At 40.4% G+C, this 141624-nt stretch overlaps 7 protein-coding genes across 29 annotated transcripts; 5 read left to right on the forward strand and 2 right to left on the reverse strand.

Moving 5' to 3' along the window:
- Window positions 1-292: 292 nt before the first annotated feature.
- On the forward strand, window positions 293-8142 carry DNAAF4 (dynein axonemal assembly factor 4). 3 transcript variants are annotated; one of them, XM_075431964.1, is made up of 9 exons: window positions 293-461; window positions 939-1086; window positions 1494-1627; window positions 2635-2872; window positions 3624-3769; window positions 4408-4517; window positions 5222-5375; window positions 6393-6498; window positions 7854-8142. In XM_075431964.1, exons 1-9 carry the CDS (start codon window positions 339-341, stop codon window positions 7961-7963), a joined length of 1269 nt encoding a protein of 422 aa, XP_075288079.1. In that variant the 5' UTR covers window positions 293-338; the 3' UTR covers window positions 7964-8142. The 3 variants fall into 3 exon arrangements, with proteins under 3 accessions (XP_075288079.1, XP_075288080.1, XP_075288081.1); XM_075431965.1 differs by having other exon boundaries at window positions 293-404; XM_075431966.1 differs by lacking the exon at window positions 293-461 and adding an exon at window positions 473-719.
- Window positions 8143-10289: 2147 nt separating this feature from the next.
- PIERCE2 (piercer of microtubule wall 2) lies at window positions 10290-10643 on the reverse strand. The gene has a single exon (XM_009940221.2). The coding sequence runs from the start codon at window positions 10641-10643 to the stop codon at window positions 10290-10292; it is 354 nt and encodes a 117-aa protein (XP_009938523.1).
- Window positions 10644-11860: 1217 nt separating this feature from the next.
- Window positions 11861-39240, forward strand: CCPG1 (cell cycle progression 1). 11 transcript variants are annotated; one of them, XM_075431535.1, is made up of 13 exons: window positions 11861-11962; window positions 13318-13444; window positions 13539-13591; window positions 15958-16074; window positions 16515-16586; window positions 21931-22045; window positions 22990-23069; window positions 23264-23468; window positions 24477-24572; window positions 27618-27872; window positions 31374-31495; window positions 32570-33966; window positions 35855-39240. In XM_075431535.1, exons 5-13 carry the CDS (start codon window positions 16527-16529, stop codon window positions 36030-36032), a joined length of 2508 nt encoding a protein of 835 aa, XP_075287650.1. In that variant the 5' UTR covers window positions 11861-11962; window positions 13318-13444; window positions 13539-13591; window positions 15958-16074; window positions 16515-16526; the 3' UTR covers window positions 36033-39240. The 11 variants fall into 11 exon arrangements, with proteins under 11 accessions (XP_075287650.1, XP_075287660.1, XP_075287654.1 ...); XM_075431537.1 differs by lacking the exon at window positions 11861-11962 and adding an exon at window positions 12629-12754; XM_075431545.1 differs by lacking the exon at window positions 24477-24572.
- Window positions 36590-46075, reverse strand: PIGB (phosphatidylinositol glycan anchor biosynthesis class B). The gene is made up of 12 exons (XM_075431546.1): window positions 45642-46075; window positions 45414-45549; window positions 45078-45195; window positions 44342-44446; window positions 44059-44189; window positions 43317-43457; window positions 42843-42894; window positions 42203-42414; window positions 41055-41119; window positions 38612-38822; window positions 37661-37841; window positions 36590-37079 (listed from the first exon to the last, which is right to left on the reverse strand). The coding sequence occupies exons 1-12, from the start codon at window positions 46021-46023 to the stop codon at window positions 36948-36950; spliced, it is 1866 nt and encodes a 621-aa protein (XP_075287661.1). The 5' UTR covers window positions 46024-46075; the 3' UTR covers window positions 36590-36947.
- RAB27A (RAB27A, member RAS oncogene family) lies at window positions 45816-82926 on the forward strand. Of its 11 annotated transcripts, none has more exons than XM_075431548.1 (10): window positions 47584-47773; window positions 60292-60411; window positions 70013-70248; window positions 70718-70832; window positions 72347-72381; window positions 74300-74472; window positions 76136-76221; window positions 76976-77079; window positions 77819-77942; window positions 80588-82926. In XM_075431548.1, the coding sequence occupies exons 6-10, from the start codon at window positions 74320-74322 to the stop codon at window positions 80784-80786; spliced, it is 666 nt and encodes a 221-aa protein (XP_075287663.1). In that variant the 5' UTR covers window positions 47584-47773; window positions 60292-60411; window positions 70013-70248; window positions 70718-70832; window positions 72347-72381; window positions 74300-74319; the 3' UTR covers window positions 80787-82926. The 11 variants fall into 11 exon arrangements, with proteins under 11 accessions (XP_075287669.1, XP_075287663.1, XP_075287670.1 ...); XM_075431549.1 differs by lacking the exon at window positions 72347-72381 and adding an exon at window positions 59176-59271 and having other exon boundaries at window positions 47585-47773; XM_075431551.1 differs by lacking the exons at window positions 47584-47773; window positions 72347-72381 and adding exons at window positions 48081-48218; window positions 59176-59271.
- On the forward strand, window positions 45877-46574 carry LOC142362551 (protein PIGBOS1-like). Its single transcript, XM_075431558.1, has one exon. It carries the CDS (start codon window positions 46022-46024, stop codon window positions 46184-46186), a length of 165 nt encoding a protein of 54 aa, XP_075287673.1. The 5' UTR covers window positions 45877-46021; the 3' UTR covers window positions 46187-46574.
- Window positions 82927-88111: 5185 nt separating the features above from the next.
- On the forward strand, window positions 88112-98394 carry RSL24D1 (ribosomal L24 domain containing 1). Its single transcript, XM_075431606.1, has 6 exons — window positions 88112-88281; window positions 90589-90702; window positions 93912-93984; window positions 94717-94780; window positions 95264-95349; window positions 97982-98394. The coding sequence occupies exons 1-6, from the start codon at window positions 88201-88203 to the stop codon at window positions 98053-98055; spliced, it is 492 nt and encodes a 163-aa protein (XP_075287721.1). The 5' UTR covers window positions 88112-88200; the 3' UTR covers window positions 98056-98394.
- Window positions 98395-141624: the final 43230 nt, after the last annotated feature.

Genomic DNA, 141624 nt, shown 5'->3' on the forward strand with positions numbered 1-141624 from the left:
GAAATTTTCAAACTTAGAGCAGTTTGTCCCTTTACGGGAACGTGTTTGGACAGTAGGAGCTGCATTCCGTCCCGCTGTGCTTCGGCGCGACGGGTGAAGGCCTGGCGGGTGCGGGGCGCCGGGGCCGGTCGGAGGGTGTCTGTCGGCGGCCAGGTTCCGTCGCCGTCGGTGCGCCCTTACTACGCTTCTCTCACTGGGAACCGCCGCCGGGGCCGGGGCCGGGGCCAGTAGCACCTTCCGCGGGCAGCGCGGGCGGGGGCCGGAAGTGCCGGGGAGAGCAGCGGAAGCGCTCCGGGCCCTAGCGACGGCGGCGGCGCGCCCGTGTCGACCGGGGTGCTATGCCGGTGTTTCTGCGGGAGTACAATTGGCGGCAGAGCCGCTCCGCCGTGCACCTCTCGCTGCCGGTGCGCGGCGCTCGGGTCACCGCCGCGAACATCTTCTGCACCGAGCGGTACCTGAAGGTGGGGCGGCCGCGGCCCCGCTGGCCTGCCGGGCCTGCCGCCGCCCCGATGCGCTGGGCCCGGGGCCTGCGGCCTGGCGCCGCCGTACGCGCTGTTCAAAGGCGCGCACTTAGTAGGCCGCGCGGCCCGTGGTGTGCGGCAGACACCTGCCCCAGAGGGGAGCGGGGCTGCATGGCTGCGGCTCTGCTCCCTGGCAGGGGAGGCCAGCTGCCTTTCCTCTCGTAAACGGCCTGAATTGTAGGAACAGCAATTCTAAATGTGAGGTCCGCGCCTTACGTTGCAGTGCTGGAGAGCCAACTTTTTCCGTCTCTTTTGTCTGGTCTAATAAAATACATAAGCTCGGTACTGGATACTAAGCAAAGTAGCTTTGTCAATGGCTTGTGTTTATTCAGGTTCACTGCGTGCTTGTACTGAGTATTATGAATATCTGCGATTTAATTAAAAATTCTAAATATTAGTATAATTATATTTTTATAGGTAAGCATCCCTCCCTTTTTCTTTGAAGCCTTTTTATATGCTCCTATTGATGACACAAATAGCACAGCAAAGATTGGGAATGGAATCATTTTCTTCACTTTGTATAAAAAAGAAGCGGCCATGTGGGATTCCCTAACTCTGGCAGATGGTAAGTTCCCTACTGTGAACAGTAGGTTGCATGGAAGAAACCCAAACTCTGCCAAAACTTTACAAACTATAATAAGCAAGGTGAAACTTCTGCTGCTGGGTGTCTGCTAAGTTAAACCGTGTTGTTCATTGCTAAAAATAGAAGGTATATGAAAACAGTGAACATCTACTGGCTCTAGTGCCCACAACTAAAACAGTGTTTCTTGGAAAACTTACATTCTGTGTGTAAGCAAATCTTAGTTTTTCTTTTTGTAGAGATGAGCTTGATAGAGACTGCTTTGTGGGATGTGAACCATGTTGTGTTTTCCCAGACAAAGTAGCAAAAGACATCCTATTTTTGTGAATATGGTATATAACAGTAGAACTTCAGACCTAAATTACTAAAATAGTTTTTATTTGCTTTTGAAGTTAACAAGGAGAAACTGCAGTATCTAAGAGAGAATGCTGTTCGAAAGGCCCATGAAAAGGCAAAAGAGGAGACGGAAGCAAAAAAAGTTACAAAACAGGAACACAAGAAATATGCTTTGGAGGCCACAATGAAGGTAAGCTTAGAAGGAACTCTACAAGACATATCCATGTAAACAATTACCAACTAATCTGTCTGCTGCTTGGTTGGATTGTACCTTAAAAGTATGAAAAGTACGCATTTTTATTACAGCAGTTGAGAACCTTGTTATTTATTTGTACTTAAAACATATCTATTACCAAATATGAAAATGATACGGAAAAAATACTTAGAAGTTGCCATTTTCTATTAGTAATACTAATGAAAATTTTTGATGAGGAGCTCAGATTTTTGTCAGTTGAAAGGCGACTACACTAATGCAGCGAGACTGTATTTTTTTTGTGGCCTTTGCTTCAGCGCAAGTGTTTAGTCCTTCGTCACTGTCAAAAATACTGATTTTTAAAAAATGTTATTTATCCATTGTTACATTTTATATCAGACTTGCTGTTCATTGACTTTTGTATGTGTGTATCTTGTTTTGCGTTTTATGTGTATTTTAAGATACATTCTTTCCTTCAAAATTTTTATTTATATACAAAGTGTGGTCGCTTAATTTGTGTTTAAGAGGATTTTTAAAAGCATATAATGAAATTTTAAGATTGCATATGCAATTTGAACTAAAATAAACTCCGGTTAGTGACTTTCTTAGTAGCAATGTTGTACCTATTCTCTCTGTGTAATAATCTCAAAGAGAAGAGGAGAAATAAGAAATAGCGTATTAAAATGAAGCCATGTATTTTACATTTCTGCATATTCCAGAGATCTGCATTGCAATATGGCTAGGATTTTCATTGTTTACAAGTAAATCTTACATCTGAATGTTTCTGGATCAAGCCTTAGTCGTGGTAGTAAAATAATTATAAGATATGACTTCTTTTAAAAGCTAATCAGAAATCTTTAAGCATCTTTCATAACTCTGCTTGTATGATTACATTAATTATGATGCTATGCTTGGGATATGAAAGTGGGAAAATAATGGTAACTTCTATTTAGTCATCCCACTGTTATCAGATGTTATATATCTCAGGTTTATCATTCAAACAGCTAGAAGAAGCAGAAAGAAAAAGAATTGAAGATCTGAAAGAAAAGGAGCGGCAGAAGGTCACTGAGGAGTTGGAGTTGTGGAAAAAACAGCAAAAAGATGCTGAGAAACAAGAGAGGTCACTACATCGAGAAGCAGAACTACATCAAGAAGTAGAGCAATTAAAGGAGAAGAAGATGGAAAAAATGAACCAAACTAGGATTCCTAATGAAGGAACTTCTAAGACCAAACCTACTAAAGGTTTGTTATTGCAGTGTATTTTATCATTCTTTAAAGTGTGGGTATAACTTTATTCCTAGATGTTTCTAATTAATCATTTATCTTTGTCTCCACCATACTGAACTAACTATTTTAGCTTGCAGTTATTCTAGTGTCTTTATGTTCAGGTGACTTATTGAGCTAAAGCATGTGAGTTCTTAGCTCTTGTTTAAGTCTTTGGAAATACAAAGGCATGTTTTGTTCTAGGCTTTAGAGAAGTAAAACAGAAAGCCTTTCTGACAGTGTAATGCAGACTTTCTGAGGGTGGAGTTGATGTTACCCTAAGTTACCTAACTGCTGGTTTTCATAGAAGTAGGCAATTTCCTTTCACTCTCTTTATCCCATGTCTTGGCCCCACAGAGAGCTAATTCAGGGAACTAAAACAATGGAAAATACTTCTTGGTTTTTTGTTTGTGTTGGTAAGGTTAGTTTTAGCTCTTGTAGTTGCCCTGTCAGAGAATCATATAAGTGACAGAGACAGTGGTGTAAGAGGGATTTACGTTCATTTGTGACAGATAATGTAGCCAGAAGATAGATGGCGTGATACAGCAAGAACAAATATTTTTTTGAACCTTCCCTCCAAAAGAACAAGCCTAAACCTTTCTCAGGCTACTAGAGGTTTAGTTCTAATGTGCAGAATTTCTAAATCAGGGGTACTTTGGACTTTGGTAGAAAACCAGAAAAATCCCTTTCCCTTCTTTTTTCATTTCCAGTACTCCATTTCTCTTCATAGGTCATGGTTCCTGTAGTATGTTTTCAGAAAACTTAAAGGAAGAGCAGTTACCAGCTCCTCGTTCTGCTGCTACAATTAAAATCAACTTTACATCACGAGTTTTTCCTACAGCTCTGCGAGAATCTCGTATTGAAGAGGAGGAGGAGGTAAGGATTGCTCTCTATTTTAGTATGATGCTTCTGCTGTCTTCCAAGGTTGTGAATTATTTACCATGTATCCAGTAAGTTGACAAAAATGTTACCTGTGCCAAGGTACCTGTGCAATATTCTTACCTTCCAAGGAAGGCAGTCTTATTTAAATTAAGATTTAAAGAAACACTTTTATATAAAAATTATTTTCACCAAGCATGTGATTGTGCAGATTTATTAATAGCAGGTTCCTTTTTGTAGGAGGAAAAAAAAACCTGGCAGCAATATTAATTGACTTCCTGGAAGTACAAAATCTGATATGTTTTTACTCTTACATTTAAGATTCTTTAAGTTCTGCCTTTTTAAAAGAAAGCTCACAGTTAGCTCTTTTGAGTGAACATGAAGAGTCATTTCGGAAGTTTCAAAACGAATAAGCAAACAAAAGGGTGATGCAGTAACCTTAGTTCTTACACAGTAATAAAATATTTGGGGAAGCTTGGAAATTTTTCGTATCTGATATTAAATATTTCTCTCTGTCCAAAATATGTGGCAAAGAGAATTCTTTTGATAGGAATGAGTGAACAGATGAAAGCAAAATCCTTGTTTGGATTTCAGTTTTTCCACAGAAATAGTACTTGCATGTTGTATATTTACAGTGGCTACGTAAACAAGCAGAAGCTCGAAGAACAATAAGTGCTGATTTGTCTGAGCTGGAAGATTTAAAAGAGGAGGAGAAGAATCCAGACTGGTTAAAGGACAAAGGAAAGTAAGTCAGATTCCATCTGAAGGTTTATTTAAAATGAAATATTAGTTATATAGTGTGTGTATCTTGTTTAGTTTTGATATTTTCTGTCTGTTGTAGAAAGAGATGCTGAATGTCTATGTAGTAGAGAATTTATTGACACCTTATGGGGTTTGGATCTGATACAGTCATGAGATGCAATTGCTGAAGCTCACGATGAACAAAATCATTGTGAACACATAATGCATATTCTTCTATGAGGACAGTTAAGTCAGTGCCGTATTATACCTAGGTGGATTTTCTTTTGTTTGTACTTTTTATTGAGAGGTTAAACATCTCCCTAAAACAAACTTTAGGAATTTGTAAAAATACTGGTATGTTTATATAGCTGTGTTATACAGAAATGTTTGGTTAGGCAATTGTAATTGGATATATAGCTTTGAAAAGTAGTCCTGTGTCTGCGTAGATGTATCCACCTCTTCCTGCTCTTCATTGCTTTTAAGCAGTGACTATTTTTGTTGTGTGTCTATATGCCATATTGTCAGCATCAAGTTGGACTGAACTTCAGCTATAAGCTATCTCAGAAAAGGCTGTAAATGGCCATCTCCAAGGAAAAGCTGCTAAAACTTCAAATTTTTGAAAATTAATTGTTAACAACAAGTAGGGACTTGTTTTGTGATGTAGCACCTGGTTTAAAGTGCATGTTTCACTTTTTGTTTTATACTTAGCAAAATGTTTGCAACAGGAAACTATCTTGCAGCTGTAAACGCGTATAACCTCGCAGTGCGGCTAAACAATAAGCTTCCCTTACTGTACCTGAATCGTGCTGCTTGCCACCTTAAACTGAGAAATTTACATAAGGCTGTTGAAGATTCTTCTAAGGTATAAATATATAGGTTCACCGACTGTCATCTTATACATGATTGTGATTTATTGCTGTGATGCTTCTGTTTCAAGCTGATCTGTAAATACTTATTAGTGTGATTAAAAATTTTTAAATTCAAAATAGATGTAATGAAGCCATGGTGAAATACTAAAAATTAATAGTGATTGATTAATGAACTTTCAGAAATTTAAAGGGAAAAAAACCACCAACAACAAAAAAACACCAAACCATGCTTCCACACATTCGGGCCAAATGGCCATATGTTGACTCAGAACATGTTTCTTTACAGGTAAAATATTGTACCATTATATGCATTTGGAAAAAAAAAATACAACAACTTTGAGCATAAAAAAAATTTGAATATACACAGATACCTTTGGTATTATGTTGTGGTGTTCTTTGTTTGTTGGGAAGGAAAAAAAAACGGTGGTAGTGATGAGGAGTGATGAAAACACCAACAAACCAGGCCTTTTTAAAGAAGAGCTGTATCATCTCAATGTTTTAGCAGCCATTAGTTGGGCAGTGAGAGGAGTGATCTCAAATGGCACCTGAATAGTTTGGAGAAAGTTGTCCCAGAATTACTACTTTTTGAACTAACAAGTACTTGAGGCTTGAAACTTGGGGTTTTTTTTTTTAGCAACTAGTGCTACAATACATGTGCTTTTTTAGGGCTGCTTTTTTTTTTTTTTTTATCATGGTATATAATATGATGTGTGAAAATAGAATACGTTATTTGACTGTAATAAACATTTAATATGGTATTTGTCAGTTTTTAGCCATGGCAATGAAACTGTATTTAGCAGACTGAGGTGACAGAGATACAAACCTTAATGACTAGTTTCACAAGCCATACAGTTAAATTTGAATAGTTATTTTCTATTACTATTTGAATAGTTATTTTGTCACTGTATAATAATAGTAATTAGGTGAGAGGAGCGTGTGTAAATGAGGAAAAAACCCCCAAATTATGGAAAATCTACCTCTAAATATTTTGGCTGTTTTAATTCGTAAAGGCCCTAGAACTGCTGACACCACCTGTTCCTGATAATGAGAATGCTCGAGTAAAAGCATATGTGAGACGTGGAACAGCATTTTGCCAGCTGGAATTATACGCTGAAGGTGAGACCTTGATTTTGTGAAAATGTGCTCATGGATTTATAGTGACATGCAAGTATTTCCATTTAGCTCAATAAGAGTACTCACAGCTTTATTTTTTCAGGAGGGATGCTGAAGGAGGCCTAATGTCTCTTTTTGTTATGAACCATTATGCCATATTCCTTATTTTTGTTTTTTTAATTTACTGGCTAATTGCAATTCCACTTGAAAAGTATAAGTCTTAATAAAATCGACTGTACTCCTAATTTAAGGAGTACAAGTTAGTTCTCCCATTGAGAACAAGGCTTTAACGAGTTGTGTATCCTCTGTTGGGTCCATTGGGTCAGTCTTTCCATGCATAATGGCCGGCTATGGACCATAGCAGCTTGGTGGCCATGGAAGGTATTAGTGAGGAACGAATGAGAGGTCAGACATGAGGTACTTGTGTTGGGAAGCATTCAAATGTAGGATGCAAGCTGATACGAAACTAGGTTGCTCTCATTTTGCTGTTCGTGAAGCAATGTTGTATTGTTTTTGAGATTATATTTACAGTATTTCAAACTGTGGAATAACCTGAAATATTTCAAAAATATTTGCTTGTGAAGTGCTTAGTAGTGTATCTTTGTAAAATGATGTATGAAACCCATATTGATGAGCAAGATGTTTCATCAAGTACGTGCGATTTGTATGAAAACACCTGAATTAACAGTGTCCCTACTGCGTTCTCTGAGAGTATCAGTTTAGTTTTGTAAGGCAAATTTACAAGTGAAAGTTGATAATAGAAAGTGAAGAATATTCCAAATGTCAGTGTTAAAATATTTAAGTTTTTCCAACTGGTTACATTTTTTTACCTATGAATCACTTTGTCATTGCCTTACAGCTTCATTTGCATTTGGAAATCTTATAAAAAAGACAAACAAGATTTTATTTTACTTCCAGTACTTGTGGTTTGCTCCCCCCCTCCTCCAAGCTCTCGTATTCACAGTTCATGTCTTTTTTTTTTGTTTTCATGCACTTTCATTGTCATTCAATTTTTCTCTGTTTTGCAGAACACTTTTGAACTCTCCCTTCATGCATATGTGCATATATATGTGTGAATGAAGAGATGAAGAGGCTCTGTTTGCGTGTGTCAATATCTGAAAATGTTTATGTAGTACAGTGTTTGCAATAAAATGTTTTGTAAAATAATATAAACAAAATACAAATTTATTTACTGACAAAAGTTAAACCTAATGTCATTCTGATTCCATCTTGCTCAGTAGCAGAACTTAACATCGATCCTTTGTGCATATGACTAGGGAGCGGTTGTTTCCAGTTAGTTGCTAAAGAGGATGCTCTTGCATTATTGATCGACATTGTTATTAATGTATCTATACTAGGTCTCCAGGATTATGAAGCAGCTCTCAAGATTGATCCTACAAATAAAACTATAGAAAAAGATGCTGAGAAGATTCAACACCTAATTCAAGGAACAACGCAAAATTCTTAATAAAAAAAAAAAAAGGACCTTTTGACAGGAATGCCTTTTGAGGGCATCAGAAGGAATCGTAGTTCTCTACAATGTGTTGTTAACTAGACATTTTTCTGTTTCACTCAGAACACCTACGAAAATGGTAAAAGATTGGATGTATGAATTACTATTTTTGGAGAATATAGTATTATAACAAATATGATTGATATCTTGTATATCATTTTGATACAAAGTTGTCATATTTCTGCTGTCTGTGAAATATTGGTGGGCCAAATATTTAAACATTCTTTTGGTACTTGATTTAAACTTAGTCGTAACTAAATGAAATATTTGTCAGGAAATATCTCCTGAATCTAGACAGAGGGTTTTCAAACAACTTCAGCAGTGCTGAATCGTCAACACCTGTTAACTTCTTGTCTTTCTGTTCTCCACCAATGCCGAAAGAGTTACATGTTTTGTGGTTATGGGTATATGCTTTCCTCTTTTCTTACTGTTCATAGTGTTTGGCACATCTGAAACTAAGACAGTGAATTAGATACTCTAATTCAGGCATCTAATTGGGAAAACTTCCACCTGGAAGCATAGAGGTAGATTTTGTGTAGTGCAGCGTGTTCTTTTTAGCAATGAGTAACGCGCATTGAATATTTTCAGACTATTTTGAAACATTTGTTTGGGCTGACCAAACAAGGTAATTGGAGAAATTATAAACCTGTAGTGTTGTATTGCAGTGTAGTGATAAATTAATCCTGTGATAAGTAGTCCTATCAATTAATATGGCTTACTTCTCCATCCTACTACAATTGGTAATCTTACAGTGTAGCTGTAAAACATATTCTAAACCAAAAACATTGTTATTTATATGAGAATATATATTTTTCTTAATCTAGTATTTTATTTTGTACTCTGTTGACATTGGCCAGTATCTCAGCAATACTAGTATGAGTAAAGATTCTCAAAGAAGGAACCATCCTGGTGAGGTTACAAGTGTTGTAACATGACATGAAGCATGACACTGTGATTTGAAGTCCTGCACCCGTTGTTTTGGATAGTGGGAGAATGTAATATAGAATTGTATTGGTTTTGTACATATATGTTAGCATTTGTGTTACCATGACAACCTGAAACACTCGACTTGAAGTGGTTCTGTTTTGTTAGGCATTTTATCCAAATTGTGACCATTTCAAGTACACTCCTTTCAGTAGCAGTTTTAGCAGATCTCTGAATTTTCCACATCAGACTGTTTCCTGAATACCATTTGTGACTGATTTCTGTCTTTAGAAGAAAATATTTATTATGCAGATGTATCTTATTCTGTGTAAAATTTATACTTTTGGAATAGGGAGAAGGTGGCAGTTGTAGCTTCCAGTTGCATTACTTAGAGCCTTGAGAGGAGTGCTGAGTGGAGTCAGAAATGTCTGGGGTAGCTGCTGTTCCTGCTTTCTTACAGCTACCTACTGCATTGCAATGGAAGAGGGTGAAAATAATATATTTATAGCAGTTGGAAGGAGGGTAGTGCAGGAGCCTGAGTGCCTCAGTTGAGTGTAATGGTATAGTTGTAAAAATGTGGCTGTTTTCTTTCATACAATTACTGAGGGGAAGTGGGGGCTAGGGAGGAGAGACACTGGCAGTGGAAAAAGAAAATGCAAAGCAGCAGACAATGGCTGGCTGTGTTCTCCTGATTTTCTGTTTTGGTTCCAGAGCCTATTAGGCCAGTCTGTGTCCATCTGTATAGGCTATTTGTGTTGTAGTGATCTGGTATAGCTACTCAAGGCTATTTTTGATGTAGACAGGGACCTTTTTCTACTGCTACGAAATAGAAACAGGTGCCCTCTTTAAAGGTTAGGGAGGCAATGTGCTTGGTGGCATGAACAATATCAGCCTGTTTCATCTGATTATATTGGGAGCAAATGGATGTTAAACTTCCGACTTCAGTACCTGAGCTGGCACTGTGTACCCCGTATCAGTCATATGCACTATGTTGGTATTAGGGCCCTGAGATGTAGGAACCTGGAGACTGGCTTTAAGTTTTAAAACCAGGAGATACTTTAATTAAAACAAATAAACCTTCAGGTCAATGTCTCTTGCACTTAACTCTTTCTGTAAATTTAGAGTTCTACATTTATGATACCAGTTTCGAAAGTTTTGTTTTTGTGGGTTTAGTTCTGATTGAGAGAAGCATATCATCAAATGGGCTACATCCTTTTTGATACATCTTACTCAACCCAGAAAAACCAAAATAAAGTAGATATTGGCAGTTATTCCCAGAATGACTCAAATAACAGATTTGTTTTCTTAAGCTAGATGTCCAGTCTTAAGTCTATGACAAAAAGGTGGAGATGCATTTTTACAGAGTGTGCTGTAAATTGGGGGAGTCATATACCCTACTTCTGTCAGTGGCAGTGTTTAAATAACTATCTTGAGATGACCCACAAGCGAGTAAGTGTTTTGAAAAGGTTCGATCCACTGGATGGTAAGTACAGGGTACCAGCTGTGAGACTGGTGGTATAGCACCATATTCACTTGCAGTTGTTTTAAACAATAAAACCTGAGGCTTTGTCAAAGAACCGTTGGTTATGAGTGTCCTGGGGTCCAGCATACAGGAAAACACCGGATTGCCAGGATTTGCGCAGAGAGGCGGGAGAGGAGATTGGTTTCGCTCAGTGTTCGGGCTTGATGGCAGTTTCTCGGCAGAAGTCATCTTCTTTCCCTGCTAAGGAGATGGATTTAAAAATTCAGTCTTTGAAATAACAGGGCACAGCATTTCAAATTTGTTAAATGTTTGTGGTCAGAGCAAATGTTGCTCAAGACGTGTATTGAAAGACACGCACAGTGGAGAGTGAGGAACTTAACACTGCTGGCTTTTGACCTTATTTAGTAAACTGTGGACAGTGATAAATGGACTCATGTTGGCTACGAAGTGTAGTAAAAATTTGAATTTGCATCAATTTCTGCATTAGTGATAATCTTGAGCATAGAAAATATCTTCATATGTGTGGCAGATATAATTATAAAAATTTATATTAAAAATATGAATGGGAGTAAGAATATAATGAGGCTTTGTGGATGGTTTCTTTTGGTTTTGACTTTTCTTTTTCTAATATGCAGAAATAGAGCCCGAAAGGAAGGGGCGGATGACTGCCCTTCCTCGCTCGCGTTCAGGTGCGCGCATTGCCCCCTGCCCCGCCGGGAGCGAACCCACCCGTGGCAGAGGCTGCTCGGCACCCTCACCGGGAGTTCCAGAGCACCGAGCGCAGCCCAGCTGGGCAAGCTCCTCAAAGCCTGGTGTTCTTCAGAGGTGGAACGAAATCTTTTTTCTGTGTTTCTCCATCCCGTAGGAGATGAAGAAAACGCGGAGTTTGCCAGCTCAGGTAAAACTCCAGTGAGAAGTTCTGACTTGGCCTGATGAGCGAGGCCCGCTGCCTCCCGCTGGTGTTTGGCCCCGCTCCGGGAGCAGCGGTGGGGCCTGCCTGTCTGAAGGGCCGCTCCGCGCTGTGCCCGGTGCTGAGGTGCCGTTTCCTCCTTTCCCTCGGTACGAGCTTTGGTCGCCGGTACCGGAGCGCGCCCCGCCCGCGCGGGCTGCCCCTTCGCCCCCTTATCCTGCCATCACACCCAAACAACGCTCCCCGCGCTGCAGGTGCCTCCGAGCTCCCGGCACCGGCCGCCCCGCAGGAACGCCCTGCTGCCCTCGCCCCTCCCGAGCCGGCTCCGGCAGACCCGGCCCGGCCCTCCCCGCTGCGGCGGCGCGGCGTTGCCATAGCAGCGGGAGTGCCGGGGGCCCGGCGGGGGCGGGGCGGGCCGCGCCGCCCGCCGCGGTGCACGCCGGGTGCTGTAGTTCACCAGGCGCGCAGGCCGGCGGGCGGCGGCGGGTCGCGGACTACGCTCGCCAGGGTGCTGCGGGGCGCCGCCGCCGTGCGCAGGCGCGGCCCGCGAGGGTCGGTGTTGTTTTTGACGGCGTCACGGGCGGCCGCAGCTGGCGGCCCCTCGTCTGCGCCGGGCCCCGCACCGGGCCGCCCTCAGGTAGGCGGCGGGAGCGGCCCGGGGGGGGCTGCCGCCTCCCGGCCCGGCCCGGCCTGGCCTCGCCACCTCACGGGGAGCGCGGCGGTCGGGGGCGCGGAGGGCGCTGCCTGGAGCGGGGCGAGGCGCGGGGGCAGCCGGGGCAGCCGGTGTTGGTCGCGGGGAGCGAGTAACCGGGGCGCTGCGGGGCGGCCGCGCCTCGCCGTGGCGGCCGAGTGGGCTCCCGGGCGGCGTGCCCCGCCGTGCCGGCCCCGGCCCCGGCCCCGGCCCCGGCCGCCGGCGTTTGCCAACTTCCTCCTCCTTCCTCTGCCGCTGCTTCCCCGGCTGATGCAAGGTGCCGCGGCCCGTAACGGCGGTGACGGAGAGAAGCGACGGTGCTGGGGGGGGGCTGGCTAGCGGAAGCCCCGTTGGCCTTGGTGGGGAATGGTAGCAAGGAAATGGTCTGTATGGGTGGCTAAATATATTCGTGAAGGAGAAGGTTACTTTGGGGAAGAAATCATACAGCTTAGCAGAGATAATAACCTTGCAGGAAAACCCTGAAGTATAACTCCGCGGTAGAAGAGCACTGTGAGTTTTTACTTGGAATGACAGCGCAGCAAATCTAAAGAATACGGGTTCCTGTTGGTGCCCTGTTACTTATCTTTGTCAACGCTTATTGAGGTTTTTTTAACCTAGGAAATCCTCATCTAAGGCAGAAGAACTTAGGGGTTTGTTTAGACTGGAATGGTTATTCTGTCTGAGGCTGGTGTTTGTTCTGCTTCACAGAGGATAAATAGGATACGGTGTCTCATTTAGGTATGTGGGATAACTTGGTATTGCCTCATCAACATCTAGCTGTAAACTTTCATGCCTTGTGCTTCTGGTTTGCATTCCGCTAAGGTTAGGAAGGTAATTCACGCTTCTGATTCCCTGTCCCCCGCGCCCTTCCCCCCCACCAACATAGAGGTTGACTTCTGAATATAATGGATGTTTATTTTGTCTAGATAGGGATTTAAAAGGCGATGTCACTGAGAGTGTAGGACGTTTGTGGGCCTGAAATCAGCCTAGGAGTTTAAACCAGAGTATAGAAGAAATTGAACTGTGCCTTTCTTTTGAAAAATAGTGGCGATGAAGGTGGGTGGTGGGAAGCCAAACCAGTGCAGCTGTCTGTGGGAAGGGTGTGTTTGTTTTTTTCAATTTTTCCTTCTGGCTTGGCTTGACGTACAGGAGATGTGGAATACTCTACTATATCCTCCGGTTATCCCTGCTGTTATTGGACTAGAACCCGTTAGCATCATCTTGGTTCGTTAGGAAGTTTTCAGGCTTCATGTCTGTTTAATACCTGCCCAAAGCAACTTTTTTTTTTTTTTTTTTAATAGCTTGCATTTAGGAAGACAGTGCCAGCTGTATCCAGCACCTTTGGGCCGATACAAAAAGCCTCGCGGTTTGTGGTGGGTCTTTGGCATTTGATGGTGGAGAATAGAAGCTGGTGAAGACTTTGAGTAGGTCAGATCAGTCTTCTGCATTTCAGTTTACTTAAGGAACTGGATTTGACCTCAGGTTTAGCTATGACTTTGTGTGTTACATTAATCTTTTACAGAAATGAGCTGTTTACTCTAGCTGGTGTTTGAAGTTTAGAAAAACTGTACCAAGGTATTTTTTTATTAAAGCTTTTTAGGCTGTTTTGCTCTTTTAGAACTAACTAATTATAATTAATAAAATGCTTTACTTATGATAACTGTTTTACACGTGTATGTTTGCTGAATGTGCTTGTAGAAGTACAGTGACCCTAGAGATGCCTTTCAGTCTGATGCCATACTATAGCAGTTCTACTTGTAAACCTCAGTGATCTTGTAGTTACTCTTTTTTACTTCATTTTTCTTCTTGATGATAAAAACTTCACTATTTTGGAGATTGATCACCTGTATGCAGTTAAATATGCAGTATTAGTATAATATTCTGGTTGAATACAAGATAAGTAACTTTTAACTCAAGGCCAGCAAATAGTAGAAAATAATGATTATTTGTCTGCTTGTTTCTCTGTTTTGTTTTTTTTTTTTAATATTTCCTGATTATACTGATACCTACATAGTTAGGTCCCAAAGCTTTTGTTTGGGAAGGGAAGACAGGTGTTTAATGCTCCCTGAAGCCCTGAGGCTGTGGTTGTGTATTCAGTAGAACTGGTTTTAGCAGTGCTAAATTGCCTGCCAGTCTGTGATCTGGATGGAGAGGGAGAACACAATAGCGTTTATGTTGAGTTAGCCAGGGCCCACGATGAAATGCTGAGCTAGCTGGAGGAAGACAGACGTTACAACGTCCAGCACACAGTCTGCTGTTAAAACTTGCCCTTTTAAAATTTATAAATGCACTTGTATCAACAGATTTTTTTTTTTTGGCCCACTAAAGGATTTGCTTTATGTGACTTCATTGTTTTTCATCTAGCACTGAGATGCACTAGCACCGGAATTGCTGTGTTATGAAACCACAGCCTGAATTTCTTCCACAGCAGAGATCAGGCTCGCTAGTAAGATCTGGGTAGCCGCCTGTACTCTATCTGCCCCGGACCCTATTTTTTGTGGTTATGCAAAAGGCTTGGTTTCAATGACAATAAATTTGGTGCTCTTATGGTTGCTCTATTCACTGAACTGTAGAATAATTAAATGGAAATGTTTTTATACTGAAGAGAATTCTTACAAGATAATTTCACATCACCGGTACAGTTTTTGCAATGTAGCCAGCGATGTGTCTGATAGGTGGCAAGTTCTGGTGCTGGCAGTTACCTTCCTCTGAAAGGAGTGCTGCTGCAGAATGCCTGGTCAAATTAAAAATAATTTAATGACAGCAAGCAGATGTTATCATCTTATGAGAACTTTGAAATGCAGTCTTTGCAATTTGGGCGTTTGTTATTTTGATGATTGAAGACGTATGATTTAAGAAAAAATAACGAGTTAAAATTTTTTTTGATGATTGAATACATCATGATTTTAAAAAAAGCCCTAAACAACACAAACCAAAGTGCCCCTCACTCCTGATGTTCCCTCGCTGAGATTCCAGGAAAAGCACTAAGGAAGGAAGAAAAAGATCTAAATGAAAGCAACAACTGTATTCAAACTAGGGCTTTATAAGAAATAGATATCCAGCTTCTCTCTAAATTTGATACCCAAGTTGATTGCTAGTGGATATTTTTGCTTTATAAACTGTGATTGTGATTGTCAGCATTACCTTTTTTACAGAGGAACTCCAAATATGTTAGTTGAAGTTGATGAGGGAAAAGTGTTCTATTAGAAAAACAGGATAACTACCAGAATGCAGATATGTGAGATGTGTTTACTGTAATTTTTAGGAAACCTAAATGGAATCGGAAGTTTTATATTTTGTTGTGCAACACTCTAGCCACACTGGCATATTTAAATGTTCTAATTCAAGGTTTGTATTATTCTTTGTGTCAACAAATTGAGTGAAGACAGGATTGATGATAAAGCAAAGAGTAAATAAATTTAAACAAGTAGATGCTTTTTTGTGTTCTTCCCGGAATTAGCTAGGTGTGGGAAATAAAGCAGATGTGTGAAGTTCTCAGAACTCTCTGCTTTTGTAGAAAATGATGATTATATTGACAGGTTTATTGAACCATGATTTCTTTTGCTGTTTTATTAACACAAAATTAATTGGAAATTGTTCTGTTTTGGGCAAGTTTTTTCCCCCCCAAGATAAATCTATAGTAAGTTTTATTTAACAACTTGATATATTTTTATTTTAAGGAACAAGAAATGCATTAAATTTCTTTTTAAAGTCTTTCTGTTAGTTAAGAACTTTAAAAAAAATAATCTGGATGTGTAGCAATAATGAATACTCTGTATTCCTGGTACAGGAGAAAAATAAATGGGCAGCTGCAGCCAGACACCTCTCTTCTGCAAATAACTACCAAAGCCATCTGGTAGTATTGTAACAAGTAAAATTTGTACTTCTGGTTTTTTTGTTCTGCTTTTGTACTCACCAGGTTCTCTCTCAATTTTCTTCAGAATCAGTATTTTTAAGAGTACTTGAAAGGAGGGAAAGAAACATGAAACATTGTTTTGCCCAGCAATTGAAGAGAATTAGTTCCAAAAGATCCTAATTTGTACCTTCTCCCAGAAAAGGTGATTTTCTTGAATACAGTGTAGTTCCTGTGTGTGTAACAATTCAGAAATGACTTCACCTACTGAAACATGCCTTAAACAATGATGGTACAGACAAATTTTAAATTTAATTATTGATTTATTGGCTAGCCTTGTGTGAGTGTGTTTTTAGCTAGTCTAAGAGCTTTTTGGCTGGCTAAAATAGGTATGTTCCTACCAAAGATATATTTGCTCTGAGTATTAAAAAAACAAAGGGAAATACTTATTAAAAAATATGTATTTTCTTTCTAAACTTTTTTTTTTTTTTTTTTTTTTTTTTTTCAATTCCAGAATAACAGTTTGTGCATTAGTGTAGTGTTCTGTAACATCAGGATTTGGACTCTTCTGTTTTCTTTCTGTTTTTCAAGAGAGCAGTGACATTATGTACCTTGCATGTTAAAAGAATCTACTTTTACTTGCAGTGTGCTTGGAAAATGTCTGAAAATTCCAGTGACAGTGATTCATCTTGTGGCTGGACTGTCATCAATCATGAGGTACCCAATCTCAAATTAATAAAGTTCTTTCAGTTTAAGACTAGCCATATACAGTAAAATATTACTTCAGCTTTATAGTTTGTTTTGTGTGGAGTTTGCATATCAACAGAGAATATAGAAGAGAAATAATAAAACATAAAACTACTGTTCAAAAATGTGTATTCTGTACTATAGCTGATACAAATTTTGTTATTTAGAAGAATAATTTTATTCTTCAGAGATTTTACTTTGAAGAATTGCTAGAATTTTAATAAGATGCTCTCCTTTTTTCCATCTTTCCTGAAAACATTGACATTCTATGTAACTTGTCTGTAGTTGCTAATATATTTCTTGTTTTAATCTCCTAATTGTGTTCCCCCCCCGCCCCCCCGAAAAGGTTGGGAACAATGGACAGGAAAAACATCTCATGCAGAAGAAAATGATTCCATGATTCCTCCAGGTTTTTCTACCACTAAACTACCTGAACCTGGCTTCAGGAACAGCCCTCTGTCCTTACCTTCTGTCTTTCTTACTGTGAAAAACAGGATAGAGACAAATTTATACTCAGTGACCAGAATATTAGTAGAAGGCGTTTTCAAGGTTCATGTAAATGCTCTAGCCGTTATCTTTATATTTGTGCATAGCTGGCTGCTTTTTTTCCTAGCTGGAACAGTCTCTGTCTTTGAGTTGAGCCTCTGAGCTGGGGAGGTTGAGGACTGGCATTGACAGCTGTGTGATGTGCTGCCTCTGATCTGTTGTATTGCCTCACTCTGCTTACAGAATGCTTGGGCAGCTTGGAGAAAGACGTGCATAGGCCTGTTGGGTCTCATTTCCACGATTTTAAGCACTTTGATTTGCGTGGAATGCTGTTGTGCATTGAGAAGGAGAGATATGGGGAATTGAGGGCATCCTGGCGTCTCCGGAAATGAAGTCTTGCAAAGGCTGGTTGGAAATCCCTTGGAGAGAGTTACGTTACAGAGAGTGTGTAATGATCTATTCCATACCCAAGATACTGACATTTTCTGGGCTTTCTTGCCTCAGTTGGAGTCTGGGGGAAGCTACAGTGAGTAGAGGAATGCCAACATTTTATTAGGTTTACTGGGAAATGAAGGTGGTGGGAAGGCCAGACAGCTCTCCTTATATCTGTGCTGTGAGGTCAGGAATGAGAAGTATAGCCTTCTCCAAGCTTAAAATGATGATTGGTGAGGGCTGCCGTACTTCTGCGTGGAGGGTCTTGAAAACTGTAACAGCCTGAAGGAACCTTGGAGGTGGTAAGAGATCCTTCTGTGAGAATGTTTGAGTTTTGAAGTGACTTTCGTTTGTGTTTTCTAGGGACTTGCAGCAGTTTTTAGCACAAGTTCTTTGGAGTTCACGCTGGAGTTCCGGGTTTCCTTGGCCCTATTGTTCAGGCAGGAGAATGCAAGGCATAAAATGTGTTGAAATAACCTGGGTGTTGGCACCTTGTGGAGGAAGAGTTCATACCGCAGTGCAGGGCTGAGCTAGTGGCAGTAATTAAGAGAATTTTTTTTTTTCCATTAGCCAAACTGTCACTGAAGAGGTAGCTTCCACAAGGAAATATACAAAATTACCAATTACTGTGCAAGGAAGTTGTGATGGTAGATTGTGAGGCAGCAGCTAACAGACTGTGTGCAAAGTGAAAAGCTGTTCTTGATTCAGAATACTTGCTGTCTTTTAAAACTTATTCAGTTCATGTGTGGAGATCTGTCAAATTTGTATGCCTTCAGTTGTGTTTCTGTCCATCTTTTGATCTCTGCTATAGCTTGATTTATTAGGCATACATTTATTTGGGATGAAATGCTAGAATTCCCTCATTCTTTGATCAAGCCTTGGGGTGTAGCTCTTTGTATAGTCACTGTTATGTCTGCATAGCCCTGGGTTGATTTGTGTGTTTGTTTCCTGTCTTCTGATGTTTGACTAGTTGGCTAAAAGGACAGTGGCTTTATTAAAACAAAAGTAATTTTTAATTTCTAGTAGAATAAAGCTTGAGATAAAAGAAAAAAAGTGAAGCGATGAAATTCGTGGTTGCCTAGGTATCGACAGGGTAGGCGTCTGGGTCTGATGTTGGTTTCTAAGTTTGCATTGTATAGATCCAATCAATACAATCAGTGAGAGAGTGGTAATTCCTATGCCAAGGTCAGCAGTTACACTGGATCAAATGGCTTGCTGTCTTACCTCCACTGACTGTATTGACTGCAAAGGTGCCTTCAGCGATTTGCTCGGATGTAGGCACTTGAAGTTAGGTACGTTTATGTTTGAAGTAGGTACGATTAATGTTTTATCTTACTTTCCCCTAGTGGTGAGGCCCTAGCAGGCCTAAGCTGCTCAGAAACCCGGAAGGGCCCTACCTATTCGTGTGGACCTCCAATATACTGCTTTCCTTTAGTCCTGAGGTTTTTTGTGTCTCTTCAGATCTTGGTTAGTGTGTGGCTGTAGTATCGGGGTTTTTTGTTTGTTTTGTTTTTAAGTATTTAGCATTGTCTTGTCAACTGAGCGGGTTATTGAGCCAGAGTCCTCCAAGAAAATGGGTTAATTCTTTTCCTGGAATGATGCTTTCATATTGGCTGGCTGTATCTTCTTATGCCTGCCCCAAAACATTTTCAAGGAACAGTACTTGAGAAATTTCATTCACAGGAGGAAACCAGGAAATAGTGGGAAGAGATCTTGGGTATTGATCAGCTGTTTCTCCTTCACTGCATGCTACCCCGTTTGCAGATTATAATTCAAAAGGCAAGCCATTACAAGCTTGTGACTGTACTCAAGTTTTGGAAGTTTGGCTTCAAAAGCAAGAGATACGGTTTGTGGCTTATAAATGCTGGGCCATGGTTTCATTTCTGTTGACAACAAGGTGGTATTTAAGAGATGGTTACAACTTCTTTTCCTTGTTTTGCGTTGGATGACAAGTTGGGAATCCTGACATCAAAAGAGAAACAGAAAAACCCACTCATTCCAGTCCCCAAGACTGAGCGGGATACAGGAGTGCACAGGCTGCTGAACTCTACATATGTCTGATAAAAGTGAAAGGATTTAGGAGTTTGCCACAACAGTTGGGTTACTCAGCTGTGAATTGCAGACTTTATTTTCATTTTTGGGATGGTTATTTTACGCTGTAACTGAATATGCATTATGCAGTCTAGATAAACTAACATAATACAAGATTATAGGAAGGCAGGGATTTGTCTAGCCAAAGCAGAACAGATTTCTGTGGCGTAGAGATTTTCTGTTCCCAGTTATTCTTCCCTGATTAAAAGAAATAAAATAATTCTGTTCAGAGTGGGAAAACACTGGTGTTTCAGAGCTCCCATTATTGGTATTCTCCCAGCAAGACAGCTTTGAATCTGAGCATGAAGAAGGGAGAACGAATGGGATGGCTAGGTACCCTTCCCACTGGTTATCCAGGGAAGGGCTGACATGTGGACTACTGTATACTTCAGGGAAATGATTTTCATGTTTAGGAAAGGGATAGAGCTAAGGACTAGACAAATTTGGAATACTATAGTATTACTTTCTCATATATTATTGCAACCTGTATTGAGGATGACACAACAGAAGGAGCTTCTGGGTTTGCTTTGCCACTTACAAAGGCACCCAGTTAAGAGGGGCAAGAAATATCTATTGGCTCGATTCAACATCCGCTTTGCACAGAGAGATGATGGGGTGTATCGTTGGACTACCCTTAAGAAAGGGCTTGCTAATTTTGTGTAGTAGTGTAGGAAATTGAGTGTAGTGAGGAGAAAATATCCTTTCACAACCTCTTCACTGCTGATGGAGAAGGGTGATGGAGGTCTAGCAACAGATTAAGTGAATTGGAGAGTTCAGATGTCCACACCAGACCGCATGTGTTTAAAAAAGGATGGCTTACCTTGTACTTGGCTAGCCCAGTTTCTTGATATTTTAGCTAAAATTTTAATCTGTTTTAAGATATATCCCTGATGCTTGCCTTGTTATGGAACCTTGGCAAACTAAATTTTTATTACTCTTCCTCACAACTTAAGAAACGAAAGTAATGGTTCCATTACACCAGAGAACAATTGTCGCATAATAAATCTGTGTACCTATCTATGAATCCCAGCCAAGCTGAAACCCCCAAATAGTTTTGTATTTTCTTTCCTGACATTTTACTCAGATTTTGCTAAGTTACTTATGATTGAGTGGTGAATTTCTGCAAAACATTTGAGATCAGTTGTGATACTTTTGTAGTCAAAAGAAAAAACATACAAAGTATTTGTCAAATTACTGAGGCAGTTAATTTTTTTAACCCTTTTAAAAAGGAACAGAACTTTGTAAATGTGATTGTAGAATGCATCTTATGCAACTCTTTTTGAGTTATCTAACCTTCCTGAAGTATGGTCTTCTCTTAAAAGAAAAAGAAGTATACATACTTGCTTGGGTCCTGAAATGAGGTGTTTAGGGAAAGTGATCTGGAAGTATTACTACTACTGTAATTTCACACCTGCTGTTGCAAAAATAACTATCTGTTTACAAAAACAGCTCAAGTTATTTATGGATCAGAATGACTTAGTATTTTTCAGTTGTGTTTTGCATGTTTATGATAACCTTGCTTGTGTTCCATCAGTTCTTTTAAACAAAAATTACAATATGAAGGTTAAATATTTAGAGTTGTCAACCATATTGCTTGCCTTTAGTGCCCTGCAGTCTCCATGTGCTGTTTATCTTCAGTTCCTGTTTTGCTCTGAGGTTATTTCTGACTGGCAGCTGACTAGTAACTAAGGCTGGTTTCTGGATTAAAGACAGAAATCCAATTTAGAGATTGTATAAATATATGTTTTCATGGTGTCAGAGATGTACTGTTAAAACAGCCATTCAACTTTGCTGACAGGAATTGAGATGGAGTAGAGTTATACACACTTTTTTCCTGGTACTAGTACTTACTAGAGTTCATGGTGGTACTCCTGAAGTTCCATTTTTTGGGGAGGGTGTGTATTTATATACATAGACATGTGTGCAAGAACTAGATCCCATATTCAAAACCCATTTGACAACCTCCTCTATTTCTCTGAATTCTATTTAATAAATAGGCCTAATAAAGCTGATAGGAAATAGTTACTTAAAATACTTAGCATAGTTGTTAATTGATGCCTAAATTGCCTTTTCTTTTTTCTAGAATTGCCCTCCTCTGCCTTTTTTCAGTCATGGTCATGAGTGTTACACATTAACAGTTGATCTCTAGTTAGTTAGTTGGTATTTCTCTTGCTTTTTCTTTGCTTAAAATCTTATTCCTTTTTAAAGGTTGTTCTTCTCTTCTGTTTTTACTGTTAATGTTCTCTTTGTAACCCTTTGAAAACTCCAGTAACTGTAATGGTCGTTTAAAACTCTTCAACTCCAGGGCTCTGACATAGAGACAGTGACTTCAGAAAATGGAAGCACAAATGATAACCATGAGTTTGTTTCAGAAGAATATGTTTCTTTGCAAGAAGTGGAGCAACCAATAGATTTGCAAGGTAAGATATTAAAAGAGGAGCAGTTGCATGAAAGAAGTGTCTATTTTAATAGAGTTTGTATACTTTGTAGGCCTCTGTCAAAGTACTTGCTTCATCAGTGTTACAGAAAATATTCAGTCATCAACTTTACATATTTTTCCTTGAAATAGGTTAAATTAGTTGAATGTCTTTTACTTCGTCAGTGCTTTAGATGTCTTATAGAACAGTATGCACTGGTGTTGTTGGAAGATAGTTTATAGAAGTGCTATTGGTAAAAGAAATTTACTATATTAAACATTCTTTACTAATGTCATAGATCAAATAGGAGTGATTTGGAAGGAGCCATCAATGCTTTTATACCTAAAAAATAATATTGTGGCATTTCTTGAGTTGGAAGTGTAGGTCTGGTGCATATTAATATAATGAAAATCTTTCCACTTATTTTAATTATGAAATTTAATACTCAGTTTGTTAATAGTGGCATGAGAACACTGACTTGACAGGTTCAGCTCACTAAATTTCAGCTTGGCCATGTTTCTGAATTCATAACCTCTGCTTGTAGAAACGGAACTAGACATTCAAACTCCAATGACTATCTGGAAAATATTTTAATTATGCTAGCCTAGAAACGTATTGTGGTATCAACTTAGCGTATAGTGTTGGTTTTTATCTAACTGTGCTTTTCATTTATTGATTACTTGCATTATGACCAGTATGAGCATTTCAATTTAAGCACCCTCCAAAGCGTTCTATTACATAATGATGAATTGGATTCTGAGGTTTGTTAGAGGGGTACTAAAGATGAGATTTAGTGTATTTTTAGAAAACCTTCACTGATATGAGTAGATAATAGAAATCTGTCACAATTATACATATATTAATACTGTTTGGGAGTGGGCATAATTTGTGGAGTTACTGGTTTTAATCCCATGTTTCTTTGTTTTTTCCTGCTTTTACTGGTGTAGCTCAGTGCAGCAATGAAGGAGAGGTACCAGTGGTAGATAGTACTCTCCCAGCTTTTGAGGAAACTGAGACAGTTCCAGAGGTAAATTACATTACATTGTTCAGAAGCTTCTGTAAGCCCTATCTAACCATGCTAAGCAATGTTTTGAAGGCATTAAAAGAAAGATAACTTATTTTTCCTTTTTTTTTTTTAAAGCATTAAGGATTCTTGCTATTTTTAAAAATTACTTTATATTGTATGTATTTGAATAATTTTTACATTGTCCATTTCCCTAGGGAAAGAAAGAAAAAGTCCCTGATGATGGGTCTTGCATTGAAACTATTAGCGATGACTCTGACATTGTTACACTTGAAGCCCCAAAACCAGAAGAAACTCCAAGTCAGGAGGAAGCTCCAGCTGATGATGAAGTTGGAGGTTCAGAGGATTTTAACATGGGTTCCTCCTCTAGCAGTCAATATGCGTTTTCCCACCTAGAAACTGGTAAGAGCAATAAGTTACTAGGCAATGGTGTGCAAAAATGTCACTGGGGTGTGGGGGGAATCTTTGCTTAGGGAACCTTCTTGGTGTGGAGAGGGGAAAAAAACATGGTCTTGTTGTCTATGTGTCCAAGTATTTGCAGTCTGTAGGACAACTCTAGTTGCCCTAACTCGAAAACTTTGTCCGAATATATGTCTGCAGTCTTTTTATTTGAAAGTATTCTCTCCCATTAAATGTTCACTATTTTAAATAAAAAGTAAATTTCTAGCATATTTTGGAGAATTAACGTGGCTTTTAGTTCATAGAACAGTTGTAGCTTGTCTCATGGCAATTTTTTTGGCTTTTATAGAATTGTCGTAAATAACCGGCAACTGGGAGAGAATTGATTTTGGGGCCATGATGGCTAATAGCAGCATGACTACAAAACCTTTTTGCTTACCTTCATAGCTATGTAGAATATATATGTATACTTCTAAGATACTCCCAGTACTCAGCAGAAATGCGATGGGTGATATTGAAGAGGAAGGATGTGAATATTTGGCCAATTAAAAACAAACAAAAAGCCAACAAACCCAAACAAAAACCCCTTACTGTTGTGTTACTCTTATCTAGTTCTCTAGTCTTCCTTTTTAATTCTGTTTGGCTGCTTATTTGTAGTCTTTTCTGTTCTCTTTATTCTCTGTAACACTTTTGTATACTGATTTTTACCTTTCAAAGTAAGTTTATTACAAGAGCAGGATTTTTCTTAAAATACTGTTTTATCTTAAAAGTAGAATAAAGCATCATTAAAGGTTAATGTATCAGTGTAGCATACGGTGGAATCGCAAAATGACAGCTTAGCATCTAATAATGACCAGTAATATTTCATAGCAAAGCTGTCACCTTCTTTATGTCTTCTGGATGGTTTGACTTAATTTTTAGTTTAAAATTTAGTTGGCTTTCTTTTTTCTTTTAAGGCTGAATTCTAAAACTGTTTTTATTTCCCCCCCGCTATGTTTTTGTACACAAAAGTCAGTTGGCTGGAGAAGCTGAGGAAGATTCCTGATTGTGTAAGGGGATGGGGAAATGAGGTGAAAGAGCATGTGTCTCGCAGTCTTCCTTTCCAAGGTGGTGTGATTAAATTTGATCAGCTTGTGTAAAGCTGATTGCTTGTGGTTTGCATGGAGTGTGCTTAAAATTATCAGTAACAATCTGACTTGATCTTGTAGTAGTGATATTCCAAACAGATGCTGAAAGCCAGTCCTCACTGAAGAATTTGGCTAAGCTGTCAGTGCTTTATTTGCTTTTTTTAAAAATGTTGAATTTACATGTGAATTTGGAGTGGGCACCAGTAAGTTTTGTAATACATTTTAGTATGTGTGCTTGACCATTTAAATGAAAGGTTCTTGTTGGTTTCCAAATCTATGTGTGACTGGCAAAAAGAATTTCTTCCTTTTAACTTAAGCTGATCTCAGCATGGTCTTTAGTGCTGTGCATTTGATTGACAGTCTGGAGTACTTTTGCATTACTTTTAAATGCCAAACTTTTAGCTGTCAAAATTTTTGTACCACTTTTTGGCAATGGAAGTCTTTGCCATCCACTTCTTGTTGAGCTTTCTATTGTGCTGGAAAAGGAGGAGCTTCAGATGTTCCTAATGTAGGTACTAAGACGTTCTACAAGAATTTTCTGCCACTTTTACTTGCAAACCAATTCCTGGCTGTCTTCACCATGCATCAGAAATGTCTTAGTACTGCTTTGTGAATGAAGTTAACTAGCAGCATCGCTCATAGAGTGAAATAAACTGCATCTAGGCTTGAGATGTGTCTGTTCAGAAGTGTCAAAAGAACATCACATTGTTACTTCATCTGGTTTCTAGTGTAGATCTGACACCTCAAAATCATAGCAAAAGCTAGAATTTTGGACTGCTACTGTGGTCACACTTTGTTTCATTTATATTCCTTTTCATCCTGTGAATGTTAGAGTACAGCTTTGCACGGAGTTATTACAGCAGCTGTAAGGCAATGTCATTCTTGCCTGAAAGCATAATGCTGTTGACAGCTTGCCAGTAAGTGCTTATGAATGGCTCTAAGTGTCTTACAGCTTCTTCTCTTTGCTTTCTGATTGTTTTGATTTTTTCCCTTTCCTATACTTCGCTGTCAAGTGTATATTAAAGAATTTCCCGTTTGGCTAGAAGCAGCTTGTTCCTTAACCACTTTTGTATTCCATATGTGTAAGGTTCTTTGGTTGCTGAAAAAACTCTAAAAAACCCAAATAAGCAATAATAACACCTATCTTACTAAGTATGTGCTGTATTATCCTTTATAATGTCTGACCTCTGCATGCTAGTAAGAATACCTCTCTCCTGACTAATTTCTGAGTGCTTGTCTTCATTTTCCAGGACTGGGGAAGTATGCATCTGTTTAAATGACTGATTCTAAAATGTCATTTTCTGCCAAGCTATAAAAATTCATTTAAGAATCTGCACGTGAAGTAGCTGTTTCAGTGATTTGTCTTTGTTGCAGTATCTGCTTGGTCAGTCTGGTTTGACTAATTGACAAAATAGATTTTTTTTTTTTTTTTTTTTTTTTAGTAAGAGGGGAAATTACCTTGCGTTATTTGACCTGTTGCTTGTCCGTGGAGTCAGAAATTAGACATGTATTCCAGATACTAATTGGTAATCTTTTCTGGGGTTAATGCCATCACTTCTATTAAGTTGGAATTTATTTTCAGCAAAGAATCTTAACTGGTAATGCTTTTTATAGGTACTGGCTAGCACTGCTTTGGCATTCTTGTCTATTCAGTGATGTGTGCATGGCTTTGCTCAAACAAATGATTTTCAGTTGTGAAATGTTCAAGGACAGTAATTCTGTATTTTTTACATTTGAGTGATGATCTCTGATATGAGAATGAACAACTTAATTTCTAGAAGGGGCATTAGCATTGTGTAATTATGGGCATCAAATTTGGAACTGTCTGAGCAAGAGTACTTTGTCATGTGCTGGAGACTTCATTGATCACATTCAGTCTATTTCAGGCATGTGAATTAGGTATGCAAACATAGATAATTTGAAAGCTTTTTTTCCACCCTTCTGCTGCTCCCCCTTGATATTTGCCTGACACTTGAAAATGATGCTTTCAAGGGAGGGAGTTTAAATAATCATTATGTATATACTAGATTATATCAATTTATTTACAGTACAGTGCAGCAAGAATTTGTCCCACTAATACCAACAAGCAGTTACAGCTCTCTTGTTATTTTCGCAGTTAGATTTTGAGCCATAGAAAGATGAACATACAAATGGTATCACAAATAGTATTTTACAAAAATGATATAAAAGATTTTTTTTTTATGGTTAGAATTTGTTCTTAACTCAGATCTTGGCTGATCGAGTCTTCCAAAACATCATTCAGGCAACAGAAGCATTTTGGATTCAGTGTTAGGGAGGGACAAACACAGAAGCACCTGAGTGCTGCTTTTTGTGTCCAGTAGTGGTTGAAAGTGGTTTTTTTGAAAGGCTGGTAAAGATGTTAATAGGTAGTATATGGTAGCTATTAAAAGTAAACAAAATTACATATTTAAATATATTTGCAATGCAGAGTTTTGCTTGGATATTTATAATGCCTCCATTAATGGAGCTTTAATTGAATTTTGTCTGCAGATGCATGTAGATCGCAAAAGTTTTTTGAGAGAATATAATAGAACCACGCCTGTCTTTTAGGAGACTTTCTTTTAGCAAGCCTTTCTGTTATTAAATACTTCAGTCTCAATATCTCTAAAAGAAGGAAGAGTGAATTCTTAACCTTTCCACTTCACCAGAATTTGCAGAGGCAGTATGTATAGATGCTTTAAGAGGCAGGATTGTCTGAAAGAAACACTTATCTAGTGAGTGAATTAAAAGGGATGGGGAAGTGCTGTACAGTTTTTTTGCTGACGATTTCTTGATTCTTTATATTTTTCTTTTAAAAAATGACTTTTTAACTTTGGAGATCAAGCATTCCTTGCATAATATCCAGTATACACTATCACATTCAGAATTTTAATTTTGTTTTATTTGTGTTCTTTAAGATAAATGCCAAATACATTTTGCATAAATATGATGGATTTTGGTACTCAAATTGATCTTTAAAGCAACAATTAATATGTTATAAAGACTGTTCTATGTCGGTTTTCAGTTTTTTCATCTCAGGCTAGCAACGATGAGTCAAGTAGTGACGAAACTAGCAGTCAGTCCAGTCCCACAGTACGAAAACGTCGGGCTAAGAAGAGACTGATCTCCAGCTCCGAGGCTGAGGGTGGGTGCCCTGCTGAACCGGAGTCTGAACCTCCCGGAGAAGAGCAGCATAAGCACCAGTTCAGTAGTGGCCTTAACAGATGCATCATACTAGCTTTGGTGATTGCAATCAGCATGGGCTTTGGACACTTCTATGGTGAGTTTATAGAAAACAACATACATAGAATCAACATCTTGCATAACAAAGACCATTTTATTGTAACTCTGACTTTTTTTCTTGTTCTCTGCTAACAATCTAAACCTAAAAATGAGAAAAAGCAACTGCTAATGTGTGGATAATATAGGGAGGCCCTTCAGCGGTTCAATTGTATTTAATATACACTACTTTAAAGTAAACAAAAATATTTTTGGTTGCCCTTCCAGTTAGAAATGTCGTGTTATTATCATGATGCAGTGTCTACCCTTTATTTTTCACATTTTTTCTTTTGAAATAAATTTGTGGTAGTGCCTATCGTTCCGAACAGCAGAGTTATTTCAGGCTTTTGTCCCCTAAGTACTCATCTGGTAAATGTGAGAGCAAGGCATATGTTTTTTTAGAGGAGTTCATAGTATCAATATTTTTCTCTGTCCAGTGGAGAAAAATAGGCTGTAGTTGTCCTTGCAGTTCCAGAGTGGTTTAGGGAATCCAGGATAGCAGCAATTTTTCTGTATTCGGTGTGTTGCCTAAAGTTAAACATTACATAGATTGTTGCTACATTTAATGAAACAGCCGGACTCAGTACAGACCTAAATCTATGCAGTGCAATCCTGATCTTCTAAGATACATGTGTTATGATAAAAATAATAGAGGGCATTTATTTTTAATAGTAGTTTTTCTGAGTAATTTTATATGAAAACGTGCTTTCGTAAGAAGACTTGTGATTCAGTTTGGAACTGGGAATAGGATTCTAATTGGATTTGATTTTTGACTAATTGCTAGGGGTCTAAATTTTGTCATTTATTTTGAGACTTACACTAATTTTCACTTGACCCTGGTATTTTTTGTTCTTAGGTAAACCTGAAGGTAAGAGTCATGAGTGATGTATGGTGGATGCTGTGCTTGCATTCAGATTTCTGTATTAAGTTGTGTGTGTGTATGTGTACACACACATCCATATATGTATGCATACTTACATTAAAAAAAAAAAATCAAGTCTTAAGAATTACTAGTGTATGTGGGATTATAGGAATGACTAATCCAGTTGTGTAAAATACTTTTTTATTTGGCAGCTGCAGCTAGTAGTAGCTGGTGTAAAAACTGATTGATATATACTGGCATGCTAGAAGCAGAGAGGAGCACAATGGCTAGGCCAATCTTTGATAGTGATTTATGGTGGTAACTTGAGGTTTCAGTTCTGTTCATCATTTTACTGTGTTTAAATTGGGGTTAATGATAAATACTATCCTTTTAAAGAATTTTGAGATCTATGGATGAGAAGTACATTTTGGAAATGTACTCAGAGTCATATCTTTATTAGGGGATTCACTTTGACTGGTTCATTCATTGAATCTGTACTTCTAAATAAAAATTGCTGTCACTGATGACAGTGCTGACAGCATTCTCATCAGAAAGAAGGCAGCTCTGTGTGGCTTTAGTTTTTGCCTCTGCAAGTTGAAGTTCTTCATGAATAACTAATCTTTCTACCACTACAAAGGAAATCAAACCCAGCTTTCGATCTTCCCGAGTTTTGTTTGCTTTTTATAAACACAAACTCCTGAAGAGAAATCCATCTCCCTAGAGGACTGCTTTGCATTTGTGATTTGGCTTGCAATGAATATTTTCCACAGCAGTCTTTTAATGCCAGGCTAATTGTCATGTAAGAGGATTGGAAAGGGTTACTTTTTAGGAAATTACTTTTTTTTTTTTTTGGATCAGTATCAGGATAGTGTTTTCCATTTAGCTAGAGCTCCAGGACCCCTTTAAGACTTTTAAAGATTCAGAAAGCAACCAGGATTAGGTTTGAATCAATAGCTGTATCCTAATCAGCATTAAACTGAGCTAGCTGGCTTTATGATGCTCTAGGAAAGAGATCTGAAAGAGGGCAAGCTTTCCAGGAAAAAAAACTGTAAAAGCTAAAGTTGGGAAGCCCTTGCCAGAAGAGTGTCTCCTTACTGACATGCAGATATTTTTTTCTTTAACCAGAATCTGCAAAAGAGAATCTTGCTGTAATGCTAGGAGTTTGGATAGATAACTTAAAAAATCTGAAGGATACTGTGACTTAGAGTACTGTCTGGAAACACAAACCAATTACTGAGAAGTGGTACCTCATTACGTACATTTTCAGTGTCTTTGTGAGCTGTTCTGTGTTGCTAAATGTCATTTTTGCATCCTATATGTATATTATAATTCTTGGTAAGGAGAGAAACAGATGTTAAGTGATTGCTTGTAATTCAGATTCCTCTTAACATGAACCATTTGTACTAAATGATGATTTTTCAGGGGCAGTCTTCAGGCTCTTAGGATCAATGGCCTTCTTCAAAAGTATTTATAAAACATAAATATGAAAAACAAATTTACTGTCAGTATACTTAAATTCACTTATGCAAGGATCTGTGCTTCCAGTGTGTGTTTATTAGGACTCTGCAGATTAAAATCATTGCTGTAAAAACGTTGCTTTCCCTTAGATGAATTGAACTATCAAGGTTCAACTTAGTTTAATAGAGCACTGTCTGTTTTTTAAGTTCGTACTTGACAATACCTTAAATAGAAATTAAGACAGCACAAAAAATTCCTCAGTGTAATAGTATTTATAGAATTCCTTCTGTTTAATAATACACCCCCGCCCGCCACCAAAAACAGAGATAGAACTCTGCATATGCTGCATTGGTGTGGAAAGAAATACCTAAAACTTGCAGTTGCCATCTGCTGTAGAGTCAATTCAAGAAAATACTAAAAGCAAAGAAACAAAAACTACATCAGTGTTAGGATTTACAGAACGTGTGTATAGGTAGGGAAGTAACAGTGAAGAAGTTTTACTTGATGGCAAAAATTGGTGGCTAGTACAATGGAGATAGTTTTTCAGAAAAATAGTGTGTCTCATCCTTTATCTGTCAAGTGAAAGACAGGACATTTGCTCAGCCTTCACTCATGGATAAGAATGACAAGATAGGGCCTGCAAATGCTTGCTGCTTTGTAAGCAGTAATTGTGTTTCTGCTTGAAAGTTTAAATACTGGGCTAAGATCCTCTTATTCATGTAAACTTTACTTAACAGTAAAAGTTGTAGTTCTGAAATGGATAATGCATGGACTAATGATCTCCCTTTTATATCCCCATTGGCTTGCATGTTACTTAAAAAAGACAAAAAAATTACACACATCCTCTCCTCCATAACTTTCCTTGTTTTGTATCTAACTTAATTCTGTGTAGTGTTACAAAATTCCTTCATTTGTTGTCATCAAATAAAAGACAGCAGATTTTTGGGTCTGAGAAATTATTTTTCATTGGAAGAAACAGAATCAGTACAATCTGGTAATAATCTGGTTTTACAAGCTTTATTTTGTTACAGTTGAACAGTTACTAGTAAGTACTGGGCAGAAATTGCAAGGGAAGAATGCTTGTGAATTTGCAGAGAAAATGAAGATGATGTTTAGGCTTGTCTGGTCCTCTGATTACTTAACGTAAGCCAGACTATCAAATGAAAGTTTTTATCTTCGTAGGTACAATACAGATCCAGAAACGTCAGCAGCTGGTGACAAAGACACGTGAATTAAAGGATATGAAAGATGACCTTTACCAGTGCCAACAAGAGCAAGGAGATAAAGTGCATCATAAAGTGGGGGTAGGTATGAGTGTAGCTGGAAGTCACTGGGTTATTCTGTTACTATGTGTGTAATTTACATGAAATGAAATTAATTTATCACACAAATCCATTACATTTTTTTCTTTAGTAAGTTCTTTCCGAGAATGTTCTTTTTCTTTCTCCTGAATTCTTGACAAAAATTTTGGTTTTTGATCAAATTTGTTATTGGAATGTATTTAAACATACTGTTTTTTATGCATGTAGTCTAGTAGGTACCTGGACACAGAGATTGTCTCTTTCCCTATGTATAATGCCAGGTTGTCATTAATGAACACAGCTGAAGTAGAACATGCTGGTGAAAACCTATTACAGGTTGAACCTACAAGTTTTGTCAGTTGCTTTCTAAATTGTCAATGGTTATTAACTTTTTAAATACTTAACCTGTACTTTTAGGGTTTTTCTAATGTTGGATCATTTGGAGAGAAGATTAGGGAGTGCTTTGTGTGTGTGTATGTCTTTTAAGTTTTCTTTTATGCTCCAATAACATTCATACATAATTCAGTATCTTTAGTTCTAGAGTTTGTCAAGGATGCCAAGAGACTGGGGATATCCTTTTCTGTTCGGATATAGTTACATGAACATGTATTTTCGGCAGCAAATTTGGTTCAAAATCAGTTCCTGAATTTCTGCCCCATCTGCTGAATGCCCTTGCTTCTGCTAATGTATTTGGTTTTGTAATCTGTAAACCCAGTTTTCTGACCATAAATCAACAGCAAACATGCACATTTTAATTTCCTTTTCAGATGGATCATTCATGTACCCAGTTTACTGTCCTTCAGCTAGTTAAACCAATACAAGCAAGGGGTAATGACCTCTGGTTGGAAGGGGGAGCCTCTCCCATGGTCTTTGTTGCCAAGAAAGTGTTTGTGTGTGTATCTGAGATAAACAAACCAGTTCTATTTTTGCATCTTGCTGCAACATGTGTCACAGCATCTGAAATGATAAGTAAACTCTCAGGGCTACATTGGTCTTTCATCTTTCTAGATGGAATTGTAACAATTCTAATTGTAGTGTTTTTGCTTGTTCTCTTTTTGTTTGTATTGGTCACTCAAGGGAGATCTTGCCACATGTTTGACCTCTACTGATGTGGAGAAGAAATCTTTTGAATCTCAAAAAAAAAGTCTTGCTGTGGAAAATCAGCATTTAAGAGAATCTCTAGAAAAGGAAGAAAAAGCTTTGGCCTCACTTCAGGAAGAATTAAGGAAGCTAAGACAACAAATTAGAAACTTAGAAGATAAAGGTACTAGCACTGAGTCTATTGTAATGGAAAATCAGAAACTAAGGGAACATTTGGAAGAGGAAAAGCAAAGAAACCACAACTTTCTTAGGCAAAAGGAAACACTCTTTGCTGAGGCACAGATGTTAAGGAGAGAACTGGACAAAGAACGTCATGTTACAGAAGTTCTAAAAAAAGAACTGGAACAGTTAAGTTCCCATCAAACACCTGACAATGCTAATGATGATGACACATTAAAGGAAAATCAAGAAATAGAGATTCTTCGAGGAAGACTAGTAGAACTAGAAAAAAAGCTAAACTTTGAGCAACAACGCTCTGACTTGTGGGAGAAGCTGTATGTTGAAGCGAAAGACCAAACTGAAAAACAAGAAGTGAATGAAAGGGGACAAAAGAAAGGTGCTAAAGGGCAAAGTAAGACTAGAAAGAAATCAAAGGAATCATTTTTTGGTTCAGTTAAAGAAACTTTTGATGCTATGAAAAATTCCACAAAAGAGTTTGTAAGACACCATAAAGAAAAGATTAAGCAGGCTAAAGAAGCAGTGAAAGAAAACCTGAAAAAATTCTCTGATTCTGTGAAGTCTACGTTCAGACACTTCAAAGATACCACAAAAAACATCTTTGATCAAAAGGAGAAGTCGTCAAATGATAGAAGACACGCAGCAAACAAGAAAGCTCGGACTTTTTACCGAGAACATAACTCTTACGAGAATCTGAAGCATGTGTATTACAGGGGACCTGACATGCCAAAAGAATTCAAAGATGGAAGAAAACATCAGTTTACAACATTTGAAAAAGATACAGATTCACAGAAATGTCTCCATGACCCTTCATGTAATAGAAAACATCACTTTGTCCTAAAGGGCTGCTCTGGTATTTTTGAATGTGCTCACCAAGAATCTCTTAGTCTCTTTAACAGAGTATCGGATCCTATCAGGGTGGATGAATTTAGTAGGTTAATGAAAAAGTATTTGCAACAAGTTGTACATAACTTTCATCACTGGAGAGAACTAGAAAATTTCATCAATAAATTTTTTCATAACGGGCTATTTATACATGACCAGATGCTGTTCACTGATTTTGTTAATGATGTCAAGGATTACCTGGAAGATATGAAGGAATACCAAAATAATAATGAAAAGCTTTTTGAGGATTTGGACAAATATGTCTACAGATACTACTTTCATTATGATAATTCACCCCAATATGGACCCAGGTTTGTTTACATGTTTCCTGAACTTGTTAACACGATGTAGTCTTTGTAAAGACAACTAGTGTCATTGTTCTAAGAGGTGCTTTTCTAGCATGTATGTATATATGTATGTACATATATCCATGCTAGAAGACTTTCTGAAGGATTCAATGGAAATACCAGATTATGTTATATAAAATGGATCTGTAGTACCTTATATATAAATTTTGTGTGTGTGTGATGTTAGTTTGGGAGGCACTACAGATCCACTGTATGTAGCACAATCTAATAGTTCTACTGAGTTACTTAGAAAACTGTGTAACCGCAAGTAGGTTTACTTTAGACTGAACAGCTGTGATTCCCTCTCTGATGGAATGAACAGCTGGCTTAGAAGAAGCTTAACTAGGACTTCCTTGTTGTCCTTCACAAATGAGAAGGATTTTGGCTGTATTTGAGCAGTCTCGAAGTCCTGTTCTGGCAGCTGTGATGGCTTTTCAGGAATTGCACTACACTTTTGTAGGTTAGTAAAATACTGAGCTCTGATGCTCAGAGCAGAGCTACTCAAATGGCAGGCTTTAGTTCAGATCCTGACACTGACTAAATTTTGTTCAGATTTGCTTACAAAGGTCCTTGGCATGAATTGTTTCCTACATTACTTTCCTGTATTTAATGGTGTTCTGAGGGCTTCCACAGAGCAGTTGTAGTATGCTGCCTGGCTGGCCTAAAGGAGCTAGATACAGTGGATGGTTTCTACTGCATAGACACTGATGAAAGAAAGTTAAGCAGCCTTAATACATTGTGTGGAACTTGCTCTTTCTGGAACACTTGCATATATATTTTATGTGGCTTTTAATATCATTCCTGTTACAAAATTAGCTATATAGTGCCTTGTGCTAATGTTTATTCTGATCAGGTAAGAAAAAACGTGATTAACTAACTTATAAATAACACAAGAAGTTGTCCTTGTAGACATAACAGAACTTTTTCCTGGGCTGGTATTCAGTGCAAAGGATATTTAGTGCTTAGATCAAGGTGCAGTTCTTCAGTCAGGTTTCTCTTCTGGACTTGTGTTGTTTATTATTGCATGTGTTTATTGCAGCAGGAAGTCTCAATACTTAACACTTTGGGGTTACTAAATATTATGTGAGGTAGTACTGTCTCTTTTAAGTTTAACCATGAGGATGATCCTCATATTATCAGCTACCAAATAGCCTTTTTAACCTCACTTTTGAGTACGTTAATTCGGTTTGCAGAAAAACAGAATTTCAAATTCATTTACTGGTAGTATTATACAGAAGTTTCTAGGAGGAAGAAAACAGCCTTAACTCAGGTTAAGAGAAGGCTAGAGGCGCTAGTCGTATGATAACAGCGTGTAGTGTAATGGGACTGTTTGCATCAAAACCTGCGACAGGTGAGCAACGGTGTTTTGTCAGTGCCTCCTCTCTGTATAGATGTACTGACTGTACATGAAAACCTCTGAAGTGCCGATCTTTATGCAAAGCATGCTTTCCTAAGGGTCTGTGAAATTTTCACTATTTTTATAGAGGAGAATGTAATAGAATAACTGAAAAATAGATTGAGACCTCACTCAGGCATCACAGTAGGGATAATCAAACAGCTGTTCATCGGGCTTTATTCTAAAAAGAACTTTGGGCAACCAGCTGCAGAGTATTTTTATTTTTAGAAAGGATTTATTTCACATATACCAACTTACTGATGATCCAAACGAAAAAAATAAACCTCACCCTCATTTTGCTTACAAGAGAAAGGACTACTTTTTAATACTATTTTGTTTTCTTTTCAGTCAACCTCAGCATGTTAAAAGCTGTTCTTGACAATGTAAATGTGTTTCAAAATGCTTTGAGAGATGCTTTCATAAGAGTAGTAATAAGCTTTTCTTTACTCCTTGCAGTCGACCTAAAAGGCCTTTTACACAAACTGAAAATTCCAGACATGAAAAACAAGCTCAGAAGTACCACCACCGTAATAAAAGAGAAGGTAAATGGCATAAACATGGACGCAGTAATGGAAGACACATGGCAAATCTTGAAATAGAATTGGGGCAATTACCCTTTGATCCAAAATATTGAGTAATTTATGGTAAAAATAAGATTAGAATTAATAATTCACATCCTCTCCAGAAACTAACTGTTTCTCCACAAAGCATCAAGATGCAAGTTTTTTCTCTAAACAATTTGATTTTTACACATTTTTGTTAAAAGGCAGAATTCAAGCTTTCTAATTTGCATATTCTGTACTGTTGCTTTAACTGTTCTTTGGAAGTGATGATAGTTTGGGTGCAAGCAGTATTGTTGCAGAAACTAGGCATGCCATGACCTGTGTATGAAAAATATGCTTAATTGCATTCCATTAGTGTAGTTCAAGTTTGAGTCATGCGTAATGTACCAATAATTAACTCAGATGTTTGATATACTAACTTCATCTCATCCTTCAAAAAATAGGTCTACATTATGGTAATGTATTTGTTAGTGTTTTGTAATCTTATACTTGCTTCTTGTCTTTGGGGGGGTTCAAGAGCCTGTTGAATTGTGAAGAATTTGCTGTGCTGCATTCTAATCAGCTTGCTGATTTAAGCACTTTAAATGTCTTGCATATCTGCATACTGTAGAAGAAAAATAAAGAGACATTGTGGGTAAAAGTCTTTATTTATAAACAAACCTAGCCTAGCTGTGCAGTTCTATAAAAATGGTCCAGTCTTGTCTAATTTCTTATTAAGTAGTCATATGGTAACTTTGGTCTTCCTGTTGTTTTCTAGTGTTGTAAGGTAGGTCAACACCCCCACCCAGCCATACTGCTACTGAAGTTGCCCTCAGGAAGAGGTTCATGTGTTTCCACACAACCAGTGGCTGCCTAATCAGACTTCCCCGTTTGACTTACCCGGTTTCAGACTCGCTACTCTCTCCCTTCTGCAGTACAAGATCTTCCAAGCATAGTACTGCTGTGCAAAACTGATCTCATTAGGTCTTAAGTCTAGAAACTGATCTTCAGGTATGATTCATTTCAGGTTTTCTCCTGTAGACATAGATGTGGCTTCCAACTCGTCCTTGAGGTACATGAGTGTGAAAGACAGTGGCCGTTTTCTCGTAGCCTCTTAAAGCCAGAAATGATGATATTTCCTGTAAATGAACATAGATTAGTTTCCACAGTCAGAAAGTGTAATCGGGAGCATCAGAACAGTATTCCAAAGTTTTCTGAAAACCATCAATTCAACTGTCCCCTGGAAGTTTTATCCTTTATTATAGGAAAGACTGCTAGAGAAAGTGGTACCTATCCTGTTTGATCCTGTCTGGAGTGGATATTCACCAGACACTGTTGGAGCACATGGACTTCATAAAAGAATTGAGGGGGAAAAGGTACTCTGGTTGCAGGCATTCTTGTTTATCACTGTTGCTTACTGAAGTGTATGGTTCTGGGAACAGACCACACATTTGTTTTAATATGGCTTGAGGGGAATTCCATAAAACATTATTTTATGGCGTGTAGAATTTGCACAGAGGAGAGGGCATACATGAATGTGAAGTATATCTCAATGGAATGGTATCTATACTGTGTTATGGACTAGAGGCTTCAATTTTCATTTAAGCTGTTTTAAAAAGTTGCGGACAACAATTTTCAGAAATCTTAACTATAACTCTCCCTTAATTTATTTTGTAACTTGACCTCAAAACTAGGGTATTTCATCTTTCAGTTACCATACCTGTTCTAGCACACTGAAGAAGATCAAGTGACTGGGTAATAATGTATCATTGTAGAACTCCTTAGTAAGCCAGCCAAGTGGATCAGAGTAAAATACATCTGCTTCATCAATATAGCTCTCATTTCCAGTTAGGTCTGGGGGACACTGAAGGAATCTCATTTTTATAGGACAGTGGACATGACTAGGGAGAAAAACAAAGGAAATACTTCAGGGTAAACTATCCATTATCTAAGATTTGAAATGACTCGCCACGTAAAAGATACCTCAGTCAAAACCACAATTGAGTAACTACTTTTTCCCCCTCCAGAGTCACATTTTCTTCCCTTCTGTACTTCATATAAAAGCAAAAGTAGAACAAGTGGATTTGACTCCAAACTGCTGTGACTATGTTGTTAGCAGTTCACAGAAAGCAGACTTATCTTAATAAAAATACCATCTGTGTAACATCAGTTTCTTAAAAAGGTACTTTTCCCTACCAGCTTCACTGTTTATATCTGCTTCAACGTTTTGTTTACATGCCAGGACCTACTGCAAACTTTTTGGAATAGTGACTTCACTCATTGTATGTTGTAATTACATTTCTTTACTCTCTAGCAGTGGAGTAAAGGTAAAACTAATACATTTTGACTATAACAGTTAAGTCTTTAGTTTTACTACAAAAGTTACCATAATGAAGCAGTGTGAATTACTTTCAGAAGTCATTAAGACTTACTGTGTACCCTCATACAAAGCTATTTTACAAAAACTGAATAAAGCTTAGATGCTGAATTTTATTCTAAGCATTTAGCTTATTCCCCCTATTCATTCTGTATTAACGATGAAAAATCAGAACTCTTCCTGTATACATTTTATCCATCTCAATTTATTAAGTTTAGGGAGAAAAAAAAATAATCTTAATTTCTCGTTAAGTGTTTTGGTTTTAACGTAATACACTGTTAACTATTTTAATACCTGTAAAATGGAGTAGAGTGGCACGGCATCATGAAGAAGACAAAAGCTTGTGACTGGTAAGAGGTATTGCAGAGTTGCTGTATGTGATTCATAACATCAAGGGAGCCTCGCTGGTGAATCAATCCTGTATACAGGGCTGGGAGTAAGTTTGATAAAAGCAGGAAACTTGCTGCAGATTTCTTCCATGCTTTCAGGTGTTTCAAAGAATATCCTAGAGAAACATTTGAGTAAGTCTGACATAAACAGATACTAACAGTTCCACACAGTACTTTTGAAAGTGCCATAACTTTACTACAAAATCTGTACTCAGTTGATCACAATATCTTGCTTTGAGGTATTTTAATAGAGTAGTTTTTCAGTTGTTACTCTTTAAATGGAAATTCAAAGGTTAGACTTTGCCCATATTAACTCTTTGCTTAACATTTACACTGTTAAATCCCATACTTGTCTTTTGAAGTACAGAAGTAGAATTTCAAAGCCAATGCTTTGTCTCTTTAGAGCTTGCTTAATTTCTTGTGGGGGAAGAAATAATCCATTCAGTAGTTTGGGTGAATGATGTACTTATTGATGTGTTCTGATTCACACATGTCCAAGAAGAGGTAGAATAAATGCTAACTATGTGTGCTCTGGTATGGCTGTGGTATTCTTTCTCCAACATGCTGAAAGCTACAGCATTCCCTTATTAATTTTTGAGCTAGTATCGTTGGAAAAGCTTACTCATCCATCTTTTCCCATCTCCCATCCCTGCTTTTCTTGAATGAGCTAGTAATATGAAGGGACATTTCTCCTGGTGGGAGGGAGGCAGCTCTATAAACCTGTTTCTCACAACTACAACTTAGATGAACCTGGCACAGAAGACAGCTTCATGTTGCAACCAGTCAGGAAACCCTTATGAAGTCATGCGCTTGTCAGTATTAGGAGATAAAAATATTTGATGCAGCCTACTTCTGTGACCACCTTTGTTGAATCACAAGAAACAAGTTAGAATAGGCCTGTTTCATACATCAGTAAGAAGTTAAATTAGTCTTCAGCTGGTCTGTTCTGACAAATTGCAGATCTTTATCTCAGATGAAAACAAAGTCTACTAATTAGCCTGTGGTTTAAACAGGAGTGGAAACATTCTATTACAGGCTTTTTTTACTGCTTTTGTGAAATGCTCTTAGCTTACCTTTAAGTGTGCTTGGAAACGACTTTGAAATTCATGTGGGGTTTTTTTAAAATTTATTTATAATGTTTTGAGCAATCGAAAGACCTCTTTGTAAATACTGAATTATCAGAAATAACTTTCATCATTTTTTACTTTTTCTGAAGTATCCAAACAGATGATAATTAACTCTTGATAAATTGAGATGACCTCATTGCCCTATAGACAGGACAGTTAAAAGAGATATTAATAAAAAATAGTGGTCTGATTGGAATTTTTCTGTATGTGAGGTAGAACTGGTTCATCTTAAATCTGCTGTTGAACTAAGCCAAGATTTACTACATATTTGATCTCATCACAGAGCAAAAATACTGAAATAAGATTTACTTTTGTTTAGACTGGCAAAACAGGTTACAGATAATTACAGTTTTCATTGATTCATCTGTTTTGAACTTGTATTTAAACTAAAGCTATACGGCTTCATGGTCTGAAAGTTTTAATCTTTACTTTGTAACTTTTGCAGCATACTAGACTTTACCTCATGATTTTACTTTTCCTATAGATACACTAGTGTAGTTAATACCCAATTTTGTAAAATATAAAATACTTCCTATTAGGCTCTTTTCTGTGTTTAAAAGAAAAAAAGAAGTCCACAAAATAGGAAAAAAGACAAAGTTTCTGTTGAAGTATCAGAAAAATCTTAGCAAAAGCAGTTTTTAAGTTAACCACATTAGTTTAGGGACCTTACTCCTGTTATAACAAAATCGCCTTACTATGCCTGAAGGAAAAAGCTATCACGTTAACTGCTCTAAAACTTCTGTGGGAAGCAGCTGCCAGCTGGTGGGTGGTCATGAGCAGACAGAAAGCTAGCATCATCTAGTGACACACTTGAATCTAGAAAAGGATAATTTTAGGTTTTTAATACTTTGGGGTTTTTGTTGCATACTCAAAGGCATTTGTCAGGCATATTTGAGAGAAGCCGGTAGAAAAATACTACAAAGGAGCAAAGGAACAAAATGCAGTGTAAGGGTGGCAGTACTAAAAAGTTAGGAGTCACTGAGGCAATTTTTGTGGTTTTTGCAGGAAGTACTTTTATCCATGCTAAGGATTCTCCATCTGTATTTCAGTCACTAGCTGTTCCTCATCCTCCCCCTGCTTCCCCCCCCCCCCCCCCATCTGTAAGAAAAGGTTAGGCTAGTTCTAGGAATTCTTTGTCAAATACCTACACTGAATATTAAAACAGTCTATCTAAAAATTACATACATGGAAGGCTGCAAGACATTTGAAACCAATGCTTACCACAAAAAAACATGCAAAATGGCAGTACTGGATAAATGAACCTGAATTCTTTATGGCTCAGCATGCTGCAATAAAACAGATATAATATTACAGTGAGAAAGTTAAATGCATCAGTTCTGTTGACAAAATATGTTTTAGAGCATGGAGGACTGGAAGAAAAGCATCTGCATGTACTAAAAATCTTTTGGCATTGAAGGAGTTCAGAGCAAAAATTCAAATTGTTACTCTGTAAGAACATAATGAGTACATTCAAATTAAGATTATTTGGTCGGTTTAAACCAAGCACTAATAAAAGTACCTGGCTACTACTCTAGCACTTAAGTGGTCTGATTCTATGACTACTAGATGTAATTTAGCTAGTACTTCACCAATTTGCTTTCTGTAATAAAACGCAGTAAAAAGTGTGGATGGTAGGCTGAGATTGAAGTACACATTTGTATCTAACAAAGTAACATTCACCTCTGCTGATACAACTTTACACAATTTCCCATGCCAACTTTGGGGGCTTTTTTGGGGCTTCCTTCAAGACTTGTGTCATGGGAACCAAACAGGTTCTTACAAGACTAAGGGAGATTAAAAAAAGCCTAAAACCAATACAGCCACTTCTGGTTCGGAGTTGGACTGAAAGAAAAGATGGTGTTTGTGGCCTTCCTACTGTTTTGCTGTATTCTGTTGCTACTGTAGTCTAATACCATTTATTACTTAGTATTTATTAATTTGCCATCTCTTTTCTTGTCTGAAAGTGTCTCTTGTTTAATCTACAGTTAATTCTAATGCTTTAGAAACAGCTTATCTTTTCTTCTACTTACCAACTTAAACAGGCATCTATTAAACACAGTTTTCTAACTAGTTCTGTTGCTGAAACACCTGTTAGGCAAATTGTTTTTTTTCATTTTGCATTGAATTTCATGCTGAATTATTTTATTCTTTAAGGGTCTAATTGATTCCAAAAATACATGTTTGATAACAATATACGAAGTAGTACATAACGTTCTAGAAACTCTTGTATAATTGACTGTATTTCTTGGAGTATTTTAAAGTCTTCTATCACTTAACTGGAATAACGTGCTTTTTTGTTCTAGAGAGGACATGAGCTTTGAAAAGAACACAACCAGTAAACGATAGTAGTTAGACTTAGGAGAAATTACCTGTATACCACCACTGTCCAAATCACTGCCATTAGAAAGATGCGATACCTTTTTGGTGCCAGCACACAGCCATGAATAAAGAAAGGCAGATGGGTACCCAAGATGACTGGTAGTCCCTGAGTGAAGTACCAGTGCCAAGGATGAGATCCATAAAATGTTCCCAAATTCTGCAGCCCGTTGAATTTCAAGAAGTTCAGCTGAACCAGTACCCACTAGGAGATTTAGGGGAGGGAGGGGCGGAATTAAATACAAACCCAAAGTGAAAACCAGCAGCTAAGTTGAATTACAGAGTCATCACTGGCCTTAAATGATAACGGCATTTTCATTCATGCTTATGTGTTTTTTTTCTACTAAGACTTGTCACAGACTTCCTATACTTAGCAATTAAACACAGAAGCGTGTAAGTTTTGTAGTTTGTCGATAATGATTTATTGAGAGCTGAGCATACTGATTTTAAGTAACAGTCTGTCATTTAAAATAACTGAGAAGTCAGTGTTTACAGGTTTATGGCTTAGGATATATTTAGAGATCATAAGACAGTCACAGAAATAACAGAAGTTAGAGAAGTCTGAAACATCTGTCCATGTTAAAATGCTAAAACTCAACCTTTTTCGTATAAATCAAGTTTAAAACAACTTACCTCACCAAAAAACACACGGTCAATTATTAAAGAGGCTCCTACTGTGACCAATCTGCAAAAACAGAAAGTTGGTTGCACTGATATTGCCTGAATTGCTTTTGTATCAGATTCTACTCTTCTCCAAATAGCTTTTAAAACTCCCTGAATAGTTATTCCTAATCTTCTTTGAGATTATCCATACTCCTGGCCATTTTACAGTGGCCAGTTGCCATTGCCCAATATCCTTGTCGCAGTCTCAGATTAAGCTGGAACGCTGTTAGTGTCTCATCCTCATGAAATCTCTCCTAGTGCTTTTTTGCAGCATATACATTAAAGGAAGTATGCCCCTTCTTTAAACTTTTGCAGAAGGACTCTATTTTTTTCCTTGTTTTTTTACATGAAATCAGCTTTTTTGCATTGTCTGCCTTTGCAGTGATAAAATCAATCTTAGAGATATAGCTGTGCACAGTCATAGTTTAAATTCAGAAAACTTACCCAACTGGAATGCAGTTGTGTAGGATAAGGTCTGCTTTCCTCTGTTCTTGCAAAAAATGAGTGAAGACCAAAGGTATCCATGGGATAACAGCGGTGGGACGAATAACAATTGCAAGTGCTATCAAAGCTAAATATTTGCAACTAGAATGAGGGAATATAAGAAAAACAAAAGTTTATCAAAATGTTTGATCAATTCTTTTGCAAACAGTGACATTTCAACAGTTTAAATACTGTCATGTGTCTGACCAAGTTTTTCATACTGCAGATAACTGATTCTCTCAGTGCGGATACTCTTTTGCTTGGAAGGCTGCCAACTATGTAATTGCTTTATTAGCAATGGAGTTGCTATCTAGAAACACATACTTGCTTTAAAATAGATAGCTGGTAAAGAAAGTTGTGACCACAAATTCATCTATGTTTGAACCCAAACAAGCTTCTGTCATCTTTTCTCAAGTTACCACAAATTCCGGTCCTTCAAAGCTTAAATTAAAGTTTCCCATGAAGTGATACTTTGTGTAAGGCAACTGGAGATATATACCAGCTATATCCCATCTTCAAAAAAAATGTGAGCGGAAGTAACACAGTTGCTGTTCCTTCCATGATCTAGAGCTCTTGCTACAGGAACGAGGTGGTTTTGGTTGCCTTACATTTTAAGATAAAAGCTAGCATTTTAAACAGTATCAGTAGATTGGTGTTATCCCAAGCCAAAAATTATCAGTACTGTCAGTAGAAAGCTTCTCACCTGCTGCCCATCTTGGAACCTTTTATCGGATAGTAGGAAAGCGCAAAAATGGTAAGAAGAGTTTCCATGGTGTTTGTTAGAGTTCTGGTACAGCAATACCATGTAAACCAGGAACAGAGCTGGCAGAAGTACTGAAAATAATTACAAACAGCAGGATGCACGGGGAGAAATGTTAAATTCTGTAGTTTTAAATGAAGGTGATAATTCTTCAAGGTGTGACTTACCATTTTGCTCTTGTTTACGCTGCAACAGTGTTTATTAACATACATAGGCTGAGACTCACCACGCACTTTGCTGTTTCTGCATTTTCAAGGTGTCGCACTAATGAGTAAAGCTTCACGTCAGCAAAAGCTGCCAGCACTGCCTGTGCAAGTCTAGGGACCCATATCTATGCAAGCAGAGAGAAAATTTTATTTGCAACAAGCCTGTTAAATTCCAGGTTCAAGGAGAGGACTACTAAATTAGTGAATGACTGTTTAGACATGAAAAGAGTAAGTGAATTAGTGAATATTCGCTATAGCTTTTTACGAATTAAAAAAAAATAGTAAGGTGCTTCAATAAGACTAGTATTTCTGCCAAAACAAAGAAAATCTCCAGTTAACTGAAAGTGTTCAGAAATTGAGAGTAGAATTCTTTGCTGTTCATCTCCAATAGAAGTCAAAAGGGGCTGCTGTTACTGAGCCCAGCACAAACATATATTATTAAACACTTTGGAAGACTGAACCACTGAGCAGTTACAATGCAGCAGCAAAGAATATCGGTATGAAACTCAAGGAGCCTGATGGAGGCCAGTTATTGTCCTCTGCAGTCACAGGCATCAGTGCTGTGACTGGAGACCTACGAATGAGTTCTGCACCCACGCGAAACGCTTCGGCGAGGTCTCTGTGCTCAGACATCTCCAACTGCCAGATTCAAGGCTTTGTATTTTACCTGGACAATGATAAACGTTTACTCAATTGAAATACAGTGCTTTTAAACAGAATTTTGGTAGCGGATGTGGGTTTTTTTATTATGCTCACCAGCAGCTGCACGTCATCCTTAGCCAGCAGCTGTAGGGCTTTGTAGATGCTCGCAAAGATCAGCGGGTATGAGTAGCCCCTTAAGCCCTGTGCCCACTCCCAGCTCAGGTAGCCATAACTGTTAGCGTTAAGGACAGATCACGAACGACTGAAAGGAAGGCAGTTTCATTCGAACTGTGTTGTTCTTAGGCTTGTCCGTGGAGGGCCCAGACCAGCGGGGGTTCTGTCACCGGTCAAGCGAACGCCTTCCCCCCGCGGGAACCTCGACCCGCGCGCGAGGCCGCGACCCCCCGGTGACGCAGGGCGGGCAGCGGCCCGGGCGGCGGCCAAGGATATCGGAAGACCAGGCGATGCGCCACCTCCAGCGACTGCCAGTACTCGTCCGGGACGAAGCTGGTCCGCACCAGGAAGCAATTGAGCGTCCGCAGCGCCAGCGCCAGCGCCAGCAGCGGCGCCGGCCCGCCCGCAGCGCCTGCCGGAGGGAACGGAAGGGACGGGCAGGGCAGGGCAGGGCAGGGCGTCCGTTGAGGGCCCCTCCGAGGGCCCCCGCCCCGCCCCGCTTACCGGCGCCTCGCTGCCCGGTGGCTCCGTCGGGGGCGCGGTAGAGCACCGACCGCCGCTTGCGGAGCCGCGCCGCGTCCGGTCTCCGCGCCCGCGCCAGCAGCGCGCCGGCCGCCTCCATCCCCGGGGGCCGGCCTCCGGCGGCGGCGCATGCGCCGCCCCCCCGCCGGCACTTCCTTCCGGTCTCTTTAGCGAGCGGGAGGTTTCCGCTCCCCGGTCTCCCGTCCTTCAGGTGAGGGGCGCCGGGCCTGCTCGGGGCCGCGGGGCGAAGCGCTCCCGCGGCGGGGGCGCCGAGCCTCTCCGCCCCCTCTCCCCGCCGAGGAGCGCGGAGAGGCCGCGGCTCCCCACGTGCGTGTCCGGGCGGGGCAGCGCCGCCTGTCGGCATGCGGGGGCGGCTGCCGCTGCCGCAGGTGGCGCTGGCCGTGGCGCTCGGTGTGGCGAGCGGTCTCTACATCTACCGGCCCATCTTCCGGCCGTCCGGGTCCTCGCAGCCGCCCGAGGACACGGCGGGGCCGCCGGCGGACGCCGCGCCGGAGAAGAGGCCCTGAGGAGTCGCGTGAGCCGCGCCGCCGCCGTTCGTCCCCCGGCACCGCCCGGCAGCGCGGGCCGCCGCGCCTCTTGTCAGAGGAAATGGCGCCCGAGCCCGGCCGGCGTCGGAGCGTTCGTCGCCTGCCGGGAGCATCCCTGCTGCGCAGCCCGGCCCCGCCGGAGCGATTCGCCCTGCCCGCGGGGCTGTGACTGCACACGCGTGTGCCCGGTGTGCGTTGACTTGCGTATGAAATTCTGAACGTTTGAAGGTGTGTCTGCACGTCCAGGTTTAAAGTAACCGCCAGGAAACTGGAAAAGGAACATCACTGTGTACGGTTATGCTTCACGGGGTTTTATTGATTACCTCTGATCTGATCCTCCAAGTGATAAATACCATTTTCACCTGCTTGTCACGGTTTCAGTTCTTAATACTTGATGTTGGGTATGCCGTTGTACTGACGGCTGAGAAGGGAACTGCACCCAGCTTTGGTGTCCACGTTCATACCTGTGTATGTACACACACACATGTACAAACGTACATACATGCATACATACATCCTCCATGCCTGACCGAGCGAGGGGAGGGTGGCTGTTTGATAGGTAAGGTCGCCTGGAAGCCGGGTGGTACCTGGAGAGGTGCTTCGGCGCGTAGCTTGGTAGCACAGCGCTAGTCCTGCAGTAGGCGTGGGACAGCCCGACACGGAGAACAAGCTGAGACTCAGGGAGGCTAGATCAGTCCAAGAGTTTACTAAATCTAAAAAAGAATCCAAAACCTGCAGATCTTGGGAAGAGCTTCTGTCAGATTTTGGTTTTAACACAGAATCTTGTTTGGAAGGAAGAAACCCTTTCTCTGGATGTGCTTTTATTTAACGCCAGTGGCTGGAGGCAGTGGACAGCCTTTACGGACACCGACATGAGAGGACAGCGGTGGCAGGTGGGCTGGGAGACGCAGCTGCATGCGGGACAGATCTAGTTTGGACGTGGGGAAGTGCCAGAGGTCTGCGATGGGCGCCAGCACAGAACTACTGTGGTGACTCCAGCAGCTTCCTTTGCTGCAAGACCGTTATTGAGAAGGCTGTTTTGAAAAGGCGCGACTGAAGCCTAGCAGGCGCTTGCTTTGTAAGCAAAATGGCTGGAGGTTTGTACGTGAAGGTGGAAGCTGATTTTAACAAGCCTAAGGAACGAGGATACCTGAACTGGTGCAGGCAGAAAGGGTCGCTGATGGGAGCGAGCTTGCGACTCCGCTCGCTGGATGCCGGGGACCCCTGGGCTCGGAGTGGGCTTGCCGAGCGCGGGGAGGCGGCGAGCGGGCAGCAGGGCAGCCCCTGGCACCGCGCCTCCCGCTGCCGCCGCCGCTGCGCCCCGCGCCGAGCCCTGTCAGGCGGCGCGCGCCCTGCAGCGGGGCGGGGGCCGCTCGGTGGATCGCGGGGCGAGCAGGGGGCGGTGGCGCTTCCCGCGGGCCGGGAGGGGCCGTGCCCGCCCCCAGCTCTGGCCTCACGGGAAGTGATGTTGCCTTGACGGGAAAGGCACGCTTGCAGCCCAAAAAAAGGGCAGGTGCGGAGGGACGCGGCGCTGCGAGAGCCCCGGCGGCCGGGGGAGGCGAGCAGGTAGGGGGGCGGCGGGCCGGGCTGAGGGGCGGCGGGGCGCGGGCTCTGGCCGCCCGGGCGGCTTCCGAGTGGGCTGCGGAGGAACGCCTGCGCCGCGGCAGGAGTTAATAAATAACCTGGGGACGAGCGTTTTGGGTAGGGGACGCGAAACACCGAGGGGAAAGGTGGTTTTCTGCGCTGCGGAGCGCGGGGCTCTGCCGACACTGCCGCGGCCCCCGGCCGAGCGCCGTGGGGGGTGAAGGAGGGGGCCTGGGGGTGAAGGAGGGGCCTGGGGGCTCGGTCTGAGGGCTCGGCCTTCGCCTGCCCTGCGCTCGCTCGGCCTCACGGCGGCACGAGGAATCCCTGCCAGGCCCTCACCTGCAGGTTTCCCATAGCTCGAGACGTGCATTTCGGCTGTAAATTCGTCCTAAATTCATCAGAAAAACATATTGGTTTTTCCAGCTCTGTAAGTAACTAGGTTATATTAATACATAAGTAGTAGGTTTGGGGTTTTTTTATGGTGCTAGCAAAGTATAAAGGGCATGCCTAGAACTGTCAGAAACACCCAACTTCAATTTTTATCTCGCCTTAGAGATGCATCAGGTGTATTTTGAGCTTTCTGATTGCGTGACTCCTCAGACACTTTCCCCCATGACTGGTGCTTATGAGTTTTTCGTCAGGGTAACACAAAGGCGTGTTTGGAGTTAGGAGTTCTGGGAGGTCTTGCTGGCAAGGTGATGTTTCTCTATACTCACAGTTTTTGTTGAAACTCTACAAAATGTTTATTGATTTCTGCACATTATTTGCATCAGCAGTACTAATCAGTTTCTTAAATCTATTCTGTCTGCTTTTTCTTGGAAATTTATTCTTACCTAGACTTGTCTTCTCAGCCTTTGTTTCTTTCCATAGAATTACACTACCTTTGTGACTGTTCTAAGTATTTTCCAGCCAGGGAAAAGCATATAATACAATATGCATTTCAAACGTTGATGTGTAATTGTAGGAATAGTATTTGTGATGCTAAACGGATGTCTCAGAAGCATGGGTAAAAAGATGGAAGAAAGAACAGCATGTTCCTGTGTTTCTAGTTCATAGTTCTAATTTTAAATCTACTTAATGCCTTGCACAAAGGAGTTCTGGGTGGGGACAATGTGCTGCAACTTGCGCTATTTTATTTTTACAGTTAATAAAATTTTTCATCTGCAACCAGATATCTAAAATCAGACTGTAAGTTTGTTTTCATCACTATCATGAAACATGGGAACACAATATTTTATCACTTGACTACACATTTCCTTTTCTTTCAAAGAGAAGATTGGTGAGATAAAAGAATTTTAAAGTAGCTTTTCGCATTTACAGAAACAACTATTATGAGCAGTAATCCTTGTGTATCTTCTTGGGATTCTTGGTTGTTCTGTCGCTGCCAGGTATCTGCTGTGCTGGCATAATGACCACTGATTAGTCTGTCAGTTTTCAGCATAACCCTGGACCTGCAGATCAACGCCATTACTAAGAGCAGCCTATCAAAGTCAACAGAGGGCTAGTGAGAATTTAATTTAGAAACAGGCAAAAATGGCACCAGAGAAGGAATATAAGGAACGAAAACTCTTTTTCCCCTGTTAATGTCTCAGCAAATAATTATAATAAGGTGCTTTTAAAATGTATTAAACTTATTATTTAAACAATTAATCGTCAAATACTCTCTTCTCTGTTAAAGCTGCATTACTATACTTCACTGCACCTGTGATCTGATCCTGCAGATAGTTAAGTTTGTTCTTCAGTAGTTTCAAAGGGTTACTTACGTGTTTATAGCCAAGCATTTGCTGGGCTGGGGATGTCAAGGGCTCAAGGACTTGCTTTCACTCCTCTTGTCTTACAGATACCACTCATGCTGAAGATACAATCATGTTTACGGAACGACTTCGAATGTAGCTGAAAAGTTGTTAAAGTACAGCATGGTTTAAGAAATACTTCTCTGAAACGCAGCTTTTTGTAGCAGAAACACGCGTTTTTTTCTATTTATACAAGTATATTCCCAACCAGTCTTTCTCGGGGAATAGCGTCTGGTTATGAGATTTCTTTTTCGCATTTCTTTTTTGGTCTTCTTAGTCTGAAAACTGCATCTCTTGTCAGGAGGCAGGACTAACTTGAACCACATTAGATCAGCTGAGATCACACCATTTTATCTCCAGTGGAGGTAATGCCATAGTGAATGAGAAGTCCTAGTCCCTAATTTATTTCCTGGAACATCCTTATATTCTTTTGTTTTCATATACAACATACATAATACAACAGAATTTGCTTTTGATTATTGTAATAAGTAGTCTCAAGGTCTGTGATTTAGTTTCTGATCTAATAAGCTTTGAAGATTAAGTCATGGCATATAGATTAAAATATGACATAAAACCAGTATAGTATTTTCCTCTGATGTTGCTGTGGCTTCAGGGGCTTGAAAATACTCTCATATATGTATGACAGTTTTGCATAGTACCGAGCATTGTGTGAATATGTGAAAAGGATTCCACTCACTGCTTGGGAGCTGACGTGACAAGTTCTTCAGTATTTTAAACTACTGCAAGGAAGGAAAAAAGAAAAAAAAAAAAGCAAGTGTCCTTGCTTTTACAGCTCTGAGGATAATATCAAAGTGTAAGCCAATGCAGTGCTGTTTTCCTGAGTTTGCAAACCTATTTCCCATAGCTGTTCCCCTTCTTTATGTCTGATACTTTTACTGATGAGAAATGGATAAGACTGAACCATATTAGATAAAGGCACTTCTGAAAGACGGTATGAAGACTGGTAGTAAGGGAAGGGGCAGGAAGCAGCAATGAAGATACAAGCTTAGCAGGAGTAGTACAGCTTTTCTAGAAATTTATAGTTTGCAGTGGAAGAAGGGAGCTGGTAGATATGTGAACAGTGTCTTTAAATTAAAAGTCAAATTTGTGGGCACTTGCAAATAGTGTTTTGAAAATCACTGTACACTTCTGCAGTGATTCTTTGTGTAAAAGAGGTATGTGAATGAAAGGACTGTAAAGAGCATACCTAACTGAAATATTTTGTATGCAAATAAAACACTAGATGGGTATAAGGACAACTGCTACATAAATCAAGTAGGTGATTCCAGGTTAACTTTGGAGTTTGTGATTGCAGTTTTGCAGCTGGCCATTTTACTGCTTGTGTGTACAGCTATCAGCTGAACAGGTGGTGAAAGGAAGAAGGAATAAATAGCAAAATAGTTAAGTAATGCTCAATATTCAGTTTTTTTCCCTTCAGGTCATGTGAGCTCCATGTGTAGAAGTAATACCTTTTATTAGACCAACTTACGTTGTTGGAAAGGGTAGGTGAGCTTTCAGGTATGTAAGCCCCTTTCAGGTTTGAATTAGAAACAGCAGAATACAAAATAAAATTGAAAACTGATACACGATTTTTATAGTACTTCTGTTAAGCACATTAACCCATGGGGCAGTGTATGTCATTAGGACGTGATGAAGGTTCTCTTGCAGAAGTACTGCTGTTTTAAAGGTATCCTCCCATTTCTAATTAAACACTTCAAAATGGCAGTGCTGTCATGGTAGCTGCTACACAGCCATGAAAGTGAACAGCATATACTGTCTAAAGCCAACCAAGTTTCACTCTGAGGGCCTATCTCATTATTTTCATAACTGCTGGATATTTGGTTTGGTTGTCTTAGCTGCTCGGTCAAAGAACTATAAGGAAAAAAGTTCCTTTATAAACGGAAAAGGAAGAAAACAATTATTTCCAATAACATCCTTGGGGAACAGGAATATTTGGACTAGACTGAAGGCTGCTATTAGTGATAAGGACTAATAGACCTGTTGGGTAGGAGGAAAAGACAAGTTGATTAATTTTTATGATAAAAAATTACAAGTTTTATGGTTTTCTTGTGTGTCTCTGCCGGTCTTGGAAGTATAATGTGTCATATTAGTAGTTGCTGAAGAAAATCACATTCCTTCTGCAAATCCCTGCTGATAACTGCATGACTCACACAGAGTGTGATGCATTTTGGAAACTTTAGGATATCACTCAAAGCTAGCAGTTGTAGGAGCTGCTTGTGCTGTGAAACTGTTTTATGTAAGGTTTGCGTGAGAGATGAATTGCTGTTATAGTTACTGCCAATGGCTAGTGCTTTCCATGTCATCTTTGAAGCCTAGCTAACATTCAGAATGTGGATTATAGCAAAAAGTAGGATGGAGGCGGTTTTTTTGTGTGTGTTTGTGGTTGTGGTTTTTTTTTTTTGTAATTGCAGATGTTAATCATCATTCCCCTCCCCATACTTGTTTGGTACCAAACTTCGTGCATGACTGAATGTGACCCAAAACACAGGTATCGGGTTAGGTTTCTAGCCCTGCTGTTATCATCCACTTGCAACAGAGTGTTTCTCATCCAGCACTTTAAGATCCTGTGCATGTGACGGCATATGCTTCACTGACTTTCTCCTCTAACGATGATTCAACTTGACAGGTCTTTTCTGTTAGGACACGAACTGTCTGGCTATACTTAATTTTCCCATATTCTTTCTTGCATTAGAATGGTGTCAGGATAGACATCTCTGCACAGAGATGGCGTCATCCAAGTTTGAAGACAGTACTGTCTGAATGTGATGGTATTTCTTCTGAATTTGATAGCAAAACTCTCATAATTTTAAGTTTGGATAAATGTAGCCCTGAGTTGGAGTTGTTAAAGTAGTAGTTTTTTTTTATGTTCTTTAGCTATGAAGTAGAATAAGTGATATAAGTCTTTATTTGATAGTTTTCTAGAATTCTAGAATTGGATATAGCACCAAATGTACAGGATGGGGTCTGCGATCCTGCTGTGTGTCAGTAGAAGCTGAAGAGCAGGCTTTGGAAGACCTATGAAAAGAATGTGCTGTAAAAGCAGAATCATGCTTTTTAGTAGGTTTAAAACCAAAACAAAACACAAAACCCCCAAAATTTGAACTGCTAATGCAGTGAAGCTCAACTAGTTTTTCTGTTAACTTTTTATTTTTAATAATAGAAGTGTGTAAATTTAATTTGCTTTTAAATAGGAAATGTCTTTAAATGCAGATTGAAAGTAAGTGTAAAATTGAATGATTGTCACAGTATGTGCTGCGGCTAGGATGGAGCAGTGCATGTGCAACTTGGCCAGCTAGTGGGTGCCCCTTACAGAACTGAAAAACTGTAACTGCCAGCTTCCAGTGGAGGTGTGCATCTGACCTTTCCTTTATCCAGCTGCCAATTTTTCACGAAGTGTATAGGAACTTCATATATTGGTGGCTTCTTCCTCTCTGTGAAGGAGAGCTAAAACTGATCAACAGGTTCAAATGTCTGGAGAGAATCACAGAATGGTGGGGGTTGGGAGGGACCTCTGTGGGTCATCTAGTCCAGCCCCCCTGCTGAAGCAGGGTCACCTACAGCAGGCTGCACAAGACCTTGTCCAAGCAGGTCTTGAATACCTCCAGAGTAGGAGACTCCGCAAACTCCCTGGGCAACCTGTTCCAGTGCTCTGTCACCCTCAGAGTGAAGAAGTTCTTCCTCATGTTCAGACGGAACTTCCTATTCTTCAGTTTGTGCCTGTTGTCTATTGTCCTGTCGCTGGGCACCACTGAAAAGAGTTTGGCCCCATCCTCTTGACACCCACCCTTAAGATATTTGTAGGCATTTGTAAGGTCCCCTCTCAGCCTTCTCTTCTTCAGGCTAAACAAGCCCAGCTCCCTCAGCCTCTCCTTGTAGGGGAGATGCTCCAGTCCCCTCACCATCCTCGTAGCCCTCCGCTGGACTCTCTCCAGTAGCTCTTCATCTTTCTTGACCTGGGGAGCCCAGAACTGGACACAGTACTCCAGATGGGGCCTCACTAGAGCCGAGTAGAGGGGAAGGAGAACCTCCCTCGACTTGCTGGCCATATTCCTCTTAATGCATCCCAGGATCCCACTGGCCTTCCACTGGCCTTCTTGGCAGCCAGGGCACACTGCTGGCTCATGGTCAACCTGTTGTCCACCAGCACTCCCAGGTCCCTCTCCACAGAGCTACACTGCAGCAGTCTGCCCCAAGCCTGTACTGGTGCATGGGGTTGTTCCTGCCCAGGTGCAGGACCCTGCACTTGCCCTTGCTGTATTTCATCAGGTTCCTCTGCTTCCAGCTCTCCAGCATGTCCAGGTCACACTGAATGGCAGCACAGCCTTCTGGTGTATCAGCCACTCCTCCCAGTTTTGTGTCATCCGCAAACTTGCTGAGGGTACACTCTAACTCTTCACCAAGGTCATTGATGAAGAAGTTGAACAAGACTGGGCCCAGTACTGACCCCTGGGGAACACCGCTAGTTACCGGCCTCCAACTAGACTCAGTGCCGCTGATGACAACCCTGTGAGCTCTGCTATTCAGCCAGTTCTCAATCCACCTCACTGACCACTCATCCAGCCCATGCTTCCTGAGCTTCCCTAGGAGGATGTAATGGGAGACAGTGTCAAAAGCCTTGCTGAAGTTGAGGTAGACAACAGCCACTGCTCTCCCCTCCTCTACCCAGAGAAGGTGGAAGGCTGTGTTTCCTTAGCAAACCAGACTAAGAGGCATGTCCTCATTTCAGCTTTGCTTTTTGCATTGCAAATTTGGAGCTTTGCTCCAAGAAGTCCTTATTGCATTTGCAATATCCAGTGTGCTGTCCTGAACCTTAGGGAATTTTTCTTCTGCCTGGCATCCTGAGGGATCATGAGGAATGGGAGCAGTAACAGTTTTCATATTTGGGAGTTGCATAAGGGATGGAATAAGGCTGATGGAACTGAAAGACCTACTCTGGTAATGTACTCCAGAATCACCACCTTTACAAGCCCACCCATTCCTCTTGCACTCTGAAGGAAATAAGATCAACCAGTCGGGTTAGTTGTACTTAACTTAGGGACTCACTGAATAAATGTGAGAATGAAGGAGCTCTAATGTTAATGATGTGCATGGTTTAAGAAATGGTGGATGAAGAAAATAGGCATCACAGGTGTTTAGTTAGGTTTCATATGCCTCACTGCATGGAAGATCGGACAATAATATAGGACAAAAGGAATACTTCACTGTAGCTCAGGAGGGACGTACTTCTGTATCTCTCAAATAGTGCAAATAACTAGCCTTCCAATTTTTCCTCCCAAGAGCAAATTTAAAGTATAAAAGACACCGGTGTCAGCTTTTGAGGAGGATGAAGGACCACTTGTCCTATTACGTAGATTTACAAAAGATATAAACAGGTCATCTTGTGCTGGAAGGAAAACCCAGCTGCATCCAAATTGGAACTCTGGTGAGATCAGTTTATCAAGCAAGTGTCTTTTACTTGTCAATGACATATTGGATCAGGTAGTGCAAAGAACAAATGCATATCGATTAAGCTTAAGCATGAATAAAAATATCAAAGCAACTTTCAAAACTGTGTTGATATTGTAGGATTGTAAAACATTAAAAATCCTTTCTAAGGAAGCTGTAGTGCACATGTTCCTTTACATTGGTACAACAGCTTCCTGTAAAGCTACTATGTTTTTCAATTAAAAAAAATACACTTAGTCATCAACCCCTTTAATATGTAGATAAAAATCATTGATCTAAAATGAGATTTGTAACTCTGCAGACTGAAGATGGAGACATCAGATTATTATCGTGCTTTTACAGCTTGTTACCAAAATGCCGGGACGCTTCTATCTGTGTGCATTACTGTTCTAGGTGCTCTCTTGATGCAATCAGGCACCCACTTCACGAGTTTTACAAAATGTGGAACCAACGTAAGTCTTAGAGAAGAGCTGTAGCTTGTTGAGTAATTCATCTGTCTGTAGGTTAATTATTCCTCTTTTAAGTACAGATGATGTAATTTGAATTGTGTGAATGTTGCCAAAATATCATTTCCTACATGCAAAAGATCCAAATTTGTTCATTTCAGTCAAAATGAATAATGTTTGTTCTTTCACTAATTTATTTTATTGCTGTTTTAAATAGAACTTTTTATTCACCATTTCTTGGTGTCTTAACACCTTGTACGTGGACACTATATTTTTTTTCTGTTATTTTCTTTCTAATATTTCAGAGCTGTAATAACAGAGAGAGAACCAGATTCATGAATTAAAATTTTTTTTCTTGCCCTTTTCATTCATAGCTGGAGCAAGCGCCTACGCTCTTGGCTTTGCCTCAGGATAAACTGTGCCTACACTGACAATAACAGAAAGGGATGTGGAGACAGTAAACTTGTAGTTCAACAAAATTGACCAAGTAATTAGATCTGCTGGTTTGGGATACTTTTACTAGTCTTTTCTGAGGTACTAACAGGTTCTTCAAATATAAGCAAATTTTATTTTGGAAAGCAATCTTTTGATGTTTTCCCTTTGAAAAAGATGACAGAGTTTGGTGTAAAGTTTTCCAAAGTGCTGATGCTGAGTACCCAATTACTGGGAGGGATTCCTGTCTTTAGGCACCATGATGTTCCATGAAAACGAAGTTGATGCTTTTAATTTGTCAATTATTTTAGTGTTAACTTTATTCCTGAAGAGATCCTGGTAACTCTTGGAAGTTAGTTGTCTAGAGCCTTTCTTAGAGGGGACTATTTTTAAGAAGATCTTTTCTGTGTAAAATGCCGCTGACCTTAAACATACCAGTACTTGATCTCTTGCAATGCTAAGAGAAAGCTCTGTCGCCATTACTAGAAACTGCCTAGGTTGGCTTATAGTTGAAAGAACAAAACATGGAAGTTTTACTTTAATCAATAGTCTTACTAGATATTTAGCAGATGTGCCTTCTGGGTAGCAGGAAGGCCTGCGTGACCTACTTTCATTCTAATCACTGAAGGGGTATTTGGTGATTTGATGCTGGCAAAGTTCAGCTGTTGCATTTCTGGTGTGAAAGCTGATCTGAGTGTGGGTTGTCTTTTCTTTCTTTTTTTCTTGTAGGGGTATTGCTGAGAGGAAAGCAGAAAAAAAATCAATATAAAGGACTTTGTGTCGTCTTAGTTCTGTGTTGAGGTATTGGCGTGTTACTGCAGTTATGCACTACTGCAGCAGTAAGCAGCAAGCTCATTCACATGACAGCTGGTCAGTTTTCCATTGTGGAGTACCCATCAGCCCCACTATTTTTTTCCAGAGTGTATTTTCATGAGAAGCTGACTTTCTTCCAAGGAAACAACTATAATATTATTCTACAGTTGTAGGAATGTGCCTGTACCAGGCATATATTCATATTTTGCCTATTTACTTTTTTCTCACCTCTCTTTGTAGGATATTTCTTTCACTGTGAAATAATTGCTGTATAGTATATGCTCTGGCTCTTCTTGAAGCTCGCCAGCATATATACAAATCAGTTCATGGGCAGCATGTCCCAGTGGCTGCTTTTCATCCTCTTACATTTTTTTAAGTTTCCTCTTTGATTGCTAGTAGAGGTTTTGTGGCACAGATAACATTTGTGGATGCTAACAAATGACCCTTGGCTGCCTGCTGGTTGGTTTTCATTCCATAGTCTTGTAGGTCATCTGTTTAATACATGTGTGAAAATTGTGGCTGTTGGTAAGGGCATGGTGAGTTTTTAGCGTGTGTTGGAAAAAGCCATTAACTGGTCGGAGTGCTGAAGAGGAGACCTCCAGCAGAACTGGGTAGCTGGGAAATGGGGAGTGTGGAGGCAGTTGCCACTGATGTTAGGCAAGTTCACAACTTTTGGCTTTGAAAACAGATGAGTTGTTCTGGAGCTTTATCTGAAATGGACTGTTGCTAGATCCTCTTCTTCCCCCGTTTCTGTCTCCAGTGGCAGACATCTTAATTCCTGCACAAACCATGGTCAGACAGGTAACAATGCAGCATTTTCTGCTAGAGGAAACTCCTGCTACAGGACAGTTTGGACACTTGCAGCTTGTCTCAAGCATGGAATGTATGAAGGCAAATATTCTGATGCTTGTGATGAATAGTGCTCCACACTGTTCATTGTGTTTGACTCTCCTCAGATTTCCTCCTAAATTCTTAGGACTGTATAGCATAGATTATTTTTACAAGAAGGCCATAAATTCCATGCATTCGGGTCATCTTGTTCATACAACCTGTTCATAAAACTGGTGGGAAGATTTAATAACTAAATAGGTGGCCATTCCTTTGTAGAGCTGGAGCTTCAAAACTACATTTCACAGTGTAAGGACTTCCCTGGTGTAATTTGGATCCCCTGCATAAACGTAGAAAATGTCCAAGCCCTTATAACCCCCAGAGATTTGGGTGGCAGCGAGAGGAAGGCTTACCTTGGGCTGGCTGCAGGGGTTCCTGTTCCAGCTGCTGCTGTGTCGTTTGTGTGTGTTTCCTGCCACCACAGTATGGTTGGCTCAGCTGTTTGTGCAGCATTTGCTGAGATGCTGTAAATGTGTTTATTTAAAAACAGATACTTTAAATAACCAAACATTGATGTCCTCCCAGTTTGTAAACTGGGGCCTTCTGTTTTGGTAGTAACTCTGCAGTTTGAAATCAGTGTAACTTCACCCTCAGAAAATAAGCTTTATTTCAGCTGTACCTTCCTAGCAAAGTCTTAATGTTTTGGATAAAACTTTTTGCTGGAAGGGGGAAGTGAAAATTGGTTGGTATTCCTCACACCAGGTTGGTAAGAGGAAAGTTAACCCTCATTTTGTCCTGAAATCAAAAGCTGAAGTCTGGAAATGATTTATGAATTTCTTTCCCATCAAAGATGGCAAAAATCTTGCTGTGTGGAAGAGCTTGAAGTTTACATCACTGGTTGAGACTTCCAGACAGGCGGTTTGTCTTAAGCATGTGTAGCCACTCCCCACGGCTGTTTGCAACACGGCAAAATACTTGTTGCTTTGTCAACACTTCTTACCGTGTTCCTCCTTCTGCGCTCTGCAGCAGTTACCAGAAATTCTTCGGTGCTTGTGGTCTGAATATTTCTTCACAGTAAGCAAATGTGCTGCTATCAATCAGGGAAGCAGTTAAAGATCAAAAATGTTCATGTTGCTGAAAATTGAACACAAACTTTTTTTAATTGCATGTGGAAGTGAAAAAGGGACTTCTATATTCTTCTGAAACTGTGGTGAAATTTATAGAAAATTGGAATGAGCCAAGAATGGGTAGAGTTTTAAAAATTATAGCCTGTAACAAAATGCCAAAGAAATGGATTTTAGTTGAATCTGGAAAAATGCTAAGGCAGGCCATGAAAAAGCGCTTCACAGTTGTTTGCCAGCTCTGTAGAACAGAACTTTGATGTTCACTGGGGAAGGGGCAATAAAAATTGCCTTGATTTGCAGGAAAGGAGGTTAGGTCGTCGAGACAAGTGAATTAAGGAGCTTGTGGAGTTGTTTTCGTTACTGGTAGGCGAATGCATTAAGAATGCATTAAATGTTGTAGCAGAATGTCTGCAGCACTTCTTAAATTATAAGACTGGATAGTAGTCTTAGAAACCTTCTTAATTTGCTTTCTTACTTCTCAGGTCTTGAAACACTGGGAGGAAAGAAACTGAGACAAGAAAGGGTTGTGCAAGGCAACTCGCCTTTGGTAAAAGCTTGCATTTGCTAAGTCTTGCATGGTGAGTGCAGAACTCCTTTTGTCCACACCTTTTAGTCCTCTGTGGTTAGCATCTGTAATGTCACAGGCGTTTGTGAGAGGAGGCGAGGCCTCGTGGTGACTGCAGGCGGCTGCGTCGTTCCCCTCATCCCTTGGCCGCAGCGCAGGGCCTGCTGTCCAGTGAGTGCCGTGGTGTGGGCACCGGTGACGTAATCTGGCCATAGGTGTGAAATCTTGCCTGTTGGGTGCCTGTGTTAACAGGCCCTGGTGAACAGACTCGCTGTTGAGGAAGACTTGGTTTACATGTTAAATCAGTATCTTTATTTCCTTCAATTTATTTAAACATTTAAAATGTGTGCATGTGTCTCTTAGGATTTGGGGGGTGAGGGGCAGCTTGCAGGTTTAGCTGCAGTCATTCAGGAAGTTTCTGACACATCTTAACTCTACTCTGTTGTTGGCGCTTGTTGCCACCAGATGTGGCTCAGCAGAAGAGGCTGGATGTGGATGCCCACAAAGCGCTGCAGTGCTGTCGCCACTGACCTCCCAAATCCTTCCACCTCCTTCTCACGTGGTCTCACTCTGGTGTCTGTGCCAGTTTTGTTATCGGTAACTTTTTCTGCCATCTGTAAAGAACTAAAATAAAACCAGGCTCAAAACTCGAAACTCCATTAGATTGTGGGAGCTTTTGGTGCTCGCAGTGTTTCATTATAGTAGAATACTGTGTTTACTGTATTTTATGTTGTCATGAAACATACTGCCACTTCCTTTCCCTTTGACAAGAAGGAGGAGGGTCAGTAGTTTTAGCAAAGGCTCAATGTTTGTTACCTGGTTTAGGGAGATCTAGTTCACTGTGTTGCTGAGTTCTCAAAGGAGGAAAAGAGATCACTTGATCAGTCAGCAAGACCACATGACAGGCAGCTGAATGTAATTAGGTGGGTAGTGTGGTTGTGTGGGGCTGGCAGCTTTGCTTTTTTTTAGAGCTATTATTCTGAACTACCCTTACTTAGTTTTTATTTTCTTTCTCTGCTGATACGACCTGTAGATGAGAAACAGCAGCTCTTTGTGCATGACTATGGTGTTCAAGAGATCTGAACTGTGTCAGGAAACTTGTCACTGAAGTACCTTGGAAAACTACAGACCCATTTGCAGCTGTTAAGCATAGGTATGTAAATAGTTTCTCTTTTCTATTTATTTTCATAAGATTTATTACATTGTTTTTCTTGAGCTGACAGTTGTATGCTAGTTGTTCCTCTGTTACGAGCTTTGAAACAATGTTGCTGTACCTTTGACAAACTGAAATATTTTGATTTTGAGAGACAGCTCAGCTCATGTTCTAGAGGGAAAAGTAAACTTCAAACTGGGAAGTATACTGGCTTATGTAAAACATAGCCTTTGGGTTTAAATGACAAAACTGCAGCTTTTTGGTACGTCTTTGGTCATTGCTTTTCACAAAGAAATCACTCAGATTTAAAGACAAACTTGAGTAAGTTTATCAATAAGATTAAAATAAATGACTGCAGTGACCAGTGTCTGGATTCAGTAACCATAAGATGCCCTTTCTGGTTCCAGGTGATTTGCCTACATTTCCTTCTGTGTTAAGTCAATCTTCTTCTCAGTTAAAGGGTGGAATTAGACCCTTGATAGTAAAGTGTACTGCACAAATAACATTCCGTAATACAGAATGAAGCAACTCGGTATTTTTAAATATTGTACTACTTGAACTTTCCCCCTGCTCTATTTATTCCTGTGCTCTTATTAATGTATAAAGATAAATTTTACTTAACGAAGCAGTCCTTTAGAATGGTGAGGTTTTTAACTGGGTTGTGCACCAACATGTTTGTTCTCACGTATACTAAATGTATTGATGATAAAAGGAATAAAAATGGTGTCTTGCACAATCTGTTATTTTTAGTTAGCAAAAGAAATTGGATTGCAAGGAGCCCCGAGAGCTCATCTAGTTCACATTCCTTGTTCAATCATATAGTAATGGTTTCAATCTTAAAATTAATTATAGTAATGGCAATATGGGGGTGGGATGTTATTACTGCATTTTGTATCTCCTCTGGAAGAAACTCCAAATGAATGTGCCCATCTGACTCAGTCATTCCTTGCCGCCCCATGCATGAATTTCTAATCAGGTATCCTTTCTAGCCCATGTGTTTGCCAGCATTTTTTTAATCATGGACCAAAACTCCAGTTTTTGTAGACTGTAAATAATGAAGGAGTTGTTCAGAGAACAGGAAATAGTATTCTCCTCCACTGTTGTGGCAAGGTCACAAGGCTTTCCCAGGGTTTTAAGGGATGGCTAGCATAGAGTATCTTAAGATCATTTTTCCAGTCCCGATCATCCCCTCTTGACTTGTGTTAATGAGGAAGAAGTGACAAATTAATGAATGTGTTTAAATAAATATGTTTTCTTGCTGTTTCCATATAGACAACCTCAGTATATGAAAAAGCTTATATAAAATAACTGGGAGGAAGAATTTTTGTAAACGTTGATGCTTGACTTAGTGGGTTTTGTCTGTGCTGGATGGACTGGTTGTCATAGTTGCTTCCTTCTAATTTACTATTACATAATGCTTTTCAATTATTGCATTACATGTGCATTTTGAATGTGTATTACAGAATCAATTTCTAGTGCATGTTAGGGTAGTGATTTCTAATGGATTACGTTATTTGAGGATTAAATTTTGATAATGTTGGGATTCTCTTGTATAGAGCAAAACGCTATTCTAGCATGTGGTGCTGCTCCCCTTTCCCTCACCCTATTCCTAGTGGGTGTCAGTATATTTGCTTTTTTCCAGATTGTCTTTTGTTTACAACATTATCTTAAACAAAACACCCTTAGTGATTAAGTCTGGTAAGGACAAACTAGGAACCTAATTCAGCTGGCATTCTTTAAACATGTCACTAAGAGTGGCCTCAAGGAGAAACTGTAATTTTTTTGCCTTTAAAAAAAAAAAAAGGAAACAAGAAGGCCAACAAAAATTCTGAAACTATACAAAATTTAAAGAATGAACTCAAAAAATCTTAAAGGCAGTTAATGGAAAAAGATCTGGTGGAATGAGGGAAATAAGCTCTAGTCAAAGGGAAGAAAAACTTTTTAAGGAAAAAAGTTAAGAGTATCTTTTCTTTGATCTAAAATTTTTTACTTCATACCTAGGAAATAACGTAGCTTCTGCTTCTGAACTTTGTTTAGCCAATGTGTCATAGGGATAAAGTTTCTTTACAAAAATTCAGGTTTGATGCATCATGGTGCAGCTGTTGGTGTAAACAGAACTGGGATCTTGGTGAGGTGGGAACTCGCTGGGAGGGAGTGGATTGGTGTATGTTAACATAGTTCTGCTATAGGCACTGCAGCTGTACTGATTAGAGCTAACTGAGGTCTGCTTTGTTCACATCCTGAATTTGTTTTTACTGGAATCTCATTACTGTATTTTTATTTCCTTCTGCAGGAAGTCATATGCACTGGTTTAAAATCAAACCAAAAACTGCAAGCCAAAGTCAGTCTTCTAATAGCAGATGAAACAACAGCGCCTACTTTAATGAGTCTTTCCAAGTAGAAACTCTTGTTGGATAGTACCATTGCATACTCCCAGTTTCTTGTGACTTGTACACTTCTGTGTAGCTGAATAGATGCTTTCATATCTACTCATCTTTTATATCCTGTTTTTAATTTCAGAAGTTTGATGCCTTTCTCAGTCAAAATGTAGAACTAAAAAAATTGAAAATCACTATATGAAGTTAGTTTGTCAGTTTGTGTGTGATTTGTGGATTCTTTATAAGTATGCAGAGTTTTATACTTGGTGTTAAGAAAGCACAGTCTGAATCCACTGTGGTATGAAAACTACATATGCATTTTCTTGATGCAGTTTTCTACAGGGAACTTGCACTGCTTGGGTCAATTAGAGCAGTCTGACTAGCAGTTTTCATAGAGTCATAGGTTGGAAAAGACCTCCAAGATCATCAAGTCCAACCGTCAACCTAACACCACCAGGCCTGCTAAACCATATCCTGAAGTACCACATCTACACATTTTTTAAACACCTCCAGGGATGGGGACTCAACCACCTCCCTGGACAGCCTGTTCCAATGCCTGACCACTGTCTCAGTAAAGAAATTTTTCCTAATATCTGATGTGAACCTCCCCTGACACAACTTGAGGCCATCTCCTTTTGTCCTATCACTAGTTACCTGGGAGAAGAGACCAACACCCACCTCACTACAACCTCCTTTCAGGTAGTTGTAGAGAGCAAAAAGGTCTCCCCTCAGCCTCCTCTTCTCCAGGCTAAACAGCCCCAGCTCCCTCAGCTACTCCTCATAAGACTTGTTCTCTAGACCCTTCATCAGCCTTGTTGCCCTTCTCTGGACATGCTCAAGCAACTCAATGTCCTTCTTGTAGTGAGGGGCCCAAAACTGAACACAGTAGTCGAGGTGAGGCCTCACCAGGGATGAGTACAGGGGCACGATCCCCTCCCTACTCCTGCTGGCCACACTATTCCTGACACAAGCCAGGATGCTATTGGCCTGCTTGGCCACCTGGGCACACTGCTGGCTCAAGTTCAGCTGGCTGTTGACCAAAGCCCCAAGGTCCTTTTCTGCTGGGCAGCTCTCCAGCCACTCTTCCCCAAGCTTGTAGCATTGCACAGGGTTGTTGTGACCAAAGAGCAGGACCTGGCATTTGGCCTTGTTGAACCTCATACATTTGGCCTCGGCCCATCGATCCAGTCTGTCGAGATCCCTCTGCAGAGCCTTCCTACCCTCGAGCAGATCAACGCTGCCGCCCAGCTTGGTGTCATCTGCAGACTTACTGAGGTAGCACTCAATCCCCTCATCCAGAGCATTGACAAAGATATTAAACAAAACCGGACCTAAAGCTGAGCCCTGGGGAACACCACTCGTGACCAGCTGCCAGCTGGGTTTAACTCCATTCACCACCACTCTCTGGGCTTGGCCATTCAGCCAGGTCTTTATCCAGTGAAGAGTACACCCATCCAAACCATGGGCAGCTCGTTTCTCCAGGCAGATGCTGTGGGAGACAGTGTCAAAGGCCTTACTAAAGTCCAGGTAGACAACATCCACAGCCTCACCTTCATCCACTAGGCAGGTCACCTGGTGATAGAATGAGATCAGGTTGGTCAAGCAGGACCTGCCTTTCATGAACCCATGCTGGCTGGGCCTGATCCGCTGGTTGTCCTTCACATGCCCAGCGAGCACACTCAAGATGAAATTTTCTTAGAATAACTTTGTATATTCTTCTGGAACTTGGGTTATAGAAGTGGTTCTGTAAGCTTGCTGCTGCTAAGCCATGTATTAGTTATAGTGGAAACATTTTATAATAATTTTAATTGAAGACTTGTGCAGGGAGAGGTAGGAAATTGCCTGTTATTGTAGGTCAGTTAAAGTGCAGCTTGAGGACACTCAGTGTATGAATGAAATGTTAAGAAAGAATTCTGCAGAAAGTCATCTACAGCATGAAAAGCTGGCAACAGCTGCCAGGTTTCAGCCAGGGGTGTTACTCTACACCATCTTGGGGCTCTCCCTCAATCCGGGAATAACTAAGATGAAAAGTATGGACAAACTGTGGCATTAGAATTGTGATTCTTTTTGCTTTCCTTGCATGGCTTGTGCATACCTCCATAATAAGAATTAGTGTAAGAAATTGTAGTTTGCTGTGCCATTTATCTGAGCAGTCTTTGCTGTATGTCAAGATTTAACTATAATTCATGCTGTAGTATGGGATTCTGATCAGAGCAGTAAGATAAATAGTGTTGGCAACTCAGGCTGAAAAACAGCAGGCTTTTTGAATGGAAGCTTTGTGTTGTGCAGTTCAGCCCGCTTAATCAGTGCTGCTTTTGAGTTATGCCTTCCCTGAGGCTCTAGGAAAGAAGCTGTGCTAGGATACGAATTGAAGCAAATATTTTGCCAAATGGCAGACTGCAGAGCCTCCACAGAAAGTCTGGACAGTGTTAATATGTGCTGCAGTTGTGGAGCTGCTCAAGTAGAGGATTTGGTGACTTGTTGAAAGTATGGGCTTATTTTTTCAATTCATGTGAAAAAAAAAACCCAAACCCTCTAGTTTTAGCTTTACTTTGTTAGAAGAGCTCAAGTGATCCTTCTGAGCCATAAGCGTGCTCCAGAATGTATGAAATGCTATATACTGTGTCACCCTGTTGCTTACTGTTGAACTCAATCAAGTAACTTGCACCAAAAATAAGGACAGATCACAATATTACAGAAGAGCACTAATGCTAAAGAACGGTAGCAGCTGCCAAAAAAGGTAACTTTTGTTGAATCTTCCAATCCACAACCAGAGTTAGCAAGGAACAGAATTTACCTCTTACGAAAAACAAGAGAAGCAGGTATTTCCCAATCCAAAGGATGAAAAGGTGGATTAAATTCCGCACTGGAGTTCTTTCCTGCCTCACTCCTTTGTACACTTGCCCACATCATGTTAGATGAATGATGCAGTTTTATAGTCTCATTTGTAATGTATTTATGTGGGTGTCACTTTTATCTAACAGTGACTAGGAAGTATCTTCAGGTAGTCTGTTGTCTAACCTTCTCCATAGACTTTTAATTGACCTAGTCATGATAATTTATTTTTGCTGGATTATTTCCCTCTAATGCAGGATATATTTTGTATCCTTAATAAGCTTGGCAGTGTGACCTTTTGGAGGATCATTATCTATATTCCAGGTATCTGTCCTACAAAACAAGGTGGAAGGCAGCTGAGAACTTTCCTGCCCTGGAGGAGGGAAAAAAAAATATTTTTAAAGAAGCTGAAGATATTTTCCTCTGTTTACAGTGTGTGCTTTAATGGGCTTTAACAAAGAACCTGGCCTGACTAATGTGTTTTGCAGCCTGCTGAATCACCCACGTAGGCAGAGCGTAAAACAGAATACTTTCTTTAGCATGAGTACGTGCACGTGTTTTCCCTGAGATGTCGCTTCATTCATATTCTAACTGCACATAGGAAATTGTTTCCCTTTTCAGTTTTTAGATTTTTTACCTCTTCTTATTCGTATTATTATGCTTTTTCGTGTGTCTGTTTATTCTGACTGTCTGCTGGAGATTTTTGTTATCTCTAGGAAAGCCGCACCATTCCTGTAAGAAATGCTCAGTTCTTACAATTCTGTGTGATTCTTATTATCCTCTCCTTTATCTTTCAAGTGGCTATTTCTGAGGGCAGAAATAGAAGGGTACTGTTTTTCCTTACCCTTCTGGAGTCAGAGGTGGTGCTGATTGAGTGGGTGGGCAAACTTCTGGATATTTCCCTCCTCCTGTGAATATGACCAGCTTTGTGGGTGAAATCCTGGTGGCTCCTGTGTTGACTAAAAGAGTTGGAAACTGTAAATCTATGTAAGACTGTCATTCATAATTCCTTGATACTGTCAAGAGCAGGTACAGTGTAGTGATGTGTTACAAGTGTTAAGGTTAGGCTGTGGGTAAGCTGTGAGCTGGGTACCAAAGTCAGAATTGTCACATCAAGGAAGGATGCTGGGCATCACTCTGAATTTCCTGTTTATAAGTTAGTGAAAAAGCATAGCACGTTAACTTGTAAGGCATTGTGGCTTAATGTATTTATTAGAGGAACAGCTGAATGGTTGAGGAGGGAGTAAGTAGTATGGTGCTGTTTGAAAATAAAAAAAATCTTTGCTTTATTTTTTCCACTCTACTCTGGAGTTTATTCACATGGTACAGATATTTGCTTCACTGTTACAACTTGAAAGCAACTTCTGATGGGAGTTCAAACAGGTAACTTGGGAGGCAAAAGCTCTCATTCCCAGGAGGGGGGACAGGTCCTCTGACTGAGTTCAACTACTTTAATCAGATACCCTTGCAAATCTTTATTTACCTACAGCATTTTCTTACTATGAAGCATGATAATGTTAGAAAATGATGAGGAAATAGAGATGGTGCCGTGCTTTCTGTAAAGAAGTTGAAACTGCACAGAGATCCTTCCCCTATGGGTGATGTTGGAGTATCACCTGCAACATTGCTGTTTTTATTTTCCCTTTTTATCCAGTTCCATGCTGCCTTTCATTCCTTTATGGAACTGAGCCATTCTTTGAAATTCAGCCTCCTTTTCGTTGGTTATGCTGAAATGCAGATGTAGTTGCAAAACTAACTGTTGTTTCCTTTCTTGGCTTCTCTGTTCCCAGTTTCCCCTGGTTTTCTGGCGGTGAAATCCAGAATCTGCTGTTTCCTTGCCTGGCCTGTTGTGCAAGGTTCTCACCACGCCTGCAGACCTGTTGCTTCACTACCCCTTTTGTGCCCCTGTTCTGGCTAGGAGGATGATTTCATGCCTGGCATGTCCCATTATAACTCATTCTCAGAGTGCTTTGTGTGCCTGTCAATTCTGCTTGCTCTGCAAAATTCTGCAGTTCTAGCAATGCTGACAGCTGACAAAGTGTCCTACAGCACGCACCTTCAGATGAGATAGAAGTGACGTCAGCATTTGGAAGCTAAAGCCTTGCAAGCTTTATTTTTTTGTCTGTATTTTTGCAGACTCCTATATGTATCCTGAGCACCCTTAAAATGACTTGGATCCTTCCAAGAAAGAAACATCCTTAGACATTGATCCTGCAATTCCTTAGAATTCCTTGGTAGTTGAAACTGAAAAGGTCATAATGGTAAAATGTCAAGTAAAGCCATAGAGAGTAACCAAAAGATAAATGCTCAGGGCAACTGAATCTCTTGCTCTTGTTTGTGAGAGGAACGGCTATTTTCCTTCCTGTTACTTATGTTACGGAGAAGTCCCAGAAGTCACAGAAAGTGTCATCTTGGCCAAAATTAAAGTTAGTCAGGTCATATATTTTCATGAGAAAAAAATAGGCAGCTCATAATATTTCAGTAAAGCGCTTATTAACTCTTTTCCCCTAGCATAGCGGTTACTTGAGTTTATAAAAAATTGTTGTCATAATTTGTTTCTATTACACTTGTATGTATCTGGCAGCTTTTAGCCAAAGGCACTTCTGATAAAGTGCCGACTAAGCAGGAGCATTTTTTGACTGTCTCTTGTTTCGACAGAGCTGCGAGTGTCTGATGGTGACCAGTTCTGTAAGCATTAGGGTGCTGCTGAAGCCTTAGAGCAGGGTGAGGCTGTTCCCTACGCTTCACCCACACTAGGCAAGAATGTGATTATTGCTTTGCCGTAGTGTGACGGGAGTGCTGGTATGACAGGATTAGACAACTTACTCCTCTGAGGTCCAGATCACATTCTCAGTGCTTCTGCTGTTACAGATCAGATGATGTATAAAACAGCTACTGAAGTTGTTTCAGTCTGTGTACTGCCTAGGTGAGAAGCTTTTTTAGTATGAATTTACTTGCACTTGCAGAAGGATCAAACCTGTACAAATGCATTATTACCATGTGCTTGTATTTACACATTGTCCATCAAGAGACCTGCAGTATCTTTCTTTTCTGTGTGTGTGGGATTTGGACTTGTCTTCCCCCAATGCCCATGTCGACCCTTTAATCATAAGTATGCAACCTCACCTGCTTTTTAAGAATAAAGCCATATTTGGGGAAACTTCATGTGCAAAGCATTTTTGAACTCTAAATAGCATTGACGTTTTCATGGTATATTTACAAATATGGCTCGATTATATATCATGGAACCTTCTTAAGCAGGATCCAACTTTGTCACCCACTGCAGACTGCTCTTGCTGTGATAAATGCCGAGGGATGTAACCCCTTCCCTGCGCTCCCTCTGTGTGTTGAGGGCTGGATCCCTATTGCAGGGAGAATATGCAGACTTCACAGCAGTTTGGCTCCTAGCTCTAGTATTAGCCTAGAGCATGTCCCACTGTTCCAGTGGGATCTGGTTTTCCTGCGCGAAGAAGGCAAGGCCAAGACACAGCTTGTCTGTCTTTGTCTGTAAGATCTACCTGAAAGCGGAGTGACACTTGCAGAAGGTGGGCACTGTTACAAGTTAACTGTAACCCTTGAGCATCTGCTGTCCATCCCCAAAAAGACAATGTGATGAAATCCTGTGTTATCTTAAAACATGGACTAATTATTGGTCTGATATCTGTGTTTTGGCAAATTCAAATTAGTATCTCTCTTTGTAGTTGTGTGGTATATCCTACCATGTTAGTCACTGGCTTTATGGCTGGCTGCACTACAGATCCAGGATGCTGGGGTGATGTCTGAGTTGTACAGAGTCATTTCACTTGGTAGGAGGGGGAAGAGTGGGTTTAGTCAAACAAATGGTTTTATATGAGTAGCTTTGTACAGAATAGTGGCTTTTTTGCTTTTGGGAGGGCTGGCTAGATGATGTAGTGTGGGGAGGACCCTCCCACCCCTGAAAAACTTCCTCTGTTAAATATGTATTGCTTCTCTGCAAAATGGGGTGGTGTTGCAGGTGTGGTCTGCAGTCATGTCAGACATAATACCTGATCATCCAGTCTTTGCCAAAGAATAATTTTTCTCTTCTTTAGAGATCTGTGGTAAAGATGCCTTTCACCATGGTACCTGCGGGGCAGCGTGGTGTCCTTGAGTCTGCACCAGAGAGAAAGAAAATGGCAGTTTGCATTAGAGACTACTGTATCCTCCTGCACCTGAGAGAATGATATAAAGCTGTGAAGGGAACTGAACAGCTGTGATCCATATACTCCATTATTAATACATTTTTGTATGAAAACACTTGTTAGGGACAATATGATTGTATTAATGTCTGTGGGTGATTTAGCAGATACTTATGTCTGCTCCTGGGTAGGTCATGCACAAATCTCTTCTGCAATGCTGTTTGCCTCTAGGAATAAATGGGACATGTGAACTGTGTAATTGCTTTCCAGCCACGCTGTCAGGCAGCACCCTCCTTAGACATGGAGACGTGAGGCACACCTCTTTATCTCTGAGCACCCATCAACATGAATGCAAACGGGTGACACGTAAGCCTGTTGGCTGTGTGCTAAAGAGGTGGTGCTAGAAAAACACTCCGCTGAAGTACTGTCTCCAGTGTGCCCTAACTATTCCTTTAGCAGAGTTTGGGGTAAGTGCTATACTTTACTTTAAATTGATGTGCTTGAGGACTGTCTGATCAAGCATGTCCAGATCTGAATTTTACACTCTGTGTGTGCATGTACACAGTTTTCTTTGCAGCTCAATTTTATTTTTTTTTGGCTTGTATTTTCATTTATTCATCTCTTCTTCCTTCTTCCTTCTGCCCTCCATCAGCTCTGTAGCAGCAAAGGGGTTGCATGTTTTGTGCAAGGCCAGTTTGTTCGGAAAGCATATTCCCTGTCCCCATACTGCACAGGGGAAATCCTGCATGCCAACCCAATTTCCTTAATTTATTCAGGAACAACACTGCTGTACTCTTGAATATTTTATCACACAATAAGGTTGTGATATTTGTGTCCTGGAGGCAAAAATATGAGCCTTTTAATGTTGATGCCTGTTAATGTGAAAGTGCCTTGGACTAGGAGATCCCCTGAACAAGAGCAACGCTTGCTTTGCAGAGCATCCCTTCTTGGCAAGCCACAATTTGGACGCGTGTGCATGTGGAGGCTCTGAAGTGGCAGCTCTACAGGCACAGCTGAAGTGACGGCTTTGGGGATCTCGGCAATGGAAAAGGCCAGTGGAATTTTCTAAGCACTTGCTTATAGCCCCTGTCCATCTGCGTGCTAGGAGATGTGCAGTGCCAGAGCTGAATGGGATTTGAGGAGGTGTTTACCAAAGGCAAAACCCTGAAGGGCTTGATGTGGAGCCTAACACTGTGTCCATCAGTGATTTTTTTTTTCAGCCAAGGAGTTCTTACTCTTAGAAGGAAGATTTGGGAATGATGATGAATTCAGATTTTTTTTCTTGTGGTGACCTGATGAATTCTAATTGTATCGTTAATTTTCTCTGATTCTTTCTTTTCTACCTCCCACTCTCCTGATACCCGAGGCATAGAAATGTGGAAGGAAAGACAGGAAGGTGTGAAGCTACAAAGCCTAATTTTAAAAAAAGCAAAATTGGAAGGAAAAAATGGCATGGGTTTTTAGTAAGAGGGCCATGACTTTTAAAAACTCCACAGCAGTTTTTGTTATGAATAGACTTTGCTGTGACTGTATTTTTGTTTCTGTTGTGTGGAGCTGGATTTGTCTGGGCACTAGGACTGCAGGTCTTGGAAGCAGAGGGTGGAGATCACTCTTTAAATATTTGTACAGGGAGGAGGACAAGGCTTGAAACTGCTATGAAAATAGCTCTTTGCATGTCTCCAAGGATAGGGGAATTGTGCAGGGTTTCGCAAGAACCACTCCCTGGAGATACTTGAATAATAGATTGGTATTATGGGGTGCAATGAAAGGTGTGTGCATTTCAAAAGCCAAAGGAGAAAATTTCCTTCTCAAGCAAATCCTTTAGAAGGCGTTTTATGCCCTTCCTGTGAAGGGCTCCTAGTCCTCTAGGCATCATTTGCAAGTTTGTTATCAGCCATATGGAGAACTGAGGTTTAAGTGGTCCAGATGATGTGGCGTGTTTGTCCAAACAGATACTCTACAAGTCAGATATGACACTAGGAATACCTTTAGGTTTTACTTCCCCAAGGTCTAACCTTAACCTTTCTGTTTTAATGAGAGCTTTCACCCAGCCCTGTTCAGCAGAAGGGTGCAGCTGAATTGTAAGTTTCTTACAGCTCCAAGTAAGAGCTGTAGCTCCCTTGCTTCCTCCATAAGGTCTTGCACAGGGTACATGATAAAACTGCTTCCTTACGACATAAATTAGGAGTGATTAGGTGGCACTATCATTTGTATCTGTTATTAAAATTATGTTCTATGTACCTATAGCTAGCTAACAAAATACCAACACGACAAGGCAAGTACTTCCGTACAGGTGGGACAGCATAGTAAAAGACATGAAGCTAGCTTGTCTGTGTATAATATACTGGCCCTAAGATTTGCATTTAAGCCTTTTAAAGCAACAATTGATTTAGTTGTATTGAAGCTGAAAGAACATATGCTTGAGTAGAGGGGGAGTTTACACAGCCCTTTGAGAACATCCGAGGGCAAAGAAACCCCATATATAAGATGGAAGTCTAAATCAAATCCAGTCTTTAGTAAAAGTCTCCTTGTTTGCTTTTTAAAATATGTCTGCTTTTATTCTAGTGCATTTCAATGAAAAAGCTTTGTAGAGCTACAAGGTAGGTGATCTGATTTTACTGTTTTTTTTTCCTTCCCCACGATGGGGGAGGATTTAAAAAACAACACAAAGTTCCCAGAAATGCTTTTGCTGGTATGTGTAAGTGTGTCTAATGGATCAGGGCTTTCAGTTTCTTCTAAGAATGTTCTTAGGTCAGTGTATGGCTGCCTGTTCAACTTGCTTACTTGAATATGCTACTCCTTCAGACCTGCGAGGTGGATGCAGGCCTGCAGTTGTCATGCATTTATGTAAAAACTCACTGATAACTATTACTGCAGGGTTTTTTGTTTCAAATTTTTACTCATTGCAAAACTTTGTATTAGAACACAACAGCAGAAAGTGAATTGGCTAGCTGTGGCATGGTAGTGAGTGTGAACTCTGTCACCTAAAACCCCTTTCCTGTAAGGTTTTACTGTCCTTGATGGTACAATGTGAATTATGCCTTGGCTGGGGAAGGGGAGACTTTAAAACTGGAAATGGCAAAAAAGTGTCAGATGCTTTTCCACTGACTCCTCAGTTGGAGAGTGTCTGGGTGTAACCATTGTCTGTGTGTGATCATGGTCAATCCAGTCGTGGCTAAGTTGACTAATCACAGTTCTGTCTTGTAACCAAGACCAGTACTAACATAGGGTTGAAGCTTTAAAGATAGTTATGGTTTTAGCTTAAATGTGGTGATTGACGCCCACATACTTGAGATACAGAGTTTGTTCCAAACCTCAAGCTGTGAGTTGATATTCAAGAAATGAATTGATGTTTTGCCATTGATGCAAACTACTGCAGAATAATTTTATCTAGTTCAGGCTACAAATAGTTCCAAAAATACTTATTTACAGTTGAAACAGCAGATTTCACTCCTTTTTGTATTTTTTCATCATCTGTCTTATTTTTTTGTATTTTAGTATCTATTTCCCTCCTTCATAAGAGACAATTTAATGCCAGTTTTATGTTGCTTTTAGAATGGTTATTTTAGGCATATCTTTTCATCTTCATGTCTTTGAACACAACATAAGGCAGCTCTCTACTGTTTGTTTTGGGGGAAGAGAGGCTCAGTAGCCACTCAGCAGGAAAGTACTAGTGCTCTTACATGAGTCTTTCTAGTATAAATGAAATTTGCCAGTGATTTGTGTTATACGTTCTGTTACTGCACTTTGATCAGACTATATCTAGTATGGTTATTTTTTCAAAGGCACAAAAAAGATAGAGAGAAGTTTCTGAAATGTATACAGGCCATGGGAAAACCTGTGTATTGTTTAATGGCAATTCAGGATCAAGATTTAGTTTAAATTATTAACTAGCATCATGATAAAAACTTTTAAAACTTTGAAAATTTATTCTATAAACAAAACAAAAAAAAAATAACCAAAAAAAAGCAAAAAATGTTGCTTGGTTATTTTTCCTCCTTTTATGAAAAAGCTTTTTTAAGACTGAAAAATAGCTATTGATAGAAAATGATTGTAATTTTTATTTAAATAGTGGGCAGTCTGGAAAAAATTTTTTTTTGCCTATGTTAATAATGTCACAGTGAATCTGAGGTCAGAATTGCATGGCTGGTATGTTTAAATAGCTTTTGCCAGCTTCCACGCAGATTAAAAACAGTTCTGCTGTTCATGTTCCAGATGTCTTGAATACTTTGACATTGATTTCCAGTCTTTCCTGAAGAAGTTAAAATTGTGTTGCCTTCTTTTTTCTAGTAAGAGGAACGTAATAAAAATAACCATGCACTTTTTCAGTCACAGCTGAGTTTGATGTTGATAATTGGCATAATTGAGAGTTTAAGGTGAAACCAGTAAAAGAGTACAGAACTGGTGCCACTGCTGGATGCTTTGTAGTTCAAATAGTGATTTGTATTTTAAACATTTGTCAAAAGAAGCCTTGGCAGAGTTGTTGACTAACTAATCCTTTTTGCTTTGATTTTTAAGGTGTCTCCTGAATTCTCACTATGTCTGATGGGGACTATGATTACCTCATAAAATTTCTAGCACTGGGTGATTCTGGAGTGGGAAAGACCAGCCTTCTTTACCAATATACGGATGGCAAATTTAATTCCAAATTTATCACAACGGTGGGCATTGACTTTCGGGAAAAGAGAGTGGTGAGTTTTCACAAACAGTGTGCTACTTTAAAATGGTATCTGTCCTGGTGGTGCCTAGAATCTATGTTTTAAAAATCTGACCTGTCGATACTTACGTGTAGGTATGCAATCAATAGTTACTGTACTAGTAATAGTACTTGATCTTATGACAAGGAAATGATCGCATTTTACTGGTTATTTTTGTTGTTGTTGTGTGTTGTCCCCCCTGTTTTCCCGAAAGTATAAAAGTAAGAAGAGCTGATTCTAAGCAACTACTTCTTACTGGTCAGCAAGTGTTGATGAGAGTGTATCTGCTCTGTGAGTTGTGCACATAATACCTGGAGCAGCACTTTTATTGTTGAACTTCCTTCACGAGGAAGGATTGGGCTGTAGTAAAAATGTTTTTGCTGTTTGTGAACTGAAATGGCTAGTGAACAAAGACTGCAATGTTGATTTTTCAAAACCATTTTAAACATGTGAATAAAATGGGATAGCATCATACATGGAGCTGATCTGGCTTCCTAAACAGTTACCAGAGAAGAACTGTGAAAAATAAGATAGGGGTTTTTTTTTAACCCCTGAATTGTTATTAAACTAGGCAAACATACTTTTGATATGAAGCTGAGCACTGCATTATGATAACCAATGGGGTACTGGTCCTTACTGCCCTGAGAAACTGAGTTGGCACAAGTTTTTCTCATTCTTGTGTAGAAGTATTAAATGCCTTTCATCCAGAAATCTGGGTGGTTTAATGGGCATTGTGCAGACTGGCTTTTGATAGATGAGATGGACCACAGTAGTGCAAGGTGTATATATCTTAGTGAAATGTGAAACTGATCTCTTGAATAAGTTGGTATTCTTTTTGTGGGATAGTAAACATGGTGGGTTTACTTGATCAGCATATTTGATAACTCAGGACCAAATTTTAGGTTTCATAACTTGAATCATATAATCCCCAAATTCAGCAAGTTTGTGTGTCTAAAGATATGTTTGTAACTCTAGTAATCTTAGGTACAATGACAGCTGAAGGTAAAGAAGACGACCTACCATGCAGTGTTCTAAACAATAAATTAATATATTTTAATCTGATCCTTTCAAAGCTAACAGATGCCCTTATTTATATTTTCAGGCTGAGTAAACTCTTCAGCTTTTATTACTATCATCTAATTTCTGCTTTTTAAGCTATGATAAGATCTACCATCAGCTCTTTTTCAGCAATCTTTTTGGCAGCTGAGATGTCATTATCTTTATGAATATATTCTGTTTGCTAATGAGGTTCACTTAGTGATACAAATATATCGCCAGATTGCATGACCTGATTGTTGCTTTCTTACATTTTAAATTGAACTTGATACAAGATAATAGCAAAAAATAGAAAATAAAAATACCAAAATTAAGTTTGTCTAACGAAACTTAATGGCCGATCTAAATGCCTGTTTGGAGTACACAGTCTACTGGATACTGGTTTTCCAGTTTCACTTTTACGCTTATTCAATTGGATGCAAAATTAAAATGTAGCCTGTATTACTCTTGTCTGAGAAAGCAGAAGGATTGAGTTGTAGTTGGGATCATTTCATCGGCAATGCCAGTTTTTCTGCATTTAATGACTTTAAATGTCAGTTATTTTTGTGTTCTGTAGAGGCAGGACTGCTAACACTCAGTCTTGCAAATTTACCCATTACAGGTGTATAGACCCAATGGGCCAGATGGTGTTGGTGGCAGAGGACAGAGGATACATCTTCAGCTCTGGGACACTGCAGGGCAGGAGAGGTATGTTCCACCTCACACCTAGCAAGTGAGATAGTTGCCATCAAGCTAGATGCAAATGGAAGCGAGTACATGAATTCTCTTTATTGATTGTTACACTTTAATTGTATGACTCGAGATTGGAAAATGCACTTTAATTTTAACAATGATGGAAAGTTTCCTAGGAATACCCATTAAATTACAACTGTAACTTACAACTGTAGAACATCAAAACTGTAATTGTTGCTTTTTGTCTTTTGGAAACTCTAAGTTTATTGCGTCATGGCAAATGCATATAGACGCTTTTAAAGCTTTTCTTTTTTCAGTTTTCCTTAAATTTCTGTAAATACGTTGAGGTCTTGGGAAAGTCAGACAGGTGAAATTGCCTCAAAGGATTCTTTTCTATTTGTCTATTGAAAGACTAGCATCCTAGTGGTTAATAATCTTAAAATCAAGAACTGATGTATATAGGGGACAAATTTCTGTTAAAAGTTTGAATTTCATTCTTGTTTTAATTTCTGATTCTTGATGAAGTCATGCTTTATTGTAAAGACTTTGTGTAAAGCTCTCGCGCTCGAGTGAAACGTCTCCTTGATTTAGGCCTTGATTAGACCATAGTAATGTTAGCAATTCTTGTTATGCAGTCCATGCATCAGCAAAACAATTATGATGAATATTTCATTCTAGTTAATTCAGTATTAAGTTACCACAGTTTCATGACTGTATGCAATTATATTTTCAAAGTAACTTGCCAACTAATTTCACTTTGCTGGTCTAGGTTTCGTAGCTTGACAACAGCTTTCTTCAGAGATGCCATGGGGTTCCTTCTACTCTTTGATCTGACAAATGAGCAAAGCTTTCTGAATGTCAGGAACTGGATAAGTATGGCACTTCTCTTTTTTCTTTGCATGGGTGGGGAGGGAGCTATGTTTGTAAATAAGGAGTCTCACTGAGAAATAGAACTGAAAATACTGGGTTTTATAGCTTTCTCAGTAAAAGAAAGTAAACGTTACATTCATCATTGTAATAGCTGCTAGTGGTGGCTTCTAGTGCTTACCTGAAATTCAGCTTTGCCCCCTGAACTTGAATCTTAACCTATATAAAAGCAAGCTGAGAGAACATCATATCCCTGGCTCTGGTGATACTCAATAATTTAAGTGTGTGGAAAGCCTATGCAAAACTCTATTTTGACCTACCTGAAGCTTTGTCAGCAAAATTTAATGCAAGGCAAACGTTACTAGGCTGGTGTATCTAGGCAAAGGAGTTTGCAAACTGCATCATGCGTCAGGAGGTGGAAGTATATCCTTTCCTGGCAGCTCACTGAAGATGCTTGGTGAGCGTAACAATTTAAACTACAAATACACAGCTTCTATGCTAACTTTGTCAGGCTTCTGCTCCCCTGGCTTTTTCACTGGGTACGTGATAGTGGATGTCCACCTGTTCTCTGGCCCCTCAGTGCAATAGCAGAAGTCCTGTGAGATAACAGAGAATGTACTTGTTTTCTGTCTTTCAGGGAGTCATTTTCCTGAAGGACTTTGTGTCCCTTGAAATGTGGTAGTATTCTTAATGAGCTTTATTTGTGACAGTAAGTTGTGACCCCTATTCATGTTGTTGCTACTAGGTCAGCTACAAATGCATGCATATTGTGAAAACCCCGACATTGTATTATGTGGAAACAAGAGTGATCTGGAAGACCAAAGAGTGGTGAAAGAAGACGAAGCTAAGGAACTTGCAGAAAAATATGGGTAAGTAACTTCCTTCCAGTTATTGCTGTGTTAAAAGCAGAGTAAAATGTTTTCTGTAATGCTTTTCTATATACTGAAAAGTTACTGTGAAAATAAGCATTTCAGAATGCTTAACTGGCTGGTATGGTATCTTTTTTCTGTCAAAGATGAATTATTCCTGCATTGCCTGAAAATTCATACTTAGTATTGCAATAATCTTGCACTGGAGATCAGTGAGTCTTCTTTCCTTGGCAGTAAACAAATTTTCACAAACATTCTGGAAAAGATGTAGAATTTAGCTGGAGTGTCAGGTGAATGATGGGGTTCTAATTCTTTGCTCTTGCCTGTGCTGAGGCTTTCTATGGGGCCCATAAAACCCAGGTCTCTTACAAAGTGAAATCCAGAGAGCATTTGGTGTGAGGTAATGCGCATCACATCAGATTTTAGGGAAAACAGAAATAATACCGAGCAGTGATATCCTAATTACAAGCTGAGTTGTTTTACAAAAGTTTGTTGTAGGGTAGCCATTGTCTCTCACATAGCCATAGAAACATGAGGCCTTGGTTTCTTTGAAAGCCTCGGGACCCGTTCACCAGTATTCAGTCTGCTTACAGAGTGCCGGGTTCCCACAGAAGGAGCAGTTCTGGTCCGGACCACGGTTCCCCAGTTCTCTGCCCCCTCCCCATTCAATCTTCCCTCAACTGTTCAAGCAGTTTTGTTAGGACTTTGTACCTTAGGTGAATTCTCGGTGACTTAGCCCCAAAGGGGTCAGTCATATTTTCTTGCAGGCATCTGCACTCTCACAGTCTCCCAGGGAGTCTGAGAACCGAGTCAGGGCAGCAGGAAGACAGGGTGGCCTTGCCCTTCCCTACAGGCACAGGTCCTGTATCCTGAAAGGAACTATGTGAAACCTTTGTTCCTATCAGGTACTAATTAATCCCATAGTACTTTTGTACCACCCTTACTCTTCTGTGGGTTTCATCTCTGGAGTACATTTGTATTTCAGTGTGGGTCATAAGTGCTCTTTTGAAGCAAATCTTCTGATCCACTTATTGTGGTCTGATTCACACAGTGGAGCAGCTTTCTAGCACGTGAACTGGAATCCTTCTCAGTTGAAAACGAAATTAGATGATGTGCTCTAGCCAGTAATCTGCGTTCAGTCCAGGTGAATAGATTAGAGCTGGTCCAAAGTAAAGCCCACAAAACATGCACAGTGTGAATGCTAGGTCCTCAGTGCTGACTGCCTTGTTCTGCAGGTCCCATCTTGGCGTGCCATGCTGTTTCCTGTCACATAGCCACATATCAGTTTTCCTTGACCTTGAAAATCATTGGGGGCAAATCAGAAGCAATCTGTCTATTAGAGACAAATGGGTTTAGTGCGATAGTACCTTCTTACTTTTTCCTTCTCCTGTGAAAACGCTTGTTTGAAGTCCATGTCTCACAGACAACAGCAAGTGCGTATGGTACTTTAACCAGCTGCTTGTGAAGGAGCAAAAACTCTTAAACAGCAGCAGATGGCATGTGGGCATTTCTTAAACATTTGGAAGAGATCTCTTTGTGTGTGACTTCTGGAAATAATTTATGAAATGTTTATCTTTGTGGCTGAAAATGCCAACTTAATTTAGGAAGAGGGAGCTAAAAGTGAAAGTTATAGATCATGTCCAATCTGTAGGCAGTCAGAAAGTGCTCTGCCCTGTGCAGATTGGACAGGATGGTTGCTAGGATTCGCTTGCTCTTGAGGGGAAGCACAATAAATCCTGCTGTAGCAAGCCGTCTTCTGGTAACAAAAGTGCAAGATAGTGAATATCCTCTTTCTGTGGAAAGGCCTTGTAGATGTTAAGTGATGTATTTTGAAAATGTTTGCAGGAGACCTACGCACTGAGGCAGTAAGATAATATTATTGACCACTCATTGAATCTTGCAAGTTAAGTAAGAAATACGTAAAATTATGAAGTGATTATATCAGTCACTTGGGGAGTAACGCTACCGAAGCCACTCCAGCACCACCCTGTGGGGAGCACTGAGCGCAGAAGGTCAAAGCCTACAGACCTGCCACTGAAACAGTGAAAACTAGCAATGTATTTTCAAAACCAAGGGGGCCCACAAACTTTTGTTAACAAAGACTTAGGTGGTTTGAACACTGAGGTTTTGGTCTGGTTTTGGTTTTTTTAATGCAAGAGAGTTTATGGCTGAGGTGTCAACAGAAGAAACAGTTAACTTTTGTAGTGATAAAGTACCACATTAGGAATCTTTATGGCGTTACCTCTCTTGCAATGACTCCTTACCTGATGCAGATAGAAATCAGTAAGGAGAACACTTATACACACAAGGCCATATAAAGTAATTGCATCTCTTGTGGGGAAGGGAGCTGAGAAAAGCAGACCTCAGGAGCATAACTTTGGGAACTCATACTGACCAGTGCCTCTGTAAATTCTGGACTGTGTGATGTGAATTAGAGCTTATCCTTCTGCCCTACCTACAGAGTCAGCCATTTCATTAATTTCTTTTGCATTTCAGACCACTGACAGCTTAGTGTTTTTCTGCTGTGGAGTAACAGTAACAGTGTTTATGTGATTTCTAAGTATGTGGCAGTAATCATGTATTGTTTTTTTTCTCCTATGAATATAAACTGTGTGATGTAAGTTTGTGTTTTTTGTCTTCTGCAGAATACCGTATTTTGAAACCAGTGCAGCTAATGGGAATAATGTAAGCAAAGCCATTGAAACTCTGCTTGACCTCATTATGAAGCGCATGGAACGGTGTGTGGATAAATCCTGGATCCCAGAAGGGGTAGTGCGCTCCAATGGGCACAGCTCTACAGAACAGCTGAATGAGGAGCAAAAAAAAGGCAAATGTAGCTGTTAACTCAGTTACAGTTGCTTTATGTATATGATAAAGTATAGTACAGTTGCATCTTAAGTGTTTAACTTATGGACAAATCACTGTGTAGTTATTTAATGAGCTATATTAATTCTTGATACTAATTTTTGTGGTTTTTTTCCTTTCAAACAACATTGACCTTTGCTTGCAAGGTATGCAGTTTATTAGTGATGGGACAGAGGTTTAATCTGGTGTAGCACTGGATATTCCTCTAATTCTCTAGAGGGAAGGGAAGGAGAGGAATTTTGAAACCGCTCTCTGTATGGGTAATGAGAAAGGGTAGGCTTCTGAACTGAAGAATTTTCAGTTGCCCTTTGAAGGCTCCGTTAACTACACAGAGTAGGCATGTAGATTAGATATTGTGACAGCTTTTAGTCTCTACTAACAGCAAGCTTATCAACATGGTTCTTGGTTTTGGACAGAAACATTTACTCATTTCATCAATCAGTAACAAACTTAAAAACCAAATCCTGTGTTTTCCACAAAAGCCTGCAAGTAGCTTTTCCTTGCTTTCTCAAACCATCTGTTTCTAGTGATGAAAACCAAAAGAAAGTTATTCTATACAGAATACAAAACTACAGAGAAGCACAAGGGTGCATATGCAGAGCACTTTGGGTGTCATGAAATTGAACATGTAAACTACAACTGTACTATATAAAATATATCCAACGCAGCCAATGAGACCTGACATTATTTGAATTTCTAGAACATGCATATATACATATTTATATGTAAATGGCATAACTGTACATCTGTTATGTTTCTTTTATGTTACCACTCATGTTTTAACAGGAATGTCGGGCAACCCAGATGTCAGCAAAATTTCATCAGAGCTAGTGCTTTGCACGGAATTTGTTTTACCAAACACAGATTTGGAATGTTTCTTCAAAATTGGATTTAAAAATGAATGATGATTGTTTTCTGGTGAGACGCAGCTAAGATACCAGTTCTGTCTAGATCAGTATTTCTATAAATTCATAATGCTCATTTTATTCTGCCAACCTTTGTGTCCTGTACACCTTGGTTATCATATGTTCATTTATGGCTTGTTCATTTCCTTCAGGTTGTATTTAAAAAGAATAGAATTGCTTTCCTTCCCCCCCCCGCCATGGATCACATAAATGTCAATTTTGATTTCAGTGGATCATGTTACTCTTTGAGAATTTTTATTTATTTATACAACCTAAGGAACAATCAGTATTTTTTAGGTCTTTTGTCCAGACTGATTTATAAGATGTGCCTACCAAACTGTTTTCTACCCTGGCAGAGGTTGTATAACTGTAAAGTATTGCCAATTAAAGTCATAACATGCCAAATTGAGTCTTGATACAGGCTTTCCACAGCAGTTTGTTTACAAAGTTACTACTTTAGAAATTACGTATGTATTTATTTAAATATTAACTACTGCAATTTCAAGCAAGCATTGATAACAGTTGTGGACATGAATTGCAGCATAACAAATTTTTTGAAGGACCAAAAATGTTTCTAGAATAGGAGCTAATAAAAAAAATATATATTTGATATAGCCTCTGGTTATTTAATAATACAAGAGTAAGTGTTAAAACTTCATTCTTAAAATATTTTACAAAGTAATGCATTGTTCTGTAACAAACACAACATGTAAATATTAGATTTTTATCACAGCCTACACAGAATATTTTAAAAGTGCAATATAATTTGACAGCTCTGGGGCTAGGACAAAGATTAAAGCAATTTATATTGAATAAATATAGGGTTTTTTTCTACTATACTATACCAAGATTCGAAAACCATTGTGGACCGGAGTTACTGTAGTTTAACTCAGAGTGCCTTTTGAAGTTACCATCAAGTTTCTGACCAGTAGAGTATCAAACTCTACTGTAGGGCACAATACATTTCAGTGTGTTTCAGTGTCTGAATTCCTTTTAATGTAACTCTTTGCTTTTCAGAGGGTTGCGGTGGAACTTTGTCATGCATTAACTTTAATAGGTGTTTATATGCTTATAGCTCCAGCCAGTTCCTGACAACAGTAAGGATGATTGCAGCCAACTACTGAGCTAAGTTACTACTGAAATGGTGTAAAAATATTTCCTTTTGAATACTTATGTTTAGATTGGATATTAAATATTAAAAACAGAAACTGTCATATTTTTGTCATGCATATTATATGTAACTACTTACTGTATAAAGAGAGTCTGCATAAAATTGCTTTGATGTGAGCCTTTGAAATGTGCCATAAGATTTATCTGTTTGAATTATTCTGACACAACTTTTGTTCCTTTTTTAACTCTCATGAGAAGTCGTGGTAAATGTTTCTTGACAGTGAATCATGCTGTTCTTACTAGTCTAGCACTGGATTTAAAGACAAAGAGGAATTCTCATGTGATGTGAAACTGTTATTTCAAGAACAGTTTTTTCCATCAAGTGTCAGATGAAAATGTTGATCTGCAATGAAATCAAGTTCCTAGGATTTCTTATTAACATAAAATAGTTAAACATTCCTGATCTGAACTTTGTCAGCATTTGTTGAACTGAACTGTAACACTTCCTGTTGTCTTAGTTCAGTATCAGTCTGCGTCCTTCTGCACTGTCCCTATGCATTGTGGGCTTTTTGGTTCAGATGCATCTAAGTTCTCTTCTGTGGCCTAGGTACTTCTTGATGTTCCCCTCTTGCACTGACCAAACCAGTCGGATGGGGGCCTGATGCATCCTGGGTGATGCTAGAAGGAGCTTAAACCCATAGAAGAGAATAGAGGCAACACTTGTGCACTTGTATTCATAAGACGTTCAGAAAGCTGCGAATGTGAGCATGTAGCATGTTCAGAGCAAAGGGAATCAAGCAATACATTTTGTAAAATCTGTTGCTTCTACAAAGGTAAGGAGCCTGATTTTTCAGAATAGCTGCTTCCATCAAGAGCAGTGTAGATTACTAGGTAGGTTATGGTATGCTGGAGGATACAGCTGCTATTCAGATGTTTATTGACAGGCAAGAGAAATGAGCTGAACTAAACCTCATTAAGTTTAACAAGGGCAAATGTGACTGGGTATTCCATCTGGGTTGGAATAACCCCATGCAGTAGTACTGGCGGAAAAAACATTCCACAGAAAAAGCGGATGGGCATCCTGTTCAAAAGCAGGTTGACCAGGAGCCAGAAGTGTGCCCTTGTGGCAAAGGTGGCCAGCTGCATCCGGGGCTGCATTACGAAAACGAAGCCAGCAGGCTGAGGTAGTAAGTCTTGCCTTCTATTCAGTAATTGTATGACCACATCTGGAGTTGTGTGTCCTGTTTGGGACACCCCAGTAGAAGAAAGATGCTGACACACTGGAGTGAGTCCAGCAGATGCCACCAAGATCAGAGAGCTAGAGCACAAAGGGTAGCAGGAGAGAGAACTGGGTTTACGAAGACAAAGCTAAGGGAGACCTTTCTGCTGTCCTGAGCTATCTAATGGGAAGGTATACAGAAGATGGAGCCAGACCCTTCTCAGAGGGCACAGGGATAGGAAAGAGGCAACAGAGAAAAGTTGGTGTATAGAAAATTCTGATTAAACATTAGGAAAAAATTGTCACCATACAAGTAGTCAGAAATTGGAACGGGAGCTAAGGAAGGTTATAGAATCTCCAACCTTGAAGACACTAAAAACTCAACTGGATGTGGCCCTGAACCACCTGGCTTTAACTTGTCCTGCTTTGGGCAGGAGGTTGGTCTAAATGACCTCCAGAAGTGTCTTCCAACCAACATGATTATATGCTCTATGAACCCAATCCTACAAGTGCACATGCCTGACAGTTGTCAGTTCTTTTATATGACTGTATATGACAGTTTATGTGAACTATATATGACAGTTCTTTTACTTCTGTCAGGAAACTTGGACAAGTACATAAATACTTGCAGACCAGAGCTTTGCTATGAGTTTAAGGTTTTGAGCTGAGATATTTGGTGAAACAACTCTTGCAGTGGTAATCTGTGTCAAAAAATCAAACAAATGAGCCACTCAGTTTGCTGCAAAACCTCTTCTCCCAGGGAGGTTGTTTTTCAGCTGGACACCTAATTCTATCTGTGAATAATGGAGTAGAAACGCATATTCTTTTTTGATAATTAATCTGTATTCTGGCTCCAGCAACCTTCAATCTATATTGCCTTTTAGAACAGGAGTAAGCACTTCAAATCCACAACATAATGGCTTCTACTTGAGGAGATTAGAGCCTTGATATGGAAAAAAAAGGGGGGGGCAGGGGAATCTGATTGTAAATGCTTGTAGTATCATTGTCACATCCCATCTGCTGGAGGGATTGGTGACAGTCTGTAATCCACAGTGTTTAACTTGTAGAAGCTACCAAAGACTTCACAATACAGTACTCTGCCAGGAAAAAGCTGTCTTCAGTGAAATAAACACAGCCCACGGGGAAAAAATGGGCACATGGGCAGGACCTAAGCAAACTTGCTTACTATTTGGTTTTGCCTCTAGCTGTAAAGTTCATGTCTTCATAGCTTCCTTCATAAAATTGCTTTGTGTATGTGTCTCTGCTATTTCCCCTTGTCATCTGGGCTGCCATCTTCTGTCACAGCCAGGGAGCTTTCGCTCTGGGGTGCAGCATGAGACTTAACTCACATCCTCTGCAGTCCTGTCTCGCTGTCCAGAGTCAGTTCAGAGCTGCTGTTCCTTAGGGCTGGTGGTGAGTACTAGTCACCAGTCACATGCTCTAGCCTGTGTCTCCTGCAATAGGATGTGGCTGAGGGCTGGTTTTCAAAAAGATTGGAGACAAGTTCTGTGCTGATAAGGTTAGTGACTCTACTGTGCTAAACCAAATTTTTCTTCCTTCCAGTTTTCTTAATGTAGCACCAAGCTGACTGCCTCTTCTGTTGTTCTAGAAACCAGAAAGCAAACACTGCTCTAAAGGCACAGGCAATTCAACACGTGGATTTTTTTACTGAATACTCGGATAGTTAATTTCCTTTCAATGGAGAAGCAGGAATTGGGGTGGTAAAGCCGTACGTGGTGAGGAAGCTTTCAGACCTGCTGCTGGGGCAGCATCCTAAGATTGAAGACCCTCTCCAATTCCAGACAATTTGGGAAGGTACAGAGAGGGCCTAGCATTTAGGTCCTTTTGCAATAAACGGATAACTGTAGAAGGGGGAACAGAAAGAGTAATAGGTTCCTTAGAGTATTGCATGCAGGGCCATTGGCTTTAGACAGTACTTCAAATTGTGCTTTAAAACTTAATTCCCCTGTAGAAGACTTGGATCTTACAAATACGGAAATGGAGCAGAAAGAATTCTGGAGTAAATCAACTGTAGATTTAAAAATCTGTCTGACTCCCTTTCCTTTCCCTTGGGTTACTGTCGCTATCCTGATGTTAATACTGAGCCATTTCAGCTTCATTCATTTTTCACACTTAGAAGATAATTTTGCATTTATAATGAGAAGCCAGAAGGGATCAAACACAAGTTGGTCACAAACTGTTTTAATTTGTATTTAATTTCCATACTAAGATATGAACGTATGTTTCAGGGAAGTAGGGAGTCGTTTGGGGAAAGAGAAGAGACAGCTTACTTTTGAAGATGCAGCATTGTCTAATACTTCATCCCAACTTTGTTTCTGTGTAAGGATTAGTTGGTTTGTTTTTTATTAATACTGTCATGAGCATGAGTATCTCAGCTTTCAACAGGATTCTCTCTGGTGAAATCAAAGGACAGACCATGCTCTTAATGTAATGGATTGCAGTTAGCATGGATGTGGCTGATCTGTGTATCTGGTGAGTGAATATAGCGTGTTCATGGTTTTTGGTGTATTACTGTTTTGTAGATACTTTTCTCACCCTGTCTCCCCCGGTAACCTGTTTGTGTAAGGATTCAGAAATGGTGGCTGCAATAAGCCAATAAATGGAGCTTTCTGACAGCTTCAAAGAAAGCACAGCATTAGGACTTCCACACAAACTATAGTCTCACCATTGTTCACGGTGGCCTTGTGGCCCAGTTTCTCATTTTTGGAGCAACAATCTCTTCCACATTTTATATATGACTGATCCCTTTTATTTTTATTAGGAGATCTTGCTAAGACATAAGTCTCTTGGTCTTCCTTGTATTTCATGATGGTTAAAGCCTGACAAAGAAATGAAGACCAATTTGAAACACTTATGCTACTGCTCTACTCAGAGCTAAAACCAAACCAGAATCCCAGAATTAAAATTCTTCCAGAATCGCTTTCCTTGGGAAGGAATGTGGTCAGGAGTATGCTTGTTTTGGTGAGGAGAAAGGTCAGTCCTGTGTCGTGCTGTAAAGTGGTTTATGTCCAACAGGAGCCATCTTCCTTCTTTCCCATCCAGTCTGGCAGAGACCGCACCAAGAACAGGGGCTGTGTCTGGTCTCTTCAACCACACTCAGGGAAAGGAGCTCTTTGTTTTTCAGGCAGGATTTATGTGATCCAGGGGGTAGGGCTCCTGGAGGTATTGCTTTATAGAATGATAGAATGGTAAGGGTTAGAAGGGACCTTAAAAGATCATCTGGTTCCAACCCCCCTGCCATAAGCAGGGACATGTTCCACCAGACCAGGTTGCTCAGAGCTCCATCCAACCTGGCCTTGAACACTGCCAGGGAGGGGGCAGCCACAGCTTTTCTGGGCAACGGGTTCCAGTGCCTCACCACCCTGACAGTGAAGGATTTCTTCCTAATAATCTGCCCTCTTTCAGTTTACAGCCATTCCCCCTTGTCCTATCACTACACACCCTTGTGAAAAGTCCCTCTCCATCCTTCCTGTAGGCCCCTTCAGGTACTTCAGCCCCGGGAAGGCTTTGTTTCGGGCCGCTGGTTTCTGATCAGGGTAGGTCACTCAGATGCCTATAGCATGCGACAGAGGAGTGCTCCCGCTCCCGTGGTGCCAGGCTGTTCGTTGGGGGTGCGAGGAGAGGCTTCCACGGCCCTTGATACCCTTGGAAGTGCCGTTTCCCAGCGAGCAGCTTCTGAGGAGATACGGCAGCGGGGTGTTGGACCTGGTGGTGCAGCACCAGCCCTTGGGGGCCTGGGCGCCATCACCAACCAGCCGCCGGCGGAGCGAGCGCTCTGCACCCAGCGGTGCCTGCGCCTGCTGAGGGAGCAGCTCTCGGCTGCCGCTGCCTGCGTTACGGCCGCCGCTCGCCCCGTAACTGCCGGGGGTTGGCTCGTCTCCAGCCAGCCGCCTGCGTCGCGCCCGTTCCGGCGCTGCTGACGCCCCGAGGGCAGCGCCGCTTCCGCCCCTCCCGCGGCAGCGGCGGGCGGGACGGCCGGCGGCCCTCTGCGCATGCGCCCGCCCCCGCGGCCGGCAGGGGGCGCCGTGGCCGCTCTCCCAGGCGGCGCCGCGCTGCTTCCGGTCGGCTGAGCGCGCTTTTCCGGCGGGGCCTGCGGCGCGGCGGGACCCAGCCAGGCCTGTCACGTCCCGTCGCGGCGATGCGGATCGAGAAGTGCTACTTCTGCTCGGGGCCCATCTACCCGGGCCACGGCGTCATGTTCGTGCGCAACGACTGCAAGGTACCGCCCGCCGCGGGGAGGGCGCGGCTGGCGCCTGTCGGCAGGGCCCGGGCCCCCTCCCCCTCGCAGCCTGCCCGGCTGGGCCTGGCCCAGCGGCGGGCCGCTCCCCGCCTCTCCTGCGCCGGCCCGGGCCTCTTCCGGGGGGGCCGCAGAGGTACCAGCGCTGCGGGGGCGGGAGGCTCTCACCGCCGCCCGGCCCCCTGCGCGGTGTCCGCTTCTCGCGCGGTTCGGTGACGGGCGTTGCCGTGGCCCTCGGGGCAGCTGCTTACGGGCCCATCGAGTCCCGCTCGGCCTTGGCGGGCTCGGGCCGCGGCGTGTCCCTCGCCGTCCCAGAGCCCCCGTGGTCTCTGCCCGCGGCAGCGCGGAGGCGGTGCTGGCTGGCGTGGCCCGCCGCGCGGGTCTCTGCTGCGTGGGAGCCGTTACGCAGGGCCGTGCTGGTGTTTGGCGGCGATTGTGGTGGCTGTCGGGCAAAGCGTAGGCTGAAGGACTTTTTTCCATTTTTTACTAAGAAATGAGGTGTTTTAGAGAGCAATACGGAATCTTCATCCTTTCGTTTTCTGGTTTTGGAGAAGTGCAGGCTTCGGGTTGGTAGCAGGTGATTCCAGAGCTTTGCTCAATCGAGGTTTCAGGCACAGAACGCTAAAGCTGATGGCTGACGTCTCTCACGGTGCTCTGCTGAAAGCTGTACCTCGGTCAGATGTCTGATGTGACTTGCCCAACTGAGGCTGTCATAACAGGATGGGAATAGCACTTTGGGCTTTACCTTATGGCGACAACCTTGTACATAAAATGTTGCGTATAGCTTCCCAGCCTATGCTCTGCCCCTTATCACTCCTGTAGGGCACTGGAGTCCCCAGGGTGAAATGAAGCTTACGCAGATAGCTTCCTTCTCATGCGCAGACATCAAAACAAATACTGGCTGAACTGCATTGCTCACCTGAGTCACAATTTTGGGGAATTTAGAGGTAAATGTAGAGTGACACAGTTCCATTTGCTAGAAAATGGCCACAAGGTGTGTGTTTGTTTTTTTTAAAAAAGGTAGCACAGTGGCAGGTTAGTTGTGAACAGAGAATCTGTGCAAGAGCAAAATATAATGGCAGATTTAACTGAGTTAAGGTGAAAAAAATGTGGTAGGAGAATGTAAAAAAAGTAACTACTTGAAGATGGTTACCTTTACCAGAGGTTTCATATTTTCTGTTAATTTTCTTTAAAAGTGACTGTTAGATGGGAAGAAGAGTAGGGTTGAAGAAAAACAGGGTTTTCAAAAAGTCATGAATAACAAATATAATTTTGAGTATTCTGAAGTAAAGTTTCAGCTCTACTTTGGATACTAGACAGCTCAGGATAGTGCAAAGTGACGCGCAGATCTAGGGAAGGTGAAGAACTGTAGGTGATTATGTCTCTCCTCCCCTCCTTCTTACTGCTGTCTTTCTACAGACTTCTTGACTGGAAAATGTCTGTTGGATTTGGGACAGTTTGGGATAAGGGGTTTTTTAGCTTGGCTGTTACTTTCATAGTTTCAATACTAATAAAAGGAGAATTTTGAGTATGGATGGTGAAGTTTCTTTTATGCATCTTTAATGGGCCTGAAAACATCACCTGGTTGTACATAAGGTCCTTCCATGGCTAGCAGTGGCAGGTGCCTAAAATGAGTCTGGCATTCTGTAGAATATGTAGAAAAATGGATGGAGGGGAGAAAAAAAAAGGTCAGTGAGAATGTTTTGGCATATGCTTTAACAGCTTTCAGTAAATTCAGTCCAGGACTTGAATAATGTGCTTAGGACTCCTGCTGCAGGGTAATCTTTAAGGCTTAAAGCTACATTCCGGAAGACAGACCTTTTTTTTTTTTTTTATGTGTGTATGCGTATTTCATTGAAAAATGTTATGTGACAGGTGTGAGGATTTTTTGTTGTTGTCAGGATGTCACTGTATCTAAAAAGTGCTGACAGGTATAGAAAATTATTCACAGTACAGGTTTGGTTTTATAGTTATTTTTGCAGATGATAATTCTCACAACTTCAGTATATTTTATATATAATCAGCTTAATAATAAGTATTTGTGCATGTCCCTGACAGCTTTGAAAATGACTTTATAATGAAAAAACAAGAACAGTACTTGAAATATTTGTTAATAGCTATATTTGAACTAAAAGTATTTAAATTTGAAAGATGAATGTCATTTTCAATGAGCAGTATGGTTAGAAAAACTTCAGTGTTTGACATTGTGCTTGCAGTGAGGCGGGAGTAATATGCTTTGACTGTAAACTTTTTTTTCCCTTCTCCCCCCCCCCCCCATTCTTCTTTAAGATATTTAGATTCTGCAAATCAAAATGCCACAGAACCTTTAAAAAGAAGCGAAATCCCAGAAAGATGAGATGGACCAAAGCATTCCGGAAAGCAGCTGGCAAAGAATTGACAGTGGTAAGAAGTTGAACTGGTTCACACTTTACATTAGCTCATGAAAATGGCAGAAACCTAGACTCTTCCAGTTGCAGACAGGTTAGGTTAGCTAGCTTAATGCGTGTTATCATTTAATTAGATGAGCATGAGGGATGGAGTAAATGGAGAAAAGAGGGATTGTGGAAGAGGATGTGAGAGTTTTCTTGAGAGTGAGCTATCCATTTAGGCTGACAATAACTTGGAACTTCCCATCTCAGCTTCAGTGTGGAAGCCAGTGTATTAGGTGTCTACATCAGTAGCACATGACAGTTCCCAAGTCCGAGGCATTTTTCTTCCATCCGTAAATCTCCTACTCTCTGTACATACACATGTGGTAGTTGTATTTCTGCACAATCAGATAATCAGTTACCGGGTACCCCAAGAAGCCTCTCTGTGTAGACACATAAGGTAGTTTATATATATATAGTATAGGAGAAGTCCTTGCATAGATAGGAATGTTTCAAAAACAACATGCGAGATCTTAAAATCAATTTCAAGACAAAGTTACTTTAGTGGTAAAAATACTAAATGCTCATATTTGGTGGGATAGTCCTTAAATAATTCAAGAATTATTATGACTGAATTACATGTTTTTTGACAGAATAGTAACAGTTTACGAAGTATTTTGACACAGTGATTTGCTGCTTTCTGTGGCTCTTCCAAGGGGAAGAATGTGATCTTATTTTATTTTTTTAATGTCACTCTGAGAAGCCATGATTAGTTGGGATCTTCTGTAATTGTATTTCTTGCTTTCAAATTGTTTCTGGCTAATTTGAATTACCTTTTGAAAAGAAGTTAAGATCTTAATTTTAAATTCCTTATATGTGTGAAATTAGGTGAAAATATGCTCCAATTTGGAGATACATCTGTTGCTTTAAAAGGGGTCAGGGAGTCTTGACAAGCGGCAAAAGGAAAGCCCTCCCGTTGAGTCACGAGGTTCAGAGCAGACCCCCTTGCATTCTAAACTCCCTCTCAGAGAGGAGTCTAGATGCAGCTGGAGCTACTCCTAGTCCCAGACTTGGTCAATGGTTTATGTCTGAAGGGTTAAGCATGTAGCCACTTATCAGATTCAACTTGCCTGTCAGAGCCCTTCTAAGGACTTTCACTGAAACGTTTCGCAAAGTTGAAACAATAAGTAATTTATTCAAGCGACAGGTATCACAGATTCAGGATAGCCATTGATAAATGCACTGTCTACAAAAATTGAGCTCAAGGTAATGGTTTAGCGCTTCAGTTAAAAATGTGTTCCTGGGGATACGTCTGACAGAGTCAGAGGCGCGACTCTTACCAAAAAGGCATCTCTTCTTGGAGGGTGAAGAGAGGTTCAGGCTCATCAGCCCGTCCGTCAGGTAAAGTTCTCACTTGGCTCCTCCTCCCAAAGAGAGTTTTCAAGTGCCAATTTTTATATGTTTGGAAAATCTTTTTGTGAGGTGGGACTAAGTCAATTATTGTGTATCGATTGGCTCTTGGCATGGAATGTCGTGTCATCAGAAGCGGGACTCAGCAGTGTGACACGCCTGCAGAGTGGGCATCTTGGTATGCGCTTCTGGGCGCCATCTGTGCTTTATCCGAAGCAGTCTCTGGCTACACGGCCTCCGCCGCACCCCACAGATCACTTGACTGACAATGATGGGCTGTCCCCCCTTACTTCTGTCTGATAAGTGAATTGCTCCCTTTGTTAACTCTTCAGCTCTTGATGCCTGAGTCCGAGCATGTCTTCTGTCTTGCATTGACAAGTCCAGCAAGGCCATTGATTACAACGTCTATGTATGCTAAGAATTAAACCAATATAGAAGCATAGTGTTTTGTTGTAGTTTGGTCGGTATCCATTCTTTCATAAGCCATCTCTGAGGAGTGTGTCTAAATAGGCTTGTGACAGTGGGAAATACTGTAATTTGTAAGAAGGTGACAGTTCTTGCTGCTTTAAAGAGGTACATTGGATAGAGGTTACATATATTTACTGGTCTTCCTGGGATTCAAGTTTTTTCTTATTAAACAACAGAAAAATTAAGAAGGACAAAATCTTGCCAGCTGCTTTGCTTGTTCACAAGGTGCTTCTGAAGGATTCTTCTGTTTGCTCACTTGGAATGACTGAGTCGTCGGTCATTCTGCCCCGCATGTTTGGAATTGATGGGATCCATTGGCCAGTATGAGGCAGCTGTAGTTTGTCTCCTTCCATGTAGGTTAGAAGACCGTGGCACTTTGAACATCTCTACTCCTATGAGACTTCTTTTTGCTCTTTGTGATGTGTTGTCATGGTACATAACAATGCTGTACGTTACAAGTAGGTTGAGAATAAGAATGGCATGTAGATATTAGTGTACGGTGTGCTCTACAGTTTGTATTTTGGATATTTTGCTTGATGCTATCCCATGGAGAAAACTAACATTCGTCTGCCAATGGAGCATGGCTTGTGAGTGTGTCTGTGCCTTTTTTTGCTGTTCTGTGCAGTTGCTCTCATTGGAGCTGTCTTTAGGTCAAGATTAGCAGCTGGTCTAGTAACTCTGCTTTACCACTACAAAAGTGAACCTGTGGGCAGGGAAAAGTCTTCAGATAAAGTTGGTATAAAGCTAAGTACACCTAGGAAAAAAAAAATCAGGAAACTGTTTTTCTGTCTTAAACTCTTGCAAAAAAAAAAAAAAAAAACCCACAACAAAAACCAACCCCCAAAAGAAAAGCCCCTAGCTGCCCTAAACACCACAATGTCATCAGTTGAAATATTTCACAACTTCAAATTAATTTATATTGTTTCAATATTCTTAAAATGAAATAGTGTTTTTCACCTTTTCATAATTACAGGCTGTTGGGTAGAACTTATTTGACCTGCATTGAATACTTTTGACTCTAGAGGTTTTCAGTCTTGCCTTCCACCTGTCTAGTCTACTCTGTATTTCCTCCTCCACATTGGTCTTCTCTGTTCCATTTGTCTTGCTAAATAGAAAATCGCTGAGGGAGAGGTTTTGGTAAATAGTTCTCTTCAGACAAATCACTGTGGCTTCTGACACTTTGAGGTCAAACACTCCACTCTGTTTCCTTCTAGTTTAGTAATCGCTAAAGGTTGTTATGAGATTCTGAAAGGGAAAAAAAAAATCACATAAAATATTAAGTTATATAAACAAGTGCTCTAGTGAGGATGTATTGATCTAAATATGCTTCTGTATATAATCTGTATTTACTTTTTCTTGATACAGGATAATTCATTCGAGTTTGAAAAACGTAGAAATGAACCAGTGAAATACCAGAGGGAATTGTGGAACAAGACTGGTGAGTCATTTTAGAAAAAAGAAAAGATGAACTGTGGGGAGTGAACTTTTATTCTACATGAACATGTTTTCAGAAGACTTTGTAGAATATTGACACTTGTAGTGATTGTGTTTGAAATTACTGGAATCATGACTGAATGATAATGTGTCGAGGAGGTTTGAGTTGTGAAAAGGTGTGGAGTTTCACTTGATTTTATTTTTTTTTCACAAACTGGTTAGAAAATGAGGTATAGCATTCCTCTGTTTGGAATTATGATCTGCAAAATACTTTAGAGGTTCTCCAGCTTTTTAAGAGGCTCCCAGTGTAAGCCTTTTATAGTGATACAGTTGTTTCTTTGTTCCTGCTCATTCCACTTCAGTTTGTTTAATAAATCAGTTGCTATAAAATGGAAGAGTTACTTATGTCATGGATGAATGTCACAAAGAAGATGGTGACTTGCATCTGATTTCAAGTAGAGTAAGAGTCTTTTGTAGTGGTGGTTAGTTGTAGAAAATATGTGTAGGCACAAAAGTGGAAGCATAAATAAGTTTTCAAATACAATTCGTCATAGGTGGTACACAGACTATTCCCCTACCCTGCTCTTGGAAGAAGGTGTAGCTTCGTCTATGTAGTATGAGTTGCCTCTGATATTAGAGGTATTATGGAATACTGGTAGTGTTGCTCTGCAAAACAGCATGTGTTTTCAGCTGTAGGTTTGTAAGCACATTTACGACGGCTTCTGTTTTATTTCAGTTGATGCAATGAAGAGAGTGGAGGAAATAAAGCAAAAACGCCAAGCCAGATTTATTATGAACAGGTGAGAAGTATTTGTTTTATGGGAGCTCTCGCAAGTCGGTATTAGACAGTCTTTCCAGAGAATTGGTGATCAATGGTGATCAATGGTTATTTGCTTTGTACGTACACAGTCATCCAAACTATGAGGTAAAAGTGAGTGTGGGCTCTACTACGCTACCAAACTGCGGTGCTTCTTTGGCTGTCCAATGAAATGTAGCATTTTGGGCACTGGATGATAATAGTTTTATTTTCTGGTTTGTAATACAGAGTCTGAGCTTTAAAGGAATTTCTGGTAAGACTTGATACTGTGCTGTTTTTTTTTTTGTTTTGTTTTTATATCCAGTATATGCTGGAATTGGTTTTCAAATACTTTTAACCTTTATTTCCTCATAATCATAGTTATTTGCAGTTTACATACCTTTATATAAAGGTGTGTGTCATGCATTAATATGAAAACATACATGTCCTCTTTGAAGGAAATTAAATGTAATTTCCCCCTTCCCAGATTAAAGAAGAGCAAAGAATTGCAGAAAGCAGAAGACATCAAAGAAGTCAAACAGAATATCCACCTTCTCCGTGCTCCACATGCAGGTAAGAACTTGCTTTACCTGGTTTGCTTACGTTAACTTGTGTATACAATTTTATGATGAATATTGATTTTTCTGGTATGATTAATTCTACAGATCAATAATTCTGTACATTTTTCTTACAATTAATTTGTCTATGGAATATGGAGAATAGCTCTTGCCACTAAATGTAAGCTGTATCTTTGTTCTGAATCAAACATACCTTTTTATTTATCTAGTCCTGTATTCATCCTTTCTTTCCCTTATTTTTCTTTAAACCTCACTCTATACCTGTTACTCTGAACTGCGTGTTGGTTAACCAATACATTTATCTAAGTCTTCCCTTTGAATTGATTATTTGAACTCAGCAGACTATACCACTGATTGATGTGAAATACAGGAGTTAAACTCTACTTTTTGAATTTGTTAGGTAATTGTGAGTAGGTGTCTTTTTGGAGTTCACTGCGTATAATGAAACTTACATGAAAATACTGTTTCTTCAGTGTAAGCCTAAAAATCTTTCTAAAAGAGCATGGCAATTTTACACATTTTCACTAAAATCTATGTCTAGTTCAGCTATAATAATGTACACTCCTGGTTAGTGAAAGTAGTTTTTCAACTGGAGAAACTATTTCTCCTAAATAATTTTCTGGTTTCTAAACTATTACAAGGACTAGCTCGTGTTAGATGATGTTGGTAAAAATGATTTGTAAAGATGATTTATGTCTTAAAATGCAGTTAATGGAGTAAAGTAATGGAGAGAAGTTAAAAGCATTTCCATTGGTTACTGTTCTATAGAAATTACCAGTGATTTTGTCTTTGTGGCTGTAGGTGTGACATGCTATTAAATCTTGACTAGAATTCTGTGCTATGTTTCTTTCTTCCAGTTTGCATTAACTATAGTGTAAGATTGTATATATGTGAAACAAGGTTTTGCCAGGATATATTGAAACTTTGGTTTAATCTGTCCCTTTTTTGTTGTGGGAAGAAAAAGAAAAAATATCTGAATTCAAAAGAATAAACCTGAGCGTTTATTTCTATTGTTTGGCTTTGCTAATGTTAAATGAGTGATGCAGAATAGCAGGTAGTAAATCTGTTTGTCAAACAACAGCTACCTTTTCAGTGTTTTGCAGTTCCTGCTGGGCCTTAAAGAGAGCAAAATCAAATGTCAGTCCTGGATTTTTTTTTTTTTTGGAGGTATTAGTGAGAGTTAACACTGTTGCCATCCAGCACAGTATTCAGGAGGGCTTAAATCTTTATGTAAAAACTAATGTGTGAAGGCCTTTATAATGCATTTTTATCACAGAATCACAGAATCACAGAATAGTAGGGGTTGGAAGGGACCTCTGTGGGTCATCTAGTCCAACCCTCCTGCCGAAGCAGGGTCACCTACAGCAGGCTGCACAGGTTCTTGTCCAGGCGGGTCTTGAATATCTCCAGAGAAGGAGACTCCACAACCTCCCTGGGCAGCCTGTTCCAGTGCTCCGTCACCCTCAGAGGGAAGAAGTTCTTCCTCATGTTCAGACGGAACTTCCTGTGCTTCAGTTTGTGCCCATTGCCCCTTGTCCTGTCACTGGGCACCACTGAAAAGAGCTTGGCCCCATCCTCCTGACACCCACCCTTGAGATATTTGTAGGCATTTATAAGGTCCCCTCGCAGCCTTCTCTTCTTCAGGCTGAACAAGCCCAGTTCCCTCAACCTCTCCTCGTAGGGGAGATGCTCCAGTCCCCTCACCATCCTCGTAGCCCTCCGCTGGACTCTCTCCAGTAGCTCTTCATCTTTCTTGACCTGGGGAGCCCAGAACTGGACACAGTACTCCAGATGAGGCCTCACCAGGGCAGTGTAGAGGGGAAGGAGAACCTCCCTCATCCTGCTGGCCACACTCTTCTTGATGCACCCCAGGATCCCATTGGCTTTCTTGGCAGCCAGGGCACACTGCTGGCTCATGGTTAACCTGTCGTCCACCAGGACACCCAGGTCCCTCTTCGCAGAGCTGCTCTCCAGCAGGTCCACCCCAAGTCTGTACTGGTGCATGAGGTTGTTCCTCCCGAGGTGCAGGACCCTGCACTTGCCCTTGTTGAACCTCATCAGGTTCCTCTCTGCCCAGCTTTCCAGCCTATCCAGGTCACGCTGAACAGCAGCACAGCCTTCTGGTGTATCTACCACACCTCCCAGTTTGGTGTCGTCAGCAAACTGGCTGAGGGTACATTCTAACTCTTCATCCAGGTCGTTGATGAAGAAGTTAAACAAGACTGGGCCCAGTACTGACCCCTAGGGGACACCACTTGTTACCAGCCTCCAACTAGACTCAGCGCCGCTGATGACAACCCTCTTTTTATAGTCCTTTGCAAGGTTCTGCTAGGTATTGCCAGCTATATCAAAGTTCATCCTACTAAAGGAAAACATGTGTTTGACTGCATTTTAGATTTTGCATAAAACCAGCATCAGCTTTTCTGTTACAACAGTTCTTCAGTAGTTTTAGGTGCTGATGGAGGTTAGGAATAAATATTTGTAAACTTGGTGGGTTTACTCCTAAACAACTCTTTAAGCAATGTATTTAGATGGTTTCACCTAGAGTAGACACATATTGTTCAAAGAAAAACAGTTATTTAGGTTTAGAGAGCCACATTGAATTTACTTTTTTCTTTACTTTGAAGGCACACCAAAACAGCTGGAGGACAAAATGGTGCAGAAGCTACAAGAGGATGTGGTTATGGAAGAAGACTCTTAAAATGCTTTTATTTTCTATTTATATCTCTTCAGCAGTTAATAAAGGCAGATGTTCCTTACTGCCTCACCTGACATCATTCAGAACTGGGCTTACAGTTGAATAAAAATATGTTTTAATGAATAATGGTCATGTACAGTTTGACTTTTTGGTTTTACAAAAAATAATAAGATGGATACTGGTTTGGGCAGTACTTACAATTATGTAGATTGAGAAAACCTTGTTAGCAGGATGGGGAATAAGGTGTGTTGTTTGAGATACTATGCACTCTTTGGAAAGTTATACTTTCTTTCTGGATAACTTTTCCCTGATAATTCAAGGAATAAAAGATGATGGTCCTGAGCTTTTCGTATTTTGTCTGTTGTTCTTTTGTAGTGGTAAAAGCAGATAAAACCCTATCTTAATGGTTAGCAGATGGGGCAGGGTGTATTATTTTTCATCAGTCCAGTGCATTCCAGACTTATTTTCCCCCTCGTCATTGGGAAAATTTTTCAGTTTGTTATGAATGCATATAGTGTTTGTTGTATCTCCTTTTGAAGTCGGCTTCCCCAGGATTGCATTGCAGTTGACACCTAAACCTGGTGAAAGTAACATTGATGCAGGACTTGCTGCTGTTTGGAAAATAGCAGTGGTGATAGCATCCAGTCTGAAAGTGGACCTGCTGTCCCCCTGAGCTACTGACATTGAAATCTTACATGTAATCAGGCTGATTGAGATGCCCAATAAATCACACTTTTCACTGCTTTTACCTACCACTTGGAGTTATTTTGATAGAAAAGAAGAACATGTTAAAGGGTAGGTGTTTTGCATATTGTGATATTTCTCTTTGTTCGGTATGTCATCAGATAAATACTCTGCTTTCTTAAACTGTCAGCAGTTTATCTACAACAGTGTGATGAGAGAAGCCTTTCAAAGGCATTTAAAATAGTATTTACTTTCTTGTCACTACTACTTATCCTGAAAAATAGTAATTTGTAGTTCTGTTCCAAACTTGAATATGTGCTGTATCAAGCACTGGAGAACTTCCTCATACTTACCACCTACGTGTGTATTGTGTAGTTCAGAAAAGAGTTGTATTTGAACACAGGAAAAGGGGCAGTGGGGAGTGTGTGAAATAAACAGGCATTGAACTCAGTTTTTCATCTCTTGGTTTATGAATTATGTTTAGATCTTTAGAAAACTTTGTATTTTAGTGGGATAAAAAGAACTGAATTCTAGTAATAAAAATAGGTAATTCTTCCATTTTCATGAAATTAAAATTTTGCTGTAATTTAAAATTTGCTGATAAGGTAGTAGCTGATATGTATTATAGATGCACAAGGTTAGTATTTCCCCTGTAAGCTAATGTAAACAACATCTCAAAAGCATATGGCAAGTTGACCAAAACCCATACGTCAGTGGGGTGAAATCACTGAGATGCTGCAGTGTAATCCTTGGACACAGTGAAGGGAGAACTTCACAGAATGTTAATTAGCGTATTTATGTGTGACTATACAAGTTATGTCACTGTTTCAGTTCCGGAAATGTGTTTTTTCTGTGGCCTTTTTTAGTGTAGTATTTGATGTCCTTAGTCCTTTTGGTGAGATACTTTGTCTAAAAATCTGAGAAGGAATGTGTTATTTTTTAACCAAATTTTAAAGATACCGTGTTCAGTAAGTGACAAGTTTTATTTTTCTCCAAAACCAGTAAATAGTAAATCTGTGCAGAGAAAGGCGATGAATCCCGTTGGATGTTACGCAGTATGTATATGCAATCTTTTACTTCATGTTAATTTTTTTTAGCATTAAATAGTTTTTACCTAGTACGTGTAGGTTTTCTGTCCACATCTCTTTAAATGAACTGCAATACTTAATGTGTTTGTGTGCTCTATAAAAGTGGGATTGTTACCCCTTTCCTATGAAGGTCTGTAAGTGAAGTAGGCATTGTGCAGCAGCTGAGAAGAGCCATTTGGGGAGTACACTACAACCATAGATCCGAAATGACCTGCCAGCTGTAGGAGTTGCTTAACCTGTGTACCTCGTTACAGCCTGTGGAATGGTATAATTGCAAGCAAGGGCTGTCTGAAAGTTACTACTGGAGTTGTCCATCACTGTGCAGGCATGCTGCTTCCCTGAGAAGCAGAGACTTGCGCGCCTTGTGAGTATGTATGAGGCAGCTGAGTTTGGAAATTTATGAGCAGCATGCCTACAGCATCAGTTCTGAAGGTGCCCTTGTGATTTTTTAAAATTTTTTTTTTAATTTAATAGCTATGGTGTCCTGTTCTGTCTGCATCAGGTGGAGCAGCATGCTGTTGAGACAGCACATGGTGAGGAGGCAACATCTGCAGCTGAAGAAGAACATGAGGCTGGCGATCTTCCATCCTGCACATCTCTGCGAAACCCACTGCATGCAGACTCCGTCCCGAGGGGCTGCTGAGCTGCGGGGGTGTCGTCTTGCTTTCTTTAAGGGGGCTGGCTGTCAAACCACATTTCTAATAGGAATTGTTCTTACTCAAAGACATTTTGGTGAAGAGCTGTTATTTTCTTTGTTTGCTTAGGGTGAAAGTTTTCAACTAAGCCAAAGCTGACTGAACTGATAAGTCCTTCATATTTTGGGTTTTGTTTAGAAGACTTGGAGAGAAAATGTCCACCTGAGCTGTATTCTGGCAGTTGTGGAGAAATACTGCCAAGTACCAGGAGGTGAAAGCATTCCTCTCTCCCCTTGAGCAGCTCTAGCTCAGACGCTGCCTTGCACAGGAGCGTGGTGATGTGCGGGCAGGGAGCCTTTGGCTGCTGCCTGCCCGTGGGGCTGAGCAGAGCCCGCTCCTTCGGGGATGCAGGGACCTCCAGCGCTCTCCCCTTCAGCAGCAAGTCGGGGAAACCGGGTTGGGTGAGCAGCGCGTTGCTCTTCGTTAGGGAGCTCTGGTTTGGTGTCACACGTCCAGATCACTGATCCTGTCCGTGTTGAGATCTAGCAGGAGCGGAGCGCAAAGTGCTGGGAGTGCAGTCTGGTACATAGCAGGTGATGATGTGTCTGTTTGATTCAATATTTAATCAGAAAAATAATTTATTAATAACTGGTAGTGCTTAATTCCAGTGAACAGTCCATCTTGCTAGGCATTTAGCAGATCCAACACACTCTTGCAGTTTTATGTTTGTGCTTGATGCCATGGGGAGCCTTTCTTCAAAAGAAAGTGGTGGGCTTGATCAGAACAAATGTGGTACTCTATTAAAAGAAATGCTTTTCAGTTTTAGTTGCCGTTATCTTTTCTTACAAAACAAAACCAGATGTATGTTTTTTACAGACTGTGCAAAAGGAGGAAATGTGCATTTTAATCGTGATTCATGAAGTGAGTTTTTCTCGTATTTCCCCTTTCCAATCCATCACTGTAATGATTCTAAGTTAAATACTGGCTTTGTTTTCAGGGTAAGGTTAACCTCGTGCTAACAGGCTTTGGCTGCTGCCTCGCCTCCCTGTGCTGCAGAGCCCGCCCGGGCCAGCGGCCCCGGTGGGGTTACAGCACTGTCCTGAGCCCCCAGGGATGCCTTTTAGATCTTTTACTGAGTTTCGGTCTTTTTGCGTATGTGATTGTTGTCATGACTATCCGAAACCCCACAGCTCAGGGGTGCTGCGTGGGGAGCCATTTCTGTCAGGCTTGGGAAGCCTGTGGCCCGCGCAGAGTGACGCCATCTTAGGAATAATGTTTGCTTTAGGTTTCATGGGATGCTAGATTAGTGAGAGAGCGAGGAAGTATTTATTTCCGTGTGTTGAGCGACGAATCAAACGTGTGTCTGTTGCCAGAGGTGGAGGAGCTGCGGTGCGGTGTGGCAGGGTGGGTTCCTGAGGTAAAAAAGCCCCTGAGGCCGCCCCGAAAGAGCCGCTGTGCCCCACGGGGAGCTCAGGGGCCTTCCGCGGGCCTGCGCTTTTGCCGAGGTCAGTTCCATGTTCCATACAGAGTAAGACCTGAAGATAATTCTTTTTGCCTTTGGTCATGGGTTGGTTTTGCAATCCGTCGCTTGTTGCTTTGGGTGTCTGTGGAGTCTCTTGTGTCCTTGTGCGGTTTTGATCCTGAGAGAATGACTGAAAAAATGAAGTGGTGGGTGATGGGAGGGGGAGTTTGGTTTGTTTGTTTGTTTTGTTTTTAAAGAAAAAAGTAAAACCCTTCTCAGGCTTCCCTTTCAGTCTTTCCTTTGCAAGTGCTGACCAATACAGTGTGGAAAAAGGGAAAATTACTGCTTTCTGTGCAATCGTATTGTGCTGAACGGGTGCGGATTTTTTTCACAGGAAATTAAGCCTTCCCCTAGTTTTGAAAGATCTGACGTTTTAGTACTTGGCAAGGGAAAAATCTTGGCAGATTCTGAGGGTAACAGTAATTTTGCAAAGGAGCTGAGAAACAAAAGGTTTTAGATGCAGTAAATGCATTTTGGAAATAAGTTCATTTTTTTTCCTGTAACTATACTGTGAAAGCTTACAGCTTAAATGTTTTGTTCAACCTTTTTTTCTAACCTCCTAAATATTGGATTTGGTTGGATGCCTTTTAAATATTGAAAAACAGTTCCTGAGAGAAACTTGATAGTGACTGGAAATTTTTATTTTGCAGCAAAATGTTGGCGTGTGTTGTGATTTATGTAGCGAAATGACTTTAGATATTCTCACTCTTAGAGTAACAGCACGATGGAGCTCAGAACATGTACGAGATCTGTCCTTTTGTGACACAGAGGAACATAAATCAGTTCAATATGTTGACATGATCGTATGTGTCAATGGCTGGAAAAGCAATATAGACAGCTGCTAATAGGTCCAGAGGCTTCTGTCCCAGGAGACGATATTTCAACCTCCAGGCTGTTCAATTCCTCAATTACTGTTCTGGCCTCGAAAATTCAATCTCCTTCACCAGCCTAACTTATTTATGGCTTGCACTGAACTGCGACCAGGGAGAGCAGAAAGCCAAAATAAATCAACTGCTGATAAAATTGTTTAAGTCTGCTTGTTGTCTGTCTATGTATTTTTAGATCTCAATTTAAAAAGGCCTTATGCAGAGAAATGCCTAAGATTTTATTTTTTATTATTGATATCAGTAAAAATTAGTCTTTGGTGGTGTTTGCTAAATCCAAGGAAGTTTTTATCCTAATTGTGACCTAACTGACCTGATTGTAGCTGTAGTGTTTTGAACAAGCAGCGTTCCTTGAGACTGAGTTGGAACAGAGGGAGAAATAAGGATTTGTGGAGATAGCCAAGTTGGAAGACATTGTTTTCTGGTTTTGGTTGTTTGGGGGTTTCTTTTTCCCCACTTCAGTATTTCATATTATATTTGGTTTGGTAAGACCACTCTAGTTCCTTAAACTGCTGGTGCTTCACCTTTAAAAAGTACTCAGAAAACATTCTGTCTTCCCTTTGCAGGCATATACATACGTGTATGTACTGAGTAAAGGGGAGTATCAGCTCTAGCTCTACAAGCAGGGTGATTTATTAGCAACATTGTTTCAGTACAGGGAACTGACTCCGGAATGGAAAGAGATGTGTTATTTATAAGGCAATAATGCTGTGCATCCGCAATTTATCACCTGGAATCAAGGCAGGGGTCTCTGCATAATTGAAAGGAAATTCTTGTTTACAGTTTTATAACCTGTTTTCTGTAAGGTTCCACTGTGCACTAAACTTGCTGATTAAGAGAATTGCTTTGGTAATTCACTTTGACTGAAGTGATGCCTGAGTGGAGAATTTGAGAGATTTCTTAGTACTTGACAAAAAAATAAAGCTGTCAGAAATTCTCTCTTGCATTGAAGCGAGCATTGGTTACAGTATCTCTGTTTATGCAAGATGTTGCCAAAGGTAATGTTTTCATTCTTTTAGCCTTGCTACAGGAATTTGCTCTGAAAAGCAGTACTGGGTAAGGTGAATGGTGGGAAGACCAAACGGTTTTCTCTCGTACAACGACCATTGCCTGCCATTCCCAGCACTGAGCAAGCTCAGACTGCACTTCAAAACCCCGTGTGTTCAGGCTTTATGTACTCCTTGATACAGAACTCGGGGACAGAGTATGGGCCATACAGGTTTAGCTTGATTTGTAGGCGTGACAGACCTGAACCCAGCAGTCTTCAGACTCAGCTGTGAAGACAGTTTTTGCTTCTAACAAGCCTAACAAACTGATGGTGGGTTTGGAAGTCAGACAGAACCAGCCAGGCTGGCCCCCTGGGCTGCTTCCGCCTTCTCTGTTTCTTTAGTTGTGCCTGGGTACAGATGGAAAGTCGTTCAAGGTTAATTTGATTAGCTCTACCCAGCTTGTGAATAATCTCTGGGGAAAATCTTTCTTTTGAAATAGAAGGTGCAGACATCCTAATGTGATCCTAATTCATGTGTGATATTTAGAAAGAAATAGTATTTATCCTGGAGCTAGGAATAAATTTAGCATGAACTTTACATGAAGCACTCTCTAATCCAGATTTCTTTAGGGCATGGCCTTGCTACTACTGCTTGGGGTGTCTCATATAGAGGATTCCCCAGGATATCTGGGGAATACTGTGATGCTGCTTTTAGAGAACTTGAGCTTTTTCTCTGTGGTTGTCTGCCTCCGTGTCTGGTGTTGACTAGGGAGGAGATTGTGTGCCAATTTTGTCCCTGGCACTGTCAGAAAGCTGTGATAAAAAGGTGACAGGAAGCATTCTTCACTTTTCACAGCTGATGTAGACTCATTTGTTTCAAAAGAGAAGGAGAAGGTTCTCTGAAAATTGCTTTTGCTGGCTGTTGACAGCTTTCTACAACAGATATATAGAATTCAGGTTCTGCCTAAAAGCATACAGCTGTGAACACAGGAGGCAGACTGAAGGTGCCTGAGCAGGGCAAAAACCCCTAGGCCTCTAATAACAAATTTATCCCCTTTCTCTGTTGATAGGAAACCAGTGTCTGCAGGTGGCAATATTGCAAGCTTTTCCCAGTGATCAGAATGGTCTGCACTTCACTCAGTTCAGTTTCTTTTCTTACTGTATCGTATATAATGATCTACATGAACCTGGTATTAGGTATTGCATCTAAACTGTACGCACCCTGTTTTCAGCTTTTGCTGAGCTACTTCTCCCAGACTGTGTAGTTTTTTAGGCAGTCATTTAAATCTGCCTTAAGTATATGAGTTAAAGCTTTTAGGCTGAAAATAGAGGAATTTTCATGCTATCGAAAGTCCATTTAACCTAGTAGTGCCAGTGGCAGCCAGTATGACAGATCCTCTCGGAGAAGTATAACAAAGCATGCAGCTGAGAGATTTTTCCCATGGTTTATCTTCCCAAATTCAAGGAGTCCGTAATTTAGGGATTCCTTTGGAAATTGCTGGTGAACCAGTCTTCTATGACTCTATCTAAGCTCATTATGAGCACCTCTATACTTGTATCTCTCAAATCTAATGTGGTAATGGGTACTCCTATTTAATTACTTAATGTGAGGAGGAACGTATTTGTGGTTTGTGTTTGATACCATTGGGGTTTCTGTAGTTCTGGTGTTGCAAGAAACTGAATAATCATTCTCTTGTCACCCTCTATGCAGCATTTAGGGTTGTGGACCTCCAGTTACCTATTTTCCAGACAAAAGCATCCTAATCTATTATCCTGTTCTGTAGGCAGGCATCCTCCTCTGAGCATCTTTGTTGCTCTTTCTTACATCTAGTCTTCTTGTCTGGTTTGTGGGATGGAATGGTGAAAAATTCTTGTAAAAATTTAAGGTATGGATCTGCCCTGGATGTCTATACTGTTTTTTCTCTTTTGTTCTTTCTTTCTTTTGTAACTGACAGTCTTTTCAACCAATACCCCCTTGCTTTTTCCTGCATGTTTTGCAGAAAGAAAATAAGTTTCTATTTGTTCACATTTCTTTTGATTTAGAATTTGGCAGGTCATTTGCTATGCTTTCTCTTTCTAAATCTCTAGTGAATAGACAAATCCATGGCTACTTGAATGCTTCAGACATTATGGTTAGGATTTTGCTTCTAAGAGAAGCACGATAGATAACATTATATAAAACTAAACAGACACACACTAAAGAACTGCAAAGGGATTAAACTGTGTCAAAACAGATCTCGACAGATGGGCATCTGCTGCTCTTAACAAGGCAAGAATATCACCTTGAATGCTCTTTGTTGATGAGAACTGTGACCTGGAAGCGAGTGGTGCTGTTGTCTTAAAAGCTTGAGCATGGGTGATCATAGATGCAGGCAAGTGTTCACTGGTACAGAGTTTTATGAATCATTTACCTTTTTAGAAGTAGATTCTGACATCTTAAATACAGTATGCTGTTTCCCTTCCCACACATTAGATGCAATAGCTGAGTGGTGAGTAGACAGCTACAAGTCAGCAGACCTGAGTTTTATTCCTGGCTCTGCTTTTCTCAGTAATTTTATTCAAGTTACTCAGCTTTTCTGAGTCCTGTCTAAAAGGGTCTACCTGGTCCCAAGGAGTACATTCCATCTCCTCCAGCTTTTCTGTGCATAGTAAGGGACTGAAGTGGGAATTATGACAGCAATTAATCTTATTTTTATCTTAGAAGCCTACAAGACATTTTTTATGTCATTTCAATCTTACTTTCCCAGCTCTGAAACAGAGTTCCTTTCATTCATCCTTTCCATCTTCTTTTTTGCTAGGTTTGTGTCACAGACTGGGGCCTCTAGGGCTAGGTACAGTCATGAGACGGTTTTACTGGTTCTGCGGAAGTCAGATGCGACTGTTAATTTGTGTGCCTGATACAAATCAGTATAATACAAATCAGTCATGGTGCCATTCAGTAATGACTCTGTTGGTCTGACCCCAAACACCTCACTGGGGATAAAGAAGCTCCCATGCAAACAAGAAGTTGCTGTTGTTTTACTAGGTGAATGCTTAGGGCGTTGGACATCTTATTTCTGCTGCTTCTGCTGAAGGTAAATAATTGGAAATTCTAGCAGTTCTTACATCTAGTAACACTTTGTGTAACACAAAGTGACATGATTTTTCCCTTAAGCCATGTTTCAGAAACTGCCTCTGCTTATATAATTTGGAAATCCTAATAGAGCAGTGTAACTCTAGTAGGCAACCGAATTTAGTCCTGAAATCTCTATGTTTATTATCACTAGGGAGACAGGATGAAAGAGCTGAAACATTCCTGAACTATTCACTGAGGATATAGTCACATGGATTTTGTGATCCCAAGGTTGCAGACTTTATGATTTATAGCACAGAATGTAATCCAGTATTTAAAAATATAATTTAAACCCTTTATTCCTTAGCGCTCGAGCTTATGAAGAATGTATCTCAGCCAAGTATGAATGCCTTAAAGAACTGTTGTCTTATTCAGTCTGCAGACAAGCAAAACAGATAGGTAAAAGGTGAGACAGGTTTCCACTATACTAATGCCAGTTTTATTTCTGACATTTGGGTTAATAAAAATCAAAACTGGCAACTCTTTATCTTGTTGATCCCAGCATTTGATTTCATCTCACTGTCCAAAAATCACTCTTACTATGTGGCAACCCTGAAAGTTTTTAAGCTGAAGTTGTTGTTGATGATCTAAATCTGGTATATTGAAAATTCAGAGAAAGTCAAATTCAGCATTCAAATAAAGAATATATGGATTTCTATACTAATTATATCATGTACTTTTGTAGATAATTCTTAAAGTTCCTCATTTTCTCTTTGAAACAAATCAAAGAAGGCCCAGTTTATTGGTGTCAGAAAACAGTCGAAAATTACGAGGGAGATTAAAACCCTTGACCAAAATCAAATTTATATGGCCTGTGTTTTAGAAACTTGATCTTCTTGAGACATTGCAGCCTGAAGGAAACAAGTATCTTTCTTGAAAACTTGATGATGGGATCTCAGATAATCAGTAACCTAGGGCATACTCAGAAGGATGCAGGAAATGCAGTCAGAAAAGCTTTCCTTTCTTGGGTGATAAAAATGGAAATGAGACTCAACATCCAGGCATTAGCATTCAAAGCCCTATCCAGTCACGGAAATGTCTTTTTGCTCTTCTTTCCTCAGCATTATATTTATTAGATGGTAAGAATTTGATACAGAAGCCAGAACTTGAGGAAGGTGTTCAGTGTATCGTGATTCAGCTGCCTGGCAAAAGATCTTGTTTTGGCAGTCCCCAGACTAATCTTGTGAAGTATTCCTGAGGGAAGGAGGTTTCTTTCCAGAACTGTCGTCCTTTGGTGTGACCATCTGTCTCTATACAGTCATTTGGGCAAAAATATAAATTACAAACAGGAAATTGCCCTGTTGCCAGATTAGCTGCAGAACATGCACTGACACTCTACTCATGAGGATTTAGTGCCAGGGTTCTTTGCTAGGGATAAAACACTACATCATATTTTCCATTCCTGTTGGTGTTGGATTATAAACTAAATCCTGCTCGTTTTACTTTCTGAAGTAGTCCCAAAGGATTTTGTTGGGATTAATTGCATATGAAAACCAAGCAGGATTTGGCATTCTGTGTACTTTGAAAATGAAATAGAAGTAAACATTATCAAAAGCTTGAGCTTACTGATGCTATTTCAGCTTGTCTTGTGATCTGAATCTTTTTTGCAGAATACTTATTTAAAGATGCTCATGTAGCTTCAGAAAAATCACTCAAAGTTCTGAAAGAGAAAAGGAAGAAATCTGTCCATGTAGGACCTCAGTTCAGCAAAGACTTGAAATAACTACTGAAGTCCCTCTTCTTCCCTGAAGTTAGGCACATATTTAGGTGCTTTGTTGAATTTGAGAGTTAACAAAGAAAGCTACTTTTTTTTTTTTTTTGTCAGATGTACATTTATTTTTTACTGTAGTTTTTCCTGTGTAATATTCTAAAGCTTCTGCTGGGGACTATGCAAAACACCTTTGTGATACGTTTGTAATTAAGGATTGATTTTAGAATGCTGTGCAGAATCTGTTTCAATTACTTGTTCTCCTGCATTTTAACTGAGTTTACAATACTCTAGAAGGATCCTCTGGGGAAGGCTGGCTTTCCTGTGAAGGGACTCTGGATGTCCAAGTGCCCTGGGAGCACAGAGCACATGGGCAGGGAGATTGGGGAAGACATAATGCAATTTACCTAAATCCTTCAGAGTGCATGTTGCTACACTGAGAGCTGGAGTGGCCTGCTTAATCCCAGTACATTAGGGACACCATCAGTTTTCAGAAACTAATTTCAAGATCCTGAACATCAGTAGTAATCTTCGGCGACATCAGTGGGCTTGTGTGGAGGCTGAACCATGGAGAGGGGAGGCATCGCTGTTTGATACCTTAAGCACTAGAGCTGCTGGGTTTCTGTGCAACCTGAGTACCTAGCTGCTGTTATTTTTCTGTTGTCTGTAAAATTAAAGCTAAATGTTTTCCAAGGATAACATTCAGTCTGTCTTGGATGTGTTGTGCCTTGGGCTAGAAAGAAGCAAACTGGATCTGAGGGCATCCCTTATTCAAGGGAGACTCTACAGCAGCTTTTGTGCAGGCTGTGTAAAGCTACAGCAACAGCTTTCAATAAATAAGAAGTTTCTTGTGTACTTTCTTGCTGCCCTGCAGCTGTTTGCTCCAGCCACCACCATCGTCCTTCACAGCTTCCCCCGCAGCTCCCTCCATACCTGTCCTCTGTCTCCTTGCATGGCGGTGTCTGATACTTTCTTAGTCCATAGGCGCTGTTATAATAAACATGTCTCGGGAAACAGGAACACGCAATCAATACTTCTGCAGCATTTTGAAAGCTCTGTATAAAAACTGTTCAAGTGAAACCCAAGTCCATGATTCCTGACCTGATTTTTTTTTTTTTGTTCTAAGGAAGCATATTGACTTCCTGAAGGAACCAAAATGACCTACAATGCCATGAGGTGGCTTTCCCTTGGGGCAAGGACACAGTGCTCTACTTGTCTGTAGCTCTACATTTGCTATCTTACTCTGTTACCTTGCATGTCAGCAGCCCAGAAGTCTTTATGGGCGCATAAGTAATATATCCTCCAAGATAACTTACTGTTGTTGCCTGATCTGGATGATCTAATGCCACTCTTGGGTGGTGACAGACAGCAGCAGAAAACACTAGGCCCCAAGAGCTAGATGTGAAAGAATTGGTGTGGTGCTCTTCGCTTCTAATTCCAGACAGAGGGCAGATCTGATACATGGTTTAAGTGCCAAAATATGTAATGCATTTTTAGTGTTTTTACAGGAATCTTTCACATCATGTTTAGGTACTCATCCATCATGTGGTATGCTGGTTGTTTATCAAAAAGTTCAAGAACCAAAGGCATAATTTCATGTAGCTTGATATGAAGGAAGTACAGTGTTTGTGAAATGCTGGTATTTTAAACACTTTTGACTGAAAGTTAACAAACTCATAAATAAGAGAAGAAATTCTTGATTTTTTTTTTTCACATCCATTTTTGAGTGTTTCTTTTGAGTTATCCTGATTTGATCTCAGATGTTCCCTAGTGTCTTTGTTTCAGCCTGTCTTCTCTGAATACTGATAGTGATACATGAAAATAGAAGATCCAATTACTTAATCTTTTTCCACAAGCTTTCACTTTCAGCAAAGCAGCAAGGTGCAAAATCAGAGCATGTTTAAGACAGTTTCAGTCCTCGTTTTTAGCTATGGTACATTACCTCTATAAGAAACAGCTGATGGTATGTACAGTATAGCTATATATATACTACATCTTTTAATTCTCAATTATTGGTTAATACTGCTTTGTGACATCATTAGTAGGGAAATGTGAAACATATGAAGAGGTTCTACAGCTATTGCAACCTACCAGAGAAAAAAGCTGCTTATTTTTATCCTTCAACAAATTACACCCACTCCCTCCTGTATGAGATGCATTTAATTTATTTTTTCATCTGTGTCTTATTGACCCCACAGGTGTGATGCTTTTCATTTTGTTTGTTACCATATCTGCACTGGTCTGATCTTGGGGCGTCACATTTAGATTTTGAACTGCATCATTGTCTTGCCATCTGTTAAATCCCTGTGCCTGCTGAGCACTATTGTGAGAGAGCTGCCAATTGCTAGCCAAGTCAGAGAAGGGAACAGATTTTTAATTATGCAGACAGGATTGTAGTGGTGGGGGACTGAACAGTGAGTGATTACTGCTCGGACAGTAGTTGTCTCTCTCAAACAGCCTGCTAACAGCACGTGGTCTACCAGAAGTGGCTAACATTGTGCATGTGTAACTGCTCTTTGGAGATAAGCTGAGGGAAGTGGACTTCCTGGGGGGGTGAGGTGGGGGGGGCCTGTGATTGATGGGTGCCCAGCTGCGCGCGAAAAGTAGGCACAGAATTAATTTAATCACAAGTTCAGTAGCTGGAAGAAGCTGAAAGCTCCCTGTAGTCTGCATTCTGACCTAATGTGTGCTGAACCTATAGCTTCTTGGTTTGATAAATGAGACGGCCCGTATAAAAAGTTGCTTCCTCTCTTTTCCGTTGATTAGTATTCAGGATAGGCCACTTTGGTACTGAAAATGAAAAGATAAGGTGTATGTAGACTCTGCCTGTTGGATGCATACAATCTTCAGACAATTTTGCACCAACAGGTTGCTGGGTGCTCACTCAACCAGTCTCCGCATGTGACTCTCCATTTCGTGAAAGCAGACAGGCGGGAAGAGCAGCTCAAAACAGGTCTGCTATTTGGTTGGGACAAAAATCCCCTAAGCTCTAACAGGAACTTGTTCTGCTTTATGCTCTTTTCTGTGCCTTTATGTGTGGACTTGGAAGGAAAAAGGGATTAGGAACATCTACGGCAGCACTAAACTGAAGATCAAAGAGCGGAGCCTGTTTGCAGGGGTTGTGACTGTATAATTAAAGGCTAGTCTGGAGGTGGGCTATGGGGGACTTATTGTTCCCTTAGAGTTACTATGGACAAACTGGGTGTGGAATGAATTCATTTAGGATACAAGAAAGAGCGGATGCCACCTCTAGGCAACAAGACTGCCTGCAAGCAGTCATGCTGTGTCTACATCCCCCGAGAGTACTGCTAATACAGCCCACTGTCAGGATCCTAGGACTGGGACAGGACCAGTGGCCTTAGATTGCAGGAAGGTGGTACATCCCTGCTGCCATACACTGGGGTTGGAGAAGAGGGATTGCTCTGCTTCTGGCTTTTGAAGCATTACTATTACTCAATTGGGGCTGACATTACAGCAAGAGATTAGATTTATGGGCTGGAGTCTTTCGCAAATCCTAAACTGTCCTGGCTAGTGTTTTTCATTTCAGCCTTGGCTCCCTTAACTGGAGTAGTTTTCATCAGGAGTTTCTTTTCCCAAAGAACTTTTACTTGTACCCTGATATCATGGAAGAATTCTAAAAAATGGCAAGAAAGTCTGAGTTTGTGTTTCCGTTTCATCTCAGTTCTGCCTTTCTGCCCCCTCTAGTACTGAATGAAGCTGTAAATTAACGTTCTCCACTGCCTGGGCTGTGGGATGGCTGCAGGTGCTCTCTGCATGCCTGGTGGGTGCTGCCTGCCCTGGGCTGCCCCCAGAGAGGAGGGAGAAGTCCTGTTTCTTGCACACTGAGGCAGTTACTGGAGGTGTGGGGACAGGCTCTGGTCCCAAAGCCTGATCCATGCCCTGCATTTGTCAGTGCAACCTGTAAAGTGCTTGTGTGGTGCTCACATGTTGGCTGCTGCGGTGTGGGACTTCTTGCTCAATGGCAGTTCCTGCTTGTGCACTCAGTGCAAAATACTTCATCCTGGAGGTTTTTACCAAGAATGCTGTTGACTCGACGGTTAATCAAATGACTGGTTACAGTAAGGGACACAGAAGCTGCGCTATTGACTTGATTTCCCCTCTGCTGTGTGCTGCAATAGACTACGCTAATCCATGTTATGACTTGAGATTTTCTCTTCTGTTGATGTAACTATAGTCAATGAAATAAAAACCTTATGGAAATTTAATTTGCTGAGTCATCAGATCTCTAATCTGTCTTGATTACGGCCCTGTTGTCAGAGCCAAGCTTTGTGTGCTTCAGATTCCTAGATCGTTACTGAATTGTTCAGTGTGTAGCTGAGTGCATCTTTACAATGTTACTGAGACAGGAATTCACTTGCTAATTCTCAGTGAAAACACTGTTCTTGGCTGACCCAAGGGTATCTTACTGGAGAAATTTCAATAAAATTGGGGTAGTTGATTGTTTTGGGGCTTGTTTTTTTTGTTTTCAATGCAGGACAGATATATTTTCAGCATGGCACCAATTGGAAAGGTGCTGACCAAAAAAAATAGCTTCAGAGTCAGCAAAGAGCAATCCAGGTTAGGAATTAGCACGCACAGTGCAAATTGTTTCAACAATAACAAATGAATCTATAAATATACCCGTTTAATAAATCTTTTCATAAGTATTCATACCGTGTCCTAGTGTGACGCTAGCAAATACCTTTGTTGTTGAAGAAAAAATAGAGAAGAATTTGTGTAGCTGTTAGTGATGCATGGTATAAACAAATCAGATTAAATGAAGGTGAGGGAGGAGAATTTAAGGGTGTCTTGAAATAATTTGTAACTCTGATGAATTGTGACTCGTAGCCAAAATAAGTGGTGCATTTCTAGAAGTGGGCAAATACAAATTTTGTGGGATAACACACCAGCTATCATTGATAGTCTTGTCTGTACTTTCATCTGTGTTGCTAATGTAAGTTTCAAATGAGCTGTCTTAGAGAGATTTCACTGTCTTGTACAGCAGCCTGAACAAGATGATACTAGAGCTTAGACATTTGTGTCTTCATTACTAATTAGAACATTCTTAGTGTGAGCTCTGGTGGACAATAAATTCAATTATCTTTTAAGTTCCACAGGCCAATACTGAGGGAAGGCTGTGTGCAAAGCAGAAAATGATGCTTGTTAGTATTTGCTGACTAAAACTTGTAATGAACATAACTTGGTTATTGTAATATGTTACTGTTATGTTCCCCTGTATATGAAAGACCGGTGTATGGTAAATGTTTTTTTGCCAGGAATACCTGATTTAAAAATTGAAGAAAAAAATATTCAACCCCCTCCGTAGATATATCCAGTATTAATATTACTGGCACAGCATACTCATCCAAGCTATGAACATATTAATGATATGCTGTTATGTATTGCTAGAGCTTGCCTACGTTTGTATGTTCCCTATGAACCTCGCTAATTCTTGCTGTATAATCTTGAGCGTTGTATCCCAAGCTTCGAGAATACACACAGAATTACAGCTTTCAGCTCATGTCGGCACATCGTTAAAACACAACTGGTGGTGAGTTTCTACAAAAGCACATCATCCACTTGCATAAAGTGTTTTTTCCCTGGAAGATCAGATGCCTCTGTTCATCAGGTATGTGGGTGTATAGCTACTGGGCTGGCCTTCCACAGCCATCCCAGTGCGGGGCCAGCCCCTGCTGGGGGCTGCTTTTACCTGCCGTCCTCTCATGGTGCCTGGTCAGTTTGCTCAGTACCGAGCTCTTCAGAGCTGCCTTCAGATGTTGAAATGCTGGAGTGCAAAGTTTACCAAGGGGACAGGCAAACAAAGCAAGCGTGGCAGAAAGGGCATTGATGGGTGATGCTGGAGAAATGATGTATTTCTTTTAGCTGACACAGCAGGGACAACTTGGATGGACACCGAAAGTAATGAGGTGATTGTTTTTTGTTTGGGATCCTCTACGTGCGCATGACAGTGCCAGAAAGAAAATCAGGAGATCTCTTACAATCAAGAGGAGCTGTAGGAAAAGAAGAATACAGTTTGCATAGAATTTTAATTATAATTAGTCAAAGGGAATTTTTAAGAAAAAAGTTAAAGATGTGACCACATTTCCAGAGCTAAGCCAGGATTAATTTCTTTTTTTTTTTTTGACAACATCTTTTAAGTTGTTGAACATCCAGAAGATATTTTGGGGCAAATGCAAGGAAATAAACCTTGTACAATAAATAAGGTAGAGGTTATAAAATATCAGCATTCTAGTGACTGCAAAAATATCATTAGTATTGAATCATTTGACAGTGTAATAAAGGAGGTCTTTTAAAAAAAATTTCTGAACATATGCTCTCACTGCTTACAAACTCAGTTTTAAAGTTGAAATATGTAATACAAAATTGTAGACATAATGACTATGCTTGCCCTCATTAAGATCCTTATTTGGAAAAATAAGAGTGGATAATAAGTGTAAGTAGGTATGTAGACAGCAGGGTCAGTAATAACAGTAAGAATAGGCATCTGGTAATGACTGGGAGCTATACTTACATAAGGAGAAATTAAACAGAGAAGCAATGTCTTCTAATTACACAGCTAAAAAAAAACCCTGAGTCATTTACAATACACTGCTGAAAGTATATTGTGGCTAGGGCATGAGAAGGAATAACCAGTCCTCTGATAAATGGAAGCTGGGAATGCGCAGTAAGGAAATACCACTGACAATGCTATTTCGTCTTTTGTGATGCTTCGTTTCATACCCTCAGTAAAATCTTCCATTGACCCTGGGAATTCTGCCCATGTAAGGAATGATCTCACCTGCCAAGGAGGCAAGTAGCTAGAGAAAAAAACAATTCCTCCTGTGTCTTGAAAGAAAATACTGAAGTAACTTGATGGTAAACATGGAAAATGTGAGTGAGTAATCTCTCTGCTGGCCAGAGCTCTCCAGTGTTACCCCCTCGTAACTATATTGGTGGGTGATTTGCCTACCTAAAGGTGAGGCTTATCAAAGCTCCTTTAGTTTTAATATTGCTGTAGTTGCTAATCAGGTCTAAAAATCTTGACACCATGTCTCTGAGTTTTGAGAGGGGGAAAAATAATGTTTTTAGCTTTTAGCATTATATTTCTAGGGACCAGGGAGTAGACCGTATAATTAATATTCAGAAAAGGTACTGACTTGTGTCACGTTGTCAATTACAAGCATATCAGCCAAAATCAGCTGCGGGGAAAACCTTGATAAAAATAATAGAAGGAGGTTTATCAAAGAAAAGTGCAATTTCATTAGAAATACACATTGTTTAACAGGTGATTTTGATTAAAAAGATAGCGTGATTGCTGGTGGACCTTCTCTAGGACACAGCAATCCTTCTCATTTATCTTGCCTTGGAAAAAGATGCCAATAATCTTGTTGAAGGAAGAATAAAATTAAAAGCACAACCAGAAGAATATAAATGGAGAGGAATGAGCATTTTCATGGAGAAGGGTTTGAAAGTGGTGGAAACTGCAGTTCTATGGGTAGTTTCATGTATAAACTGTCTTATTCTCATGTATAGCTGAAATACAGTATTAAAGCGAGTTTGATTGCAGAGCAGAACTTCGTGTTGTGATATATTTAGGAAAATGTTTGCATCTTTTTTTTTTTTTTTCTTCAGTGTTGCAGCTCTGTTAAAGCAAATGCATACATCACATACTTTTGCTTTGCTTTTCCCTGGGTTAAAGATACTCTGTAGTAGAATTTCTTCACTCGTTCGCAAATCTCATTAGAGCAAGAGCAGCAGGAAAAATTGAAAGATTTGCCTTGACACCAAGAGACGGGCTTTTGTCTGCACTCAACTTATTTGTGACAGAAAAAGTCAGGCAGGTGAAATCTCCAGTGAGGGACCTATGTCTTCACAAATCAATTCCTGTGTATTGCCCCAAGGACTTGCACTCTAGCCATGCACAGAGACCCCAACAGAAGTGAAAAAATGCGGTAGACTGGGCTCCACAGTCTCCAGACTGTGCCTATAAACTTGTACCATTCCACGTTTCTCATGTAGACTTCTACAAGATGAATGTTCCCCAGGTTTGCCTGTGTTTCTGGTTCTCAGCAGTTATTAGAACAAGTGGCTCTCATTGATTAGTGTGCCTGTCAGCAGCCCTGTGATGGATCACATGCCTCGTGTTATTGATAGCACAACATGTTTGGTGGTGTCACTTGCAAGAGTTAACTGGTGTAAACTGGATTTGAGACACCGAGAACTGTACTAATCAACAGCAAGAAAGGATATGTCCCGTTATCTCTAGATGTGTAATGATTTTGTTGTAGTTCCTTAGATGAAGTAAAATGTATTTTACAGAATGCTTTATTTCTGTTAATTGACTCATATGCTATTAGCAGCTGGTGATTTGGAGAAAAAAAATCCTCTTTTTCCATGTGGGTGAAAGTCATGGAATCATAGAACAGTTTGGGTTGGAAGGGACCTTTAGAGACCATCTAGCCCAATCCCCCTGCAGTAAGCAGGGACATCCTCAACTAGACCATGTTGCTCAGAGCCCCGTTCAACCTCACCTTGAATGTTTCTAAGCATGGGTCATTGACCACCTTTCTGGGCAACCTGTGCCAGTGTTTCATCACTGTTATTGCAGAGCATTTCTTCCTTATATACAGTCTAAATCTACCCTCTTTTAGTTTAAAACCAGTACTCCTTGTCCTGTCGCAACAGGCCCTGCTAAAAAGTTTGTCCCAGTCTTCTGATAAGCTCCCTTTAAGTACTGGAAGGCTGCAATAAGGTCTCCCCACAGCCTGCTCTTCTCCAGGCTGAACAGCCCTAACTCTCTCAGCCTTTCCTCGTAGGAGCGGTGTACCAGCCCTTGAATCATCTTTGTGGCCCTCCTCTGGACCCACTCCAACAGCTCCCTGTTGTTCTTGTGCTGGGGGCTCCAGACCTAGACGCAGGACTCCAGGTGGCATCTCACCAGACCGGAGCAGAGGGGCAGAATCCCCTCCCTTGCCCTGCTGGCCACACTGCTTTTGATGCAGCCCAGGATATGGTTGGCCTTCTGGGTTGCGAGAAATAATTACTTACAGAAGTCCAGATGGATGACATCTGTAGCTCTTCCCTTGTCCATTGCTACAGCCGGTCCATCACAGAAGCCCACCCGGTTGGTCAGACAGGACTTGCCCTTGGTGAACCCATGCTGGCTGTCTGGAATCACCCTCCTGTTGTCCATGTGCCTTAGCAGAGCTTCTAGGAGCATCTGTTCCATGATCTTCCCAGGCGCAGAGGTGAGGCTGACATGTCGGTAGTTTCCAGGGTCCTTCTTTCTACCTTTTTAAAAAATAGGCGCGATGTTCCCCTTTTCCCAGTTGCCAGGGACTTCACCTGATTGTCATGATTTTTCAAATATCACGGAGGAAGGCTTGGCAACTACATCAGCCAGTTCCCTGAGGACTCTGGGATGCATCTTGTCAGGTATGTATGTTCAGGTTCCTCAGGTGGTCACAAACCTGATCTTCACTTACAGTGAGAGGGTCTTTGCTCCTCCAGTCCCTGTCTTGCAGTCCACTGACTCGAGAGGTGTGGGAAAAGATTGACAGTGAAGATGGTGGCCAAAAAGTTGTGGAGTATCTCAGCCTTCTCTTTGTCTGTTGTTACTAGTTTGCCAGTCTTGCTCATCAGGGTGGGTATGGTTATTTTGGCCTTCCCTTTCTGGATGACATACCTGTAGAAGCCACTCTTATTATGCTTATCATCCCTTGCCATGTTCAGCTCCAGCTGCACCTTGGCCTTCCTAACGCCATCCCTACACAACCGGGCAGCATCCCTGTACTCTTCCCAGGATCCCTGTCCCCACTTCCACTGCCTGTGCAGTTCCTTCTTGCCCTGTAGTTTGACCAGCAGGTCTCAAATCAGCTATGCTGGTCTCTTCCCTTCCTTTCCTGATTTCTTACACCTGGGGATCGAGAGCTCCTGTGCTCTGTGGAAAGCATCCTTAAAGATCTGCCAGCTCTGTTCTGCGCCCTTGTCCCTGAGGGCAGTTTCCCAGAGGGTCCTATTGACTAACTCTGAAGAGCTGCAAGTTTTCTTTCCTAAAACTCAGGTCCTAACTTTGCTCTTCGCGTGACCCATATCCCTTAGGACTAAAATAGCAGCCTCTGTTTTGAAAGTGACTTTTTGTGTTTCCCATGTTATCCACCACACTGGCAACCATTCTTTTATTGCACTCGGTTATTATATCTTCATCTAACTCGCTGTTTCACCTGCATGTCTGTTATCTCAGCTGACTCTAGCAAATTCTTCTCAGACAGCACTACAACAAGAGAGCCAGGGTCCTGGTCTGGAAAAATGTGCTCCCAACCTCGTGCTCGGCTTTTGCAGGGCGTGCAGCTCTTTATCTTGTGTAGGGTGGCCCTTGCCATGGTTGAACACTCAGCAGTTTTGATGTGTTCAGTCTTCTTTCTTCTCTTTCCTCCATTTCCTCATCACCCTCTTGATTTCCTGCTCCAACAAAATGAAAAACTTCTCTGCTCTTTGTGCTTGGCAGTTGAATATTTTTCATCCCAGAGTTTTTCCTCCTGTTTGAAAGCTTGATGTGCTTGTCTCTGGCTGCCATGATTAGAGTGTGAATGTCTCAAACAATCTTGAATTGGTTCTTGCAGATGCATGAATGGAGGCACAGAGGAGAGTGACAAGCTCACCAAGGATTCATTGGCAAAACTAGGAACCGAGTTGTCTTTTAGCCATGAGGCCATTTTGCTTGCTGCATCAAGGAATAAATTCCCAGTTGTCACAGTATTATATTTTAATTTTCTTGAATGATTTTGGGGTTTGAACAGAATTCAGAGGTATGTGACCTTTTCTTTTGACAGCAATGATGATTTGAAGAGCAGGTTTGTTCTCTGGGCCTGTGTTACAGTAGGACTCCTGCTGACTGCTGTCCCAGGAGATCAGGAGAGGGAGCCGAGGCTAGGAGTGAGCAGCAGCCAGGGTGGAAATGGTAGAAGCTGCTAGAACTGCAACTGAAAGAAATTTAATCATGCTCAGCCCCTACGCAGTAACAGGACCTTCCCTTTTGTTTCTTTTAAAATGATAACCAATCTCTTAAAATCTTTGCAAAACAAACGTTTGTTTTCTGAATTTTGAGACCTCTTACAATACAAATTTCCTCCTGCAAAAAGCAATGCAATGTTTTCCAGCCATTGCAAAGGATCTCTTCCCCGCTACACACTGGAAAGAGGAAATTAGTGTGCATGTAAGTCTCTGGAATGAAGGAGTCTCATCGCTTCTTTTGCAATTCCCCCTCAGCTTGTTTCAACAGTGTGCAGCATTTCCTGTTCCTTTGTCACCTGTGAGGCCTGCAATCTCGAGCTATGCAGCTGCCAAAACCAGTTCAGCTTTGTAAACAATTATTCTGCTAATGAATAGGCTGCAAATGAAATCAGGAATCTTTCCTGACTCATCTTCTTTGTTTATAAAGTTATTTTTCTTTCTTTTTAAGTCCCCATCCTTGTCTTCCACATTCTTTCCTTTGCTACTCTTCTGTTGCTTTCCTCCCCCTCATTTTCCCCCTATTGTTGGTTGTAGGTCCCAGTTCTCCCGTTTCCTTTCAGTGTTCTTTCTCTATTTACTCTCTTCTCTCCTCCATTACTGGAGCTCTATCTCCTTCCTTTGTCCAGGATACCTTCTATTGATCTGTCCCTGCAGAGTGGCAGACTCTATTTGTGACTTTTGTCAAGGCCAGGAATTATGTGTAGCATGTAGCTAGTCTCAGCTTGTTCCTTTCTGTCTCTCCTTTTGCATCTGATAGTTTAGCTCCTGCAGCATAGCTTTTTACTGGACACGATGTGACTGAGAGGATGGCTTCTCTGCTAGACTGAAAGATGCGGCAGGCAAACATCACACCAGATGGGTGTTGCCAGAGGGACATATAGGTACACACCACTGTTTCAGCACCCTGATGCACGGTGACATTATCGTCAGTTGAAACAGCTGCTAAAGGATTTCAAAATCTGGCATGTAGACTGCAGCTCGTATAATGTATCGTCTGTATTTGTGAAAGCGCAAATGGCCGACAATGATGGATACAGCACAAGAACATAACTGAATTAGACTTTCGGGGTCTAGCAGAGTTGGACTGCAGTGACAAGGTCTCCTTCCAGCTAGGCTGTGTTGCTCTTGCGTTTCCAGGGTTGGGGGGGGCATGGAAGATGTGCCTGCTGGCACCTGCCTCAAACCTTTCTGGCTGCTGCCCTGTGGGGCTGGCTACTGCCCAGAAACAACCATCTTGAAAAATTAATAGTTGATTATAAAGGAATTTATTATTGTAACCCACACCAATTTTTTTTTTTTTTCCTGTTGATAAACCAACGGCCAAGGCCACAGGAAATATAGAATACAACAGGTTTTGATTTCTGCACTGTAGCAGCCCAGTGTGAGTGTGAGAAATCAGTGTGATGTAGTCATAAACATATACAGAGATGTTTCTGGAGAACCATACAGCTGACCCTCTGTTATTCGTGGGTGAACAACCTCAGCTGCAGGTGGATGGGGTCACACTGTCGGAGATACCTGGCTTTTCGCACTGTGTGGATCCAGCTTGGCTCTGGCTGGATCTCTCAGCTGTGGCCTTGCATTTCCGGGATTTGGCTGTACAGCTCCTGTGACAGATTTGAGCTAAGTCAACAGATCCAGTGTGAGTGGTTTAGCATTATGCACGGTGTTAGCCTGTCTGGATGCAGGCTGGCTCAGTGCCCAGCTGGTTCTGGATGGAGGTGTTAGTATGGGTGGGATCCTCTACCAGCACAGAGAGCTGGCAGGGCGCTGCTGATGTCAGTGCTGGGGCTGTGCTGCGGCAGGTCTGCAGGGCTAGTGGGGCCCCAGTGGTGGGACGCTCACCTGCTTCTCTTGTGCTGCCCAAGCATCCCGCAGGCTGGCATTTCCCTGCTGCTGCTTCTCTTCTCACCCTGGATGCAGGCAAGCAGCTCTGAGGGCCATTGCTCAAGGTCCTGGTAAGCCCTTAACAGTGCAAGCATGTACAGCCCTTTCAGTGCAAACTGGGGCAGGTGCATAAGGCATTGTGAGGCTCATCGGGGGAACAGAGAATCTATATTGTGAGGAAGCTTTGGGTGGCTCAGGAAAACAAAGCCTGAGAATGGATGTGTTACTACATAAATATGCCCAAAGAACAAACTCCAGGGAAAGAGTTTTGCAAGATAAAGGTTTGTACCAGTAGTGGGCATAAACTGGCAGTGAATAAATTTGGGTTGGAAGTAAAGTTCCCAACTGTCAGAAGAATAAAACTCTTGGATGATGCATCTGTAGCAGAAGCAAAAGGGGAGTTCAAGAGCAACTCTTGTAGTTTAAGGAAAGATTATTCGAAGTGTGCAAGGTAGCAAGTGTTGGAGTTGGTATCAGGAAGCACCTTAGTCCTGTGCACTTCATTTGCATTTTTGTGAGCTCAGACTGGATAAATGTAATACTAGAGAGATAAGGATGAAACAAATAACCATGAAACAACAGTTTGTACTGTTAGTGTAATGATTTTTCTTTGTGATATAATGAATATAGAAAAAATCCAGAGAATATTTAAACACCTTCTTAAAGATGAACTTCAAATTAATTAGAATGTCATTAAAAAATAGAGAAACACTTCCAGTTGTCTGTTCTGAATTTGTGGTGCTTTTTGAGGCTGTGTGGTCAGTTATTAAAATAATCTGAATTAGCTGATGATTTTGCAGAATGTATTAGAAAATACAGGTGATCTGGCTGAACAGCTGAGTGAGAGCAGAACACAGACAGCTGAGAAAAAGTTCATCTTCGGATGGTGTTTGATTAAGTTACAAACCACAAGTGGCTACAGGCTTCTCTGACCAAGGGCTGCCTGTACTCCTGCGATCCCTGGGGATGTGCCAGTGTTATGACCATTCTTGATAAAGAGGGAACATTATAATGCTTTTGCCACAGCAGCTAAAATTGCTCAGGCAAGGAGAAAATACATTTTGCTGTGATTGCCTTTAAAGCAGCCTGCTGGTGACATTATTGGAATTAGCGGTAGAAAAATAGATATTCTGTAAATCGTTTATCGGAAAGTCTTCACTTTTCTTATGACCCAACAACAGAATCAAACATGTCAGGCTACTGCAGACCATTGCCATGGTACCTAACTCTTCTTACTTGTGTCTCTCCTGGTTTTAGTCATTCGATTAAGTCTCTACCGGTTTTGGAAATTTTAATTTTCTCACTTTATTGTCAAATAAAGAGTTTGTTTTCCTCCCAAAAAATTCTTGCCGATGTTGATGAAATGCTCAGTGCATACCAGAGATCAACATTTATCTTGGTATTTAGAAATTCAAGCTTCCTTTAATTTCTGATAACTTCTAGTATCTTGTAAAAATGACTACATACAGAACTGCTAATGTGACAGGAATAAACAGGAACTAAAGTAATTTTCTACAGAAAGCTGAATAAAACACTCAAGAGTCCCATCAGATTCTGACTGTTGTCACAAGGGACAACATTATGATTCATGACTTAGGCTCTTCATGATTTAAGCTGTCCTATTTTGTGAAATGTAAATTTTGAAGGTGTTATTGTTGTATGGAAGCCATTAGCAATGAATACATATCTATCTCTTCTTGCTAGTTAGTACACCAGGCATCCACAGAGGGAATTATTTGCCTGACTAAAGTATCTTTTTTTTATTTTGGGAGGGGAGCGTGCAATTTCCATTAGCCGTTTTTCACTAACTGGTGCGATACCTACTTTTTAATCTGTTGAAAAACCCTGATTAGCTGTAGCATTTGAAATTAAATGAAAAAAAAGAGACGTTTTTAGTTAGATGTAAAAGTCTTGATGTAGACCTAGGTATTTTCATCTGTGAAATATTCAAATCTGGATTTTGTGGCTGTCGTCTTATTCAAAGAGCTAGGAGCCTGCATGCTGGCTGAGCTCTTTTTGTGGCTGTTTTCTCTTTGGTGTTGCAAAGGAGTTTTGCCCATGATAACACCCTAAAGAGTCATTTATTTAAATTCTAAATGCTGTTCTCATTAAGTCAGGAGACTATGTTAATTGGTACACATTAGACTGAAAATTGAGGGTTTGCGAAACAACTTTTCACAAGCAGAGTATAAATTGTGTTCAACTGCCTGGGGAAGACAGGCTAGTGGCTCTTCTGTGTGCTAGTATCTTCACCTTAAAAGTAAATTTACTTACAATTTGGTTTTAATTTGTAATTCAAGCTGCAGAAGGAAATATGATTTTTTAGATTAAATGAAGTTTTGTGTATGAGAAAAATTGTGTGTTTCTGAGAAAAGATATTTAAATAAACTTCTCATGAGTCACTCTACTGACCTTCAGGCCTCAGGTAGGACAAATAACACTTGAATATAAACCACTCATGATCCTCTAAAGCATCTCTAAAAATATAGTTAATGCAAAATTGCTACATCTGCTAAAACAATTTGAGTAAATTATTACTCAAAGTATGGCCTTTATAGGCCTACCTATATATAAACTTGATTTGAATTATTTCATTCGGTTGAAAGTTCTTTGTTCGATACTCTCATTTTCAGTTTTTAATGCTTTATTGAGTGTTCGGGGGTGGCAAGATAGTTTAATAGTATGCTTTGCTTTTTTTTAATTCTAGGTGCATTGCATTTTCCTGGAATTTCTGACTTTATTGAAGATGGAACGGTGGTTTTTTCCACCAGTTTTGCTGTATACTGTGTAAGCTGCTGCTATCATCTCTCTTAATAGGACTGGTGATGAGATAATGTAGCGGGGGTTAGGGTGAGCATCTTGTACTCGTCCGTATATGGAATTTTAGTATTTCTCAAGAAAGTGGAAGGGACATAGGGCATAGTGTCTTTCAGGGCCTGGGACAGCTCATCACCTTTCCCAATCGCTCACAGAGTGCCATGTTGTCCCTAGAACCTTTGCAGCTTGGGTGACGTGCCGAGGCCTCCATGACACTGCCTCTATGATGCCGTGAGGCCAAGGCCTGCATGACACTGCTGTGACAGCGCGGCTTGCATGACGCTGTGGCCTGTGTGATGCAGTGGCCGCCGTGACGCTGCCGCTGCTGTTTCTGTGAGGCTGAGGCCTGTGTGAGTCTGAGGCCTCGCTGCCGCCTCTGCAACACTGAGGCCTCTGTTACACTGCCGCTGCCATGATGCCAAGGCCTTTGTAGACACCAAGGCCTGCGTGTCAATGCCATGAGGTCAAGGCCTGCATGAGTTTGAGGCCTTTGCAACGCTGAGGTCTCCGTTACTCCACCGATGCTAGGGTGCCATGGCCTGTGTAGACGCCAAGGCCACCGTGGTGCTGCCACCGACTTCATACTGCCGTGCCGAGGCCGTCACTGCCGTGGCTGCTGTGACGCTGCAGCCTGCATGATGACAACGTCTCCATGATGCTGCCGCCATTGCTTCCGTGCCATTGTGATGCTGCCAAGGCTTCCATGATGCTGCCGTCTCCGTGCTGCCACCACTTCCGTGAGTGTTTTAAAGTCATTTAAGTATTTAGTGTCAGCATATTCCTAACTGACTTTTAAAATGAGATTGCATCTGAATTAAACTCAACTCTTTTTAACCTCTATACTGAAATAATTAACATGGTTAAAAAATAATTGCATTTACTTTAGTATAGTGTGACTCATTTTGTGGACAAGCCGTTAGCCTGGATAATCAGTCATCTTCATAATCACTCATACTCATAGGCTCAGAGATGGCTGCCGGTAACATGCAAATATTACTTTGTGCCAGGGCAAAACAGGTCTTCATGAATAACTGCAAAAATGGTGCTTCTCAAGAGGGTGCTTGGATTTGCTTTCCTGCCAGTGGATGCTGTCAGCATCCAACTGCAAAGTCGGGCTGCATAATCTGGTGTTTAGTGTACCCAAAGGAAAGCATAAACATAGATTCTAAAGAAGAGTCCACTGGTTTTGGTTGGAAACTGCAGCAGCTGGTTTGTGCTGGCATTTGTGAGATTCCTCACATGGAGGAGACATGCCTGGAGACATTCAGCTCTTGGGTCCTTGAGGCACTGAAGTGTTATGAATAATTATGGCATATGAGATTCCAGGATGGCAGGACAGGGTTCTGGGAGTGAGTTCTCTATTTTCTGTCTATTAGGTGAGGATTAAAGTCTGGTGGCTTCATTCTGGTGGGTGCCGTTTGGGCAAACATTTGAGTTCTAGTGGAGTCCTGATGACGTCAGTGAGACCTCATGTGTGTTCAGAGGACAGCTAATGGATCAGGAAATAGAAAGTTTTAAATCAGTTGCAAAATTTGTTTTATTTCCAGGTACTTTGCATATTTTCTGTTTTTGTGACAGTTTCATATTCACAATATTCTTTTTTTACTCTATAAGTTGTTTGTTGTGATGGGGGAAAAGATCTCTGAAAATAAAGTAAATAAGTCATGTAAAAAATAAAATAGCCTTTATAGAAAATACTTATGATTGCACAAAGCTTCAAGGTGAAAACTAGAAGAAATACTGTTTCCTTTCAATCTTTCACATACTTCTGGAGTTACAGCAACACTAAAGTAAATATATCTTGGATATGTGAGTTAGATACGTAGGTCTCGTTAGCATCAAGACTAAATGGTTGGCTTCTCAAGTCCTATATAACATGTTAATTGAACTCTTTATCTAGTAGATGGTAACAACAAATTTTGCATGACGCACAGCTGTATTCTGTCCGTGTCCCTGTAAAGTCAAAGAACAGTGCCCTAAACAAAACTCTTCCACCAATTGGCTGCTATGTAATTGGTGAAGTTATGAAGGCAGTAAGGAGGTTACAAGCAGCTGTAAATGAAGCCTTTTTTAATGTCTCCCTTATTTTGTATTTTTATTTTTTAAAAAAAGTATTTTTAATGAGGTGTATTTGTACACAACAATGGATCATCTCATTATATTCTCTTCGAAAGCTGGTCTTAAATTTATGATCACATTCTCAGCATGACTTACCATATACAATAATGCTGGTGGGCACTGCAGAAATCGTGTCAACAAGCCATATGGCTCTTCTAATGAGCAGGGTTTTTATCCTAAATTCTGCAGGAAAACCTTGTAATTTGCTTTCTAAAATTTGGTGTGAATTTGGCTAAGAGTCACAGGGCAGGGGGAACAGGGGAAGTTAAGTAGGATGGAGAAAACTTGAAAACAAAACAAACAAAGGAAACAAATAGAGCCCTAGGGAGGCTCTGAACCAATTTATGGTGGTGTGTGATGCCCAGAGGGAATTATTGACAGGACCATTTGTCACTATGTGCATGAGGTTTTCAGCATCTGTAGAGTAGACTTGGGACCTCTTTCTGGCATGCTGCCCTGCTCTGGGTGCTCAGAGCTGGTGGAAAGTCATCTTGTCTTTCCCTGTTGGTAAAATGGGAGTGGTAATACTCATCTGGCTCTCAAGGCAACAAAAGTGGGATTTTTGTATGTTAGGATGCTTCAGTGAAAACTGACCTTACTGTGATAAAAGCATTTCTGTGAAATGCGTGACATTGGTGCGTGAATGCTGGCTGTTGTGTTCCTCTGTCGGGTCCTGCTTGTTTTGAGGAAGTGTTCAGCCCTTGTCTGTTGTGAGGAGGAGAAAGCAGGAGAAGGGCAATGCTGGGAGAGGCCCTCAAAGTCAGTGCTGTGACAAACTGACTGAGGTGCTCTGCAGCTCACCTGGCTTCACCCAGGGTCTGCATATAGAGTGTGGGCAACAGGAAACAGTAACATCCCTGGCATATCTGTAGCAGCTGCACTGAGGCTGTGCATCTCTGTGCTCAAATAACAATGCAGAGATCATCAAAGCTGCATACAAGAAGAAATCTAAATCTGGACTTCCACCAGAACAGTGGATATTTCACTGATTATCAGGAACGAAAGCATGCATTTCATTTCCAAATGGATTTGGGTCTGTTTTCTAACACATGGCTAATTCCTTATGAACTTCTCTACTTGGAACCGAACTAATTGTAATTTTTTTTGCTGCTGCCTGATCACCCATTTTGGAATTCCTCCTGTGACCAGGGACTTGGCTGGAAATATTAGTCGGCTGCAATGGAGATATCAACTTTGAGCGGTTCACTTGGTAAATTACAGACTGTGCTCCTAATTATAGATGCTCGCTTGTGGGAATACAATTCCCTGAGGTATATCTGGATTGCTGTGTCCAGATTTTGAAAGCTGGAGGGTAAGATATTGGGTTTTCTTTAACATTAAATTATGAAGTGAAAGCCAGGGACCTGAGGCCACATGGCTCAATACATGCTGTGCTTAACAAAATAATGAAAGCCTGCTTTGAAGCAAAGCAGAAAAATCTACCTTCCCTATTACATCAACCTGAGCATCAGAGCGGTTGTTTAATTCTTGAATCTTACTCCTTGTCACAGGGCAGGAGTCCCCGCAGGGTATCACCCCTGCAGTAAACTGTAATCACAGAAGACGGCTACTACCCTGAAATAACCTGGTGAAGGCTCCCATTGCCAGGAAGCAGCAATGGCAACATAGAGGGAAGGCTGAGATGTGTCAGAGTTTCATTTATGTAATGGATAACCTCCTGCTTAATGAATATCTGAAATCGAAACATGCCATTTTGTACTGGTAGGTTTTGGGTGAAACACCACTCACTTTTCTACTGTAATGCAGTGTGTAAGCCTGCTCCTCCTCAGCAGCACTGCAGACATGTCACTCTGCATAACCTGTCTATTTTGCTGTTGGAGCTGAATCCTCTTAGAGCTGCAGTCAAGGAGCCAGTCTGTGCTGCAGCCCCCTCTCAAGGGGACACACCACATGACCAGTGTATCCTCTCACATGAGCCAGCGATTTCCTTCACATTCCTAGCTTCCTGACATAATTTTATCCAGTGGGACAATGAGGCTGATTCTGCTTTTTCTCAACATTTTTTTTTTCTGACTTTGTGCAACAGAGTGCTATTGCCCCTCTGATTTAATGTTAGGGGGGATGGCAGTCGTGGACATGACGTATCCTCCTCATGCTGACACTGGCTGTGTGAGGACAGATATCAGAAAAGTGTTACACTTCTCATAGCCCACTCTTGCATGGTTGTCGGTCCTCTCAGAAGACAAAGAACAGTCATATTGCAGCTTCCTTACTAGTGATCAGCGATAACCTTCTGGTGTATCTTGGAGTCCTGGGGCATTGACATCTTCTAGACTTTTACGGTCAGAGTAGTTTGCAGCACCCAGTTCGTGATGAGTTCTGCTGGGATAACAACATGTATCCAGTCTCCTGCCTTTAAGATTTCTTGTTTGTTCTTCCAATCACATTAGCAAAGGCAAGGGAGAGAAACCATGGACTGCCAGAGCCCCAGGACTGCTGGGGACATTAAGCATTTTGTGAAAAAGTAGAAAAATCAGAAGATTTCTCTTAGGAGAAAATGCTATTGCATATTAGGAAAAAAAAATCTAGATGGCTAAAATATCAATGGAATGTTGCTCCTGTTAGTGTTGCAACTGTCGAAAGGCTGCATATTAATAATGACAGTATTTCTTTTAATCTTGTCTGCAAAGCCAGAGACTACTGGTATTCTTGGAAGGTGAGAAACTGATTCACCAGGTTTGCTTTTGGAGCACTGCCACTTGGGTTATTAGCTCCATTTTGCTCCGTGGCTTGTCAGGGTGTCTTTGTTTTGTTTGTGGTTACATCTGATGAGCTAGCAGATGCTTGCTGTGCTCTTCCTGAGTCATGAAATGCTAGCAGAATAGTTTGGGTATACATCTAGAACATTCCTTTTCAGTAGCTTGAAAAGAATTGCTACATAAAGAGAATTGACCATCACACATTTCTTTATTACACATGCATGCAGATATGTGTATAAAATCCATCTATCTGTTTTCCATGTTTCTGCATAACTACCTCAACAAAAAATACTTTTAGCAGTCTTGAAACTAACTTTCATTGTGATGAGATTTCCCCTTGCTCAGCAATATATTTAAAAGGGGTTTTTGTGCCACTGAATCATACTGTATACAAAGGAAAGAAAATGACAATATTATTGATCTCTTTCCTTACTTCCTCAGATAAAAACCTCTATTTTTCTATCTGGGTTTTACACATTCAGAAAGAAAGTAACTCCTGTCACTGTCATCAATCTCTTTGCTGGCAAAATTTACTGTGATATATTACTGCAGCATGGCTCAATTCAATGTAAGTACTGAATTTCAGTAAGTTTTACCTTTGCACTCAGTAGAATTTGATGTATGTTTGTAAATCCCTTAAAAAGATGCTGAATTAACTTCTCATGAATATGTAATTTTCTTTGTTTTTTTTTTTTTTTTGTAATGCAGCTAGTGAAAAAGAATTCCTATGTGTGTCTTCTAGATTATGTGAAAAGGTAGACCAAGAGCAAGTTCTGTCATGCTATATCTGAACTGCTTCATGTGTTCCCAACTCTGAGTTTATGACTGTGTGTTTAAGTGTTCTGGCCAAAGTGGCTACGGCTTTAAGTGTTTAACATACAGGTGCTAGGGAAGGAAAGTTTTGTATAAATTGATATAATGGTATTTAATCACCTTTCTGGCTTTGTAAGTGCTAATTGAGTTTGTAATGGTACTTGCTCCTGCTAAAAGTCATAACAATTAAACCAAATGGAATTCCTGTAAAAACTGCCAGCAGACTTTTCTTGAGAATACGTGCTTAGGTAGAAGTTACATATTTTCTATGTTTTCATTCAATTCCATCACCTAAGTAGAGAATCATTTAAAACTGCATAATATAATCTATTGTACTTTCAAGTTTTTAATGTAAATTAACAGCATTATTATTACTTTAAAAGAGATTAATTCTATTTATGTCTTCCTATCAGCTTATAGTACTTACAGTGTTATTTTAAAGATTAACAGACAGAATTTCATGATAAAAATTAGTTTATTTTTCCATTGTGAAGATATACCAAGACATCTACTTCCTGGAGTTGTAATATAAGAAGCAAAGCTGCAGAGGGCACTGTATTGTCTTAGATGAATTCGAAAGACTTCAGACTCAATGAGGGTGTAAGATTTTCTAGGTTTCTGCATTTCGGTAAAATTACAGTCAGAAAATGTTTTTTTCATATACGTAGTTATAAGTGGCATTACAAATTGGACAGAAGGATGGCAATTTCTGTTTCTTATATCTTTGAGATGAAAGGGTATAAACCAGAAATATCATGCCATGTTTTCAATGTAATTCTTGCCCTCACCTTCCTTTCTTCACCAATGATTGTCTGAACATTTCAGCTGTGCAAGTGTCTGGGAAATTAATGTTGTAACTTAATAGGGTAGATCCTGAAACTGTCATGTGTCAGAACAGGAGATCTGAAAAACACTAATACAAAGTGTGCAAAATTCACTGCCATCTGTCTAAAGAGGGTTCAGATTTCAGTTATGAGCTCTCCCTCCTCATCAGGAAAGTAGTACAACACAGCTCATCTGTAGAATGCGATTCATGAATGGAAATTTCTGTTGATTGTTCTCTTCCAGGGATTAAAAATTACTCAACTCCATTTATACAGACAAAGCATTTTGGTGGTTATAGAAAAGTGATCAAAATGTTGTGTCCCACTGTGTGCATGCAAACCGTATTTAAGTTAAGTTTTAGTGATTTTTTTTGAAATGCAGACCACAAGTTACTGCATGTCTTTTCAAGTCTTCTTGACATCTTTGTTTGAATTAAGAGTTTCTCTGTGAGCCAGCTGGTGCCCCTGCTTTGCAACAGTCTGCCTTGTTTTTCTTCTGCAGATAATTATAATAGAATTTGCTTTCTGGTTTCATTTTCACTAGTCTTTAGATTTGTGTCTGTCATGTCTTTTAGGTATTATTGCATGCTCAAACTGGTTTTAGTCCCTTCACATGCACGATTTTCAAAGGGGCTTGTTGCTTTAAAATAATTTCTTTTTTTTGTTTTGAGAGCTGAACTACAAAACAGACCTCCTTGTTACAAAGTGATCCTGTACAGCGAACAGTGAACAATGACGAAGACTTCCACAGCTTTTGAAGTGCTGAGCTAAAACTACTCAGATGATAATCCGCCTTGATTTTTGTCGTGGGTCTTCTAAATTTTCATATTTTGAACAATCTATCTTCTAGTTCATTAATTGGGGGATGTTGCGTGATAATGCGAGATAGGTATTCCAGAGGGTCTGTATCTGGCCACCTCGTATTTCCACTGCATTTTAGCAGCATTTCCTACCTGCAAAGTCAAGCAAAGGTAGTGCCCTACAGAAAAAAACAATGCAGACTGGGAAGAGCTAAGTAATCTTGATTCAGACCTTGCTTTAGAAGGGGTTACTAATCATTGTCACCTTTCAGGGTTGTGGCCAAACATTCATCCTTTGCTTCTTAGCTTCAATCTGACACCCTCTCCTAGCGTGCAGGACAAAATCTGATACTTGGCATGTGATCAGACCTTCCTGTAACCCAGCATTTAAAAAACGCTACTGTCCTTACACATTTCTGTCAAGGGGACTCCAGACAGTAACAGATTCCTGTTGCTTGGTAAAGTGGAATTATTCAGCTGTCAAGGAAATTCGTCTGGCAGAGGATAACTCATGTTTAAGTCTTCTAAGATTCATTGGGCTGGCACTTCCTGGTGAGGGGGAGTTTGCTTTTCTTATTGGACCTGCAAGTTGGTACCTGAAAATTGTGTTAGAAAACATGTTAATCATGGTGTGGCGGAGATATGGGAGCCATCTGTGTCTGAAGGCCTTTACTGAACAGCAAGGAGACTCAACACCAAGTCTGCAGTTTGGTTCTCTGCTTCCATGCCCACTGGGACCTGTATTGGGACTTACAGTGGTTTCCTTAGTACTGCATGGCTAGACCTCTCAGAACAAGGGGGAGTTGTCACAAAAATGAGATTTGAAAAACTGAAAAATCGGTTTTAACCTGTGATGCAAAATGATGTTATCTGTCTGTTCATCTTGATATGTAGAATTAAGTTAGAGGAGGGTGAGCTGTAAAGTCATGGAAAAGGCTAAAAATCCTGGCAGTACCCAGATGTCCTTTTAGCATTGTAGAAGTAGCCGATATGACAGCAAAGAAAATGCAAAAGAATCCTGTATTTTTTTGTTCCTGCCTGTGGAGCCTGTGTCCTGGATGCCTGCCTTATAAGTTCCTGCTAGGTGTTGTGAGAGGGAAAGGTATTAGCAGCACTGCAGAATGGTGACTAAGAACTCTGCACAGCTTTCTATTTCCACTGCAAAAGAGCACATTTAATTCACATCTTGTAGAAGGCAAGGCAATACTAAAGAACTTGGAGAAGATAGATTTGTTCAGATCACTCAGAAAACGACCCAGGGCTTTCAATAGCCCTGTCTTGAAAGCACCTACTGACTATTGCCTGAAAGTAATTATTCTGAGAGCTGAATGGCAATAATGTGTATTTGATTTTTCCTTGCACTAAGCCTGGAGAGCAAGTCACCCTGATACCAGGGTGAGTGGGGAGTTGAAAAAAACTCTATCATGTAGTTGCTGTGGTTTGCTATACTGGCTGACAAAGCACAGATGTTACAGATTAAATTAACTGGACACTCTGTACTGCTCTCGGCCCTCTCAGGTCAAGGTTCAGGTGTCCCTTGGACTAGGAATTCTGGATACATACTGTGGTTAAAGTGGAGACACACAGGCAAGTTTTAAGAGCGTCAGGCTTCACTTGAACAGAAAGTACTTGCATTTCTTGTAAATCTGCTTTTGCAAACTTTCTAATTAAACTCTCCTATGCTAAATAAACAGGGATATAAGTAGCCTATGCCAGTGCCCCAGATCTTGCAGCACTTGGGGCCTTCTGTAAACCTCAGCACAAGTCTCTGCCTGCCTGCCTTTTCCCTGAGGTCATACTCCAGGTGAACGACAGTCAGCTGCCATGTGGTATTGACAGCCTTTGTGTGCAATGTTCTTCTCTGAATGTAGAAACAGGAAAGGACGGAGCCATTTGTCATAGGTCCTTCTAAAAATAAGTCGCATATAAAAATAATTTAACTTGCTAATGAGCAGCTGGCTCTGGAGTGCACCACAGTGGCTTATTAATGAAGTTCACAATACTATAGGTTTGATTATTGCAAGTATGAGCTCTCTGTCCGAATGAAACTGTCCAGAAAGATTGGATGAGTGGGGATATAATCTCTTTGATCAGAACTAGGGCATATCACTGTCATGAACACCAGTTATCCATAGTAAAACATGCCACAGAATCTGTGATGATCATGAGTACTCTGGATTGCTGATCTTGTCTAAGACACCTAAGTTTGTAAAATCAGAACATACTGAGCTGCTCCCATGCTGTTTCTGTTTGGCATCTGATACGGGAATTATGAAGCAAGATTATTTCCCCTACATTTTTTTTTTAAGCCCCTAAAAACCACATCTGAAACTTTTTATGCTATGTTGCCGCCTGAAGGCAATTTCTGTCATGTAGTTATGAACCTCCATATATAGGTTTCTCTACTGAACTAGCTGGCAGGTTTGTAACTGTAGTGGTGCAAATAGTGCTCCTAATAAGTAAGAATGGGGCTACTGTGCATCTGTCATTATGTATATGTTAAAGTGAAAACCAGTTATTGTTTGTTTGGGTCTATTGGTTTATGTAACTGACTACATGGCAATTTAAAGCAGATTAGAGGAAGGAGAACATGTTTGTCTCTTCTGTGCTGATTCACGTGGGAGTCTGTCTCAGCAAACAGTGATTATTATTTCACTGAAATGGCTTTTAATATAGTAAGTTTCACCTAGTGACAATGTGATGTGACTCTTCGAAGTAGCAGACTGTATAGAAACCTTCTGGGAATCCCGATAGCATAGCACCAAATTAGAGGTGTATGCAGTAGTCTGTCAACTACTGTTCTACTAACTGGCATATAAAGAAATGCAGAGCAACCAAATTCTTTAAGATTGATTTTCTGTGTTCTGTTTGCTTCTTCCTCAGTTTGCACTTAAATCAGCTGAGTGTGAACCAGGGATCATATTTTCTTCTAGGAACAGGAACAATACTGAGCTGGTTAGAATGTTGCTTTAAATATTATTTTATCTCCTTGAGGTTTGGCTCATTTAGTCTTGTCTGAGGCCATAATTACAATTGAGAAATCTTTATCTTTAAATACACACTTCTGACTCCCTCCTCATTTGTTTGCTTATTCTGTCGCTCCAACTGCTTTAACTGATAATTGTGCCTGGAGATTATGGAAAGAAACTATGTTTATCCAATATTTTCAAATATTTAATTATGACTGATTAATAAAAAACATTCACAATTTATTTTACTGAATATTTTCAAGTTGATATGATGACACTTTCCGTTCCAGTCCTTCCATGGATTCTGTGATTTGGAATGTGCTTCATAAAACACTGAGTCTAGGCTGATGCTGACATGGACAGTGCTGGTATGACTGTTGAGACAAAACTAAGCAGAACATTTTCAGCCAGAAAAATAGAACCAAGAAGAAATTAATTTTGCAGAAGTTTCAGTCACTGTTTTTAAACAAGAATTTTGTTGAGGATTTTCATTCCAGTTGTGTCTTGAAATCAAGCCACTTGAATAAATTTCCTTATAACTGCAATAATTGACATTTCAGTTACTCCATTTTTTGAGGAAAGTGTCTCAGTTTGAAGATTACAAGTCATCTCAAATAATAAAACATTTTAAGCCGTACGCATTGTGGCTACATTGTTTCTAAGGACTAAACTGAAATACAGTCTGACCAATGATGCATAATTATCTTGGACTATATATATGACACCCTCAGGGAGAGGTATTTAACATTACCAATGTATTGTAAATGGGCATTAAAAGAAGAAAATATTTTAGTTTTAAGTGGCTTAGTCATTTTCATGGGTCGACAAAGAAATTGGAAAAGGACTAAATAGTTCTGTTGTAATGGCCTGTGTCTTTGGTCGTTTTTTTTTGCTCAGCTCTGTGTTTAGTTCTTTTGAACCTGACATAAGATAACCTTTGAGGCTGTGGAGGCTAGTTGATCCTCCTCTTGGAAAAGAGGTGGCTTTAGAGACTGCAGAACAGGTGAGGTAAGCACAGCAGGGAACAGGGTGTCTGCACCTTGTGCAAAAAACCTGCAAGAAGGAGCAGAGAACAAGCTGCCAGGTCTAGGACAAGGACAGACTGAACTGCCTGGGGACAAAAGGGAACTCGTCAGAGTTTCCTGCAGCTCAGAAACTGGTGAAGTAGCAAGCCCGGAAACAAAGACCACTTGCCAGGACAGGGGACAGGAGCAGTCTTGTCTGCAAATCTTGTCTCTGTCTTATCTTCAGAGTTGAGTTCCAGGTGTTTGTATAAGGGTCTTCTGGGTTTTTGTTTTTCTTTTTCTGTTTTTTTTTGAAGGTCTAAACAGATCCAGCAGGAAGATCTGGCCAACTTTATCTGTTCTTAGACTTCAGTTTCCAAATGCCCAGCACAGATTATTGCTGCTGCATTTACAAAGTGGTGATAATCTGGGCAGGACTTGTAACTACTGCATCTAACACATTTTAGTGTGGAGAATATGTTTCTAATTTCGATTTTCTAATGTATAATATCCTTGATATTTTATATCCGTAAAATGTAGAAAAAAAGAACCTTTTTCCCGGAGTCTTGTAGCTTGGGTGGTTTGTTTAAATTTTTTTTGAAAATCCTTAGGAAGTGAAAAGCAGCAGATACTTTTGCAGATACTTTTTTATCCCCTCTCAATACAAGTTCCAAATTTTTTCTCAGACCCATCTTAATGCTATTGTACTGAAGCTTCCTTTACTGTGCTGTAGTGTTTGACATCTTTTATTCTGGAGGATATTGAATTGTAAGTCCAATCAGCTTGATGGTGTCAGAGCCTTTGAAAAATTGGGTTGTCTAACCTCTTTTAATCCATGGTGGCCTATGTAACTCCTAGCTTTTACTGTCTCTTGGGCAAAATATTTTCTGTCAGGGTAAACAGAATGTGTGCATAGTTTAGAATGAATATTATTACATTTCCCAATGCTTGTAAGTCTTTTCACTGGAGAGAAAAGAATTATGTCTTACATTGATATTCATGTTCAAAAAACAATTTGCAGTGCTGATCTTGGGAGCTGCATCAAGAGTAGCCTTATAAAGAGGTATTTGAAGATGGAAACAACAGTAAGAAATGGTCTACCAAGAATGGGCTTCTTCACTCATCTGCTGTCCCAAATCCTGTGCTAGGGAGATGCCAGCTTATTGCAGAAGAGAAAATGGCCAGCACTTTATTCATTACAGCTATATTAATAGTTAGCTAATTAGTAATTTGCTCTATATGATAATACAAAGTAATGCATTCAGGGTTGTAGTTTGCTTTTGCGCTTCGGTTGTGCATTAAACAGATGAAAATTAACTAAAGCTTTTTTGTCTATTATGTGGTGCAGGCTGGTTCATATTATCGAGAATTCATCTTTTCCCTGTAGGCTGAGTGTGATTTGGTAAGGTGTAGGAAAAGACTTCTACTCACTCATAACAAAACCACACAAAATATTAGCTTGTTTGCTTACCTTCCTTATCCCCCTCCTTTCTGTGGCTGCATTTTAAAAGATTCAAGATGTTTCTGAGGTTTATATATTCATCACTTGGGTTTCCACATTAAACCCAAAATTACTCAAGACTGGCAACATTCATATGCACCTTTGGTAATCTTTCCAGCTCCAGGAAAGATTAAAGAATGAAATACAGCTTCAGATTCAGGAGGAAAGTTTTCGTGAAACCATATAGGTCTGATCTGAAGAGAATGAAACTTGAATCACTATTTTATTAAAAAAAAAAATCGTGGAGAATGACTAGGGCAAATACTAAACCCCAGAGTTTTATGGACAGTGAGATCTGCCTAAATAACCTTCCGAGATTTTAATTTCAGTGTTTCTGTTATGATAAAAGCAAGTTCAGAGGCTTTGCTGCACATTCGTAGAAGTTCCTGACAGTGTTTCAAGTGTACTTCTATTTTGTCAGCTCTATGCATAGCAAAGTCATTAAGTGTTTTTTCCAATATCTACTTTTTAGTTCAGTTTGTAATCAGAATAGGAAAGCTAACACCATATAATCTAATTTCTCAGTAGACACCAACAAGTTCTCTACAGTCTGACATTTCTCTCTAGCCCAGTGCTTGGGAAGCTCTTTTTCACCTTGTTCAAATTGTGCATTTGAGAAAAATTCCACATAAAACATAACATGAGCAGAGAAACTCAACATGCCAAACACCTGAATAAGTCTTTTTTGTTCACTTCCCAGTAAACTATAATTGCTCTCTGTGTAACAATTTTTAGTGACAATTTTCATCTCGGCTGAAGTTTTCTCTCAGTTTTATGCCGTACTTCTACTTACAACCTTTGGTTACCTCTAAATAATGTCTTCATTCCACTGTTAGTCTAATGGATTGAAGTAAGGAGTCATGGCAGAACAGAGCCCAAGCTGGTGCTGGAATTCATTTGGACTGTGAAAAATGGGGATTTGGCCAGTGGTGCAGTAGTTCTAACATCTCCTGGAGCTTTTGAATAGCAGACATGTTTTATACTGCCTGCAAGGCAGGCAATTAGTACATCAGTCTTTTCTGATGGAGCATTGGAATGAAGTATTGACTAATACTTTGTTTTTCTTTGGTGCTTTTTCTCCATCTGGGCACTGTATACATGAAAGTGAGATCAGGCTGGTTGGATAAACATCCTCAGCAATGAAGTATTTCACACTTTATGTTGTTAACAGTGTGTTATAGTCCACTCCTGTGTAAATGGCTATGTCAGTCCAGCAGTCTAACTAGTGGGGGGAGACAGAGACACTCAAATCAGTTTATAATGTCTTTCTTTTGGTCTTTCCATAGTTTCGGTGTGTTGTAACATGTTTGTTCATATTTTGTTAAATGCTGAAGTCTTAAACTTTGAGCTCTTTATAGATCACTTCCTCTCCATCTTTCCCCCCTTTCCAAAACAGAGGAAACTTTATTCTGCAAAGGCAAGCAAGTTTTATATTTTCCCTCAAAAACAGAGTTTTTTGGTGAGGTGTCATTTGTTCTGTAGCTGTTCTGAGCTCCAATGAAAATAAATTTTTTACTCCCGAAAAGGTATCTTATCACAAATAGTCTTTACTTAGGTTGCACTCCAGAGTTCCTAATGCTCAGTCACAATAAAAATTGCACCTATTGGTTTGCAGTTTTGCCAAATTACTTCAGTTACAAATAATCTGACTTCAAGCAATCTTGTGGGACTCCATAACTCAAACAAGTAAAACCAGTTAGGAATTTAAAATTATTTTTCTGGTGAAGTAGAATATAAAAGTAAATAGAATCAAAGAAGATTATATGTTCTTGTTTTGCATTAATTAAATGACAGACAAGAGAGACCTTTTCTACCCACCACAACCACTTCAAATTTAAATTCTGAAATGATGCACTACGGTATTTTTCAAGCTTATGACTGTCTCTAGTAGGACTAAAATGTAGCTAGTGACAGTTCTAAATAATGTAGGCTGTATTATTGCTGTGTACTGTGGTATGATCTGTGTTTTAAGGAAGATGAAACAGCTTTGTCAGAGGGGTGATTTTGAATGGAAGGGTCCAGCAAGACATAATGTTTTTGTTAAGTGTCTGACATTATTCTTATCTAAACATAAGGATGCAGTGCTGACAATTGTAAGCTGATATAAAAACTTGTTCAGGGAAAAGTCAGCGTTTGTGACAGATCCCCAGTCAACATTTTAGTGTCATTTTCTGAATGCTCAGAGCAGCTGCTGTGATTGCAGTTCGCACAGTCCTGGTCTTCTATTCCCAAACATCAGTAACAGGAGAAAGGGTGGGTGCTCACAGCAAATAACAATTAGCAGAGTGGCTCTGGGCTGGGCAAACTTAAACAAATCCAATAGATTTCTGTGACCTGCTGCAGCACTGAATTCTCCTTCAGTTATTTCCCTTGCTTTCTGTCTTCCATCAATACCACTTTACAGCAGCAAGGCCAATTCCTTTACATGTACCCTGTTGATCTGACTGTCATCTTCCATCTAACTCTTTCTCTGGCTGCAAACTCCTCTCCCAAGTTTGTAACTGCCACACTAAAAAGGCTGTATTTTGGGAGAGTGAAGGTCAAGAAGAAAGGACTTTGTGAGGAACAAATTACAATTAAAAATCAATGCATTGACAAAACTAACATTCCTTGCTTACATCTCCTAACAGATGCACATTCAAATGACAAAAAAGGTAATTTCTTCATTTAATTTTTGGCATGATGGGGGCTCCAAGGCAGACAGATCTTTGAAGTGGACCTGCCTGGACAGTCTGCTAATTGAGGTACCCAGAATGCATAAAAGGCTTTAAACCATGCGCTTCTAAAAACTTTAGTAGAATTAAACTCAAAGATTTGATGTTTAAAACACAAATGTAAAAAGCTCAGAGAAGGCGGAGCAGGAGTTAGAGTTTATACATGGTTCTCCAGCCTGCTGTCCTTGCAGGTGAGACTGTGTACTAAAGCTTTGTATTGTCTAACTCAACAAATTTTGGTGCTGCAGCAAACTCTGCTCAGTTCCTGTTAGTCCCTGGGAAGTTCTACCCTGAGCAGCTCTTTCTTCTCTGTTTCTTTCTGTATTTCTGCTTGGACCTCTGACTTTTTCCCCTGCCCCACACATCACTGTGCTTCTCCCTGGGTCCTGTCTGCCCCTTTCTCCAGGGTGCTCCAGTGGGCCCTGCTCCTTCCCAGGGGAGCATGCATCTCACTGAGACCACAGGAATACAACAAATAACTTGCCTCACCTTTTTTTTTTTTTACTTTTATTATGGCAGGGAGAGACACATTTGTCTAAACATCCTGTTGTGAAATGGTCTTCTGCAATTCCAGATGGGGGGAAAAAACTTTTACTTTTTAAGAGGATACAGATAAAACCCAGATGGTAAAATCCAGAAAGAACTGCATGGCTCTACCTCTTGCAGAACTCACTGTTCTGAGTATTTTTTTTTTGAGTTTTATGTATGTATATATGTATTCAAAAGTGCGTATTTTGGAGATGATAATGACACTCAACTTACAGAAGCATTGGGAAAATACTAAGCTTTGTAAACTGATTTCTCATCATCAGATGAAAAACTAGCTAAGTGAAAATTTATGCCGTAAAGCTTCAAGTGATTCAGAGACTGTTTAACACATATTTGCAATTAAGCTAGGAGTTATTTTCATGAAACTGCTATTGCGTAATTGATGGGTCTTTCATGAGAGGTAAGATGACAGCATAGGTGCTCTATAAATCACTAAAATTAATGTTTGTCTTGCACTATTATAATAGCGCTGTTCCTGATTAAATCGTCTGGGCTCTGCTCTTGCTCCTAGAGAAATCTTGGTGCTGATGTTGGTGAGGCTGTCAGCATCTCATTCACAGAACAAACAACCTGGCTACTCTCAAAGGGTTTGCAGTTCTTACAATGAAAATCGCCCTTTCAACATAAATCAATATCCCAAAGTCATGGAAAGTCTGTAGCAAGGCAAATAAATAGTTGCACTAGAATATCCTTAGGTCCTCTTTGTACATTTTGTGCTGTCACTGAAGTGCTATGAACATTATCAGCTTCAGAAATAAACGAGATATTAAGAGGCTCAGTTAGCGCAGTTATATAATTAGGTTGGGTAGAAAAGCATGCTTTAATCTCACTCCCTCCCTACACACTGGAGGAAGAACAGTTAATAAAATGGTGCGAGTTTTTTCAGGAGTAATACCCATGCAAGACTCTACTCTCCTGGAAAAATCATTCTTGGGAAAGCAACTACTCATAGTTGTTTGGTGGGAAACAAACTCAGTATTCAAAGGGCCAGTTATGCAAACGGGGATAATTTCATTTGCATGAAAGTATGGATGTTCACACTGGAATAGCTGATCTTTAAGTATGTTTTGTTTGAATTCTTTTTTTTCCCGTTTCTGATGTTTTTGGGGACTTTATGCTTGTTATATGTGCCAATGTGATTTAACATAAGTTAGTATCTCAGTGAAAAAAAAAAGCATTGGTGTTAGCCCTGCTTAAAGCAAGAAAGTGAACTAGACCTATA

This window comes from Opisthocomus hoazin, chromosome 10 (genome assembly GCF_030867145.1).
Source record: "Opisthocomus hoazin isolate bOpiHoa1 chromosome 10, bOpiHoa1.hap1, whole genome shotgun sequence".
NCBI classification, from domain to species: Eukaryota; Metazoa; Chordata; class Aves; order Opisthocomiformes; family Opisthocomidae; genus Opisthocomus; species Opisthocomus hoazin.

Bases quoted from the DNA above. Each gene is read 5' to 3' on its own strand.
- DNAAF4 (XM_075431964.1), top strand. From the start codon at position 339: ATGCCGGTGTTTCTGCGGGAGTACAATTGGCGGCAGAGCCGCTCCGCC. The intron at 2,873-3,623 runs GTTTGTTATTGC...TTCTCTTCATAG, and splicing joins TAAGACCAAACCTACTAAAG to GTCATGGTTCCTGTAGTATG. The intron at 4,518-5,221 runs GTAAGTCAGATT...TTTTATACTTAG, and splicing joins TGGTTAAAGGACAAAGGAAA to CAAAATGTTTGCAACAGGAA.
- PIERCE2 (XM_009940221.2), bottom strand. From the start codon at position 10,643: ATGACTTCTGCCGAGAAACTGCCATCAAGCCCGAACACTGAGCGAAAC.
- CCPG1 (XM_075431535.1), top strand. From the start codon at position 16,527: ATGTCTGAAAATTCCAGTGACAGTGATTCATCTTGTGGCTGGACTGTC. The intron at 22,046-22,989 runs GTAAGATATTAA...TTACTGGTGTAG, and splicing joins GCAACCAATAGATTTGCAAG to CTCAGTGCAGCAATGAAGGA. The intron at 23,070-23,263 runs GTAAATTACATT...CCATTTCCCTAG, and splicing joins AAACTGAGACAGTTCCAGAG to GGAAAGAAAGAAAAAGTCCC.
- LOC142362551 (XM_075431558.1), top strand. From the start codon at position 46,022: ATGCGGGGGCGGCTGCCGCTGCCGCAGGTGGCGCTGGCCGTGGCGCTC.
- PIGB (XM_075431546.1), bottom strand. From the start codon at position 46,023: ATGCCGACAGGCGGCGCTGCCCCGCCCGGACACGCACGTGGGGAGCCG. The intron at 44,190-44,341 runs GTGAGTCTCAGC...AATTATTTTCAG, and splicing joins CAGAAACAGCAAAGTGCGTG to TACTTCTGCCAGCTCTGTTC. The intron at 42,895-43,316 runs GTAAGTTTTCTG...CTGTTTTTGCAG, and splicing joins CACAACTGCATTCCAGTTGG to ATTGGTCACAGTAGGAGCCT.
- RAB27A (XM_075431554.1), top strand. From the start codon at position 74,320: ATGTCTGATGGGGACTATGATTACCTCATAAAATTTCTAGCACTGGGT. The intron at 76,222-76,975 runs GTATGTTCCACC...TTGCTGGTCTAG, and splicing joins GACACTGCAGGGCAGGAGAG to GTTTCGTAGCTTGACAACAG. The intron at 77,080-77,818 runs GTATGGCACTTC...TGTTGCTACTAG, and splicing joins GAATGTCAGGAACTGGATAA to GTCAGCTACAAATGCATGCA.
- RSL24D1 (XM_075431606.1), top strand. From the start codon at position 88,201: ATGCGGATCGAGAAGTGCTACTTCTGCTCGGGGCCCATCTACCCGGGC. The intron at 94,781-95,263 runs GTGAGAAGTATT...CCCCCTTCCCAG, and splicing joins GCCAGATTTATTATGAACAG to ATTAAAGAAGAGCAAAGAAT. The intron at 95,350-97,981 runs GTAAGAACTTGC...TTTACTTTGAAG, and splicing joins TCTCCGTGCTCCACATGCAG to GCACACCAAAACAGCTGGAG.